Source organism: Ostrea edulis, chromosome 5 (assembly GCF_947568905.1).
Source record: "Ostrea edulis chromosome 5, xbOstEdul1.1, whole genome shotgun sequence".
NCBI lineage: Eukaryota > Metazoa > Mollusca > Bivalvia > Ostreida > Ostreidae > Ostrea > Ostrea edulis.
The window spans coordinates 14,641,943-14,786,121 of NC_079168.1; the positions used below are offsets into that span (position 1 = coordinate 14,641,943).

Here is a 144,179-nt window from a genome sequence, read left to right on the forward strand (position 1 = left end):
AAGAATTACAAGTTTAGAGCTGGTATACATGAAAGATGGAAATACGTAATTCATGTTTCAATAATTAAAAAGGTAGACAGAATAACCTCATTTTCAGAGAAAACATTTCTAAGCAGGAGTGGATACAGCTATATGTAGGAGAGGACCCGGGGAGGAGTGTCTGGAGTCCTCCTCCCCCGGTTTAAAGAGAGGGTCCTTCTCCTGATATTTCTTCCCTATAGTCTGAGACTGCCGCTAGCTTCAATATAGTGTTTTTCCCTATGTAATATTTCATTGTGGTGTTTTGAACAAGAAGTCATGTAACGTTGGATGGGGTTTTTTTCTTGGTCTCTTGACACTCGGGACTACATCAAGATCAAACTCTTTCAAAAATAGCTCTATTTATCAATCATGTAAAACTTCTACGGTACCAATTTTGATGCACCAGATGCGCATTTCGACAAATAATGTCTCTACAGTGATGATCAACCGAAATGTTTGAAATCCGAAATAACAATGAAGTTTTAGAGCTATTATAGGGAAAACAGTGTGCCAAAAAGTGGAGTCAAATTCGTATAAGAGCTATGCGTGAGGAAGATAATCCTTAATTATGAAATGAATTTGTAAATTTTATAACAGCAATTAAATATACAACCGTATTTTCAAGCTAGTAACGAAGTACTTAGCTACTGGGCTGTAGATGGAGGGGGAAAATTCGTGCACCTTTTGTACATACATATAAAAATTGCCGAGCATTGAAGTAACCTTTTAAATAAAGCAGTACAAAATGCTTTGTGATGAAGACATTAAACCTTCTCCTGGAATAATACTGGCTTTTCAGCAGTTCAATGATCCATATAGGCATACATGTATGTATACACAGGTAAAGATAGGTCATCTAAAAATTCTGGCATCTTTTGTACATAATACATTTTGTACAAATTACTGAGCAGTGAAAAAACCTTTTCAATTGAGCAGTACAAAATCTTTTCTGATGAAGACATCAAACTTTCTCCTGAAATAACATTCATTTGCCTTTTCAACACGTTCATGAATCATAAAGGCATACATGTATACAAAAGTAGAAAGCTCGTCTAAAAGATGTAGAGACCGAACTGACATGGGAGAAACTATTAAAAATGTCACTTTCACATAGAAATCTAGACACCCCCCTCCCCCAACCGCTTTTATTATCTATGAATTTTATTGACAGCTAGTCTACAGGAAAATACACATTTTAAAAGAAAAATGAATATTCTCATTCAGCGAGTGGAGAGATATCCTATTTATATATAATTATCCAATAACGTGTGTATGTTCAGCTCAGACGTGAACATTTATTAATGTTAACCAAGAATCAGGGAGTGTTGATATGTACCCTATTAATGGTTGTTCAGTCTTGTATAATACATTTTCACTGAAACGGAAATGTATCGAAGTGTTAGTACATTAGTTCATCTATTTGTTCCAAAGTACATTATGATCCAATTTCTTGGGTTGAGTTATACGTGCCAATATTTCGATGAATGAACGCAATTAGTCAAGTTTAAAGCTGGTACATAAAAGTTGGAAATACGTAACTCATGTTTGACTTGAAATGCTGGACATAACCTCATTTTTAGAGAAATATTTCTAAGCAGGTGCGGATACAGCTTAGAGGGGAACGGGGGGGGGGGGGGGGGAGGGGGGGGGTCTGGAATCCTTCTTGCCCTGATATTTCTTCACTAGAGAAGTTCTGCGACTAGTCTAAGCCTAGTGTTTTACCTCTGTAATCTTTCATTGTGGTTTTTGAACAAGAAGTCATGTAACTGTGAACTTTTTAAATTATTATTTTTATTTGGTTAATTTTTTTTTGGTCTCTTGACACTCAAGACCATGTCAAAGGTCAAGCTCATTCAAAAATAGCTCTATTCAATGAATCATGTGCTTAAATCCATCGTACTGTAGAGGGAAAAACTCCTTGCATGTTTTGTACATAATATAAAAACTGAGCATTGAAAGAACCTTTTCAATAACGGAGTATGAAATGTTTTGTGATGAAGACATTGTCTTAGAGAAACTTAAAATTAGAGTAATTGTTAAAAATGTTATTTATGAATTTTATTGATAGCCTAACAGTCTACAGGAAAATACACATTTTTAAAGGAAAATACACATTTTTAAAGAAAAATAAAATATTCTCATTTGGCGAGTGGAGAGATATTATGTCCTACTTATTTAGACTCATCATGTAATATATTACGTATGTCCAGCACGCAGAACAGAACACGATAAATGAAAATTGATTAACAACTCTAGCCAATAATTAAGGAGTGTTGAATGCAGTTTACAGTAGAAATCGTCCTCGATATTCACAGATGACTAACGTAGTATAATATAGAGGCCGAGGATAGTGTTATGTATAGTATATGTACCCAATGGTTGTTCAGTCTTGTATAATAGTTTTACTGAAACGCGGGAACAGACAAATATAAGTATTAGTACACTAGTTCATCTAGTACATTAAATGGTCTAGGTCGTCAATACAACCTATCATTGGGTCAAATACTGTCTGACGTGTTTCATACCGATTGTTAGGCCGTTCTTGGCACACTGATCATGATTTTTGACTACGGATAACTCTGTTTACCTGATCAGGATATAGGGCTCACGGCGGGTGTGACCGATCGACAGGGGATGCTTTCTCCTCCTAGGCACCTGATCCCACCTCTGGTGTGTCTAGGGGTCCGTGTTATGAGATTGATCACGGTTCGTTATCTTCGCCTTTCATTTGTTCCAAAGTACTATTCACTATTCATGAACAAATTTAATTTTACTCTTGGGTCTCAAGTTACATGTGTCAATTTCAATGATTGATCACAAAAAGAATTACAAGTTTAGAGCTGGTATACATGAAAGATGGAAATATGTAATTCATGTTTCAATAATTAAAAAGGTAGACAGAATAACCTCATTTTCAGAGAAATAATTTCTAAGCAGGAGGGGAACGAGGGGGGGGGGGGGAGGGGGGGTTCTGGAATTCTCCTCCCCCGGTTTAAAGAGAGGGTCCTTCCCCTGATATTTCTTCCTTATGCTGAGACTGACGCTAGCTTCACTATAGTGTTTCCCCCTACATTGTATGTAATATTTTTATTGTGGGTTTCGAACAAGAAGTCATGTAACTTTGGATGGGTTTTTTTTTTTTTTTTTTTTTTTTTTTTTTGCCTCTTGACACGCAAGACGTCACCAAGTTCAAACTCATTCAAAAATAGTTCTTTTTATCAATCATGTGTTTAAATCCATTGTAATATGGAGGGGGAAAATTCGTGCATATTTTGTACATAAATATAAAAGTTACTGAGCGTTGAAATAGCAGTACAAAATGCTTTGTGATGAAGACACCAAACCTTCTCCTGGAATATTAATACTGCCTTTTCAACAGTTCAAAGAACCATATAGGCATACATGTATACAAAAGTAAAGATAAGTCATCTAAAAATTCTGGCATCTTTTGTACATAATAAATTTTGTACAAATTACTCAGCATTGAAAGAAACTTTCCAATAGAGCAGTACAAAATCCTACAAAAAAGTAAAAATAGGTCGTTTCAAAGACACAGAGTCCGAACTGACATGGGAGAAAATATTACGTCACTAACGTAGAAATCTAGATCCTCCCAACCGCTTTTAATTGTTCGAGTCCTCTTTGAATGTCTTAACGGAACTTTTAAAGATATTGTTATAAATGTTATTTATGAATTCTATTGACAGCTAGTCTACAGGAAAATACACTTTAACAAAAAATGCATATTCTCATTCAACGAGTGGAGAGATATCCTAATATATATTTTAAAAAAATAGTCAATAACGTATGTATACATATGCTCAGCTCAGACGTGAACATTAATTAATGTTAACCAAGAATCAGGGAGTGTTGATATGTACCCAATTAATGGTTGTTCAGTCTTGTATAATTTATTTTCACTGAAACGGAAATGCATCGAGGTGTTAGTACATTAGTTCATCTAGTACATTAAGTGATATTTGTTCCAAAGTACATTATGATCCAATTTCTTGGGTTGAGCTATACGTGCCAATATTTCGATGAATGAACGCAATTAGTCAAGTTTAAAGCTGGTACATGAAAGTTGGAAATACGTATTTCATGTTTGACTTGAAATGCTGGACATAATAACCTCATTTTTAGAGAAATAATTTCTAAGCAGGTGCGGATACAGCTAGGAGGGGTGGGGAGGGGGTCTGGAATCCTTCTTGCCCTGATATTTCTTCACTAGGCGAGTTCTGCCACTAGTCTAAGCCTAGTGTTTTAACTCTGTAATCTTTCATTGTGGTTTTTGAACAAGAAGTCGTGTAACGGTGAAGTTTTCAGAGAAATAATTTCTAAACAGGTGCGGATATACAGGAGGGGAACCGGAGAGAGAGACAGGGGGTGGGTGGAATCCTCCTCCCTCCCTCCCCGGGTTTAAATAGAAGGTCCTTCCCTCGATATTTCTTCCCTAGACTGAGACTGCCGCTAGCTTCAATCTAGCGTTTTTCTCTGTGTAATATGTCATTGTGGTGTTTTAACTACGAGTCATATATTTATAATGGTGGATTCTTTTTCTTAGTCTCTTGACATTAAAGACTATGTCAAGGTCAAACTCATTCAAAAATAGCTCTATTTATCAATCATGTGTTTAAACCCATCGTGATATGTAGGGGATTGTTATTTTTATTTTATTTTTTCCTTTGGCTTCTTTTGCACATAATATAAAAATTACTGAGCATTGAAATAACCTTTTCAAAAACGGAGTACAAAATGCTTTGTGATGAAGACATCAAACCTTCTCCTGGAATAATATTGTCTTTTCAGCAGTTACATGAATTATATAGGCATACTTGTACACAAAAGTGAAGTTAGCTCGTCTAAAAGATGCAGAGTTCGAACTGACACTGGGAGAAAATATTATGTCACTAACATAGAAATCTAACACCCCCCCCCACCCACCGCTTTTGATTGTTTTAGTTCATTTTCAATGTCTTAGCTCAACTTTTAGAGAAATTGTTAAAAATGTTATTTATGAATTTTATTGATAGACTAACCGTCTACAGAAAAATACACATCTTTAAAGAAAAATAAATCTTCTCATTCAGCGAGTGGAGAGATAGTATGTCCTATTTCTTCCACCAATTACAGAATTAAGGACTGAGGGGGGGGGGGGGGGGTCATTTACAGTTTAACTAGTAATTAATTGTATGAAAATACCCAATAATGTACGTATGCTCGGCCCAGACGTGAAAATTCATTAACAATTTTAACCAAGAATTAAGAACTGTTAATGACATTTTACAATAAAAATCGCCCTTAATATTCATAGATGACGAACTTACATGTAGTATAATAAAGAGGCCGAGGATTATAGCTATATATAGTATATGTACGCACGGGTTGTTCAGTATTGTATAATATAGTTTCACTGAGACAGGTAACGAAGCATAATTAGTACATCTAACTAGTACATTATCATGACGTAATTTGTTCCAAAGTATATTATGAACAAACAGACCTTTATGTAACAACAGACCCAATTTCTTAGGTTAAGCTACATGTGCCAATTTCAATGAATGATTAAGCTGGTGCATGAAAGTTGGAAATACGTAACCCATGTAGGACTTGAAATACTGGGAAAAAAATCTCATTTTCAGAGAAATAATTTATAAGTTAAATTAATAATAATTTAATAATAATAATAAATTAATAATTTATAATATATAATTTATAATTATAATAATTTATTATAACCCCCCCCCCCGCGGTTACTGGTGAAAAAGCATAGACTTGCCGATTTTTAAGCAGTTTAATTTGCGATATACATAGTGTTAGTAAGAGACCAGATTGCCTTTAACCAAATATAAATAAAATAACTAAAAATAAACCCAACAGATCCCCCCGCCACTTTGGTAAAAATTTCCGCGCAACCTAATTGGAAAATTCGTACATGCAGTGCCAGTGTACATGTACGTATATTGTACATTTGTGTTACTAGCACATATATTTACCACTCGACTATCCACACTTCTGTAAATTATTCACACACTTGTAAACACTAAAACAGTATTGATCCAAGAATTATGCCTTTCGACATGATACCGCCAAAACAGAGGCCCCATGTCAAAGCAGGTGTTGAAGATAAAGATCTCTCCCTGCTCAAAGGCTGTAAGCGCCCAGCATAGACCTAAATTTTGCAGCCCTTCACCAGCAATTGTGTCGTCTCCACATGATTGAAAAATTCTCGAGTGGGACGTAAACGATATAAAATCAATCAATCAATCCGCGCTGTAATGTCATAAAAGGGAATAGCTGCAGAACTGTAGTTCTCTGAAAAAATATTTTGACATAACAGAGTCAAAATATTTTTTCAGAGAGCTACAGTTCTGCAGCTAAAAAGGGAAGTGACTCAATTTGGAGTTATCGTTCGTTATTCTGCACTGGAATACCAAATATTCAGTCTTCGGAGACTTTAGGTTGAGAGCAAATTCACACAGCTTTACTTCGTTTATTTATAGAAATACCAGAATAATGAACTTGTGCAATTGTATATCACATAGATACCGCTTGTTAGAGGTGCAAGTGAAATAAATGAATTCTCTAAATGAATCAATTGAATTAAGAGTACACTTCTATTCAATTACAGATATCTCCATTTGAATATTTTTTTCTTGAGTTGACGATAACTCAGATCTAACTAGAGCTGCTCTAACAGAAAGCAGCGATTGTGCCACTGAAACAGCTACTTCTGCAACAAACTAAATATGAAAGGTGATTATAATGAACAGTGATCAATCTCATAACTCTTATAAGCAACACAAAATAGATAGTTGGGCAAACATGGACCCCTGGACACACCAGAGGTGGGATCACGTGCCTTAGAGGAGTAAGCATCCCTTGTCGACCGGTCACACCCGCCGTGAGCCCTATATCCGATTTGAACTGGAGATATCTCTACTTGAAGATACAAATCTAATTATTGGAATATATCTTCAAATAATTAGAGACCAACAATGATAGGAGTATGTATTCCATAAAAATCAAAGATTGGCAATTAGTTAAATGTACTTTTAAAAAACCTTGGAAGTTGAGAAAATTTGATGAAATAGAAACATTTCTTATACATTCCTGCGTGATCACTTATTTCTATTGACGCATCGTACAGGACAATAATAACTACGACTCTTCAGTTTGAATGACCTTTGGATCCAAATTTTGATGGAGTGGGATCTTCCTCATTATGAAGCATGGCAATTCCAAGTGGGGAAGGGAAATAATTCCTGGCCTGGAAATCATCTGTCTACTATCAGAGTCCAGTTTGTTTGACCTTCAAATCAAAATGGATCATTCTCATCCCACGAGTAGTGTGTGTGTCTTAAGTATCATGACAACTCCAGATGAAAAAGGAAGTCCCTATTAAAGGTCTGGAAACCAATCTGTTTATGGATGGGAAACCTCAATCAAGTGGGTCTCCACAACTTAGTGGGCTGGTACACCAAAAATGTGAAAGTGAAGAATACACTTAAAAAGTTCAAGAACCAAAACTCTGTGTAATGTTGGTAAATTGCTTAGTGCTGCCAGCGCTGTAGCAGTGAGGGTTCTTTAACATGCAAACAACTGCAGTAACAAAGGACCTCCATTTTTAAGGCAATATCCAAGAGACCTGTGATTCCCACCTCTAAATGCTGAGTGTTTGTCAATTGAACAATCACTACCTATGTTTACGTCTTAGGTTTGTGACATGGCACAAGTTAGGCTCAAACTCGCAACCTCCATGTTACAAAGTCAACACTCTACCACTGAGCTACCGCTACTAGTGAAAGAAAGCCAATTATCGCAAAACTTGGATAATTAAACCAATCTGAAACTCATTATACCACTTCACATCAAAATTAAGCTCAAATATAATTATAGGAATAGAAAAAGTAAAAACAAAAAATTGAGAAATTTTTCCAAGTCCAAGGGCAACAACTCTGCTAAAGATTAGTCTGCAACTCATCAATATACAATGACATGCCAAAATTCAGCTCAATATCTGCAACCAGATGGAAACTTTATGGAATAACAAAATAACAGAAAACTATATGCCCTGGTCATTTCATAACTAAGTAATTTCACATTACATTTATTAATACATGTACAATGCTTTGGTCTGGAGAATAGCAAATTACAACAATGTAAAATCGTCTTCATATTAAATGTTCTTGATTGTGGATTTACAAATTCAAGCTGCTGCGACAATAATTAGTATAAATATATATAATAATACTTAAAAAAACATTGATATACAAAACATAAATAAGGTCACACATACTTCAAATTCTACTCATACAAACTTGTCGAAATATGGCTTCCCTCATGCTCTGCACTTGCATTCAAATAAACAATACATTAAGAATATAAAACAAGTTTAGCACTATTCTTGCCATTTTCTAGAATACAATTTCTACAATTTGTCACTGATTGTAGAACACTATGCCATATAGGTGTAGACGTTTGTATGAGATTATCAGTCCTCGTAATATTACTCGCATCCCTCCTATTGCTTTCTCGGACAATTCTGTTCGATCCTTCGCAAACAAGACTGCACGATCTTTCAGATCTTTAACAGGTTACCCTAATGTACTTTGAAGCATGAAATTTATGAGTAAATAACTATGTTCAGAGTTTTATGGTTTTTGTTTTGTTTTTCTGTGTTGATATGCCTGGCAGGAGGAGCAACACTTTTCTTGATAAAACGGATAAGAGCACAGTCTGGCTGGCCCAGCAAGTCTGCAGAACTTGTACAAATCCTTACAACTGGGATCTAAAATTAAGAAAGGATAAACACTATCAGAAATTCAACTTTAGCACAAAGACAATGATACATTGTGTTATAAGATTTTTCTTCCAGATTTCATGCTTTTAAATTCTTTCAGTTGATTTTAAAGCAGTGTTCAACAACTTGCAAAATTCTCTCAATACCTGCAGAACCAGAGCTATATGGACTAACACTTGATAAATTTATACTGCCAGAGCTATATGGACTAACACTGGATAAATTTATACTGCCAGAGCTATATGGACTAACACTGGATAAATTTATACTGCCCCTCTTTCCAGTCTTATCTTTGACAATGGGGAGAGTGTATAACTTATGTTTTAGTTTTAAAACTATGCAAGATGAATACTTTATACTTGGTGAACTGAAAGATCAAGGTCAAAGCTATGTGATTGATAAAGTCAAGGTCATTGATCAAGGTCAGATTTGCCACAATCAAATTTGGGCACATCAGGGACATCAGTGTGTCACAGATACATCTTGTATCTATACACTTTCTAATAACTACATAAGACTGATATAAATGTAATACATTTCTGGATGCTTGATATGATTGTAACATTTGGTTGGATGCTTGATGATTGTAATATCTGGTTGGATGATTGATATGATTGTAATTTTTGGTTGGATGCTTGATATGATTGTAACATCTGGTTAGATGATTGATGATTGTAATATCTGGTTGGATTGATTGATTAAATATTGTTTAACGTCTCTCCCGAGAATATTTCACTCATATGGAGACGTCACCACTGCCGGTGAAGGGCTGCAAAATTTAGGCCTATGCTCGGCGCTTATGGCTATTGAGCAGGGAGGGATCTTTATCGTGCTACACCTGCTGCAACATCGGACCTCAGTTTTTGCAGTCTCATCCGAAGGACCACCCAATTTAGTCGCCTCTTACAACAAGCAAGGGGGTACTGAGGATCTATTCTAACCCAGATCCCCACGGGATTATTTGGTTGGATGCTTGATATTTGGTTGGATGCTTGATATGATTGTAATATTTGGTTGGATGTTTGATATGAATGTAATACTTGGTTGGATGCTTGATGTGATTGTAAAATTTGGTTGGATGCTTGTTATGATTGTAATATTTGGTTGGATGTTTGATATTTGGTTGGATACTTGATATGATTGTAATATTTGGTTGGATGCTTGATGTGATTGTAATATTTGGTTGGATACTTGATATGAATGTAACATCTGGTTGGATGCTTGATATGATATGATTGCAATGCATGTCCCTGGTTGGATGATATTTGATGTGATTGTAATACTATGCTGATGATATTTGATGTTATTGTAATACTATACTGCATGATATTTGATGTGATTGTAATACTATGCTGCATGATATTTGATGTTATTGTAATACTATGCTGGATGATATTTGATGTGATTGTAATACTATGCTGGATATTTGATGTGATTGTAATACCTTGCTGATGATATTTGATGTGATTGTAATACTATACTGATGATATTTGATGTGATTGTAATACTATGCTGATGATATTTGATGTTGTAATACTATGCTGATGATATATTTGATGTGATTGTAATACTATGCTGGATGATATTTGATGTGATTGTAATACCTTGCTGATGATATTTGATGTGATTGTAATTAGGGCTGCAACAGGTATCCGAAATAACCGAAAACCGCGGGTCGTGTTGTTCGGGTGGGGTTTGGCTCCATTTTTCCGTATTTCGGTTTGGGTTTGGTTTTTAAAATAGAATCATGTCGTCAAAATTCTCAAAGGTGTCTGTATTTTGATCAATTGTTAAATGATGGCATTGTGAACAAAACTTTAAATAATGACAGTATATGAAAGATATGTCAGACGCATTGAAAATACGCCACAGGAGCAACATCGTCAATGACAAAACATTGAAAGCATGGATGGAAACGAGTAGAAGTGACAATGCTGTTTCTAGTACCATGGATGTCGAGACTAAATATCAGTCCACGTCCCCGAGTAATTATTGTGACAAAATACAATAAAGGTTTTTGATTTTAACTATAATACTATGCTGGATGATATTTGATGTGATTGTAATACTATGCTGGATGATATTTGATGTGATTGTAATACTATGCTGATGATATTTAATGTGATTGTAATACCTTGCTGATGATATTTGATGTGATTGTAATACCTTGCTGATGATATTTGATGTGATTGTAATACCTTGCTGATGATATTTGATGTGATTGTAATACCTTGCTGATGATATTTGATGTGATTGTAATACTATGCTGATGATATTTGATGTGATTGTAATACTATGCTGATGATATATTTGATGTGATTGTAATACTATGCTGCATGATATTTGATGTGATTGTAATACTATGCTGCATGATATTTGATGTGATTGTAATACTATGCTGATGATATTTGATGTGATTGTAATACTATGCTGAGGATATTTGATGTGATTGTAATACCTTGCTGATGATATTTGATGTGATTGTAATACTATGCTGATGATATTTGATGTGATTGTAATACTATGCTGATGATATTTGATATTATTGTAATACCTTGCTTGATGATATTTGATGTGATTGTAATACTATGCTGATGATATATTTGATGTGATTGTAATACTATACTGATGATATTTGATGTGATTGTAATATTTGGTTGGATACTTGATATGAATGTAACATCTGGTTGGATGCTTGATATGATATGATTGCAATACATGTCCCTGGTTGGATGATATTTGATATTATTGTAATACTATGCTGCATGATATTTGATGTGATTGTAATACTATGCTGATATTTGATGTGATTGTAATACTATGCTGATAATATTTGATATTATTGTAATACCTTGCTTGATGATATTTGATGTGATTGTAATACTATGCTGATGATATATTTGATGTTATTGTAATACTATACTGATGATATTTGATGTGATTGTAATATTTGGTTGGATACTTGATATGAATGTAACATCTGGTTGGATGCTTGATATGATATGATTGCAATACATGTCCCTGGTTGGATGATATTTGATATTATTGTAATACTATGCTGCATGATATTTGATGTGATTGTAATACTATGCTGATATTTGATGTGATTGTAATACTATGCTGATAATATTTGATGTGATTGTAATACTATGCTGATAATATTTGATGTGATTGTAATACTATGCTGATGATATTTGATGTGATTGTAATACTATGCTGATGATATTTGATGTGATTGTAATACTATGCTGATGATATTTGATGTGATTGTAATAATATGCTGCAAGATATTTGATGTTATTGTAATACTATGCTGATGATATATTTGATGTTATTGTAATACTATGCTGATGATATTTGATGTGATTGTAATACTATGCTGCATGATATTTGATGTGATTGTAATACTATGCTGATGATATTTGATGTTATTGTAATACTATGCTTGATGATATTTGATGTGATTGTAATACTATGCTGATGATATTTGATGTGATTGTAATACTATGCTGATGATATTTGATGTGATTGTAATACTATGCTGATGATATATTTGATGTGATTGTAATACTATGCTGATGATATTTGATGTGATTGTAATACTATGCTGATATTTGATGTGATTGTAATACTATGCTGAGGATATTTGATGTGATTGGAATACCTTGCTGGATGCTTTCGTCTGGGCAGGGCTGAGTGTTACAGATGTTTTGTTGACTAGGTTTTTTGTCTACTGAGCAGGTAGAGCTGGGGGCTATATCTGCATCCATACAGCGGATCTCACGTGTCTTGGTACCAGTTCCACAACTTGCAGAACACTGCAATAACAGGGTAAAGTACAGGAAAGGGTCACATTATAATATAAACACACTACAAACCTTTAATACTTTTAATTCTACTATAAACATACACATTTTGCCATCTTATACATACACATCATGAAATAAAACCAAAGTTTTAGTTTCAAGAACTTGAATAAAACACTTTTAAGTATCTTAAAATGTAATTACAAATGTTAGTTCTCAGCTCTTAGTTTCATTTTGTGTACCTTTGACCAAGGTGTCATGAACCATTCTGGCTGACAAGGGGGCAGTTCTCCACAGGCCCTTTTGGTTTCAGGTTTGTCCCTCCCCCGACAGTTCTCCTTGCCAACAATTGTAAACAACTTCTTATCAAGCTTCTTCACACAGATCACATACCTCTCTTGAACCCCAGACCCACAGGTAGATGTGCACTAAAAATAATCACATGCTCTTCACATACACTATAACAGTCATACAATAGTCAATACGTTTGAGTAATAGTCAAGAGTTGTCCTTCTTTGTGCTTACAATAGACCATGGTGCACACCAGTATGTCATACATTGAAATTCCTCAATAGCATTACTTAAAATGAACTACTGATGAGTTATGTCCCTTTTCCACAGCCTATACTGTTCACTATTATTGCTAATGATTTTTCATTGATTGATTAATAAGTCTAATTCTAATACATGTGAGTAATTTATAAGTGAACAAAAAACACCACCCTCCCCTCAAAAATCCTTATATATATTTTATTAAAATTTCTTCAGCACCATACATATCTATCTATCTATAGATACACACACACAATATATATATATATATACACACACACATGTAATCATTTCTGATTGCAGAATGTATTTCGGAAAAATAGGAAAGTTTAATTTCAGCAATTTATTTCCATATTGACTTTCGTAAACACTGTAAACAGTAATGCATGCAGTGACTCACTCAGTAGGTACTTTATTTTTACTTATCAATCATGGTACATATGGTTAAAAAATTCAATTCTGAAATACATGAGGGTTTGAACTGCAACACTTCAAGCTTGCAAGTCTTTCACATAAACACTACATGCCAAGTTTGGCCCCATCCTGGTGTCAGAACCTCTGGCCCAGGAAACATGAAAATTGAAATTTTGGTAGTGGCCTTCTACATGACTACAGTGTATGTATTTAGTTTTTCTTATAGATGTGCAGTTGTAGAGAAGAAGGCTTTTGAAAATTGGTCAATGTTTGACAGTTTTTGCCCCATCTCAAAGGCACCGAGGATGCAAAGAGTCCTCAGTCAAAATATTCAATTCTGAATTTTTAGGTCACCTGAGTCACTATTGGTTTGCAGCCACTGTGTGTTAACAATTGAACACTTTTAACTTTTTCTTGATAACTACTCTTCCAATTCTTTTCAAAGTTGTTATGAAGAATATCCGTAATCATCACACTGAAAATTCTTTTCAATTTTCTAGTACTCATGCAGATTAATTTATCAGAGTCTATCGATGTAATGCAACTTTTGAGCTCCAGTATCATTGAAGTTTTTTCGAAATGGTGATGAGATTCTTAGCTTCAAAGACAATGTTAAAATATTTTTAATCTGATGTTCAAAAATATATTAGAGAACCAGAATATTTTGAAATATACACTTCTGTATGAGTGACTGACTGTACAAATTACATGTACACTTCTGTATGAGTGACTGACTGTACAAATTACATGTACATATACACTTCTGTATGAGTGACTGACTGTACAAATTACATGTAAATATACACTTCTGTATGAGTGACTGACTGTACAAATTACATGTAAATATACACTTCTGTATGAGTGACTAACTCCACAAATTACATGTAAATATACACTTCTGTATGAGTGACTAACTCCACAAATTACATGTACATGTTCAAAGTTTAATAATAAATTGTATATACCCCTCCCCCACCATTATTCTCTTTTTATCTTGTTTAGTTTATTTTGGATGTAATTTACTCAAACTCCTTAAATTATTATCATACCTTTTCCTTTGTACATTGAAAAAATATTATTATTCATGACATATTTTTTCTCTTATATATCATCTGGACATTAACTTGTACCTTAAAGTGTTAGACTTAACCTACTGGCTAATCATTATTGTGTTTAAAGTAATAAAATAGTGTTAAATTTATACAACATTAAAATAGTAATAAAATCAGTATATTCATAAAATAAATGGAAAGGTAATTGCTGTTTTTAAGTTGCAAAATGTTGAACAGAAGTATCTTTATCACGTTTAACCAAGAAAACCAATAAATTGTGAATAGTGTTTAATGTGCAATACTGCACTGTTAGATTTCTGGTTTAGTGTAGTTTTCTTGTCAAAAAACTAACAAAATACAAATAATTTTTCAACATCCTACGTGTAATATAACTGCAATTTTGTTTGCTTATACTAAATTGATCACAATTGTAAGTCATATCCTGCCTAGAGGCATCAAGTATAATGTCTACCAGTCTCAAGGCCTTGAGTTCATATCCTACCTAGAGGCATCAAGTATAATGTCTACCAGTATCAAGGCCTTGAGTTCATATCCTGCCTAGAGGCATCAAGTATAATGTCTACCAGTCTCAAGGCCTTGAGTTTATATCCTGCCTAGAGGCATCAAGTATAATGTCTACCAGTCTCAAGGCCTTGAGTTCATATCCTGCTGTAGGAACTTTTTTCAGCTTTACAGAACTGCATTTTTACCTGTTGTTATTCTTAAAAATCTTATACTATTTGAATGTCAGATCATCATCATACACTATGACTGTTTTAACAGGACAGTATATGTACGGTAAATGTGTTAACTATTAATGCATTATTTAATCTTAACTTGAAATTTTTAAATGCTTTGGACACTTCCATCTTGTGAAACCCATGGGGTTAGACTGTTACTCAGTTTGAAATACAATCCATAAATAGCAAGAGGTGACTTCCACTTAAATGATAATGTAAGGGACATGACTCGTAGAAGTGTGTTACTTCTATTCACTTAAAGAAATTACAAACCTCGGACCATGGGCCAGCAAACCAATATCCTCCACATGGCCGTTTGTTGCGACATGATTTTCTTTTCTTGGGTTTCCTTGCCTGACACTTGGCCTCTGACACCTCAGCTCCATCAGGAGTGGAGCAGTAAACAGTCCTACTGCGATGTCCTTGTCCACAGGACGGGAAGCACTGGAAAGACGCGGTATTCACATCGTCAATCTTATGAAAGAATTACTGATCTAATTTGCTAGTAGAAGAGAGCTTTTTGGTATAAGTTCTGCAGCAAAACAATGAACTTGTGAAGATGTGAATCAATCTAAACATCTTAAAAGTCTTTTTCAATAACACATAATAAATTTCTCCATTTCAACGCTGGACTTGCTTATATCTGAGTTAGCCCCTTCTGTCCTACAGAAGGCTGACCTTTCTGGACCACTGGCTGTGGAACCAGCCCTGAGCACAGGACCCCATATCACAGATCTGGGTGTCCAGTGGCTTGCGTCCCTCACACTGGTTGTCTGTGACATTCTGGCCCTCTATGCTGTGGCACACCACCAGACGTTTTCTTTGTCCCTTACCACACACACTGGAACACTGAAAAGTTTCAATAAAAAAACACTGAAAAGTGAAGGTCACTCAAAGCTAATCATTGTATAGGCCTTGCATCATCAAAACTTAATCATGAAATACATCAAACTGAAGACTTTTCAAAGTTTGCATTTTCTCTAGATTGTGCATGCATATCATTACAAACAATTAAAATTTGACACTTTTATGGACCGAGAGTTCAGTCATCATGTACGAATAAAATGATAATATCAATTTGTAATCAAATGACATCATACAGCATTTAAAAAGAACATGAACTCCAACAATGACCTAAATAATAGTGTTCAACACCTTTTACCCCTAGGAATTACAATATATGTATATTGGGTACTCTCTGTAAAAACAATGTAAGGACAATTAAATATCTGTAACTAATGTTGGGGGGGGGGGGGGGGGGGGGGGGGGGATTCCTTCACCATGCATGACTATGAACAAGTTATGGCTCTGTTTCAACTCAGCCAGTAGTATTGCGATTTCCTCTTTAATCGAGTAGAACTATAGCATGCTGGCTTGGTCTACATATCAGCCCAAGACGTGGCTCACCTTTTCCCACTTTCCGATTTTCCACTCTGCGCACTGTCTGTTCATACAAGTCCTGGAGGACTCGGGCCTGGGGGAGGGGCATCTACTGGGCTGTAAATCGATTCTGGAGGTGGACGAAACCCTCTGGGCACAGACAACAGGGCGTGTGTGCATGCCCCGCCCACAAGAAACACTGCAGTCAGACCAGTTTCCGATGTCCCACCTACACCAAAATACTTCATTAACATATTACGAAAAGAACCATAAAAGTTATATCTATAAAGTAAATAGATACTTTAAATAAAAATTCTATTTGTAATTCAGCTCATGTTATGTAAGATCTTTTGAAGTGGAAATAAACAAATGATATCAATGCTAATCAAGTTGATCTTTGTCTAAAATTTCCATCTCAATAATCTATTAACCTGAAGTATAGAACACGCCTCATAAGATTGTCCTAAAAACATGAAAACACCCAAAAGAGAACAAGTTGTATGATATATTTGCACTTAGACTTTATAAGAATTTGGCCCCAATGCACAGTGAAAGATCATGTTATAGTAATAAATTTTTTCTTTGATGTAGAGAAAAACTACAGGGACAGATAAAAAGTCTCAAATGACAATTACAAATTCAGAGTTTCCACAGTTTTCTGAAATCTGTCAGTGCACATACACATTTCAGTAATCTAGACATAGAAAACAAATATTGATCATTGGATTATACTTCTTTTTTCTGACTCATCTGTCATCTTTATTAATGACAATTTTTACTGAACTAGAATCCCTGTAAGGCTTACTACTGAGATTACAGCATAAACTCCCCCCCTCAGTGTGTGTTCACAGTCAAAGCTTAGAACATTATACTGGTGTGTTCAGTCATAGCTTACAACATTATACTGGTGTGTTCACAGTCATAACTTAGAACATTATACTGGTGTGTTCACAGTCATAGCTTACAACATTATACTGGTGTGTTCACAGTCATAGCTTACAACATTATACTGGTGATTCTAGTTAATACTTTTATTTAATATAACAATAATTCCTATGAATTATGACTTCTTCAGGTTGCAGGTGGTCAGCAATGCATGTAAATGTTAAGGAAATTATGATCATGATAACAAATGTAATTATTTATTTATTTAAATTATTAAAGTAATCAGTCATACTGCTTGTAGTTACCTTTTAATTGTGCTGATCTGATACTTTATATAAATTAGAACTGTCCTAATACTTCCTGCAAGGCATATTCAAAATCAATTTTATAGAAGCATGTGGGCAAATATTCTTCTTCTTTTTTTTTTTTTTTTTTTTTAACCAATGACCTTGACCAAATGACCTTGGATCAGGGTCATGACATTGTCTACCCCTTAGCAATCTTTAGTGACGTGTGGAGCTAAAATTCTAATACCTTTCGATTACAAAGTCTGAACAAATTCATGCTATTCTAACTTGTTTAGTAGTGACCTTGACCTTGGTTGAGGGTCACAAAGATATTGTCCAATCAAAAGCAACCTTTGAGCCTAGTTAGGAGAGTGATTTATCTCCTGATAATAATCAATTCATACTCAGTATTTTGTTTTTTTAAATGTAGTGCTTTGTATTTATCTTTCTTTACCATATGTCAAACACAAGAGTGTGAAAATGTAAATTTTAAGGCTCATTAACTTCAACAAATTTAATGATTTTTTAAACAAATTTCGAAGCCAACTCTGTTCTGTATTAATTTTCAGAAGATTGATGATAGCAGGCAGCTTAGATAACACTTGACAGGGAGCTCGTTATTTCCTCTCACTTTCAATCTAACCCCAGTCAGTCCCACTGTTTATCCTCCTAAAATCACCTCAACAGGACACAAATGAGATCTTCAAAAGCCTACCCTAATGCTTCTGCAACATTTCAACAAAAATTCTCAGCACATACGTCACCCTTGGTTACACAGTAATGCAGTGCAAAATTTCCACTGGCTCCTTAGCGTTAAATGTCATAACAACTCACTTTTACACATTGTCGTTTTTTTTCCTGCATGAATGAACTTGCATTCATTCAGAAATGCTGTAAACTCTAATAAAATTCAAGTCTCATTACCCTGGCGGGCAGATTCTGGTGTTGCATTCAACAGTCTGTGAGGCAGGGCGATCGTTTGGAACGCAGTTGTCATCAGTCACAATCAGATTCTGATCTTTATTTACACACACCACCTTAGTCTGTTGTACTCCTGCAAATTCAATTGAAATCTATAACAAAGCTGCTACTCATCAAAACCCCCAAAACAATTTATCATGACATTTATGTGGCAAACTTCTATCTGCTGATGACACAGAAAATGCCACATAGTTAAGTCCCTTGAATTGAGTACTTGGTCCAGTATTCTTAAAAAAGAAATTGAAAATTATCTACTCTATCTAAATGTCCTCCAATCTATGCTACATGGGTGATACAAAAATGCTTTTTCTCAGAGAATCTACACTCTTTGTCAATCTCTTAAGCATCTGTAAAAATTATCTGATACTTTATCAGATTTACACAATATGCTACACCCAAAAAGTTAATACAGTTACAAAGAGATGTATTTACAGTATCACGGATTAAATTGTCAGAGAGGTCAAAAGAGATGCAAACCAGGTCCTGCAAATTTTGATTGCACAATAAAACCCTCAACACGAAAATCCAGCCACCTGTTTCCTGATGAAGGTATTTCATTCATATTTCAGTTTACTTTTTCAGGCTAACTAATGGGGAACCTAGTACGTTATGTTTTTGTCAATTAATCCTCACTGAAATACCAAGGCTCTATAGGTATTACATGCATTTGATGGAGTCTATGATAACAAATAATGATAAATGGGTCTAGCCACCAAAAGAACAAATACACAGGGGGATTACATAAAATTCTCATTAATGTCGAATCATATTCTAAAAATCCGCTCATTTCAAACAATGTGAATACTGAAAATGGCCCACATCTCCTTTAAATCTGATAACCATGCACTGATGCATTAGATATTACACAATTGATAAATGTTGAATTCAATGCCTTTAACATCACACACTTCATTTGATTTTTTTTTTTTTTATCCCTGATCTTGTCAATCTTATAACTTAATGTCATATCAGAGAAGGAAAATAAAAATATAAAATCTAAAGCAACCCCATGCTGTTCTTAAATATTAGAATGAATAAATCTTATAGACTAAACATTCATATACATATTTTGGACATCAATCCTATGTGAAAATCCTGAAAAAAAATTCCAATTTGTTGTTCATGTTGTTAGTATGTAAATTTCTTTCCATAAAAGTGTCATGATCAGTGTTTGGAATTTTTTGAGGTTATGAATTTTCTTGCTATATTTCATAATAGCATGTTGGTTTTAATGTAGCATGCAAAGTGTTCCAAAGTTAATTGACGAGAGGGCATTTGTTGCAAACTAAAGAAATAAGCCATGAAAGGTTTTTCATTGTGCAGGTGGCTGGGAAATGAATTTTGAGATATATCATATGATAATTCTTAAAACAAATACTCTTTACCATAACAGTTTATGATACTTAAACAAAATACAAAAAGAACTAAAACAAATAGTAACTGTTCATACTGTCCGTCAGTAAAAGAGAATTTTAAATTTCAAATGTTAAAAAAGTCAAGGGGCACTTCATGGAACAAATGGTTGTATATATCACCTATGATTTATATTTGCTAAAAGTATCTTGTTTGAACTTGCATTTTATATTGTCTAAGTTGCTATGAACATCGAGTTGCTACATAAATTTCTGCCAGTACGTACCCTCAATGGCATTAGCTTAAAGAACATTATATTGCCTGTAAGTATACAATTGATATATTGAAAAAGTCTGGATGCAGAAGAACAGACAAACTGACACACAACAAACAAAGTAATTCCTACGTGACCCTGTACGCTGCAGACAACACAAGAAATCCAATAACTGATTAACAAAGACAAAAAGAAACAATGTATGGGTAAATAAAGTAATCCCTCCGTTGTCGAACTCTCCGCCCAAGAGAGTTTTGACTGTCACTAAACTTTAAAGAGGGATTTTCTCCAGGTTAAAATTTAGAACGAACAGGTACACAAGGACGTACTGTTCTTTATATAATAGTTCAGAACTGTGCAGGTACATGTACCTGCCAATGAAAAGTATCCCTCACAGCAATGCCTACCTCTTCCACAGGTCAAAGAACACTCTGTGAATCCAATGATCCTCCACTCATAATTAGAAGCATCTGGAATGTTCTGAGCAGAGAGACGAGGCAGGGTATTATCCACAACACTGTTGTACCGCAATGAATTACCCTGCCTAATGGAGTTTCTCTGTGCCTCACTTCTGGGGTAGGTCGCATACCGCCTGCCATAATCTCCGGACACAGCTTGGTTTGAATTGTGTGGTCCATAGTACGATGAATACAGTCTGTACTGGGATTCAGTGAGATTTCTTGCTTGGCCACGGCCATTTATGGTCAAACTCTGCAGCTCTGGTTTGCCTCCAGTAAATGGAATGTATCGTGGTGGGGACTGTGCTGAAGTCCTTCTGTTTGGAATGATCTTTGGCCTGTAGCCTTTGGGGAGGGGATAGCCCCCACTACCAGTGGGGATATTTTCATATCCAGTCTCGTAAACTGGTTGCCCACTGCTATCTGCCACTGGTTGTTCAACATCTTGGTTAAACTGGTTCTCTATTTTCAGTCTTGGAATGATTGCCTCCATGGCTGCCTTAGTCATGTGTTTTGGAATTGTGAACTGGTACAAGATACCAGGACTCTTTCGATAGTACAGCAACTGAAATCCGGAACATACGTTTATTACTTTGTGAACATTGGAGAAGAAATGTGAAGTGACATACCAGTATAATACAAGATTTACTGAAAGTTCAATTCATAAAAGTTTATATGGGGGTATCATGAGAGAGCAAAACTCTCATTATATCGATGCAACTTTGTATACACTTTGATTCCATTTCTATTTTCAGAATATATACAGCATAATGGTTATGGTACATTTAATTGTTCTCCTAGTTCCCAGGACTTATAGCTTAAAGGTAGATTGACTCAATTGTCTAAACCTTTTGAACACACCTGTATGTCAATGAATCTAACTGACCAAACGTTTTGAACAAACCTGTACATCCTTTTGTCTCATTAGCAGACCTCTTTATAACACAATGGTCTGATTGACCAGACCTTTTGATGACACCTTTACATTGATGGTAAAATTAATCATACCTTTTGAATGAACCTGTACAACGATGGTCTAATTTTAAAAATACACCAGTATATCAATGATTTTATCGACCTAATCTTTGGAACACATATGTACATGCACATCAATGACCTGATTGACCTGAACTTTAGAACATACCTGTACATCAATGGTCTGATTGACCGGACCCTTTGCACTCACACACTCGCCTGGACACCCCGTTCCTTCTCTCTTCCTGTAGGTGAAGGTCGTTCCTGCTGCTGTGTAGTCCCCCACTCTACTCAAGCGGTGGTGGCCATTCGTGATGTAACTACCATTCTGCAGTCTCAATGCTGTAGGAAATCAACACAGGACAATTGGAACATAAAAAATGCCATATGATGTTTCTTGTTTTACCTCTAGGGAAAAGTCAATCAGCAGTACTACAAATGTTTTCTCTTCCACTGTCATATATCCCAGAATAAACATTTGCAAAAAAAAAGACCAAGATAACTATATTATATATAAAGTAGTAGCTTGCTGCATATATGCAAGACTCTAAAGTGCGATGGTCTGCACCAAAATGCGATGGTTTGTTAACGTTACGGACGCCAAAGTGTGATGCTCATGCCAAAGGCCGATGGTGCGGAGTTCAGTAACATTTGTGATGTCAAATCTCGACGTCACATCATTATTACGTCTTTCAAAATAAAACCAAAGAAATACAACATGGACGACAGTAACGGCAAGGTTTACACTGTTGATGATAGTGAGAACGGCAAAGTATACAATTTTGTTGTCGAACTCTCTACTTCGTCCAAACATTCTTTAATTCATAATCATTTATTACTTTGACGTACACGTATTAAATTCCTGGGGGTATGTTAAAATACAAAACATTCTATTACAATTTGTTGTTTGTGTTTAATAACACAACAACTAAATGGTAATGAAATAAGTTCTTATTCTTATATTTGTACATGGATTTTGCACTGATATTTTTGGTGAAACAACACACGGTTGGTTCAGTTTGTACCAAAACATTGGATTTCGGCGCGTCACATCATCGCACTTTGGCATGTCAGACCATCGCACTTTGACGCATGAGTGTGGACCATTGCACTTTAGCATGTCACACCATCGGGGTTTTTCGCAGACCATCGCACTTTGGAGTCCTACATATATTTGAATAATAAAGTGTTTTCTTTGATTTGTTAAACAAGATATGAAGGTCGCAAACATTGCAGAAAAAATGCATAACCCACATTAATATTTTTACTTTTTTCTGCTATGTTTGCGACCTTCATATCTTGTTTAACAAATCAAAGAAAGCACTTTTCCTACAATTTCAACAATGCCGCAAAACAAGTCGTGAAGTTTGTGGAATCGTGCATATTTACACACAGACAGACGGCACTAAAAACCGAATCTTAAACTAGATTGAAACAGACTGTGCCTTTATAGTTGCAAATAACAAGCAATGGAATTCCATAGAAACTAAGCAGAATACACACAGTGAATGTAAATTATAAGATTTGAACTCAGAGTCTATGATCTGGCTGGTTGACTCATGTATCCACTGGGCTATCTTGACTTAGTTTCCTGTGGAGCAGGTAAAAATGTCAAGTATGCCAATTCTTTAAAAGTGTCAATCTCTGTAAAACTGTTGTAACACCTTATTCAATATTGGTGGGAAATAAATCAAGACGTAATTCTCTACAAATAACTGTCAAGAAATAATAAAAAAAAAAACTCCAATCAAATGAGGTGATTGATCAACAAGGGCTTAAAACAGTGTGACAATTGATGCTTTTGATCTTCAAATGCATTCTTGTCAAGATTACCAATTCTAGAAATAAATAAGGATAGGTTACAAAATGGAAATGGGCTACCTCAGTTGTAGATGGGAATGTTCACTAGACAGTAAATGTAAGCTTTATCAGGAATATGATAAACTGGGTAGGAAGAGTGCAATATGCAGTGTTTGTGTGAATTCTAAACAGAAAATCATGGACAAGTACAAATTTATTGATAATCTTTTGATGACCTTTACCATTTAAGGTAACAAGGTTCTTTTCCGTTGTAACAAGACTGTCAAATTTATTTTCATTAACAGGTATTTTACCTGCGTTTTGTTGGCCAGACTAAAGCACTCACCCCAGGGCCCCGCCTAGTTAGATGATCAAACCTTTTCACAGCCAACAGAAAATGCTATCATCAGGAATTTTGACACAATCTTAATGTGATTTCAGGCCGCCAACTGTCGAACTTGTGTAATAAATGTGTTTACAAAAGGCTGTTTTATCATGTGTATAAAGTCAGAATGGACTACTTAATGTATCAAGAGGGAGCAAATATACATGTATGTAGGCACCATCTGACAAACACAAGAGAATTCTGCTAGTCTCACATTAAAGAATTATACACTGTATTATGAACACCAGCCTAATATGTGGGGGTGGACACGGTAAAAGGGAGGCGGCAACGTGGATAGAAGGGGAAGGATAGTATTTAAAGGAAGAGGAGATGTGGGGGAGGGGACAGGAGGGAAGGAAGCGACAGGAGGGAAGGGGGTAGAAGGCAGGAGGAAAGGTAGGAAGAGAATAAAGAAAGTGGAGGAGGTAGTGAGACTGGAGAAGGGAGAATTGGACCCTCCTGTCTACCAGGCTCCATCCTCAAGTCACATTAAAATTCTCCAGTATACTGAGGGATGTCTATTATACTCTCAAAGCAAAATGGAACTCTGTAGGGTTTCAATAGATATATTCAAATTCTATCAATATAACAGTCTATGTACATGTTTAAGGTACAAAGTGAAAACAAGATGTGTTTGTGAAACACAAATGCCCCTGATAATGGTCAATTCCAAAGATGGTCAAGGTCACAAGGACAAATATCTTGGTACTAGTAGAAAGATCTTGTCACAAGAAATGCTCATGTGCAATATGAACGCTCTAATATTTACCGTTTAGAAGTTATGACCGCAATGTCAATTTTTTTTAAAAGTAGGTGAATTTCAAGGTCAAAAGGTTTAGTACCTATGGAAAGGTCTTGTCACAAGGAATACTCATGTGAAATATCAAAGCTTTAGCACTTACTGTTCAAAAGTTATTAGCAAGGTTAAAGTTTTCAAAAAGTAGGTCAAACTTCAAGGTCAAGGGGTCAAAAATGTTGGTACCCGCAGAAAGGTCTTGTAACAAGGAATACTCATGTGAAATATCAAAGCTCTTGCACTTACTGTTCAAAAGTTATTAGCAAGGTTAAAGTTTTCAAAAAGTAGGTCAAACTCCAAGGTCAAGGGGTCAAAAATGTTGGTGCCCGCGGAAAGGTCTTGTCACAAGGACTATACTCATAAGGACTACTCATGTGAAATATCAAACAAAGCTCTAGCACTTACTGTTCAAAAGTAAAGTTATTAGCAAGGTTAAAGTTTCAGACAGGATGACAGAAACAATATGCCCCCCCCCCCTCCCCCATCTTGGGGGCATAAAAATCACTAGGTTATCAAAGTCATGCAGTCATTGTTTTCCTAAAATAAGACTTTCACTTCACAGTCTGCCCCTTACATACTTCCTTATTAACATTTGTTCTACTTAAGTGGCAAAACTCACTACTTCCTAAATTGCTTATTAAGGTGGCTCTTTACACCTAAATTTCATTTGATGCCAGCTCGTTAAAGCATCCCATATAGAGTATGCAATCACCATTGAAAGAGTGATACTGTCCAAATTCAAGTTCATTATTTGCTCAGATTATATGAGGTACAAAACATATTTTACGTTAATTATTGTTTGATTACAACAGAAGTACATATATTAATAAAAGACGATGCATGGGTAAGAAGAAAAAAAGATGTAAGAAAAATGCACAATGTAAGGACAGATCGTTGAGGACAGACCATGACATGCATTTTGTTCTATAAACTTGCATAAATCCTTATAAGTGATTTTTTGCAAGATGTCATTAGTTCACAAGCTCTCAGTTACTTTATATGAATTTTTTTGCTGTTTTTTTCTCTCTGAATAATAAAAAAGAGGCACCACAAAAAAATTCCAGATAAAATAATTTAAAGTTTGTATCACTCGTTCCTTTCAATGGTGAAATTATAGATGCTTTAACGAGCCATTAAATAAAAATTTTGTGTAAAGAGCCACATTAAAGGGTTGATTTGATAAGAAACAAAATCTTTCTTTGTACTCCGACACCTATGAGGTATATAAATTTCATGTTCCTGGATTATACACGAGACTGGAATTCGTAATCTTTCAAACCGAAACAGAATATCACCGCAATAGCTATGTACAACTACATACAGGGTGTTTAAAAAAAATGCAACCATTTCTTCTCCACATGAAAAATATTTCAAAAATTTACAATGGACATATTTCATATCAATTAATAGAATACAACTACAAGTTCTTTCTTATTGATAAGATTTAGAAAAATTTGCTTTCAGTTACTTCATATTGTGACATCATAATTCATGATATACATGTACATAGATGAAAAACTGTCAATTTTCTTTTGTTGAAGTTGTTACATGTATATTAACAAATTAGATATCACTCGCTCTCTCTTCTTTATTTAGACCTTTGTGTACAGAATTTGTAATCAGGACAATGAGAAATACATAACAAATAAGGGCAAATTTACTTGGTTGATGATTAATGAAGACAAACCAGTAATTTTCAAATTGAGTGAATATTTAGTTCAAACTTTCAGAAAAAGAAATGATGCTTTAAAACTGCAAAAATCATTATAGTTTATTATTCATATGTTGGTATAATACTGATATTGTCCATTTACTTGTGTATACACATGATTAGCAATTCATATATGTATGTACTTGTTTCCCCAACATGCTGCATCCATATGCAGTTTGCAGTCTATGTAACCTGTAGTTAATGTTGTAAACTTTCTTTCTTTTTTGAAATTTCCTTCTTTATAAACTGTCTTGCTGTTATGCCCTCTGGGCCCAAAATTGGAATAAAACTTATCTTATCTTATCATAATAAAAAGACAAGGAGTTAAGAGAGTGGATAAAACCCAAATTATTCAAAGGTTGAGACAATCTAGGCTAAAAATGTGTGGCAAAAGACAAGGCACCTGTTATTTTTTCTTTCCAAAGGTTTAATAGATATAGAGACATGTTGAGGGAATATCCAATTAAACAGCTAAAGTTTATAATACTAAGGACAAATGAGTAAATCAGGGCTTTTAAATGTTTTTTCAGATGTCATGATATGACTATAATTAAATTAATATATTACCAGGTTTCCCAAACATCAGCTACCATGTTATTTTTCAACAATATTTTCAAACCTCCTATTTTGGAGAGGGGTTTAAGAACAAAATATTATACACTCATGTAGTAAGCATTATCATTAAATTTTGAGCAAATGCCATCCCTACCCATATACAAGTACCATGCAGTCCTGAAAATTTAACTCTTACATTATGTTTTAAGACACTCGTACGCAAGTAATGGATTTTTACCCTGAATTGAATTGATGATAAGCCAGGACTGTTTTAAGCAAAGCTTATTAAAAATTAAGTTACTTTTTCTGTTTTTCAATGTCGATTTCGCAAAAAGCTATACATAAAAATATATGAATAATTCTTGAAATTCAACCCTTTCAAAGAAAATATAAGTTTTCAAAATCTGTCAATATTTTATGTAAATATAAGCAAAATAGATGAAATGGCTGCATGTTTAGTATAGCTTTTAGCATTTTCATTTCCAATCATCAGATAATCCAGTTTAACTTTAATTATCACATACATTTGTATATATCATGAAATTCTTTTACGCTTTCCCGCATTGTTTTACCACGACATCACTATGAACAGTGCGTTTTAATGTTCAGTATCTTATGATATTGTGATTTGTTTAACGTTGCGCTATTTATGATTTAACGTTGCTATGTTACTAAATTTAAGCTTCTAAAGACTGGAAATGAAAGTGCTATAGAGCTTTACTAAAGATCTTCAAGTTTCTTTTCCATTGTTTAACTATACTTTTACCAATCATTGTGAAAAGTGATTATTATCTCTATCTTTTAATTTATGATAATACTATTCACAAATAGTAAAAGGGATTGGGCAGCAGGCATAGCCTAGTTTAGTCCTCTCCCAACATCAAGGTCATATACAGTATAATCTGTCTAAACCGGCTATGTGTGGTTCCAAAGAAATTGGCCGGTTTGTACAGAGTCCGGAGTGCAGAATGTTGACAATAATGAGTTGCTTCCCTTGCATTCACTATCTATACATACGTGTGTAATGATTGCTAACGTTTTAATATATCACAAAAGAATTCAAAATGTAAAAATATAAATGTCAGTGTTTTATTGTCGTGCTCATTTGAAAAAGTTTCAATTTTTATTAAACAGTTTAAAATCTGGGAATTATTCGCGCAATTTTCTGTTGGTAAATTGTCGATTTCGTCTACATCATCGCCGTTATCAAGTGCTACATTATGTACGTTCGTCAAGTTTGTGTTGTGTTCGTCTAAAATTTGTCTTTCCCAGCTTTCATTGTAATGTAAATGTATCGCTTTCAACTGTCTCAATTTGTGAAACAGAAACTAATGCAATGCCGAGTGATCGACCGGACATGGCGAGTTGTGCTAACTAACTGCATATCATCACTGTCTGACTCGCCGTAGAGCTCCGACAAGTCCACGAGGGGAAACCCTGCTTTTGGAAAACATAACGGGATTGTTGCCGATTTTGTTTCATTCCAAGAATGTATCGAATTCATCGATTAATTGAACTTTGTCTTTTAATGTCAGTTCTCGTCGCTGTCGTTAGGGGGAGCGCCATTACCTCGTGCGTGGTGCTGTCATAATTGAAAAGTGCACCCCCTAAAATCAGGTTTTATTTTAAACTGATCGTGACTCCTAGCCAGTTGCACTCTTTTACTTACCTGTGGCTTCCCTTGAGACACCCGTCGTGTACACCGCGTGTGATCGACCGAATACCGACAGGTTGGTCATTGTGGGGTGGCTGGTGTAAATGCGATAATTAGAGCTAATTACGAGCAGTTGGGACTTTGTGTACACCGACTACAATTAACCGCAACAATTAGGGTGGTGTATCATCGAGGGGCCGGTTTACACAGGATAATTAAAGTTAATTGATAGCAGTTGGGTCTGTGTAAGCCGGCCGATATACAGAATACGCAGTATCCGGAGTACAGGGAATTATTAATAAAGGATTTGTTAAAGAAATGTTAGGGACTATATTTTGTGGCCGGAATTGACAGAGCGCCGGAGTACTCAGAGGCCGGTTTGGACAAATTATACTGTGCATATCTTTTATCTATAATGGAAAACATTTTCAGACATGCACTGTTATTTTTAACCCCAAAAAAATCCTTCATGGTACACAGTGACAACAGGTGGATGTGTGTCACATCTAATCCTCACAATGAGAAATCATGGGTTACAGAGTGTTGACTTTGTACCCAGTTTGTTTTAACAAGAGCTGGAAATACTATAAGACTTTTTAATTTAATTTGATGAACACAGAATTGTGCTTTTATCTTTGATCTAATCTTGACCTGTCACCTTTTCACACCTTGTTGATTTGCTGTCTCAGTGAAAACATCTACAAAGAGATAACTTCTTTTAATGTCTAAAAGCTTTTGGTTTACTAAACATAAATAAAGAGGTTTTTAGCAAGATTACCAAGTTTGCACGACTCTAGAGAGCCTTTTGAGGAAAGTATCCACTTGCATATACAGGACTCACTGTAATGCTTTTAAAGGACCCATCCCTTACTCCTAAATTTGAAATTTCGGCAAACATTGGACAATTAATAAATGAAGAAAAATGAATCAGATTATTTGAAAATGCACTGAAAATCCTCCCGTCCAAACAAATGTAAAGTTCTCAAGTAGATGATAAATGTGAAGCACTTTCACACACAACACACCAATCTGTACAAGCTGAATGAATTAGGAAAAATTTGTATTTTCTCCTTAAATAGGATTGAATTCATGCATTTCCTGAGAAGTCTTTTAATAATTGATAGATTGACATTGGAATATAGGTAAAACAAAACTTACAACACAATTAATCTACAGTATTAGTCCAATCTACAGAGAATCCTTTGTCAGTTGCATTACCACTTTGACAACACTTATTCTATGATGTGAGCTGATTGAGTTTGATATTCATGAAGTACAGGGGACCGATGCTTAATGCTAGGAATCTGTACTACACTACTTATAATAACCTCTGTTCGGCAGTTTCTGCTGTGGCTAGCGCATAGCTCAGATCTATTCCTCAAGTTCTTGGTGCTATCTTCATGTTTTTGCAGTGTCCATTTGATATATCATTTGTAATCAGGACATTCAATTTCTTAGCTTCTGTGGTTGCCTTACATAATAAAGGTGTGTAGCTCATTTCTGTAAACAGTTAAATTTGAAATTATCGCCACTCAGATTCCTCTCCATTGTCACTATACGACCATGTTTGGTTTGTTTTTCCTATTATAAAATCCCACATTAGACATATCAAAACCAAAGTATGTACCATCTATCCTTCTGTGTTTAGTAAACCAGAAGTGATATAAGTATTAGATAGGTTACATGAGGAATATGTTTTGGTTATACAGCTGACAAAGCTTGTAACAACATTGTTTTTGTTTGTAAGGCTCATTATTACAACTGTATTTTAAACGAACTTGGCATTAATTCCACTTTTGGTAATCGTACTTATACTCCAACTGCCTTTTCAAAAGACGAAATTCTTCAAAACCAATGCTTCAGTTTTAGACACATTTAATATCCCAGTCAGTGGGTCGAATGAATATAAGTTACCGTACCTATACTGGATTCCTAAACTTCATAAAAACCCTTACAAAGAAAGATACATTGCTGGATCCAGTAAATGTTCTATCAAGCCCCATCTTTGCTCCTCACGAAAATATTAACAGCTGTGAAGGAGCAACTTCAAACGTACTGTGCGACTACATATGCCAGAAGTGGTGTAAATCAAATGTGGATTCTAAAAAATTTTAAAGAACTTTTAGTAAACTTAAAATCGCAAAACTTTCCTCAAATCAACAACATCAAATGTATGACTTTTCAACACTTTACACAACCATTCCTCACGACAAATTAAAGACTAGACTTTTTGACATCATGGACAGTACGTTTCTTATTCAACAAAAATGGAAAACGCAAATATTCCTATGTAGTGATCAGTCATCCAAAAAATTACTTTGTTAAATGCCACTCTGATTCTACGCACAAGTACTCTGAAGTTGAAATAAAAAATATCCTGGAATTCTTCATTGACAATATCTTCGTGGTCTTTGGTGTGCAGGTCTTCCAACAGTTTGTTGGAATCCCCATGGACACGAATTGTGCTCCTTTCTTAGCTGACCTGTTTCTATATTCCTATGAAGCAGAATTTATTCAAAAACTTCTATGTGAGAAGAAAAAATCTCTCGCTGTGGTCTTCAATTCGACATTTAGATATATCGATGACGTTTTGTCTATTAATAATAATAACTTCATTCATATATATGTCGATTCGATGTATCCCAGTGAACTTGAAATAAAAGACACCACAGAGTCATACACTTCTTTTTCATACTTAGATATTTTATTGAAAGTAGATATTAAGGGCAAACTAACAACTCAACTTTATGACAAATGGAATGATTTCAGCTTCTCCATCGCCAACTTCCCATATTTATCTAGCAATATTCCATTATCACATGCATATGGTGTTTATATCTCTCAACTGATTCGATACGCAAGAGTTTGTTCTGCTTATGGTCAGTTTTTAAATCAAAGCAGGCTACTAACAAACAAGTTGATGGTGAAGGGGTTCCAACAGTCTCGTTTAAAGTCAGCATTTTGCAAATTATATGGTCGTTGTAATGATCTAGTTTGCAAATACAACCTATCAATGGATGAAATGCAGTCTGACTGACATGTTTCATACCGATTGTTGGGCTGTTCTTGGTACATTGATTTTGACTACGGATGACTCCGTTTGCCTGATCAGGACATAGGGCTCACGGCGGGTATTACCGGTTGACAGGGGATGCTTGCTCCTCCTAGACACCTGATCCCACCTCTGGTGTGTCCAGGGGTCCATGTTTGCCCAATATATTAACTCTCTATTTTGCATTGCTTATAGGAGTTACGAGATTGATCACTGTTCATTATCTTCACCTTTCATCTAAATTTTGCATTGTTGCCATTGGTCATCCTGATTCCAGAACAAATGTCAAGTAAGGGTGCCAAATGTCTCAATATACCATCTATGGTATGTAATCATGTGCATACTAGGCATTTAGGAAAAGAAAGCCAAGCGTGTGTATAAACAATGACTCGGCGCAAGTGAAAGATGAGGATTGTTTGTTGATATTTTGTGTGAAACCGGGACAGGAAACATGTATTTCTCCGAATTTTGCTTGGAGTAGGAATGAACTATTCTGATGCTGTTATAATCGATCACAGTTTGCAAAAAAATACTCTACAATATGATAGAAGATCGACACTATTGGTCAAATATCAATGCTAGAAATGTTTAATTTTCCCAAACATTTTCATGTAAATCTAAGCAAGCTTTAACTCTCTAACTACTTTTATTTTAATTCACGAAATCTTCCATTTGCGCTGATCAAAGTGATTTATTGCCAGAACTCTAGAATGTATATACATGTACGTCTGATGATTGTAATATAGGAATCATACAAGTGTTGTGTCCTATTTATGTACATGACCTTTGAGTGCAGAAAGATCAAACTTTCAAAGCATAATCCAAGAATATTATTGATATGGTCAAATCAGGTAAAAACTTCCATATGTCCAAAACATTATGTGCAAGAAGATTGACTAAGAGGAATCACTTGTCACGAATAAATATATACTATACAATGTATAACTTCAAGGAATCAACGCCTACGTCAAAATCAAGGTTAGCTTCATCACTACATATTTCTACAGGAAGTTAAGAATATAAATAGCTTTTAATTGCAGTGTTTGCAAAAAAAGTTATTGACAGGTTTTTGAGCAATGCTTCATTTAGTATCTGGACTATCTGCAAAGTACTCATAAAACATGTTTGCCTATAAAGGTTGCATATTACACTAGAGAAAACTATTATTGAATGGAGAGTGGAGGATATATGTACAATAATGTTTTGATTTAGTGAACAAATGCAGTTTAAGTAGTAAGTAACTGGGGAAAAAAATTAAAACCCTGCAAGATTCAAAATCGCGATCTACAGATCGGTGATTGCATGTTAAACCGCTGAACTGACAGGCTAAACAATAGAGTTTAAAAGGACATGAAATATATACTGTATATATATATCATTAATATCTATTTATCCATTGATGTTTAAGAGGCAGCCAGGGCCATTATGATGTTTAATCATCCTCTACTCATCAAACTTGTGATTTCTTGCAATATTTGTTGACTAAACTTTACGCACATCGTTTCTATGCTAGCTGCAACAATTCCAGCCTGGGACTATACCTAGGTAGTTTCTGCTGGTTCCGAGCTCTGTGATGTTGATGCTGCATGCACCCTCTGGAATGCGAGTGATAAGGGTATACCCAAAAGGTAACGAGGCCCGAGTGTAGATCCCCGAGATTGTCTGACAATCACGGTTCTTGCCAGCACAGACACCGCACCGGTCCACCACTGCACCAGATCCCACAATCCCATCACAACCCACTGTCTGCAAATGCAAGAAAATATTCAATATAGATTTATCATGGATACCATGCAAGGTCACATTACAGTGGTACTTTGGACACATACAATTTAACATGCTTTATGAAGCTTCGCAGTTCATGCATTTTCAAAATTGACATTTTTTCTTGTCTTATATATACACATACTAATTCAGGAGTTGTTTGCTGGATCCGGCAATTACATTTAGCACATACAGATACATCCTTGTTACAAATTTATGAATATCAATTCAATAAATGTCCCAGAACAACTTATGGTATACCGATTTTAGAAAATAAATTACATTGCAGCAGTACTGGTACCATTTTTAAAATGAATTCTATGTACTAAAATTATTGTTTACCGATTTTTGATAAAACTGAAGCTGTTAGGAATCTTTTTCATTGAAATAAGTTTTTTTATGATACTTGCTACAACATATCAAAGCAGAAAAATTTGCATTGTGGGCTGTAAAAACGGTAAAATGGGCCCATGGGCCACATTACCCACCCTGTTGCTTCCGGGTTTCATGGCCTTGGCAAGATTAAAAATTTTCTGACATATTTTTTTCCAAGGAATCATGATGTGAGTAAACTTAACATTAATGAACTGCATGAGGATGCTTGCACATAAGTTTTTCAAATCGTACCTTTCTGAGATGATTTAAATCATTTTTTACTATACACATATATTCCAATATAAAAATTCAAACAAGGCTTATAATTGTGGTCCCACCCTGGTAGCAGGTTGTAGCCTTTAACATGCAAACATTACACTACACATTAATTGACAAATTGTACCTTTGGGGATACTTGAGAAGAGGATTTTAAAAGAATTTTCTAATACAGTCAAAACTGCCTTAGCGACCAACTGTATTAAGCGACTCACTGTCGTATGTGACCATAAAAAGTTCCCCCCAAGACGTTACTCTATATATTGTACCTGTATTAAACGACCACCTGTCTGACGCGACCAACGACCATGATTTTTACAATATGTTCATGTATTTTCACGAAATTTTACCTCTATTTAACGACTGTACATTTTTCGATTACACCGTGATTACTACTTTCGATTTTGGTTGAGCCGACTATTCTGAGAATTATCGCCCCTAACACTTTCGTTTTCAAACGCACGACTATTCTGGGAATTATCGCCCCTAACACTTTCGTGTTATAACGCATAGTTTGGCGGTGATCTTGTTTAGTAGGCCCTCTGAATTGATTATTATACCCAATCTGTTAACATGTAGGGTCGTGTGTGGTAATTAATAAAACCCAAGTTGTTATTTATTTAACAAAATCAAGGATCAGGGAATCGAGGCCGGTGTATTTGAAGGTGTGAATTTCGACAAATTTTAAGAAGTGCCGGATACGCTAGATCGGAAATGAAAATCTACCACTTGTTATACCATTATATGAAAAAATTGCCCGATTGCGATATAGATCAGGTAAATATTGTGCTTAAGACTGAAATTTTAAACGGAGTATTCACAGTTTTCCTGCACGAGATACTCGAGGTTTCCAGAATAATGACCGGAACTAGCGGCTCACTTCTACATGTCCCGAGTATTTGACACATCCGAGTTCAAGAAAGTTGTCTGCGTTAGTTCAAAGCTTAAAAGATTTGCTGTGCATGTACAATGGATATTGTGATTTAGTTAATGTTTCTCATATTGAATAACATATTCCCAGCATGTATTGTACAAAAAGAGACACAACACTTCATCATTTGCTTTCTTACCACAAGCATTGCATTTTTTAGTTACAGTGTACAGGTAGGCTATACATGAATACTCTTTACAACAAAGTGTTTATAAATTTTAGAAAATTTACATGCAGTTCATAAATGAGATTTAAATCTCATTTAAATGTGTAATATGAAATGCATGTTTATCATTCTTAAACAGATTAAATGTAATTTTTTATGAATAATAAATTATTATACAACACATTGCATTCTAGATTTTTAACTACAGTGTATTATTAATTTTATTTTACAACTATTTAAACCATACTTGATATTCTTAATGATAAATTCCAAATACATGTAGTCATTTTCTCCATTGTGCAAATTATTTGCGAAATTGTATCAATTAACTGCGGAAAATAGGCAACCTGTATTAAGAGACCACCTGTCATATGTGACCTTTTTTCCATTCTCCGTTGGACGGTCTCTTAATACAGGTTTGACTGTATTTAAAAAAAAAAAAAAGATTTCAAAGCCAGCACCATCATGGCCTTGCATGAGGTCACAGAAAGAATGCTAGAGTTTACAGATCACAATATGCTTGCATATCTCTTCTCTTTTTTTTGTGTTAGAATATCTTTTAATGCATTTTTCTATACATTTCCAATGTTCAAATTCAATCCCTTTTGTGGCCCTGCCCTTGCTTGCTCTGGGAGTCACAGAGTGAACAAACCCGAGTGTCTAAACTACATATGCTTCCTTGCAATTATCAGACAATCTCATAGAATTTTCTTATCTATATTGTTGTTTTACTATGAACCCTTAATAATTGTATCCACCCTTGCAATGGCCCGGGCCTGACTGGGTTGCACAATCTTTAATTCTTCTTTATATGTATGGATTCAAACTAATTTCTACTAAGTTTTGATTTTTCTGGTCCAGCAGTTTTGACGTTTCTTTAAATATTTCTGCATTGCACTTATCAATTCGAGTCCTCTTCAGCAAGGGATACTATGTGTTGAATTTGGTTTCACCTGAGTCACTTTAACACATGGAAAATGAATTTCCCATTGTAATTCCATTAACTTTTCAGGAGCCATGTCAGATTTTAAGAAACTTGATTCTGCACTATGTTGGGGAGGTTCAGGTACATTGAAATACTTCTGGCTCAGAGGTTCTTAAGAAAAAAGGTTTTCATAATACAGTTAAAACCAATGTAAAAATAGTTTCTTTGATAATGTCTGCATCTGAGCTCCAGGTGTCATGACTGTTACACACGTGATTTTGCATTATGTCAGGTATCTTCTATGCAAGTTCAAACTTTGTGGCCCAGTGGTTCTTGATACAAAAATTAAATTTTAAAGATTATTTTCTATTCAAAGACATGTAAATATGGTTTGCCCTATTGTGACCACACTTTTATGGCCATCATTTTCACAAACTTTATTGTGCTCTACATCAGAAAGCTTCCATGTAAATTAAATGTTTGGGTTTTTTTTCGCTCTGTATCCCCATTTCATGATTTAACTAACTTTATTTTGTATTTTCTCTGATTTGCGTTATCTTCCATTGTATAAGAGCATTTTAACAATTTTTAAATCCCCTTTACCCAAGAATTTTATTCAAGTTTAGTCCAGTGTTTCTGGAATTTAAAAGTGTAACAGACAGAGATGACGACAGGTAATTGGAAGCTTCCATGTAAATTTGAACTCATCTGGCTCAATGGTTCTTGAGAAGAAGATTTTTAAAGATTTTTCCTATATAAACACATATAAAATATGATTTCACCTAGTGTGGCCCCATCCGACCCCTGGGGGCTATTATATGAACAAATCTGAATCTGCACTATGTCATAAAGCTTTCATGTAAATTTGAACTCTTCTGGCTCAATGGTTCTTGAGAAGAAGATTTTTAAAGATTTTTCCTATATACACACATATAAAATATGGTTTCCCCTAGTATGGCCCCACCCGACCCCCGGGGGCCATGATATGAACAAACTTGAATCTGCATTATGTCAGGAAGCTTCCATGTAAATTTGAACTCTTCTGGCTCAATGGTTCTTGAGAAGAAGATTTTAAAAGATTTTTCCTATATAAATACATATAAAATATGGTTTCCCCTATTGTGGCGCCATCCGACCCCTGGGGGCCATGATATGAACAAACTTGAATCTCCATTACGTAAGCAAACTTCCACATAAATGTCAACTATACTGGTACAGTGGTTCATGAGAAGAAGATTTTTTAAATGACCCCACCCTATTTTTACACTTTTGTGATTATCTCCCCTTTGAAGAGAACCTGGCCCTTAATTTGATCAATTTTGAATTCCCTTCAACTAAGGATGATTTGCATTAAGTTTGAATGAAATAGGCTTACTGGTTCTGGAGAAGAAGATTTTAAAAAAAATTTCAGTGTATTTTTACTGATTTGCTATTATCTCCCCTTGGATAAGGGGGATGGCCCTCATTTGAACAATTTTGAATCCCCTTCACCCAAGGATGATTTGTGCCAACATTGGTTAAAATTGGCCCAGTGGTTTTGGAGAAGAAGTTGAAAATGTGAATGTTTAACAGATGGACAGACGACAGACAAAAAGCAATCAGAAAAGCTCACTTGAGCTTTCAGCTCAGGTGAGCTAAAAACCACAGGAGTTTCTACAGGCTTAATCCTCTGAGCCCCTGATACAACAGAGCATTGCTTGATCAGTAGGTCTCACTCCCAGACGCCCTGCATAAGGTGCAATCCTTTTTTGGAAACCTTAAGAGCTTTAATTAACATCGATATTGCAGGCTAGAGTGCATGTAGACACTATTATAGACCTTGTGTACGTATTTATACCAGTCACAGCAGCCTAGCGGTTAGGAAGCTCGCATTCACACGTTGGAGGTCTCTGGTTTGATTCTTGATCCCAGCTGCCACAATAAACTATATAAAGTCACTCTTCTTTCATCAGGAGCAAAAGTTATAGGTTTTTCAAATATTACCTTAAAAACGGAGGTTTGTCAAGTTTGGCTTAATTTGGCAGCTGAATCTTGGTCTTAATAATAATTAAAGGAATAAAATTAATTTTTACTCATTTAATACAGTATAAAGTTGGACAATTTACCCATTATAATCTGCCAAGTGGTTTATAAAAGAGTGTTAGTTGTTTGTTTTACTTTACTTCCTGTCGAGAATCTTTTACTCATATTGTGACATCATCAGTTGTGTGAAGTATCACAAATTTAAACCTTATGCTTAGTGCTTATGGCCGTAACTCAGTGAGGGTTAACGTGTCAATGCCTGCCACGACATGGGACCTCCGTTTTTAAGGTCATATTCAAAAGACCCATGATTCTCACTTCTAAATGCTGAGTGTTTGGTGAAAGAGCCAGCGCTACTTATATTTACAACTTAGGTTTGATGCGGCCATGGTACGACCTCCCGGTTATGAAGCAAATGCTCTATCACTGAGCTATGGCGACCAGTCGTAAACTGCCCCAACTTACTTTATATTGTATAATCATTGTTCGTTATCTTCACCTGCATCATATAAAATGAGGAGGAATTAATTTACATAATTTAATTTAGAAAAACAGATTTAATGTGCTGTGGAATCGTTTTAATTCGTGGGGGCCAATGTTCATGGGTAAGCAAAAGTTTGCTGGTTCGTGGGGACGTAATTTTGTGGGTAAGCGATACAATATCACTAGGAGAGATACATGTTACTCTACTTGGTTTAAAAATATGTTCGAGGACACGTAAATTCGTGGGTATAAGAGTGACCCAAGAAATCCACAAACATCAATCTCCCACGAACAATGATTCCACGTACTTTGATAAGCAATTATAAAGAAATATTAATTGTTTATGACACAGAACAATAGCAACAAAATAGAAATGAAGGAGCCAAATGCATTGTGATGTCGATCCTATATAGTGCTAACATGCTTCCTGAAGTATGCTGGCGTAGTATCGCAGTTAATACCCTGTATTTTCAAAAATAAAACTCATTTCTTAAACCAATCAAACTGCATTTTACAAGCAGAATCAAATTATTTAATTATATTTTTGGGGAAATTCAAATTCAACGTTATTATCAACATTTACTTTTGATAAATTTCTCTATAACTAAAACCAGCAACACGTTGATTATGCCTGCAAAAACATTGAATACCTTACTATTCTTAGATAATCCTTCTGTCATAAAAAATGAACAGATCCATTTTTAAAAACGAAGCCACAATGTTATCAAATTATCATCTTTTGCAAAATTAATAGCTGATTGAAGTGCATATTGCTGAAATGCATTGTAATGTATGCTTTTTCTCTTGTGGTTTTGAATTCCAGGTTTGAAAGCCAGCTTTATACTTGGGTGTTCTACTGTTAGACATGCTTTGTGCACACACATCAATAGAAACATACAACAGGTAATACTAAAAATGAAAAGATAAATTCTAATCACTTAACAGTATCACATGCCTTACTAAACACCAAATCCCTGTTTCACTTTGCTATCTGCAATTCCCATTGTCTGAACTTTCAGAAATATCTTTTTTGTTGAAAAACCTGCTATTCAGCAACAGATCTTAAAATTATCGGTTCTATTCATTTTGTTCTGTGACCTGCTGAAACATATTCACAAACTGATAATTTAAATAATTAAATAACAATGCTGTGGTGCTGGGTACAGTGAAGAGGAAATCCCAGTGCCCCCAACAAATGGTGACCATCACCCCTCATTACCTGCAGAAGCAGACCAACAGGGCCAATTTAACACAGAATACCTGCCCTCTTTATGACAGTAAAACACCTGCAATGGACATTAGTGATCAATTATTTCAAGATCAATGTATTTTTATAGATGTTTAAATACACCCCCTCCACTATTCTTTTTAAAGTTTTTAATGAAAATTACAATATCATTTACTACAATTAAGGAATAAAATTGAAAATCAGTAGTTTGTAGCCTATACCTGATTATTTTAGTGTGTGCAATATGGCCTTATAAGTATCAAGTAATTTTGTTAGAAATATTGCTACAATATCCCAATAATAGAGATTTTTGATGAAGCTACTCGATAGATATTATTGACTGAAAGTGAACAGGACTTAATTCAAGCATATCAACTACTGGAATATCCACAGAGCTACATATATGTACCTAAATTTTGTTATGTTGTTCAAAGGGACCAAAATTTGTGGTATAAAAAAGGTTGCTCGGATACACTGCACCTTTTTTCACTGGCTTTGACATTAACGTTCAAAATATTTTCTATATATTCTATCTAGAAAAAAAGGGTGTGTATTTTCCAAGTACTAGCTGTTTCTGCAGTAATACAACACAAATTGTTACTATATAGCATGAAACAGAATATCAAAATCAAGTGTTGTGCTACAATTCCATGACATCCTTCATTTTTATAAAGACCCAGTCAATCCCCCGTTCTATTTATAAACAGCCTAAAATAGAAACATTCAGACAATCTGGAATTCAACACACGAGTCGATAATGGGAGTTCAATGAAACAGAAAAAATTGTTTGAAAAATATCATGAAAAGTTGAAGATAATGAACAGTGATCAATCTCATAACTCCTATAAGGAATACAAAATTAAGAGTTGGGAAAACACGGATCCCTGCACACACCAGAGGTGCCTGGGATCATTGTTTAGGAGTAAGCATCCCCAGTCAACCGGTCATAGCTGTCGCAAGACGTACGTACGTATATATCATTTTGACATTTTCTTAATTATAAGTCCAAAATTCTCATAAATATAAAAAAGATTCTTTAAGTGTTATATTTTGGCACACTTTTATTCGGCTACCTATCAGAACAAGTCCCTGATAAAAATGCTTTTTTTTTCAAATTGACTTTTGGTACATGCATTCTTTGAAACATGAAAAGTAAACAGCTCATGAAATTACCATGCAGTGATAAAGTGATCTAAGCTTAAGTTTTTTATGAGGAGTAACTTTCACTGTGTAGAAAAAACACCATTTCAGTCGTCAAGAGAAGGTCAAGAAATTTGGCATTGAATTGTTTAATCTGGTATCCATCTACTTTTCTTACATAACTTCCAACATGCATTCCAGATTTTCTTTGTCAGCCGATTCTCCATTCTATTTAGCAAGCGCCTCTTGCGATGATCTAATAAACATTTAATGTGTTTAAGTGAAACTTGCAATAGTCATCTCAACACCAATCTAAAATAAATGCAAGCTTGAATGTGCAAATTTAATTCACTGGGTGCACATTTCTCTGCATATAAACCTGCAATCTAAAGCACCTGTGCAAATAAGATTGAATTGCATAATGGAAAACATTTGAAAGCACTATTCTTGCCTTACCCCTCCCTTAAGAATGATCAACCTGCAATGTTAAGAAGATTGCATGATGATCTATTACATCTTGTGCCACCCAGCTGCCTCAGAGATAGGTGTTAATTTGACTGGAATTTCATCTCCATTGTAAATCAGTCTTAAAACGCTTGAATTACTTACAGAGTTGAGAAAAAGAGCAGTAGGCCCAATTTGGGAGTGCATTCGCATGCATTTACCATTACATCATACAATCTGCATCTAATTAAGTTATAAACACATTCGAAGTTTATTTTGTGTTTTACAGATTTTTTGGTCTTATATAATTGCTTTTTTCCCACTGTTGCAGACCAGACTAATATATAAAATGTTCCACCATTTACCATGGTAATTACAATAAAACTTTACTCCTTCAATTTAATATGTAGCACACATTTCTTGTTGAGTATTTCTCATGTTGCCAGAAACCTGTCATTTGTGTATGCATATGATATAGATGCCTGCAGATACTACTTGATGCAAACGGGTTCCCATCAGCAATTCACGAGTAAAGGTTCTTGCTAGTACAAGTTTTCTTTACTGCACCATAAATCCCCTTATCTTTTTTAATTTCATGATGTACTTCTTCTGTGAATATTGATAGTTTCTTTGAGTTTAACTCTTTGCAGTTATATTACCTGAGGACTGCGTAACAGATAAAGGGAACATTTTCTCTTTGGTGACCTGAAATGACCCTCAAATCTGAGTCTAGATACAGGACTAAATCCGTACTATTTCAAAGCACCTGTTTGACCCAATTATCAAAATCATTCAATATTTCTAAAAACTCAAGAGGTAAGAAATTATAATGCTGTTTCAAAATGGCTCAGTCAAATAAATTTCTCCTTAATTCAATGACACTCCCTCCTTTCAAAAATAACTCTACGTGATATAAGATATTTGTTAGATATAACTTGTGTACACAGCGGCGTTTGGAATGACAGTCGGGAAGAGACAGACTGAAGGGCAATTTCTATCATGTCCATTTCTTCAAATTTCAAATACCATTAGAAAAGGCAACAGCTCACAGTCTCAGAAAAACTGGCAGTATATTAAAAATCCAAAGACATAATAAATCAGATACCTGAAAAAAACGTCTAGAAACACACTCCTGCATGACTTACGTCTTAGTAATCTTTAAGAAAACAGAGGCTTAAAGAAGCAAGTTTTAAAGATCAGAATAAGTAAAGAAGACAATAGAGAGAGAGAGCAGTAGTTTGCATCATACCTAGGTACAATTTATATTAATGAGAAACATTTTCAAGCTAGCTACATGTATGTTTCAATGAGAATTACTACGAGTACAATTTTATAACTATCAGAGACCTGAAGTTGCAAGGGAAAAAATCATGCAAGTTCCAAAAGCAAGCAGGCAACCTTGAATTATTGTGAAAAAGGACCATCTGCATTCCTGATATATTGAACTCTTATTAGGATCAATGGAAGTTCCAATGCTTTTCGCTTTAAAAGGTAATTACATATTACTACAATGTGTCGGATTTACCCAAAACTAGAGGATTAAAAAACTGCCTTTGGTCAAGGTCTTAGGGTGTATGTCACTGATAACAATACCTTCTATAATTATAAGTTTCCCCCTACTTCAACCATCCTGAATTCAATCCATCATGAAATTTCAGAGCATTTGTGGTTAAACAAATTCATATACATATTGTCTATAATTACCTTACATAAATCATAAATCACCTGCACTGGGAGAGACAACAATAAATTTTAAGATCTCTTTGCTAACATAAGTATAACCACTCAGTACCTGCCTGTGTGGGGTCCTTATAAAAACACTGCAGAAACTAATAAAATAGCATAGGACTACAGCAGGATGAAAATTCAAGATAAACTTTATGACACAATGAGAACAAAAGCTGTTAACAAACTGATCCTCTTACCGGATAGAACTGTCTCAAGGAGTAAATGGGTTCTAAATGTAATGCCTGCAGAGGGATGAAATCAAAAGGTCGAGGCTGTCATCGACAGGTTATCATACTGCAGAATCATTAGATTTCGTGGGGCTCAATTTTCGTGTATTTTTGTTGGTTTTCTATTTCTATTTCATCCAACAAATTTCAAACCACAACGGAATACATAATTTATATAACATTTCACTATACAGAAACCATATCTACCAAATTACATCCCAACAAAACTGTAAAATCTCGACATCCGTAAAAACCGACCACCATGAATTTAAATGATTATACAGTATGCAATTATTCACTAGAGGCTCATGGTCCACAATGTCCACATGAGTTACCACACGCTTCAATAGTTTTTTATTTAAATTATGCAATGGGTAATAAGTTTGGATTTATACTGGTAGAAGATGAAGCTGTTCTGGAGAAGACTTAATTTTGCCAATCAGAAACTAATAAATGGCTGAATTCCAGTCTCAACACCAAGGAGTAAATGTGTATCGTGTTTGGCGACTATCATGATGGAAAAATGGGCCAGCCTTTGTCTTCAGCAATCAGACACCTGATGGCCAGAATACACATCAAAATAAACAGTAACAGCATTTCTTCAAAAGCAACCGGAGGTCATATGATGATCTAGGTTGCATTCATACTATTTTGGAGGAATATGATGATCTAGGTTGCTTTCATAAATTTATTTACCATTTTGGAGGAAAAGTCAACTTTATTTCAGGCAACTTGAAGCCATGAAAGCCATTTTGGAATTGAATTCATGGTTACCCCTAATATAGTAACAGCACTATCTGAATTAAATCTGCAGCTGAAGACAAAGATGTAAAACATTTATGTCTGACACACCTAAGACGGACTTGTATCTCCTAAGTCGTAGTAATTGGGACAGCGGACCAGCTATTAGAAGAGACACAAATTTCAATCAGCTGTAGATATTAAAGATGACATTACGACTAGAAAACTGACTCAGTCAGAATGGGCCCCACAGGGAACTTAATTCATGTATGACATGTTCTATTACTATAATGGTAAAATGACACAAAATTCAGTGTTTGTAATGAAAGAGAGGAGTGATATGTTCTTTTCTCAGATCTGCATTTCTATGTTCAACCGCTAGATCAATATTTTCGTATAACATAATATGAAAGTTCTAAGTGTAGTATACATGCACTAAAGTAATATTAGGAAGGCCGGATGTAACTTTGTCCTTTAACCTCATGAACAAACAAATCTGTCTTCATTAATGATAATACCATTGAACAAAATATGAAAGCTTTTTGTTGAAAACTATTCCAGATATTGAGTCACAAAAGCAGTAATAATGGACAAACAGAAACTTTCTGTAGAATAGAAAAGCTATATTTGAAAGCTTTCCAAGATATTGTGTCACAATGAAAGTGTATAATTTGGGATTGAAGGTCTGTTATGACTTTGACCTTTGACTTCATGACCACAAAATCTCAAAATGTCTTCCTTCAATCATCACACAACTATACCTTTCTATAAAATATGAAATGTCTATGTTGAAAATTTTTCAACTTATCATGCCACAATGATAAAAATAATAAAGTTGGAGATTAAGGTCTGTAACCTTGACCTTTATCCTCATGACTCCAAAATCTTAAGAGATGTCTTCCTTTAAGGCTGGTAAATCCTTTCATGCATCCAGTTTCAATTTTACATTTTGGCCGCAAACTTCTGGTTATCATTTTAAGTATTTTCAAATTCAACATGTCAATATTCAGATCGATTTAAATAAAAAATGCATTTACAAATATGCCCTGAGAAAAAAAAGGGGAAAGTTTAGGAAAGCATCGATCCTCGATCCATCCACTTGAAGGATTTGAAAAGAGGAGGCGAAACTGTGTATTGAAATATAAGTTCTCTAATGTCATGTGTTGTTGCGTGTATCTTAAGATCCATCATTTTGTCGAGACCGAATGATATAGGAAATGTGGACTCACTTAATGATTCGCCCCTGTCAAATGTGAAAATAGTTCATCCATCTCATAATCTGCAGTAGTAGCAGTGCGGAAAGTTCATGACGTGATGCCAGGCATGTGATTGAACTGGCTATATGCACTTGTGGACAATTTAGAAATCATAGACTGCATCATGTGTCAGTGGTGGATCTAGACCTTACCGGGGGGGGGGGGGGGGGGGGGGGGGGGGGGGGGGGGGGGTTGTTCAGGCCTGAAGGGGGAGGGTATGGGAGGGGGTGAACTCCCTCCTATGGGGGTCTCCCCCAGGAAAATTTTGAAAGGATTGAAATTCTTGTTCCTCCTTCCTTTCATTTAGTCACCACATCCTTTATAGAATTTAAACAAAAAGAATAAACTTAATTGACTTATTGATTCAAAATAATTCATTTTAATGCATGTCAGACTGAAATTCTGGTTCCTTCTTGCTTTGTTGCATATAGTTATCACTATAAAAAAAAAAAAAGAAGAGCAAGGTTTCCCCCCCCCCCCCCCCCCCCCCACCTGGGGTCCCCTCCCCTAAATCCGCCACTGTGTGTGGCAATGTACTTGTTGTCTTAATTTATAAGTAGTCTAGTAAAAGATGGCAAGCCACAAAAATCTAAATATATACTGTAATAGGCGTCTCAGGGGTTTAATCTGGCACCCCCTTCCTCTGTTTGGACCAATATTGCAATCTGTGTCACACATTTCATTTTGTATTTAATTATTCTTCATTGTGACATATATCTGCTCTGTATATGATATGATTTGACTGTTTTCAAGGTTTACAAGGAATAACTTAGAAGACCAGATCTCACATGGGGGTATACATGTTCAAAAGATTATTATGTAAAATATCTGTGGACAATTATGATAAACCTTGGTTGTTGGTTTTTGGTTGTATTTTTTTTTATTATAACTTAGGTATTATTCTAAATCTTCAAAAGAAGAAGGTATAAATAATTCAGACTTTGAAAAATTTCCAAAAACTGAGACAGTTTGTGATTTCTTCTGAACGAGCAGCTAAAACATCAGATTACTCAAGTTTTCCTTTGTAAATTCTTAAAAATGTTCATTAAACAAGTGAATATACATCAGTTAACTTTTACATTAATAGACCTAGCTAATATGGTGTGTTTTAGCAAATAACTTAAATTATGAAATCATTTTTGTGTGAAATATTTGGATGTTTGATTTTTGGGTGCATGTGCTCTAAGACACATTATAGGCGTAAGAAGATGTGTCAAAATATGAGTTGTTTGGTTAACTTAAGAGCTGCTTAAACTATTTAACTGAAAAACATATTTGATTGACACAGATTTTCAAAAACATGAACCTACCTTAATGGTCAATCACCTTTGCATAAAATATGAAAGTTTTAATCAGGTATGTTCAAAATTTTAATTACTAGTATTCAAATATTATGTGTCACAGTGAAAGTGATGATGGACAGATGGACAGACAGATGAAACAAGACCTATAGTTCTGAAGTGATTTTCTTTAATCATCATGTACAATTGTATTTTTTTTTTTTACTTAATTATTATCTCACAATGAAAGCATAGTAAAGGTCCGGTGTACCTTTCCCCTTCAACCTCATGACCCAAAACTCTTCAGCTCAGGGTCTTCCTTTAATGGTCGACTACCTTAATGCATAAAATATATATTCTTTATGTTGAAATCTGTTCAAGATATTGTCACAACGAACGCGATGACAATTAGATGGACAGACAATTTGATTTTTCTAGGGCTTTCACAGCAAGGCCCTAATAAAATTGCTTAACTTCTGACATAAATATACATGTATTGTATTGCTAAAATAAATGACTTGCTCAAATTTTTAATCTGTTTCCTTTTTCAAGTTATATATAAATAGTATGTATTCAATGTAAACTAAGCCATTTATATTTGCAGTTTTTAAATTTTTTATGTTTTTTGTTGTTCACAGTATCAACAAATCTTATTAAACAAAATGGCACAAACTGATACTTCACTTCATACATGTCTTAAAAATTTTCATTATGAGAGCTGAGTAAATTTCTTCAACAGACTTGATGAAAAATGACCTAATCTAATTTCTTGAGAAAAAAGAACAAATTTTATGTGTTTGGAGTCAAAAGACACCATAAATAATATGAATCCTTTGTAAATTTTCTTAACACAAATGAAACATGACACATATATTTGTCTTCAGACCTAGCTGCTTTATATGTTAACCATTTGTTACCTATAGTTCTTAAAGCTTAGAGGCTGATAATTTATCACACTGGAATGAATTCAGAAATTACTTACTAAAGCTCAGAAATATCTCATTTTCATACTCACCATCAAACCTATAAGAATTGTTAGATAACAAGTAAATTCCATTTTGTACAGTTGTGAATTCTGCAGAGCTCTAAAAGACTTCCATCTCCTCCAAAAGCATGACTTCTTCTAGTCAGGTGACATTACTCCATGACAATATCAATTTTGTTGATAGAAACTGGGGAGAAAATATGTCAAGAAAACAGCCCTAACTTTCACAATGTACAAAACATCTGAAAGGTAGAAATAAGAAGAAAAAAATTTCCAACACACCAACACAGCTGCCAAAATACCACTGTCGGTTTAACAAGTATTGACAGACCCTTATATGTGAGGGGGGTTGGCCAATGTTGATAACAATTTCTTAAAGAGCTAGCCCACTACTTTTTAACACAGGTAGAGCATTGATTAAAAAAAAAGAAAATGCATTGTGATTGTGCACATTATTCTTTTCTCTTTTTTAATTTTCATCCCCCTCCAGTTGAGGTGAAGAAATTTAATGGGAAGTATCGGTGCCATGCTGGTCTAATTGAGGAGGGTTCAAGGAACACATTTAAATTCTAACATTACATGTTGCAAGTAGTCCAAGATGAGTATCTCTTTTTCTTTACTGTCAAAGATGTCAGGTCACTTCACTCAGAAGCCATTTATCTTGTTTAAACCTTACTCGGTACAGAGAGACAAGAAAGGAAACGCACAATAAAGAGAAAACAGACCTGTAGACCACAAAGTTTGGAATAATTAACTTGTAAAAAGACACCAATTTTCATGTATTTGTCGGATCCAATGCTTTTAAATATGATAAATCATTGAATATCAAATAACTGCATGTTTTAATATACATTTTTATTGATGTCACATAATCCAAGGATTCAAAAATTAAAAAGACAAACAAGATCAGGCTCATGGGTCACAATGCTCACCTGAATCTTATTGCTCAAACAGGGATTTATATCTGAGACTCGATCATAATTAAGTTTGTGGAACTAAGAGAATAAATACATTTATTATATGTATATAATATGATTCCATGCTTTCAAACAGCCTAAGGAAAATAGAACATGTTCACCTGCACATGTTTTGTGGTTTGACTTCTCCAACATTGAGCCAAAAAATAAATAGGGAATTTCAAAATTGATTTTATTAATCATTATTTTCTTTAAAAAATTAAGCCTCACATGCCTACTCACTTTCCACTGACACTATAATTATAAAGAAAGCGTTACTTCTATCAGGCACTGGAGTACTCAACAATTCACGAATTACAGTAACAATTCGAAACTGATCTAGAGATTGAATGACCATGGTATCGTTTGGTAAGTTCTACAGTTTCTAGGTCAATACGATGCTTTAGCTAACCTCTAAGTGCAATATTCACTTTCACCTCCAGGCTCGGTGAATATTGTATAGTTCTCAGGTGGCTAAAGTATGGTATTGACCTCAAAAATTTCAATAACTGCAAAGTATCCTGGCTAGCTTGCAAAAATACACACGGATTTCCCTGATTGCGCACTTAAATTGCTATGACGAGATATTATTTCTGACCAAAAATTCACCAATATCTTCTTTTTCTTCTTCTATAGAATCACTTATTTCATGGGATAAAATATTCAGTGTATGAGAAAACATTAGCATTATAAGCTCTGATGTTCATTTCATTATTTTCTTTTGTAGTTGACAGCTAGTTTCTCTTGTTCATGAAGGTCTTCAATTCATGGAAATGGTTTTCTGAATTATAGTGCTCACGCATCGGGGAAGGAATATCTGGATGCCAAGACAGAGAGCATATGTTGTTAGCTAGTGCATATTTCATATTACACATTTCATGTCATATGTTGTTTGGGCAGACGTTTTCATTTTTTTTCATAACAAGATTATAATTAAATATTGCCATTGTCTGAATAATCTAGATTTTGTACCAGCAGAAGTCAAATGATTCAGAAATGTGTCAGAGGCAGAAGGATGTCACCGACCAGTCATTAACGTAAACATGTGTTCTACATAAATCTGGCTGTTTATTGAATAAACTGGTTCTACAGACACATACTGCTAGATCCCAGGTAACAGGTACATAACTTTATTTGGCTAATGTTGTGTTTCAGATAACTTATGGTTTTGTCTTACCTATATACCTGTGATTTTTTAAATCATTAAACTACCTCTGCAAAACTAAATGTATCTATATGCTATAAATTTTCAAAAATCGTTATCATTCAAAACTATAAAGTTATAATGTTACATATTCTTCATGGTTGCTTTGAAGAGAAAATGAACACCATGCACGTACATAAATTTTTGTAAAATCTAAATTCAAGGAATTTCTTACCCCGTGTGATTCAAAAATAAAAATGGGCTTGAACTGCCTAACACACTTTCTCTTTCCCTTGGACCAGTGAACCTCTACTTTGATTTCTTGGGACAATCCTAACTATATTAAATGATTGACTCCTAACTCAAAATGATACTGAGTATTCTTCTGCATTGTCTAAGAAATGTTAGTTCAAAACTTTGTTCTGACGTTTTTTAAGTGCTTAACTGTATTATTCCACATTTTTATATATACCATCTGAGAATTTTTCCATCATCTAGAAATGTCACCTGATGTAGGTGACAAATTTTGACATATGCAATATGACACACTATGCTGCAATCTGATTAAAATCAGATCCTCGATCCGCTCCTCTTTTTTTTTTCTTGTCGCTACAAAGAGGAGCGGATCGAGGATCCGATTTTAATCAGATTGCACTATGCTGTAGAAGTGAGGATTCTTCATCGTGCCAATGCCTACCATGGCACAGCTAGGTCCTCTGTTTATAAGCTAGGTCATATCCAAAAGACCTGACTTTCCTTCTAATGCCATCCTGACCTTTATCCTGTAAGTGTGACCTTCAACAGCCATGTACCAAGTATAGAGTGAAGCCAATCAAGCAAGGATAAAAACCAGAGAATCTTTCTAACTGACTGAATCTAATATATTTGGTATACAGCTCAACCCTGACCTTTATCCTAGCTGTGAGCTATCCTCACATCTATCCTTTAATAGTGAGCTTGACCCTGACCTTTATCCTATATATGGAATCTTCGAATTCACTCTAATATTTATCCTTTAAAATGTGACCTTCCTGTGGGTACAGATCGAGTCCTGAAATTTACAATTTATGTCCACTTTGTCCCAAAGATTCTTCATACCAAATTTGAAAAGAATTATAATGATACATGTAGGTACAAAGAAGTTAAAAATATTCAATTGTTAACATATTTAACCAAATGACCAATTTTGGCCCCATCCTGATACCAAAACCCCTACCCCTTGGATCATGAAATTTACAATTTTCGTAAAGGTCGGGCTACCTGCTCATTCCAAATATTTTTTTTAAGTTTCAATTTAGTACCAAGAAAATTAAAGAAGATTTGTTTGGAAATGTTTTATACATAAATTGTATTATATCAAGGTTTGGCCCCAACCTGAAGTCAGAACCTACATGTATCCCAGGAATCATGAAGTTTACAATTTTGGTAGATGCCTTCCTGCTCTACATCAATATGCATTTAGTTTTTCTTAAAGATGTGTGGCTGTAGAGAAGATGATTTGTGAAAATTGGTCAATTTGTGGCCGTTTTTTGCCCAATTAACCCCTAAGGCCAAAGGGGTGCAGGAGTCCTAAAATTTACAATTTATGTGACCCTTGTCCCAAAGATGCTTCATAACAAATTTGAAAAGAATTAGAGAATTAGGATGATAGGTATCAAGAACAAGTTAAAAATATTCTATTGTTAACACGTTTAATCCCTGATACCAAAACCTTGACCCAGTGGGATCATGAAATTTACAATTTTGGACAAAGAACTACCTGCTCAGTTTCTAAATATCCATTTTGCTTCAATTTAGTATCAATAGTATCAAAGAAGATTTTTAAAATATATGTTTTACACATGAACACTGATACCAAGTTTGGCCCCACCCTGGAGTCTGCTGCTAGCTTGAAAACCCCTATCCTGCAGATCATGAAATTTAGAGGAAATAAATATGGCAAGTAAAAATTTATGTTTACAATATTTTAGAGTAACTTGTTTGACCTATACTTTATCTGTAAGTCAACCCCTGACCCAGTAGCCAGTTTAAAGAATTAATTTCAAAATATACTACCCATAACAATCAAACTCAGATTTTTTATCTCCACTCCCCATCCCCTCCAATTATACATGTATTTATTTGATTTGTGCTACTTAAAAATGAAAAACTCTTTATCAAGACTCTTCTTGTAAAGTTCATTGCTAAATATGTAATCCATCTGTGACAGAAACCCTTCATATGAAATTTCATTGCCTTACCTTTTAATATAGTATTTGAAATATTATCTGAATCAATGACCTTAAACTTTTGACCTTAAAATTCATCCTTTAATTATAGGAAGTCTTTAGGTGAAATTTTATTGTTAAGGCTCAAATAGGATGTTACCAATAGGTGACCCTAAGTGACCCTAAACTACGCGATCAGTTTTTAAGTAATGGAGACTCTTTATGTGAACGGAAGTTTCATTGCTAATTAAGCTTAGTACAAGAATATTATATTATTATCTGAAAACCATTTCAAATAGTATTTGAGATACCTTCTGAAATTCATCTATATCAGCTGACCTCAAATACCGTATAGCTGGTTTCCCTTCTTTTTTTTTGGCAGATATATAATTTTGGCATATCCTGGTGATTTTCAAAGATTTACCAAAATAAAAATCATTAAATTTAATGTACATATATAAAAATGAAATCAACAAAATTTCATCCACCAAAATTTATAGTATATACCCATATCTGGCATTAAATTTGCGTCCCGCCAAATATACCGCCTATAGTACAATAGGCACCACCCTTTAGTCAAAAAGACTCTTCAGTTTTAAGTTTTATTACTAAAGGTCAAACACTATTTGAGATACCACCCACAAGTGTTATAGACAGAGAGATGGACAGATATACCCAAATTAGCATCCTCCCACTTTTGCTGAAGCAGTTTGGGAATAATAAAGACAATATCATACATATGACAAAACACTTTTCCTTGCGTTATTTATGTGGAGTGAATTTCAATTTGTTTATTGCAACACCAGATTTGTCTGTGGGTGTATTAATTGCCAATGGGCTATGTGAGCATTTGTCTGTGGGTGTATTAACTGCCAATGGGCTATCTGAGCATCTTTTACATGAAAATAAATTTAGGGTAACAAAATTACATCACAAACCAACAAGAGAAATCTCTTTAAAATCTTGTAAAATAAAATATCTAAGGAAGACTTTCAAATGCCAAACAAATTCACAAATATTTTCATTGCATAGCTCTGCATCAAATGAAAATTGTTCTTCAAGATTAATTGCATTTCCTTTCTTAATATGCTAAAATCTTGTAGAATAAACTTGGTGTATATATAGTAGACTAGTATATCACTAGAGAAAGTATCTGGATGTCATCATATGCTGAAGGGAGTGAAATGTAGAGAATTGCAAAAATCTGCAACATGCTCGTATTGTTGCACAGCAAGACAAAATCCAGAGACTCAGGGTTACGGAAAGGTTTGATCAAAAACAACAAAAAAGCTCTTTGGTAATACTGACAATCCATCTTAAAACTTGATAACTATCGTGTCTTCAGAATCTGTATGCAAACATACATCCACAGTGCCAGTTGATTTACAAAGGGGAATTTGTAAGAGGGTGAATTAAATGTGTATCATTTTAATAATGTACAGAGTGCTTCAAACAAATAGATCTATAATTCTACTAGAATATCAAGGGTGCGTGGACAAGCCTCTCCTGGATTCTTTCCCTCTTTTTTCTCTCCTCCCTCCCATTTTCTCCCCACCACCTCTCAGACCTACCCTTCTTTCTCCCCACTGCAATGTCCTCAAAAATAAAACTTGATCCTGCTACGGATACTGTTTGAGAGCTTCAAATTCTCCAAAACTGGGGGGATATTTAAATTTAATGAGGCTCATCCAAATGGGGGGGGGGGGATATTTAAAATCACAAACTTCTATAATCTCTACATATAGTTACAGAGACAATACAAGAAAACTTATGGACAAAAGTGACAAATTCAGCTGGAACTTCTTGGTAACTTTTACAACTATTAAGTACAAAGTTGAAGATAATTACATAGTGAATACAAAATTTAGAGTAGGGTAAATACAGATCCTTGGAAATACCAGAGGTGTGGTCAGGTGCCTAGTAGGAGTAAGTATTCCTATAGTAGTAGGAGTAAGTATTCCAAAACTAAGTAAAGCAAACCATTTAGAAACCTTCATGTTTTTATATTGAAGCTTATTTTTTCCTGCATTCAGTTCTTCACTAAGTTCATTCTGTCAGGCCAAATTTATTGTTCACAATTTACATAACATTCCATTGCATTGGATAATATCCCATGGTATTAAGAATCTATCATCTCTAAGAAATAAAAATACTATAATGTATAAATCTATAAAGATAGCTATTTTAATTTTTAATGACTATTGTTTAAAAAATATTAACACGAATATTGAAACAAGATGTATTTCTGAAACACAAATGCCCCCGATAATGGCCAATTCCAAAGATGGCCAATGTCACAAGGACAAATATCTTGGTACCAGTAGAAAGATCTTGTCACAAGAAATGCTCATCTGCAATATGAAAGCTCTAATATAAATTTACCATTTAGAAGTTATGACCAAGGTCAAGGTCACAGGGTCTAACATTTTAGTACCCACGGAAGTGTCTTGTCTCAAGAAAATCTCATGTGAAATATCAAAGCTCTAGCACTTGCTGTTCAAAAGTTATTAGCAAGATTAAAGTTTTCAAAAAGTAGGTCAAACTCCAAGGTCAAGGGGTCAAAAATGAAAATGTTGGTACCCACGAAAAGATCTGTCACAAGGAATACTCATGTGAAATATCAAAGCTCTAGCACTTACTGTTCAAAAGTTATTAGCAAGGTTAAATTTCAGACAGAATGACAGACAGGACAAAAACAATATGCCCCCCCCCCCCTTCTCAATCTCGGGGGCATGAAAAAATAATAATAAAATAAAGCATGCACATAACAAAGAGAAAATAAAGACTATAAACCATGATTACTTGAAGGAAAACCATCAAGTTAAATTGTCTCTTTCAAAGTGAAAATAAGCTGTATTAATTAGTTAACAGATTAGGTACATGTATACAGAAAATTAGATTTCCACAAAAAATATGTTATTTATCAAAATCATGATCAGATATATGTAACTACCAAAATTGGAAGGTTGTGGCCTGAATAAAAATTTAAATTGTTTTTATCAGTGACATTGTCCTATACTACATGACCCCAAGTTATCAACAATCTGCAGAACTCAGACTCTCTAGAAAAAACTGGAGATCATAAAACCAGACAGCTACAAATAAGCTTGTTATGAAAACCCTCAATCTACAATGCATCTTTTACTATGTACAATTCATGTTATATATCACTGAACTTATCATCGCTTCAAAATTTTAATATCATAAAATTCCCAACATATTTTCCCATTATATACATTTGTGTCAAGAGATGCCTTCAAACATTTATCAAAGCCCCATGCAAACTGAAAACTCACAGCTTTGATAAATTTCATCTGTTTACACAACCATGATAGGATATTCCAGTCCACATTAATGAATTAATTAATACAGCAAATAGTTTATTAAAAAAAATCCTATCTTACATGTCTACCTGATTTCATCACAGACTTTTAAAATGCTTGAAACCTCCAACTTTGAAATTGTTTAAGTCTAGAGCAATTGAAGTGAAATTAGCCTCTTCCAATCGTCTCCAATAATTCATACTCTGTAAACTATAGAATTATCTGCAATGTAAATTCACATGAACTCAGGTGTGGTCTGAAGATTACATAACGCCTAAGGTAATCTCATTCATTTCAAGACAAAAGTGACAAAGCCCAGTGTAGCTTTCTGATTCATCGATCTCTTTTCTCTCTCTGGTCTGAATGGGTTTAAGGAAGTCTGGAGTACTTGGTTTGTCTCTAAAACTAAGCAGTAACAAACCATTGTGTTACTGCAATTAAAATGCCAACATATGGCGATAGCATGGTATTTGATTATTTACTAGTCAATAACAGTGTTTTATATCTTTCTTACAGATCAACAACAAAATATAAAGACCTGCGATCGCGACCTTCACTTCTAAACGTTGAATATTTGGTGAAGGAGCAGTTACTACTGTTTTGATGTCTTAGGTTTGACTTGGTCAAGGAACAAATCGGACTCGAACCCATAACCTCCGAGTCACAAATCGAATGCTCTAACCACTAAGCCTCACAGTGACTGGTCACTGTTCAAAAGTCTGGCAAAGGTTAGAACTATAGGTAAAAAACCGAGCCAGACAGATTAAAATCAACCCCCCTCTCCACTCCTCATGTCTTTGATCTTGTGGCTAAAACACATACATAATCTCATCATAAATGTACAGTTTGTTTTTCTTCCAACCTTTTGACAAATATTTGTACAGAGCTTTTTTTGTAACTCAGTAATTATGAAATAAAATCAAACATTTTAAATAATAAGTCACTTTCTCAGTTCTCCTAAATGTCTCTTAAATTCGTAACTCTAGTGTAAAGATGATTGTCTTATCTGGATGCTTAGGGATCACTTCAAAGGAAGAGTTCCTGTGACATCCCAACAACATCTGGGACGTGGTTAAGAAGATACGGCACAAACAATGATAGGGCACAAACTAACAGTGTTCCTACCAGTCAGGTAAAGCATGCAAGGTACTGCAACACATATTTCTCACATCAACCATTGTCAGATATGATAATTAAATGCATCATTTATTGGAAAACGTTTAGGAGAAAAATGCTTTAAAAAAGGAATTTATGGGACTTCTGGTTTTAAGTTGTGATTTTATGATGCAGCATCAATAAATATTGAGAAGCTAAGATTACGCAATGATCAAAGGATCATGGGTATTTTGTGGCAGTTTGGCAAAAAGGATTGGGTTTTTAATCTCTGGCATCAACAAATGGGACCAAATTCTGCCTCTTGACACAGGTTCTTACTTTGTATTTACCTTAAAAATTTTTTACCTCCTTTCTGAAAATCTTTTATCAATTTTCTCAACATCAACACGTTTCCTCTCCAATCCAGAGAATCATACAAATATTTACTGATCAAAATTTGTGAAAAGCCAAATTTGCAATAAATCTATCAGACTTTGGCCAGGCAAATAAGATGAAATATATATTGGTAAATAAATTTCCTCTCAAATTCATCAGTTTGTTACACCTCATAGGTAATTGGTATTTAATATTTTACCCTGTCTAAACAATATATACAGGGGCAATAAATCAGTCTAATACACTCTGCAATGTGTATCAATGCTAACAACTTCACATATAACAACCACACAATAGAGATTTATATCAGACACAGGTATATTTAGTGTCTGTCTGATTCAAATTAAGATCAATTACATTCAAGTATGTACATAAATAAAGTGAAGATAACGAAAAGTGATCAATCTCATAAATTCTATAAAGAATACAAAATTGAGAGTTGGCCAAACACAGACCCCCAGGAAACATCAGAGGTGGGATCAGGTGCCTAGGAGGAGTAAGCAGTCCCCTGTTGACTGATCACACCTGCCGTAAGACTGATCAGGTAAACGGAGTAATCTTTAATCAAAATCAGTATGAACGTGTAAAGAATGGCATAAAAAGTGGTATGAAGCACGTCAGACAGCATTCAACCCAGTAACAGGTTTTATCATTATAACTACCATAGTATTTGTGAAAGTTGCTGAATTTACACAGGACTTAAAACCCCTGTAACATCAACTTATTTGTCAGTAGCCTGCCTAAAGTCCCATAAATACCTCTTTACCAGCATTATCTAAAAAGTGCAACAAGGACTTGCAGTAAAACATGTATAATCCCACCTGCTTTGGGAGACAAATTTTGGGTTGGAAAAGGTAATTGGGAATAACATCAAGTTTGGTGTTCCCAGCGAAACAGATTATATGAGTGTCAGTTTAGACAGGTTTAACTGTATTTGAAATAATAGGACAGAGAAGAAGCGGTAAAGATAGGACAGAGAGGAAGGGGTAATGATAGGACAAAGAGGAAGCGGTAATGATAGGACAGAGAGGAAGGGGTAATGATAGGACAGAGAGGAAGCGGTAATGATAGGACAAAGAGGAAGCGGTAATGATAGGACAGAGAGGAAGGGGTAATGATAGGACAGAGAGGAAGTGGTAATGATAGGACAGAGAGGAAGGGGTAATGATAGGACAGAGAGGAAGCGGTAATGATAGGACAAAGAGGAAGCGGTAATGATAGGACAGAGAGGAAGTGGTAATGATAGGACAAAGAGGAAGCGGTAATGATAGGACAGAGAGGAAGGGGTAATGATAGGACAGATAGGAAGGGGTAATGATAGGACAAAGAGGAAGCGGTAATGATAGGACAAAGAGGAAGGGCTAATGATAGGACAAAGAGAAAGGGGTAATGATAGGACAGAGAGAAAGCCGTAATGATAGGACAGAGAGGAAGCGATAATGATAGGACAAAGAGGAAGCGGTAATGATAGGACAAAGAGGAAGGGCTAATGATAGGACAAAGAGAAAAGGGTAATGATAGGACAGAGAGGAAGCGGTAATGATAGGACAGAGAGGAAGCGGTAATGATAGGACAAGAGGAAGCGGTAATGATAGGACAAAGAGAAAGCGGTAATGATAGGACAGAGAGGAAGCGGTAATGATAGGACAGATAGGAAGGGGTGATGATAGGACAAAGAGAAAGCGGTAATGATAGGACAAAGAGGAAACTGTAATGATAGGACAGAGAGGAAGCGGTAATGATAGGACAGAGAGGAAGCGGTAATGATAGGACAGAGAGGAAGCGGTAATGATAGGACAGCCAGGAAGTGGTAATACATAATCTCTGCAATACCGGTTCATCTATGATGGGGCAATGTTTGAAGTCTTCCTCTGAATGCTAGACTAAGTGTAGATAGAAAGTATACACACTGATAAAATTAGTTTTAACAAGAAGATCTAAACAAGACTATTCAATTCAATTAAAAATTTATGTTTAACTAACAAAGCAAGAGAGTGAAGCTACACAGGGTTTTGAGATATCTAAATATACTAAAAAACTGATATATCTAACAAGAGATGTTTGTAAAACACATATGCCCCCCATGGTGCAAAATTGAAAAGGGTTATACACACACACACATCATTTAATTGAGAGTAGTATCATCAATTCAAAATATTGAGCAGACAATATCTTCCTATGTCAAGAGTGGATTGACCATGTGACCTAAAAATCAATAGGGGTCATCAACTCCTGAAGATGTACCAGTGTACCAAGTTTGATGTCTGTCAAGCAAAGGGTTCTCAAGATATTAAACGGACAGTATATTCCTATGTCCAATTTGGCCCCTGACATTTGACCATGTGACCTTAAAATAATTAGTAGTCATCTTCTCCTGAAGATGTACCAGTGTACCAAGTTTGATGTCTGTCAAGCAAAGGGTTCTCAAGATATTGAGCGGACAGTATATTCCTATGTACAGTTTAACCCTTGACCTTTGACCATGCGACCTCAAAATCAATAGGTGTCATCTTCTCCTGAAGATGTACCAGTGTACCAAGTTAAATGTCTGTCAAGCAAAGGGTTCTCAAGATATGGAGCAGACAGTATATTCCTATGTCCAGTTTGACCCTTGACCTTTGACCATGTGATCTGAAAATCAATAGGGGTCGTCTTTTCCTGAAGACGTACCAGTATACCAAGTTTGATGTCTGTTAAGCAAAGGGTTCTCAAGATATTGAATGGACAGTATATTCCTATGTCCAGTTTGACCCTTGACCTTTAAACATGTGACCTCAAAATAAATAAGGGTAATTTTCTCCTGAAGATGTACCAGTGTACCAAGTTTGATGTCTGTCAAGAAAAGGGTTCTCAAGATATTGAGCAGACAGTATATTCCCATGTCAAGTTTGACCCTTGACCTTTGACCATGTGACCTCAAAATCATTAGGGGTCATCTTCTCTTGAAGATGAACCAGTGTATCAAGTTTGATGTCTGTCAAGCAAAGGGTTCTCGAGATATTTAACAGACAGTATATTCCTATGTCCAGCTTGACCCTTGACCTTTGACCATGTGACCTCAAAATCAATGGGGGTCATCTTCTTCTGAAGATGTACTGGCGTACCAAGTTTGATGTCTGTCAAGCAAAGGGTTCTCTAGACATTGAATGGTCAGTATATTCCTATGCCCAGTTTGACCCTTGACCTTTGACCATATGACCTCAAAATCAATAGGGGTCATCTACTCCTTAGGATGTACCAGTGTGCCAAGTTTGATGTCTTTCAAGCAAAGGGTTCTCAAGATATTGAGCGGACATTATATTCCTATGTCCAGAGTAGATTGACCCTTGACCTTTGACCTTTTGACCCGAAAAACAATAAGGATCCTTTTCTACTCATAACTAACCCACATATGAAATATCATTATCATCAAGTGAATGGTTCTCAAGATATTGAGCGGACAACACATGGTCTACAGACCGACCGACAGGTGCAAAACAATATGCCCCCTCTTTTTCAAAGAGGGGCATAAATATACTAAAACAACTGAGATATCTAAATATACTGAAAAACTGAGATACCTAAATATACTAAAAACCTGAGATATCTGAATATACTAATGAATTAAGATATATCTTAAAATACACATCAACTGATTGCAATATACTCATGGGATGAGATATCTGAATATACTCATGAACTGAGATATCTAAATATACTCATGAGATGAGATATCTGAATATACTGATGAACTTATTTATTGATATTCTTTTTTTTCTTCATACTGTTCAGTTGGTTACATAGCTACTAGCAGCTGATGTTCTTCCTTTAGGTGCTATATGAACATTACACATTGTGATAAACATTTGTACCCAACAAATCTCTACGACATCTTTTGCCTCCAATTGTATAGAAAGGTTCAGCAGAGGGAAAAAGCTTTTGGGCTACTGGGTGTTATATCAAGCTTTTCTTGGTAACAATGAATTGCAGAAAGCTAATCATTTGACAGGGTGAATGACTGAGTAATTTTTCCTATTTGACTGGCTGTCACATGTACTTTACAATTTCAACATCTCAAAGGGATGGTAATAAGACCACTTCTTTAATAAGGCAAAACTGAACCAATCCTACAGAAACATTATAGTACTAAGTGAAGTGTATAGCATATTTATAATGAATTTCTTTACCTAAACATCTCTTTCTCTCTTCTCTGTCTCTCTCTCTCATAAGCAACATAAAAACTCAAAGAAATTGTTGCCTAACAGCTCTCTCTAATACTTTTATGTTAAAGTTATTTCAGAGAGCAAACAAGAAAATTGTTTTGTAAAAAGATTACACACATTTTCTCCCTCACTTGCTATCAAAGCCATCTGGATGTGATTTCATCTCCTTTTAAATGATATTGAATGTATTTAAAGTATAAAAGGATTTGTCCAATCTTGCATAAAAGAAAGTACTTTAATTTATTTGAATTTGACATATAAATAACAAATTCATGTGATTTACAGATAATTTTCTATAATGAACCATAAACATGGTTTTTTTGCTCTATATCGCTCATTCAAATTATGCCATTTTCTTGATAACAGAATAGTGATAAAATTAAACTTTCACATGATCTATAATATGTTGAATAAGCTTATTTCAAAAACACTGACAACATCATTGCATATTTTACATAGTATTTGAAACAGCAGCTAAATTGCAATAAAAAAAAATTTATGTGCCATTACTTTCTACACGAATTCTAAATGCTATTAAGACTGTATTCCACTTGTTTGAGTAAATTGAATATTGGTAAGCCTATTTGACATCACAAGTAATGGCCCCTCTTTGATATCTCCGCCCTCAGCTTGGCTGGAGAAGGGGTAATTTGGTTCTCAAAGTAGAAACAAATCTTTTGTGCATTTACTGTCATATCAGACTTATCAGACTGACCAGTACATGGACAGCATGGACAAGCAGACATCCAGACACCATTATTGACAGGTGTGCTGCCATTTATAAATTGTTTGTAAACATTCAGGTAATACACTTCTTACCTACTGTGTCAAATCGGACTTCTATATAGCCCGCTTTATGAAGGAAGAGAAGCATATCAACCTTCAATGGTGGCTGAATTCAAAGACTTTATGCTTATCTAGTAGTGGTTTTATTAATCAGTGTATATATACTTTCCCATTGTATGTGTCATAGGAAAACTGCAAATTTTCATGACCTTCTTTCCCTTATCCATTTTAAATCAGATGCCCTTCGCATAGATACAGTGTTTAATGATCTGTATTTGTTTATTGTGTGCTTGCAGAAAACTTTGTACTGAATTCCTATGATTGCCATGCAATTATCCCATTGCAAAAATTAAATTGTACCAATATACTAACTCAACAGTCCATTCGGCATTAGGAGAAAATACTTTTCATTAAAAACTCTTTAAAGATGTTTTATAACAGGATAAAACTATGGTAATCTAATACCACCAAAGGTACCAACTATTGCATTAAAGTCTAAAACCATGCACTTTGTTCTTAGAATGCCATAATTTAAAAGTTTATATGTCTACATTGTTTTTTTAATAGATGTCTTCCAACATCCCTATGAGCAAGTGCACCCAAGTTCTGACTTGCCAAAATTAAAATATTGGTTGCCCGAAAAAACTTTACTCAAAATTTATAATCATAATTTGATTCAATATAAATAACTCAAGAACACTAAAATGAAACGACCAGAGACAAATAACTCCAAAAGTGTAGGATACAAAGTGAATGTCAATCCAGCTTGTATAGTACGTACAGTATGTAGGGGGGCCTATCGGAAATAGAACACAAAAGTGATTTATTTTCTCCCCTAGTTTTTGTAGAGTACACTTTCCATGGGATATGTACTTCTCCTTGTTCTGCTTGAAAAGCTACCTCGTATTCTAAGTGTTTAGGAGTCAGAGAGGGAAAAAATGTGACCAAATGCTATCTATTCTGTATAAAGTTGAATTACCAGTCACAAATGACGATGCACCAGCAATTGTTTTAGATTTTTGACAGATGGTACAGTGTACACCACACTGGTGTCCTTGTCAATCAGCCACGAAGACTCTGATTGCTATACAGCCTGTTTCGTTTTCAATTAATTCTTTTGTTTATTTTTCAGTCTAACTTTTGTTTTTATCCCAAGAAAATTACAAAACAAGATGAAGAAGCCAGACCTCCTTAACGTAGAGCTTCAGTTCAGTTTACAGTGAAAGCACGATCAGGATAAGTCATATATGTCAGGGGTCAATTATATCATAAATTAAAATAATTTACTGATGTCTACTTAATTCAACTTAGTTAGGTATAAAAATGCTACCAAGCAATTTACAAAACACGAACTTGTCACAAAGTCATGGAATAAAGTTTAATCTTTTCTTTTCAGATATGACATTTCTAACTGAAATACCATATATACTTGCCTACAAGTCGGTTCACCTATAAGTCGGTTATATAGTTTTTAGGTTATTTTGGAGGAATTGCCATTGACCCATTTATAAATCGGTTTTACTTTTTTCAAGAAACGGTTGACAATTTCAAATCAATGCTCTAATGTTTTTACCAGTGTCTCAAATGATATTTTGAGAAATGTGCCGATATTTGATATTTTTTCCAACAAATCAATTTCATATCAATACTTTTATGTATGTATCTGTGTTCCAATAATGTTTTGGGATATGACATCGATATTTTACTTTTTATCCTCAACAAATTAAACGGTTACTATTTTGATTATTTCGTCCATGTTTTTGTTGTTTAAAAAATACTAGACTATACATTACGCCATCTAAAAAAATACTCTTCTTAGGACACACCTATAAGTCGGACATAGAGTTTAATCCGACTTACAGGCGAGTATATACGGTATTTACTTGCCTGATCAGGCAAGTATGTCTAGAGTTTCGCTTCCCCGAGATATCATTTGCACTGTTCAATTTGACAACCATTACTGTCGATCCCCGACTTCATAAAAGTTGATTCAAGAATTTCTGCAGGTTTTTTTTTTTTTTTTTTCATGCAAAATGAGATATAGAATTTCTGTAAAAATTAGTTCTGAACAGGTTTGTTTTAATTCATGGTGTATAAATTCTTTTTCTGTAATGCAATTACATACTCACAACACATTTCCCCAGTATGCAGACTCGGTCTGTTGACTTGTCATCACACAGTGTGCCATCTCTAACTTGTCCACTAAATGTAGCATAAAATCCATAGTACGCAGCTCTGCACACCAACGAACACCGGCGAGAGGCTGTAAAATTAAAATCATAATTCTGAAATTTTCGGTGGGGTGAGAACAGCCTCATTCTTTCTGCAGTAACAATATCAAATTGATGAGTACCTGTGATTTGATGTAAATTATCACATAAAACTTGAGGCATACTGGTCTACTGTATCAGCACAAACGTGCTATACAAGAAATTTATGCATTTAGGTTTTCATAGCAGTTATCCTTCCTAGTGCACATTAAGTCTCCATTACATGAATTTTTGAGCATCTTCAATTTTTTGAAAAAGATAATCAATTTAATATGAGTATAGTGGAATTCGTGGACAAAGAATATTGGCCTGGATTAGCTCAATGATTAGAGCACCAGGTACACCGGTTCAAGTTCCCTGTCCATCCTGAATTCTTTCCTACTGAGCTTAAAATACATGTAAATATTGCTATGTTTCTGCTAACCCAATTGACCCTAAATTATACCCTCTACCCTAAAATATCTTTTAAAATAATTAAAGATTGAACTTTTTTGGGAACTGACTCTTGTTATTATACTATAGCAATTTTATCAAAGCAAAAGTGGCATTGATATTAAAAAATGAAGCCCTCCTGTCCAATATGTTAATATAATATCTACAACTTAAATGGAAATTGGACCAGAATGTTTCTAAAATGCATACTCTTAAAACAATGTACAGTTGAGAAAAACATTATTTATTTCCCATCTATTTACCCTAATATTGACTTGAATGTTAACGGAAACACAATAATCTTTATTTTTGGCCTTACATACATATTATATAGAGCAATATGTCATACAGTGTTCTAGTGATAGTGGATGATGTGACGTCATCAGATATGTTACATGCTGTTGCCTCTTGCTGATTGGAGCACATGATTTAAAGAGGATTGACACATCGATAATGGTCGACTTCATTTTAAAACACAAATAAAACCAGACCTCCTTCACCTACGATGAAATGACAGAGCCATGGTCAGACAGATTTGCAGGGTAAAGCCAGAAGACATAGCTTAAGTGTCAGATCAAGCGAGCTACTGGTACAACTTGGGATCGATGACCTTGATGCTATCTTGTGGGAGAAGAGGCTACGCTGGTTTGGGTACGTTGCTAGATCCAGTGGGGCAATCAATAATGTCTTCAATATGAAAAAAGAGGGAGGACGACAACCAGGGAGACCAAAGATGACCTGGAAAGCAGTTAGAAAAAGACCAGCACGAGTGGGGACTTCGTGATGTTAACCCATTGGACAGAGATGCCTGGAAGTCAAATGTTAGGTCTGCCATGCATGCAGCAAGCCAGTTACCTGGAAGGGAGCCCACTGCTGTGAAAGATGCACCAAATCCTGCACGTTAATCAAAATGCCGATGATGGTGAAATAAACATCAGCATTCCTTGACCAGTTAAATCTACCTATAAACCAGATAACGCAGTGGGTTTTACATGTTCAACTGCCAATCTATATAGATTGTGGGTTCGAGTCCAACAAGGCCGGGTTTTAAATTTTTCTGATAAATACTTTCTCCTAAAACTGCCTTTTCTTAATTAATCAACAAAGTAAATATGAAAGTTTTCAATTATAAAACAGTATTGTGCATCGATTGTCTCTACTTTCAAACCAGTATCTCAGTTTTCTCTGCATCACTGATGACATTGATCAGCTCATATGCATGACCACAACTGTCCTGGCTGGTCATGTGGTTTCTTGCTATGCACTTTTTACTCAAACTGAGTGTAAACATCCGACAGTAGATAAACCTTTGAAGCAAACCCCATTGCACAGTTATACGCGTGTCATATGTATTATGAAATTATCATTTCAAAATGCCAGTTTTATTTTTTTCCCGGTGAAACGATTTGAGTTTTTTAGTACTCTAAACCCGATGGAGTATCTTACGGGGCAAGACTAAAGGCCGGAATGGGGCCGGAATGGAGGTAGTGATACTCAAAAAAGTATCAAGAGATCGCAAATTTCGGCACTAAGGAGAATATCGTGGTCAATCACCGTATTCCACCAAGCATCTCAGATAACGACTGTTCCTACACCAGTGGTTGAGATGTGCTCAAAAATGATTGTGAAAATTTTTTATCTCCCTGTGTGTCAGAAACCTAAACTGAATTTGAATCTACAATGTCTACATGACATTTTCTACTGATAATATACGACTCTAAACCAAAGGCATGATAAAAAAAAAAAGTCACGACACTGGAAAAATATATCATATTTACTCAACCTCTAATGCTGTTACAGATGGACCCCGAAAACAAAAAGATGTCCTCTAGATATGATAGATTTACGAACACCTCGAAATAACTGAAATCGTTCTTCACTAAAATGTAATTCATAATAGAAGTATGAAGGCAACATTGTGCATATTATTTCCCTATGTGTTCTTAAGGCACTGACCGTGGGAATCAAACCTCGAACAAAACTTGAATGTACACTACATGAGGATCCTGCATATAAATTTATAATCTTGGATTTCCTGAGAAGAAGTCAGTGAAAAGAATTTTTCACTATATATCAATCATCTGTGTAAAACTTTTTAAAACCCCTATTGTGATCCAGTTCTGGCCTAAGGGTCATTGTTTGAAAAGAAAAACATTTTGAATCTTCATTATGAAAGGTGAAGATAACGAACAGTGATCAATCTCATAACTCCTATAAGCAATACAAAATAGATATAGACGGAAATTTTCATGGATGTTTTGATTTTTATGGTATTGTCGTTCTTGACAAGATTTTAATCTCAGCGAGATTCGTCGAGGCTGGATATTTGGATTGACGCAGAAGAGATGTTAGTCCAAATATCCAGTCTCGACGAATCTCGATGAGATTACCTCGCAGTAAAAACTTCTTGCAAAAACTGATCCAATGTACATCCTTTTCAAATCCAACCAATCGATCATCCGGACACTTGGGTAAATCTTAACGTACACTGTAAATAGTTTGATGAAAGGTGACGATGATGAACAGTGATCAATCCCATAACTCCTATGAGCAATACAAAACAGAGAGTTAGACAAACACGGACCCCTGGATATACCAGAGGTGGGATCAGGTGCCTAGGAGGAGTAAGCATCCCCTGTAGATCGATCACATCCGCCGTGAGCCCTATACATGTATATCGGTCAGGTAAACAGAGTTATCCTAGTCAAAATTGGTGTGACAAGAACGGCTTAACAATCGTTATGAAACACATCAGACAGCATTTGACCCAATGATAGGTTGTATTGGCATACTGATCATACGCAGAACAAGCTCTTGCGTATCGAATCTGTTGAGATATATACACACCATATGCAGGTGGTAATGGAATATTGCTACATAAATAAAATTGATGTTTTTACTAGAGTTTGCAAAGAATATAGAAACATAAAGAAAATATTAAAGCATCATTGTTAAAACAAGTGACCAATATTTCCTATCTAGGTCTACAGTGCAGCATGATCCAGTGAATTAGATGACCAAAAATTCCCTAAGCGACGTCTGTTAAAATGTTCGTTGTATACATTGGCAGTTTAGAAATTTTGAAAAGTTTTGATCAATTGATCAAGAAAGGCCTCTACCGAAATTGTAAATTTCATGATCCCCGGAGTAGATGTTCTGATTTCAAGGCGGGGCCAAACTTGGCATATTGTGGTTATATGTAAAACATCCAAATAAAATCTTTTTAATGCTGTTGATACTAAATCAAAAATGAATGGATTCTAGTATTTAGAAGGAGCAGGTAGTCCTTTACCAATTGTAAATTTCATGATCCTAGGGGTAGGGGTTTTTGTGACATCATAATCAATAGGGATGATCTATTCCTTAAGATGTACCAGGAGGCTTTAATCCCATGTGTGAAGCAGATAATGATTGTATATACATGTATGTTGAATCTCTGTGATCCTCTTGAAAAACAATACACTTTTCATCCAAATTTTCCAGATTTCATGAGAATCTTGCACTTTGTACACACTCACGAGGTACTATATATACATGGTCTATATTCTAAATTTAAACACTGTGTATGTACACTCACGTGGTGCTATATAATGGTTTATATCCTAGAATTTTACACTTTGTATACACTCACGTGGTACTATATAATGGTTTATATTCTAGAATTTTACACTTTGTATACACTCACGTGGTACTATATAATGGTTTATATCCTAGATTTTTACACTTTGTATACACTCACGTGGTACTATATATACATGGTTTATATTCTAGAATTTTACACTTTGTATACACTCACTTGGTACTATATAATGGTCTATATTCTAGAATTTTACACTTTGTATACACTCACGTGGTACTATATAATGGTTTATATCCTAGATTTTTACACTTTGTATACACTCACGTGGTACTATATATACATGGTTTATATTCTAGAATTTTACACTTTGTATACACTCACGTGGTACTATATAATGGTTTATATTCTAGAATTTTACACTTTGTATACACTCACGAGGAACTATATCAGGGCTTATTTTCTAGATTTTTACACTTTGTATACACTTACGAAGAATGAACTTTTCCCATTGAAAGAGTCTTCCTCTGTATTTTTTGGAGTTGTGCTTCCGGCATTCTGTTGATCGGTAATCGTGATTTTTACCCTGGCACGCCTACAATAGCAATTCCAAACAGAATATCATTTTCATCAAGTATGAGCTTATTACACACACTTCAATATATTTAATAGATACTTTCAATTTAGTGTCCCGATAGTTCTAGTTTAAACAATATTTATTCGTAAATAATTCGATAATGTTTACAAACAATGTAGATTGAGAAACAAGCCAAAAGGCTTATATTAATCTCGCTTTAAATATCTTACAAGTAAGAGGTGAATGAAAATTCTAAGTAAAATAAGTCGTATACTAATTATTACAATACATGCAAAAAGAAATAGGAATAAGAGAGAAAAGCTGGAAATGAGTATTGGGAGAAAAAATAACACACGTTTATATATATGTATGATAAGTGTCGATACAGATCAAATGCATATAAACTATAGACAAAGTTGAAATAATAAATTGTAGAGTTGTGTCATATAAACAATAAGTAATAAACACAGGTTTTTCACTTATTACAACCTTGGTGCACATAAGTATATTTTATATACAATATGACAGTATTACATGTAGATGTAGTAGAACAGCTTTCAGAGGTATAGGCTCAGAACCTTTTACTTTCAACAAGAAATTTCTGGACTAAATAAAAAATGATAGTTCTGTTTGAACATACCTTTATATTGCACACTTTATACTGTTTTTGATTTCCATAACAATGATTGGTACTGAAATAATAAATATGTACATGTCTATAAACGTTGCATTTAAGTTTTAGAATACAAGGAATTCAAAACCGACTACACTTAACAAGTAACACCTCTCTCTCTCTCTCTTTCTCTCTCTTTCTCTCTCTCTCTCTCATGGGGAGGAAAATTTTCGGTGTTATCTAAAAATTGCTACAACAATGCAATCAACACCAATCTAATTAAAATTAGATCTTCCATCCGCTCCCCAGTTTTCGATACGTCGCGTTCGACGTATCGAAAAATGGGGAGCGGATGGAAAATCTAATTTTAATTAGATTGCAATCAACACACAGGTGAAGGCATTGTGTTGCCCTTTGTAGGGACTGCATTAATTGTCCGGAATCGGGACATAAATGCTCATTACACGTACTTATCCGTTTCACCCCACTCCAGTCCGGGGAATCTGTCCGACAAGCCGGAGAATCTGTCCAACAAGGTGATATTGAAAAGTTAAATCAATATCTTTTTGTTTCTCGTCCTTAATTTAATTTTGCCGAGGTCCTGAACTTTGTAGAGAGATTGGGAGACTTAACAAATAGGAACAGAATTCATTCATCCTATCAAGATCGATAAATAGTTTTCTGATAGAATGATGGTCAAAGTTACCACACAATGAGCCTTTTCCATGGGATTTTTATTAATCATGTTTTATCAAATTATATATTGATAAAAATCCAATTTGCATTTGATTAGTCTTGGCTGGTGTGTAACGAGAATTTATTCAAGACTCGACATTTACACATATATGGAATGTAAGATCAATTTTGAATAGGTATATCTTGGTTATACATACACGTAAAATTTGGTCAGTGAAAACAAGACCTTGATAATAAGCTCCCTCTACCGAACTGAACGATTAAAAACTTCATTACAGGTTTTGATTAGGTATAATAGTGAGGGTTAGGCTGAACGTGCATGCATATTTTCATGTATATATAGGACCGTCTAGCTGCAATAATGTAATCCTCTCCTTTTTTTTTTTATTCTTACGTTTCAAAATAAAAAAAAGTTGGAGAGGGCTACATTCTTGCAGCTAAGGTCCGTCATACATTTGTACTATAAAAGAAAATATAGTACTTCATGCACCACTAGTAACTTGCTTTCTTAGGGAATTGACCTTGGTGAGCATCTCTAGATCTTCTCGTTGGATCCCACTTCCGTGAGTCATTAAGGGATACAGAGATTTCCATACAAGTAATACCGATGTTAGTGAGGCGGTTGAAGTATTGAAGGTAGATCTAATCACATCGTCGCAAACCATAGGTTATTGTTTCATTCTATTTCACATTTGTAAAACGAAACAGTAAATTGTGGTTTGCGACGATGATCTAATCATTGCATGCTATTTTGTAAGCAATATTCTGGTGAACGACTGGGCGTGGTCTAAATGTCAGTAACTATTTTAAACGGTTTATCGTGGTATTAATATCGTCATCGTGGTACTAGTATTGTCATCGTTGTACTAGTATCGTCATCATGGTACTAGTATCGTCATCATGGTACTAGTATCGTCATCATGGTACTAGTATCGTCATCGTCGTACTAGTATCGTCATCGTGGTACTAGTATCGTCATCGTCGTACTAGTATCGTCATCGTCATCGTGTCACGGTGAAACGCATGGCAACAACAGGAATCCGAAATCAATGGTAGATCTGGTCATTCAATACATATCTATAAGCTCCTTTGGATTTATATTGACGAGCGTATTGTAAAGTTTGATGTTCGATCTCTGTACACATTTTGGTGAGCGTATTGTAGGGATACATGTTGGTTTATTGTGCATATTTTGGGTGTTTTCTTGTCGTTTGAAGAATTTGCATGAAATTTACGATCATCAGAATCCCCTGTCCTTGTATGTTGCATGTTGTTGGACGCATATATTTATTTTTATGATACTGTGAATGTGTACACACTGTAAGACTTGCACACCTTGTAATCGATATTTAACCTTCAATTGTACTGACTTTGGTAAGCAGTGCAGGTATCGGTGTTGAACCCCTGGGCCACAAGTCGCAGTACAGGATGACCATTCCGTCCAAGATCGCTGAAAAATTAGTAACTGTAAGTACTAATGTGGAGCGCCAAATCAACATAAACTCAAATAATTGAAGATAAATTTAATTATTTGAATGAATCATCAATTCATCTGAATTGTTGATACACTGTAACATTAATTATTCTGTTCAATTGATGTGCTCAATAGTTGAATTGTTGCTCTCTTGAAATAAATCAATGATATCAAGAATTGAATTAATGCACGCTACAATTCAATTGAAGAGAGCAATAGTTCAATTAATGCGCGCAACAATTCAATTACTGCGCGCAATAATTGAATTCTCGTTCTCTTCAATTGAATCAATGATATCGTTAATTAGAATTGATGCGCACAATAACTCTTTTAGAGAGAGGATCTATCTGATTAGAGATATCCTTAATTAAAAATATCCACAATGAATTGATGATCTCTTCAACTGACGTACTGTTGCCTTTAAAAAAATTGATACGTGTATTATATCCTTATACAAATATACGTTGTAAATATTTAAAGATATCTTTAGTTGAATTAAAGAAATATCGTCAATTCATCTACACCAAACTCTAAATTCATTTTCGCGAGCAATATTTCCACCACATTGATGCGCGCATCGGTTGAATTGATGAGAGCAATAATTGATTTGATACATGCATATAATGTGTGCATCATATCAATTATTACGCACAATAATTGAAATGATTCGCAGATCCAATCAATAATTACTCTCATCAATTCAACTAATGCGCACATTAATTCAATTATTGCGTGCAATAATTTAATTGATAAGCGCATCATTTGAATTAATGAGAGCAATAATTGATTCGATGCGCGCATTAATTCAGTTATTGCAATAACTGATTTGATATCTTCAAATAATCAAAGATGTCTTCAATTGTTTAAGATTTTTTTTTAAATTTTGACGCTCGATATTTTAAACTACAAGTATATTTATGACGACAATGTATTTCGACAGAACAACTCTAACTTGAAATACATGATTTAAACACTATTTGGTGAAATAAAATAAATATCTTGATAAAAGTGTAAGTAAAATTCAAAAGTCTTCATAGATATATGGAGAGCATGGAATTCGGACTTCACAGCTGCGAAGCGAAATGGAAGGTTGGAAATTTCGAAAGATGAATGGATATTTTTGCATAGAAGACATTGTTGCGGACCATTTGAAATTTTAATAAGCTCATGTCATTAATAAATACAGTTTAAGAAAATTCCTATAGATGTCTGTTCTTTTTATCTACAAGTATTATGCAGGTGCGCGGTGTGTACACAGCTTATATACCTCGTGTACCAATGTTTTGGTTTATGTGAATGCCGTTACAAGCATTGCATTTACCTGTGCAAACGAAAACTTTAATAGGATTGTAAACAGGGCCAACAGTTTCCAAACGGACCTGTAAAATAATTAATCACATATCATAAAATATACAAAACAAATCGTATTAATTTTAATGATTTTATAATTGAATACTGATATACAATTCACTACCAGCTGTTTAAATTCTATTTTCTAAATAGAGATATCCGCTATTTCAAAAATAGATCTTTTTGTTGGAGAAATATCTCTCTTTGTAGAAATCTCCTACGCAATTTAAGACATATCTCAAACATCTACTCTCGTCTGAGATACATCTTTTTAGAGAGAAATACATACATCTCAATTTTCCCCCATGGAAATCCATGGTATATTGATAGCTGACACATCTATTTTGGTAGGAGATATTCATTATCATAGGACTTAGAGGGAGATATCTATCTATTTTGATAGAAATTACATTATCTATATTGAAAAGAAATATATATATATGCATGTTTATACGAGGTACGCGTGTACTCGTGTTTATCAATGAACAACTTTCATTTTCCTAAAGACCTAACCCAGTAAAGAAGAAATCGTCAAATTTTAGAATTTCAACACATGGAATGAGTTGAATCTGCATTCTAATGCACAAATAATATTTTTTAAAAAGTCACGATAGACTATTTACACTGATAACAACAATGTGGTAGACAATATACAATGAACAAAAGGTCACGTGATAGACGATACATACAGGCAGTCGCCTTCGGACATCTTTCCGTCTTGATAAGAGGAATATATCCGGTGAAAGAGATCATTATCATCTATCCAAGAGAAACTTATTTCAGTAAAGAGTAGAATATCTCGATATCTACATGTATCTAAAAGTAGATTGTTTGAGAGAGAGATTAAGTCTCAAACTTACGAGATATCTCACACTCTTTAAAGAAGAATCTATGACAAACCATTTCAATAACAGAAAATTATTCAGTCGTGTAATCTTAACTAAAATGGATAGGTGGTATAGTACTTGGTGGGTTTTTTTTTTTTTTTTCGAAAAGGGACATCTTGTTAACTTCCAGAGCTATTTCCTTTGTGTTTTTTTTTTAATGAAAGATACACCCTTTTGAACAATAAATATATATTTTGTACGAATAATGGTAACCTTTGTACGAAATGAGATAGGTTCTATATATAGAAATATATCGCTTAACATACAAAAGTAGACGATAAAAGTTTGTTTAAAAGGAAGAGATATCTCCTATACAATTTAAAAAGGATAGATCTCTTACGCACACAAATATATCTTATAAATGAAATGAATCCGAAATATACAGAATATCTCTTTCAAGGTCAATCTTATTTCTTAGAAAAACAGGGCCATTCCAGCAATTTCACTGATGAAACGGTAATGCAGAAAAGGAATTGAAAATATTAGATTGAAAGAGAATAAAATAAACTTATATGCATACTTATTATATACTTTCAATTTCATCTCTTCTTTTTTCTTTAAAAGTTTGCGGGCATATATCACACGATATATGCCCGCAAACATTCCGGCCCGCAAACATTACGTCACAATCAAATTTGTACGCCGTTAATTTTCAAATTTTTCGTGTTTTTCATCTTTTACTCAGTTAAACCGATAAAGTTATTGTTAAAAATAAAATTATTGTTAGTTTCTAAATGAAATTGAAAGTATATAATAAAAAGGTTATAGACTTTGTATGGGAAATATGACGACCTCGTTTTTTGTCGCAAGCTCGGTCTGTCTACACGCCAAAAAACTCGGTCGTCATATTTCCCCATACAAAGTATATAACCTATAAATATTGTGTACGAAAAATCTTTGTATTGTATGCATGGTTGACCCTTAACGTGTTTAGATTTGTCTCCTATACGCCATACCGACGGTCTGATACAGTTTGCCACTCTCAGTTACTATTTTACAATCATACTAGGATCACTGGTCACTGGTCTCTTAACCCTATAGGCTTGTAGGGACACTGTATCAATGAATGCTGCACCAACCGTTTCCACCTGTGACGGTCATGGGCAAGGGACTGGGTTGTGGCGAAATTTCCTCCTGTCCACTCCACAATGTTGTCTGTCCATCTCTTTCTGTCTTCATCGAGTGGAACGTTCAACAGTATACAACCAACTAACCCTCGTTGTCTTTCCCCCTGCACAGAGTGTCCTGGAGGATGGTCTTTGACAATCCACTACCTCTGGTGACATAGTCGTACCAGTTGTCCAGTTCAGCTTTTTTTCCCTTTACAGTGACCAGTAGCTCTTCATAGTGGCTCACGTGCTGGTTGATAGTCTGGCGGACTTCCTCCTTTGTGACATGTTCTGTGTACGAGATGCCCAGTAGTCTTCTGCAACATCTAATTTCCACTGTTTGTATCTTCCTCTGCAGTTCTTCTGTCAGCGTCCATGTTTCACATGCGTACAGAAAGACTGAAATGACCAGTGCATGTAGTAATTTCAGTTTGGATGTGAGACTGATGTTTTTGTCTCTCCGTATAGATTTCAGTCTTGCCACCGCTGCTGCTGTTTGAGCTGTTCTAGCACCGATTGTCAAGGACAACTCCTAGGTATATAAACTGCTTTACAGTCTCTAACTCAATTGGCTCTGTGCTGTTTGTCATTATTTTTGTCTTCTCGGCACTGATCTCTGTGTCAGATGTTTTGTTCAGGTGGTTCACTGGACTGGCCAGCTCTTCTTCATCTTCAGCCAACCCATCAATATCATCAGCAAATCGTAGGTTTGTGATAGCCTTTCGTCCTATGCTGATTGTGCAGTGGTAATTTTCGAGGGCCTCTGTCATTATACGCCCCAGGAAGATATTGAACAGGGTTGGTGAGAGGATACAGTCCTGACGGACCCCAACAGATGTGTGGAACCAGTCTCCAAATGTGCCTTGAATAAGTACTACACTGCTGGTTTTTACATACAGCTGCTTGATGGTATTTGTCACCTTTTGACCCATGTTGTATTGAATCATAGTGACCAACAACGCTTCATGTCACACCCTATCAACGGCCTTCTTCAAATGAACAAAGATGTGGTAGATATCCTGTTGGTGTTGGTTGTATTTCTCGCACAGAACTTTTAAGTTGAAGATCTCTTCTGTGGTACTTCTTCCACTGCGAAAGCCCACTGGTTCAGATGTAGGGCGTGATCATGACCTGGTGATACTAAACTTCAGAGTCCGGCTTAAGAACATAAAGAATCTCAAGAACACCAGACTGAAGTTTGATCTGGACAGACTGAAAGACCCTTCCATTGCAGAAATCATCCAAGTAAACGTTGGTGGAAAATATGTAGCACTGCTCACACTTGAAGAGGACCCAGAAACCATGACCAACAAATCCAATGAAACCATGATAGAAGCAGCCTACGATGTTCTTGGAAAACACCGTCAGAAAACTCAGGCCCGGGTCACAGACGAAATCCTTGAAATGTGTGATGTCATACGAGATCTCAAGAAAGTGAAGAACACAACGACTGGGGTAACGGCTTACAAAGAAGTTAGTAAGAAGATAAGAAGGAGAGGCATGAAAAAGGACAAGGAAAAATGGATAGCGAAACAGTGTACAGAAATAGAAGAAAACCTCAACAGGAACAACAGCAAGAAGGCATTCCAGGTTGTAAAAGATCTTACAGAGCAGAAACAGTCGCGAGTCAGTACCGTACAAGACAAAGTGGGTATACGTATTGCCTTACAGAAGAAAACGAGATCGTTGACAGGTGGACAGCACTGCTCAGAACTCTACAATCCCCAACCCCACGGAGACCCGGATGTCCTAACATGCCAGGAATCATCGAACGACAATGAGTCACCAATCCTGCGGAATGAAGTAGAGGCAGCAGTGAAATCACTGAAGAACGGGAAAGCAGCAGAGATGGACAACATACCAGCTGTGCTGATTAAACATGAAGGAGAAGCAGTGATTGAAGTCCTCATAAAAATCTGCAGTAGGATCTGATATACTGGCCGGAGAGTGACCAACACCATGAACCTGGTCACTCATCGTCACTCTATCCAAAACAGGCAACCTACAACAGTGCCAAGACTACAGAACCATCAGCCCTATCAATCATGCGAGTAAAGTGATGCTGAAGATAGTTTTACCATCAGCCCTATCAGTCATGCGAGTAAAGTGATGCTGACTACAGAACCATCAGCCCTATCAGTCATGCGAGTAAAGTGATGCTGAAGATAGTTTTACCATCAGCCCTATCAGTCATGCGAGTAAAGTGATGCTGACTACAGAACCATTAGCCCTATCAGTCATGCGAGTAAAGTGGTGCTGAAGATAGTTTTGAACAGACTACAACAGCAGGTAGAAGAAATCATGCTAGGATACTAACTGTAAACTGTGTAAGCGGTTGAAGGTCTCTCCTCTATATTTGAATCACCATGACACATGACCTCTGACCTCTATATTTGAATCACCATGACACATGACCTCGTCACCTTTTACCGACCTTCTTTTAACCAAAGGACATTTAACCATTGAGAGTCGTTTACATTATATAGGATGCTGATATGATTAGTATTTAATACACATTCGATCGTTATACCTAGGTTAACTTAATGATTCTGTGAAGGAGATTGCCAACAAATTCAAAGTGTTTAAGTGCTCTGTAGATATCACTTCACGCGTAGGGCACGTAACAGTCAGGACACAAGAGAACGTGCCCAATACAATGTAGATATCACTTCATGCGTAGGGCATGTAACAGTCAGGACACAAGAGAACGTGCCCAATACAATGTAGATATCACTTCACGCGTAGGGCACGTAACAGTCAGACTACAAGAGAACGTGCCGAATACAATGTAGATATCACTTCACGCGTAGGGCACGTAACAGTCAGGACACAAGAGAACGTGCCCAATACAATGTAGATATCACTTCACGCGTAGGGCACGTAACAGCCAGGACACAAGAGAACGTGCCGAATACAATGTAGATATCACTTCACGCGTAGGGCACGTAACAGTCAGACTACAAGAGAACGTGCCGAATACAATGTAGATATCACTTCACGCGTAGGGCACGTAACAGTCGGGACACAAGAGAATGTGCCGAATACAATGTAGATATCACTTCACGCGTAGGGCACGTAACAGTCGGGACACAAGAGAATGTGCCGAACACAAACCCTCAAGTTAAACTATTTGCAATAAAACCTTTATTGATGCTCATTTAAAAAAAAGTATATGATAATACTACTCCCTTACTTGGTAAACACAAATTATATCCCCTCATTGTATTTTTTTGTATTTATGTAGTATGACAGTCTTATTAATTATCATATTGGGAGAGGGCTACCTCAGTTGTTTTTATTTTTGCCCAATCTTCTTCATGTTTTTTTAAAATAATTATTTCAACTATTTGCAAATTTACGGGTCAGGACTGCATGCCCGGCTAAAGTATTAATGACAGACGGAGGGAGGAAATTTAATGTCCCCTCGGCGGTGGACAACAAATGACCTAGGGGAATTAAATGTTCTGAAAGAGATGAAATCCGATTTCTTACCAAAAGTTCTAGTGCCACGCAATGTTAACTTAGAACAATTCATTTAAACTTTTCTGAAGCGCCGCGTGATAGCACTTAAAATTTCTGAAATTTGACTGAGGAATATTTTCCGGTAGATTTGTAATCTGGGTTTTGTTTACTTTATTCAGACAAAGACCCAGAAGTCTGAATTCCCATATGTATTCTATATACAGTACATTGTTATTTTTCATTTTGAAATAAGCGAAACAGCGGGCTTCGCCGTGTTTAACAAACAGACAGATAATAGAAATGATGGGTTTATAAATAACAAAGTGTCTTCTTTTTAGAGTGCTTGTAATTATCTTCCCGTCGTTTGACCAATTACAACCTGCCATATCATAGATAACGTTGGGGGTTGGAGGCTAGTGCTTCCATCATTGAACTGTTGGTTGTTTTTTCACTTGGTCTTTTAAATTTGTGCTTTCTTGCAAATGACATTGCACACCGGCACGACATCTTGTTATGATCTCTTCATGACACTTGAGAGAGTGACTGGTCATTTCATCTATCTATCTATCTATCTATCAGAATATATCTATCTATCTATCTATCTATCTATCTATCTATCTATCTATCTATTTATATGTCTGTCTGGCTGTCCGTCTGTCTGTCTGTGTTTGTCTGCAGATTTCGCAATTATCGTGACTATTTTGCAATGGTTATGAAATAATTCTCAGGACTTCTATCAAAATGTGTAACTGCCCCTGCGCTTGACTTAAACTTTTCGGAGAGTCATGAAAGTTATGTATATGTTACTTCGTTTTCCTACTTCAAGTTCACGTGTACCGCTGAGCCCCCGGTGTGCATGTACCACAGACTCAGAGTATGATATTAATCCGACTCAATACAAAGATTAAATGGGGATTTCTTTCATATTCTCTTTTAATTAACATTTTCAGTGATATTCCGCGAGCTTGTGGAAGTTCAGTTCGTAAAAACTTTGATATACTCTATGAAGATTTTAAAATACAATTACTCTTGGAAAAACGATTTATGTTTCGTGACCAATTTCACAAAACGGTATTTTCACTGTTCACAAAGGAATTGACCATTGACCAGGCATTCAAAATCTCAAAAAAAACCAAAAACCAACCTCTGAATCTGGAGGTCAGCATGACCGATGCTGTGTCATAGCTTCGTACTCAGATCTGAAAGTGATAATAGATTTTATTCTGTCCTGACCCCCAAGGGACGGTCATTCAATCTACACCATAGGTCGACACTTATTGATTAATGCCTGTCGTGAGTTCACAATTAAAACTGAATTGAAACTTACAGATCAGCAATATGTGATATGCAAATCATTCAATACGATGCACGATGTACTGATAACAGGGTGAGTCTTGGTAATCTGACCGAGAACAATTCTATAGTTTGAGAGAGAGTAGAACAGATATATCTTTTTAATCCATAACACCACAAGCGCGCGCGTACGTGTGTGTATGGAGAGAGAGAGAGAGAGAGAGAGAGAGAGAGAGAGAGAACGTGTACATGTCGGTCTCTGACTAATCTTGATAAAACTTCTGTGCTAGTAAAGAAACGAAGTGAAAATCATTACCTCCATTACTAATTTGGAGCTACCGGTAGATGGAATTCTGAGCCCACCCAAATACAACTTAACACAAAACCGTGGACAACTCCGACCATCTCCAGTAATGTACAACTAATTATGCTTAATTAAGTAGAAAGAACAGGGCTATGTGACATGACATTTTCATTTAGGTAGCAAGAAAAGTGATACATCATTATAATACATTTCACACTTTTGACACAACTATGTGAAGTCATCGTCTGTCCCAGCAGAAAACCGATAGAAGACGCGAATCTCGTCCCTGCGAGTTCATTAAATTGAAATGCACTGGTCTACATATATAGGAAAATCCTACAGTATCTTTATATATATATATATATATATATATATATATATATATATATATATATATAAAGTATAAGGTACTGCATCTTGAATTGTGCCAACCTTTTTAAAATCAACTTCAGTCTATCAAAGTACAAATAATTTTCGATTTCTAAGTTTTAAAAAATCATGTTCTTTTTCACCAAAGGTTTTCCGACTTAGATTAAAATACCCCCCCCCCCCTTCTTTATTTTGCAACTGACTAAGCGCTACTTGATTAAATATGCATTTTACTTCACTTTTGGATTTCTTCTCTTCTCCGTCAGGTGAGGTCTACATTTTAATGAATGATGTTTTTTCTTCTTTAACATTTTTGAAATGTTGATCAAAGTAAACACGGCCGTGGAGCATATCAAATATAATACGTATGCACAGTACAAATTTATTTTTGCTAGTATCATTAAAACATTTCCATGCATTTAACTGTCAGCAGCTGCTTAAAACCCTTTTGCACTGTAATATAGCATTGGTATATCCCTGGCCACTTTAAGTAGATTATCATGTAAATCCATAAGCCATAAAATTTAAAATCCTACCTGGGAATACGAGTTGACTTAGACATAATGTAAATCCGTGCATATCTCGACATGGCCCTACATCGCAATACACATCACCAGATCGAGTAACTCTCTTTAACCTGACCGTGGGTGACTATTAAAAGTCGCCGTGTCGCTCTGACCAAGGTTAAATACTACAATTACTATTTTGACGGCTTTTAAACATCTGGTGGACCAGAGTCCATCATTTCGTAATGAGCAGTAGACTCTCAGTATTAGAGGGTTTTCTCGTAAAGCTCTGAGATAGAAAGTCTATGACGGACAAATATTTAAGGAATGGAATGTCCCTTAGTCACTGTATGTGTAGTTATTTGCTTATTTTGGGGTCCGTTCGGGAATGAATTACTTATTAAATTGGTCAAGGAAATCGCTGTACTTTAAGAGACATGAATTAGATATGCTAATGAACTTATTATACAAATAAATGGTACATATGCTATGATATATTAACGTAGGCCATGGCATTGGATTGTAGTCACTATACATTTCAATGCTTAATTTTCTGAATTAATGTTCGTTAAAATATAAAAAAAAATATTTTGAAACTAACGTATCAGAAACTGCTTATATAAGTTTGTGTTAACTTTCTCATTGAATTGTCAATATATTACCTCCAGGACACCGTTTCTGTAAACATTTAAAACAATGTTAAGGTTCATAAAGAAACCTAAATTAGAAATTACAAAACGTTTGACGGCTAAGATAAAATTTCCTTTCCGTTTCTCAATCAAATCACAGGGTTTTAAGTGAGCCTGCAAGTTTGACATCAATCATGGAAATACTTTATGTACTAATTCCGCAAAACCCGGCAAGATATGATGATATATAGAGAAGTTACAGTATTTCTGTGATCTTAGTCAGATGATAATTCGTACAATGTTTGAGAATATGAAGCGCCAAATTAGCTCTAATAATTGAGATATTTTCAATCATTTGAAGACATCTTAAATTCAATTGATGCGCGCAACAGTTGAAATAAAGATCTCTTTAAATATTGATATCTTCATTTATGATTGATTGATTAAGTTGGTGATAGCATTAATGATTCTGCAGAATTGATGCGAACTAAAATGAATTGTTGGTCTCTTCAAATGAATTGATGATATCAACAATTGAATTCAGTGCGCTACAATTCAACCAAGAGAGCATATATTTCATTAATGCGCGTATCAATAATAGAATTATTGCTCTCTTCAATTGAATTGTCGCGCACATCAATTCAATTTATGCGCTTGATAATTGAATTATTGCTCTCTTCAATTGAATTAAATAAATGATATCATTAATGATTTCTTTAAAAAAAAAAAAACTACTTTTTTTTTTATTGAAAGTCATTTCATGCTACTAAAAAATATATTTCATGTTTGAAAATACTTGAGGACATAGATACTGCGGCACTTTACGCCAGCATATTTCATGAAGCGCGTTAGCGCTCCATGAAAAGTATGCTGTCGAGAAACGTTGCTGTTCATATCCTCATGTATATTCAAAATTGAAATATATTTTTTATATTTACATTTTACTTTTAATTCTGTCAGAACTCCCATCCGCTATGATAGTCGTACTATATTTATCAAGATTCGTGCGCACATTGTTCACATTAATGAAGAATAAGGTTATCATTTCAATTGAAAAAGATATCGAAGGCAAAAACATTGGAATGTAAATATATACACGTACATATCTGTCTGTAAAATTTGCTTCAAAGTAGTCAAAATGAAAATAAACATGTGTCTATGATGGCCTGAAATAAAAGGGTTCCGATTTGAGAAATTTTATTTCAAAAATTGACCTGCTGGATAGAACATATATTGGGTAAGTCCAGGTGTTAAATGAGCGTCAGATAGCCACCGTCAATATATGGACAGTGTAAACAACCCCTACCAAAATACATACTGTTCTCCATTAGTTTGGTACTGGCTTATTAAAATACCCATTCAAATTATAACTAGTGTCACAAATCAACAGCAGATCAGATTCCACACAGGATCAACGGGGAGAAAAAGCAGATTTGTCGATGATAGCAACTGAATGATGTAGAAATAAAAAAAGAAGCATGTGGTCCTTTTTACCGCCATAAGAAAAGTGTCGTCTGCCAGATAAACAACGGCTTTGTGTATTCTGTCTATGCCTTGTTTATAGAGACGAATTGTGTTATTAGAGTAAACAGTCTAGGTGGATACAGATTTGACTACATTTGTACTAGTATTAAAGAATTACCCGACATTCGGGTAACACGCCCATACCCCCAATCTCTACCACCCTTATCACGGTATTGGCAGTCAATGGAAACTCGGACAACATTTACAGAGTTGTAAAAACGTACGAATGAAAGTCCTGTTCATGGTGGCCTCTGATTTTTTTTAAAGCAAAGTTAAGTGTACACTACCTACACTGCACAAATTATTTCACAATTAAATTCTCAAAGAAAAAAAAATTATGGGCTTTGGTGTGACAAAGGTCATTTTCTGAACTAAGCGGTAGTCGACCTGTAATTGTACAAACTGTAAAATTTCCTTAATGTTTAGCGGCATTAAATAGACTCTACGATCTGATAAATCACATTGCCGACGCATTACCACTTTCCTGATGATTCCGATAACTAACTTAATTCTGTTCCGTACATTTTGTACAAAGACTTCAGAGTGAGTAATTTTATGCTTAAAGATTGATAATATCAGAAAAACAAATGTGTAAAAAGTGTATTTACTTATATACATACACAGGCAATAACAGGACCTGATTTTTAAATATCTTTTATCTTATTTTAAGGATGTTCGATACACTAACCGAAATGTTTTTGTTTGTTTTTCCTTTTTCTCAAATAAATGCTATCTATGGTAAATAAATTAGGTCCCTAAAACCCGAGTTTTTAAAAATATCTAACACTACTTTTACAATAAGTTGATCGACGAAGGTCGCATATGACGTCACTGTACCACGTGACTACCTAACTAATTAATTATGCTTTTTGAAATCAGGGCTTGGATTTAAGTCCGTATTGTGGCTAATTATCGCAATATTTCGGCGAACGAACTATTACAATTAATCTCTATAAGCATATGAAAGACAAAATGCATATAATTTTGTATACTTTGAAAACACGAGATGTGTCCTTTTAAAACAATGAACTCATTCCTGAAATGAGAGTCAATCGATAATGAAGCAATAAACCAAACTAAAAATAGGGTATCCATGATGTGTTTGTTATTATTCTTTTTTGTTTTTGTTTTTTAGATTTAATTCAATTTGGGTGTGTGTGTGTGAGAAAAATATCTTTAAAAATTAAGGTTTTACGAAGTGGAAACTTTAGAAAAGAGTAAAAGTTCCCCAATAGAGTTCGCTTAGCAATACCTCTTGATTACTAAAGCGATATATATAGTTATACCCACTCGGTAACTCAACACTGTAAAACGTAAATCAGGGGCAGATCACTCATACTACATAAAAAAAAAACCTCCTCTGTATTTCCGGTGTGCAGTGTGTCGGGGTTCCTGGCAGTTTTTTGTTTTGTTTGTGTATATGTTTTCTATATATGGATTTTTAAATGGAGCATACCACAATTTTTCAGCTGTAGCAAACAAAATAAAAAATAAATAAAATTTGACGCACGCATGGTGCTTGCGACCGTAGCAGTGTGGGTTCTTTATTGTGCTAAATGCTTCTGCTTTTGAAGTCATATCCTAAAAACACGTGACTTTCACCTCTAATGCCGGATGCTTAGCGAAGGAACAGTTAAGTACTACCCGCCTCCTCTGGTCGATAGTTAATACATTTTATTGTGCGAATAGCTTAAGTACTCCTTCACAATTGAATGGAATTTTAATTATGAGTGAAAAAAATGTTAGTCTTTTATAATTTGTTTCTTTGTTTTATTTTGATAAAAAAGAAATAAGACCTGGAATTATTTTTACGAAGAAGGAAGCAGATGTTGAAAAAAAAAATACATGGTAAAAGAAACACATTAACAGATCGTACTAGAAATGATGAATTGATATCCTGACATGTTGTTAAGGAAGACCATCAGACCACATTAAGAAAATCTTTCAATTGTGGGAAAAGTAAATATTTCCGAAACGAAAATCAATTGCTGGTCTTTATATTGATGATCGAATTAATCTCAGAACGACTTGCTTTGACACTACCTGTCCATGCTGCTGCAGCGGGTGTTGATTTACGCCCCTAGATCAAGTGTCGCCTTTTGGCTGTCGCAGTCATTTAGTCTCGTGTCTGAAAGAGGAAATGAATTAAAATTCTGAGCATTCAGTTTGACACTACGAGTACTGCGCATGAAGGCCAAAGTGTCATTGAAATCAAACACTGTAGAGTAACCTGTAGCATCTAGTGACATCTAACGACCAACTGAAAGATTAAAGAGAATCAATAGTTTTTTCATTTATAAATATATCCTTGAAAACTAAATATGGTCAGCTATGCTAAATTCTATAAATTGTCGCCGCCATTTCCGTATACTATTTACTGCCTCTAAAAGAAATGCGACAGGAAGTCAGGAGAGAAATATCAAAGTTTATGAAGAATAAACTCTTGCCGCTTCTTTTAGTCAAGAATCAATGTATCCTGGCCGTAAAATCTAGGTTTAGCTCAATAGCTTTAAGCGTATTACCGCGCGGAGGTATCCCTAACAGGAGTTACGAAACCGTTCAAACCCTTACGACGAAGTCGGAGATTAGTTGGTCAAAAAACATCAGAAATAGCCCTAGTGTTGGTATTAAATATGTTTCCTTTGCAAGTCTGTTCAAAGATGTACTAGTAATGCAAAATCAGCACAAAGACATTGAACTGGACACTCTCCATGTAATCTAAAACCTTTTAATGTTTGTCATTCACATGTTTTTGTGTTTAAATATAGAGAGAAAAATGTATGCCGACATGATAATGAACATATATTTTGATTTCATTTTAAAAAGTTAGCTAGTGTTTGAAAAAAAAAAATACATAATAGGATTGAAGACAAACGACTGTAATGGAGGACTTAAAATATTTTCTTACAAATTTAGCACCTGGAAAATGCTGTGGGATGTATGCGAACATGATTCTAGGAAAATATTATTCTAGAAAATAGCCATCTGTCCATGTGCTTTTTACTGTCATTATGGGCTGAATTAAATTCCACGCATATTTTGATATTGATTTAAAACACTTGTAGATACAGGCCAATGAAATAAATAGATCCTTTAAAATAGTATTTGAATCGTAATTTATCTACTGGTATACGAAATAATTTCTGATTTTTTTTTTTTTTAGCTCTTTAACGTTCATTGAGAGGTACCGCGAAGGTATATAAAAAAAAGCAACTATACTCATTAAACAGTATGTGTTTACAAAGTGAAAAGATCATTTAAATTAATGGAATACTTGATTTCATATATACGTGAAGATAAATAATCTCATTACATAGCTGTTTTATGAGATCATAATATGGAATCAATAACTCGTAAAAGCACAGATATTCACAAGGTTCTTGCAAATACAGGAAACGCCATTACGTGACAATCGTATGTGTATAACCGAGCCCAAACTCCCCGTCGAAGCCTCATTACGTCACCTACGTATAGACCTCTCCTATGTAACGCAGTACAATATACAGATTTGTATATTGTGAGTCCGCGATTATCACGCAGGCAAATAAAACTAAAGTAGTTCGTAGTTAAAAGTTTGAAGGCATTGACATTTTAAGAGCATCAATATAAAAGCATGGATTTTATTTTAAACATAAAATGATCCAAAGATCATTAAAAAGTAGGGAGACTCTGTTCAAATTATTGTGTAAAGTAATGAACTTGATGTTTACGTTCTTGTTTTGAAAGTTGTTTACGTTTGACGTTATGTTTTTCGTCATTCTACAGTGACGTCACACAGTATACGCGGCCTAAGACATCGCTATCCCATAATGCCTAACTGGAAGAGTTTGGTTTGTGAGCAAACGAACTCTGGCGGAAGTTTGTAACCGAGTCATTCACTTCATTACGTGACAATCGTATGTATATAATCGAGGCAGTCATTCCATTACGTAACAATCGTATGTGTATAGGCAGTCGCTTCATTACGTAACAATCGTATGTGTATAACCGAGGCAGTCACTTCATTACGTAACAATCGTATGTGTATAACCGAGACAGTCACTTCATTACGTAACAATCGTATGCGTATAACCGCAAACTTCCCGTCGAGGCCTCATCACGTCACCTACGAATAGACCTCTCCTATGTGACGCAGTACAATATACAGATTTGTATATTGTGAGTCCGCGATTATCACGCAGGCAAATAACACTAAAGAAGTAGTTCGTAGTTAAAAGTTTGAAGATATTGACATTTTAAGAGCATTAATATAAAAGTATGGATTTTATTTTAAACATAAAATGATCCAAATATCATTAAAAAGTAGGGAGACTCTGTTCAAAATATTGTGTAAAGTAATGAACTTGATGTTTACGTTCTTGTTTTGAAAGTTGTTTACGTTTGACGTTATGTTTTTCGTCATTCTACAGTGAGGTCACACAGTATACGCGGCCTAAGACATCACTATCCCATAATGCCTAACTGGAAGAGTTTGGTTTGGTTTGTAAGCAAACAAACTCTGGCGGAAGTTTGCGTATAACCGAGACAGTCACTTCATTACGTAACAATCGTATGTGCATAACCGAGGTAGTCAATTCATTACGTAACAATCGTATGTGTATAGGCAGTCGCTTCATTACGTAACAATCGTATGAGTATAACCGAGACAGTCACTTCATTACGTAACAATGGTATGTGTATAATCGAGACAGTCACTTCATTACGTAACAATCGTATGTGTATAGGCAGTCACTTCATTACGTAACAATCGTATGTGTATAACCGAGACAGTCACTTCATTACGTAACAATCGTATGTGTATAACCGAGACAGTCACTTCATTACGTAACAATCGTATGTGTATAACCGAGACAGTCACTTCATTACGTAACAATCGTATGTGTATAACCGAGGCAGTCACTTCATTACGTAACAATCGTATGTGTATAACCGAGACAGTCACTTCATTACGTAACAATCGTATGTGTATAACCAAGGCTGTCACTTCATTACGTAACAATCGTATGTGTATAACCGATACAGTTACTTCATTACGTAACAATCGTATGTGTATAACCGAGGCAGTCACTTCATTACGTAACAATCGTATGTGGACATTACGTACAATCATGTTGAATCATACATTTTTATTTTGTGTATAGTTTGTAGTCGCAATTTGAAAGATACAAAAAGAAAACGTTCGATTTAACTGATATGTTTTTGATTTTAAAGTATTACAGATATTTCATAGTTTATGATATTTTGTAGTTAAGAGAGTCAGTGGCTAGAGGACTTTTACGCGTATTACATTGTGTTACAATTAAAAGATGCAAGGATTTGTAAAGCTTACTTCAAAAGATAAATTTACGTTGGATAATTCTGTAATCATGATAGATTTACAAGATGTGTATTGTGGCAAAGGTTTCAAGTCAATACATATTGTTATTTCTGTTGAAGGGGACGAGATTCTCCATCGAGAGAGAAAAAACCTCTTGTAACTTTTTATTTGGGGGAGGGAGGGCACATATGTAATGATGCACACTGCGCCGCGGAAAACTGATGCCAGATATTGATATCAATTCAATTTAATCATGTATAATATGTTTTAAAAGTAGTTTCTTGCATACAACAAACGGCTAGGAAATAAACAGGAGAAATCTTGATTTCATGTTTACAAAATAAATATCAGACGTACTTGCAACATCGTAATAACCATCTCGTATTACGAAGAAGTGAATAATTGTTGATGGAAATATTATGTTGCTGCATAATGTATGATTTAGAACAGCATCGTTAAACTGCAATGAATGGCATCGTGAATTTCATTGACATACTTTACGTAGAACCGGGAATCAGTAATCGCCCACGAGTTACACCTTAGGTAGGTCTTATAGGTAAAGTGACATGGCTTTAATACGGCTTAATTTATGGCACTGCAAATACCCTTCATTCGCAATCTTCCGATATGACACGCAACGAATTTCCTCAAAAAAAAAACAAAAAAAAAAAAAAAAAAACATCTAAACTACTGTGCACTGATTAGAATGCGCTCTGACAAATGGACCGATTAATAAGATGATATAAAGAAAGTTATACCAAACATTCCTCTAAAAAAGAACTGCATCTTTTACCTTATTCATTTACTTGAATAAAAGGCGAGGCTCCATTTTTTGATGAGAATATTCACTCTTTTGATATAAACCTTGAATTTAAGGAGCGATCAATGTTGACATATTTCAAGTGTAATATTTGTTTAAACCAAAGTGTCGAGCTTGACAAGGAACCCCAAAAAGCATTTAGCACAACTTCACAGACAGCTAATTTGAAAGGTGCATTTTTGTTTGACTTTAATTTGGTTTCATATTTCTCATTTTATCATTCCTAGACATTTCAGTTCTTCTTAACAAACACCACTAATACGATTTATGAAAATCAAAAACCATATGAAGACAAATGCTTAAACAATCTGTGAAAATAGATCCTTTTTTATGTTTGGAGAAAATATTACGGAATATTTCAGATTTCAATCGCATATTTACATAACATTATATACTTACCCCGTGTTATCAGTGACTCCAAGGAATGCGTAAAATCCAGTATCAATATTTTCTTATTTTAAAATATCACACGTAAAGATAAAGTATTTCTTTCCTATTTCTATGTGCAGTAGTGGTCCCACGAGGCGTTCAATCCTCTGACGATATTATAAATCAGTTTTCTATATAAAGTCACGCATGTGACATGAGCATAATTCTTAAACCTGCACCCCGTTACGACAAAAACATCGAAGTCAGCATGTCAAATCTCACCGAGAATAAAAGGGTCAAAACTTCAAAAAGTTTAAAAAGACATGTCTAGCGAAGGCATCGTTTTATCTCGGGCATGCGTGATTAAATTTTGTTTCATATCGTCCAAATGTGTGTTTGAATTATATTTACTTATGAAGGAGTCTTGGGGTTTAAGATTGTGATTAAACCTTCTGATAGGCTATGGGATCACGTATTATAGTATTAATAAGTTAAAATGTTAATACTATTACACAGAAATCACAAGCCCTGATATGTACAAACTGTGTAAAATCCCTCGTTATCCGTTTGTGACGAAATGATACATGTATGCTCTTTGACTACTCTGCCATCAATCGATCAAATGCGGAGTACATTGAGTACGTGAAGAAATGCTGTCCTTGTATTTTAATGAACCTCATACTAATAATTGGGAGATAACTCGTGCTTTCTTTTAATTTTCCCGGATTCTTGAAAGTTTTTCTTAATGCCAAGAACACGTGATTTCAGTTAGGGTCAGTTATAGTGGCTGCATGCCTTTAGTACAAACATCTGATTTTATACTTGTACTCTGATAACTGTAGCACATTTGAAGATACAGTATATCTAATGCTCAATTGTAAATATCTGTAACGAATTCAAAGTTAGACCTAATTATTTGTAAAGGCACGGTATACAATTTATAGACAGTACTAAATATGGCTTACTTGAATATAAATCAAAATATGAACTGTAGTTATCTTCAATTATTTTAGACATCTTTAATTCATTGGAGATACCTTCAACAGAATTAATGAAAACACAAATTCAGATATCTTTAAAATCAATCTCTGAGTTGATTCAATAATCTCTCTCTCTCTCTCTCTCTCTCTCTCTCTCTCTCTCTCTCTCTCTCTCTCTCTGACAAAGTGTGTTTTATTTTATTTGAATTAGTGATACAGCACTTACTCTTCTACAAAGACGCATCTACGATTGGTCTGAAGAGACCGCTTAGTCATAAGATACAGAGTTTCTTCCCTTTCGGGAGGCTACCGACTAGGGCTTTCCATCTTTTGATTTACCTTGAGATATACATGATTTTACTTCGAACATTGTCTTGTCACTAATTTGGAAAAACAATCTTTAATCCCCAACCGCCAAATTTACAATAATGCGCCCGGATACTGGATACATACAGGAGAAAACCTTAAAGAAGTTGGAAATACGACCACACGAAGAATACGGCAGAAATGTTTATTGAAAGCTCAGTCAACATTCGTCCTTGTGAAGTCATTGAGCATGTTCAAACCATCAGAGCGAAATGCCTTCAGCATATACATCCATAACTTCTTCTTGTCTTTCCTCACTGCATCAGATCACCTAGAATCGGGATCAATCCATCTATGGTCATCAAGGTGATCCACAACTGTTCCCTAATTTTCTTTGCTTGATGGTGGGTCAGTAGTTATTGATACGTCTGCAGAACATACAGCATTTAGCAAAACTTGCAACTGGAGAGATGTACGCAGTTAATGGTTTTTTTCTGGATAATTTTAAAAGTTACACGATGCCTGTGACAGGACTGATGAAAGTCGCAGTGCTAGTGCAATGTTTGTATAAAAGATAATTCAGATCATTACAGATTTTAAATCCTCTATTAGTTTATGGATTGCCATGTTTAGTCCTCACACCAAGTTCTTTAAGTTCCTGGGACGCCTAAAAGCAGCCATGGGTAGTCTTTGTAGACTTCTGCCACTCATTGGTCGATGTGTAGAATGATCAAATGCTCGTTTAGAATACCTTTTACGGCGTTTAGGTTTTTATGGACAGGATGGCAAGTAGTGATAAATGAAGTGGATCAACAGTCAAGACAGTCTCAATTATTCCGTTGCCAACTCATACCACCACTCCATCAGATTCACCACTCCATCAGATTCACGGTGGAAATATCTTATTCCAAGAACTTGTTCTAAGAAAACGTTCTTGGATACTGCAGCCCCGCTGACTGGTGACCAAACAGATTTCAGTCCCCTCACCAAGCTCACTGTTTCTCTTTTATATCTGATACCTGATAAGTTCTCACCCACCCCATACATCCATGAGTGTTCAAAAAGATTTATCCACAAGAATCCGCCGCATCTGTTTTACGCCCGCACTTCACCAAGAGCAAAGCTAATTCTTGAAGACCCATCTAAAAAGCAGAGGCTATAAAGCGTTAATTGTCCAATCAGCAATTGATGATATGACAGAAGAAGACAGACAACCCCTCTCACAATATAAAGAGAAGCAGTCCTTCAGGGTTCCAATTGCCACCACTTACCAACCATTTTGACCATAAAAACTAAACGGTATTCTAAAAAAGCATTTGCCCATACTACGAAAGAACCATCGAATGGCAGACATCTTTATAGACTCACCCATGGTTTCTGTTAGGTGCCCCTGGGAACTTAACGGACATGATGGTAAAGACTAGACTGGACAATCCATTACTTAATGGAGGATTTAAAATCTGTAAGGACCTCATGTGTCTTCTAGGCAAATAGAACACAATCACTGAGACCTCAGACCTCAGACTGTCACAGGCCGTAGTTACAAAATATTAGGTAACTTATCCATAAAAAATTTAGGAACTGCTTATATCTCATCAGTTATTGATCACTTCAACCTTTATGGTCATGTGGTTTGTCAGAGTTGGGGAACACTTCAACCTTGATTGTCATAGATGGGTGGATGTGGCAATTTGGGTTATTGATCACGGTTCTAGGTGATCTGATGCAGAGAGGAAAGACGAGAAGCTCTGGATGCATAGGTTGAAGTCAATTCGATCTGATGGTTTGAATAAGCTCAGGATGAATGTTGCCTAACCTTGAAGCGTGATATTTCAGCCGCATTATTCGTGTTATCGTACTGTATTTTCAAGTTCTTTAGGTTTTCTCTTTTTCTGTTTGTGCCTAGTATCCGGGTGCATTATTGTATAGTCCGGAGCTTGGGGACTGACAGAAAAAGATGACAGAGCCAACGACACTGTTCCGTCAGATGGTCCACTTATGTCTAGGACAGATTTATTGGGCACATTTCATGGATGCTTCATTGGCCTCGCTTTAAATACTGTTTGCAAGTTCTACTTCTGTCAGATGTGAGTTTCAATCATACTATTTATCAATTATATCATTTTGATATCATTACATTTATCAGGGGCGGATCCAGGAATTGTGTTTATGGGGCGCAACCGTATGAGACAGGGGTCTGGGGTCGCCTTGAGGCTCCCAGTGGGTCCAGGGCGAAAGCTCCTGGATTTTACAGATTTTATAGGGCTTGAAATATGTCTTCTATGTAGTCGTTTTTTACTATTTTGTGTCATTTCTGACGAGGTGAAATTAATAAGATGGCGCAAAGTTTAAGGGTTTTTGGAAAAAATGTAAGTTCTCCCAATAAAAGTAATTCAATCAATCAAAAGATTTTGTCATTTACTTCATAGCGTGGAAGAAATTCTTGCTTCTTTTATGGTTTACATTTTTTTTAAACAAGAGACCACGATTTACCTTAAAGGGACTGGTTCACGATTTTAGAAGAAAATATTTTTTTATTTTTTGTGCTAGATATTAAAAGTATAACTCATTTAATGTTGACAACCAACATTTTGACCTTCTGAATGCAAGGATAAAAGCTATATTTTAGCCTTAAATATGTGTTATATGTAAACAAAGACTCTCGTCTTTTTATGTAAACAAACAAACAAGTAAAATATAAAGCATCATAATTTTGCATAGTTGCACATTTTAACTTTTGTATAACACATATTACCCGAAGAATGCTTGAAATGCGAAAGTTATAATAAATTAATTAAGATCGATATCCATTTTTTGTTGTTGAAAATTTCATAAACAATAACATACCGCAATCTTTGTTTACAAAACAAATAATGAACTCTCTAAAATGGGCTTCTGTGATGATGTATAACCTTAATTTTTATGTGAAATTTTTTAAACATATTAGACAGTAAATTTTGATCATTAAAAGTGAAAAATAAAATTTTGGGGAAAATCGTGAATCAGTCCCTTTAAATTTAAAAATTTTAGGGGGGGGGGGGCTGCACCCCCTTAAATCCGCCACTGTTTATACAGAAAAATTATATACGTCTTGTACTGACTTTCACGGGCCTTTGACCTTCGTTGATTAATTTGATCGGAGTAATCGGCGATCACATTGAAAGTAGAATGTCCGACATATCTGGCGTCCTTTTTGAAGTTCGACTTTTAAAAATCCAAACAACAATCAAGCAGTTTATTGTAGATGCTAACTGTAGTTAGTTTAGCTGAGAACGTGTGCTATTTAGTTCATTTATAAATTTTCCACATGTAATTAGCTTCTTTATCTTGAAGAAGGGACGAGTTGTCCCGAATCTTTTATTTTAATGATTTCTCTTATGACCTTATATTTGATTAAAATTGTTTGTGTGTGTGTGTGTGTGTGTGTGTGTGTGTGTGGTGTAAAATATGCTAAACATGAAAAGTAGCAATTTTTGATTAATAAGTAAATTGATAAATAATTATGATAAAATTAAAAAAAAAACCAACAACAAAAATTACCAATCGTTTTGAGAAAATGTTTTATATCCATGGGTGTAACAACTGGCACAGGTAAAGGGTTGGGAGTGTTCAATTCCGGTATGCCTTCTTGACATAAATGAAGTTAGATGCTGAGCTATGCATGTATGTTTAAAAATACTGCATTCTTAAAAATGAAAAAGTCCATTGAACATGAGAACATTCATTAGGCCCACAGAGTTCAGGCCCAAAACGAGCTTAGCCCCTGTGATTAGATTCTAGGCTCACATTCATTTTGAATATTGTAAGTAAGACCCTGATCAAAGATGCACGTGCAATCAATTCATAGAACAGTCGCTAATATACAAGCATTCCTGGGAATCTTCTACAGCTGACAAGGCGTGTTTCCCGAACGACGACAGGTACATGTACTTGTCTAAAACAACATCTAATTAAGCGGGGCGGTTAAGGGGCCTTCCAAGGGGGAAACACGTAGAGTTGACCTGCATTTACCATGATTACGCAAGGTGTAATAAAACAGGTAAATACATTCACTTTCATAAAATTTCTTGCGACGTAAATTGTAGTGTTCAATCACCAAGCATAATTGGATGTTGATTTAGGCAGGTAGTCGTTCGGGATTAAGCCCTGGAAAAATTACGTGAAGTGGAATAATATATCTATACATCTGATAGTGCTGTGTAAGAGTGTAGTCGTGTGTACGACTCTCCCCCATACGTGTATGTGAATCAACGTGTTTACCCATGTCCAGAATGTTGGAGGAAAGATAAACTGCATTGGGAACGGACATTAGGACGTGTTTCGTGAAGGACTTGCTGTTAATTGAGAGTGTTGACCTTGCTAAAGGTGAAAGATGAAAAGGCCATTTTTTGTTTGTTTGTGGTATTAACACACAGCTTTAAGTAGATTTTCGCCCAGAGGTTTTGCAGGTGTAGCGCCCGATCGTCAATAGCGATCTCTAGTATTATAGTTGTGTTTTTGATTATTTGACAATGAACAAGGCCCCACTGCATACTAAATGCAAATTTCTTTTAATCAACCATGATAAATAATAATATTAGTAAAACACCTCCACATTATCGTTCTATCTACTCCAAGAACGACTTTAATCTTAGAGTTATCTTTCTTACACTTACAGTACTTCAACACACTACGTGTATCTAGGGGTGCCGGATATTGGATACATGCGTCTGTCTTGAATTACAGAAGGGCGCAGAGTTACCTGTATTTATGCAGTATGGATAGATGTGAACAGGTGTTGTGACTTACAGATCCCACGATGGAAGTATGTGGTTTCTATATTTAAATGTCCAATGCCTTCAGTAATCCTAATCATGAATGTGATGCAGTTGTAAACATTGTGCGTCTGGCGAACAAACTGGAATAATATCTTATAACCCCTGCTGCTATAACTATGTTTCGATCATAAGCCTACTTGTGTATTTAAGAATGCCAACGCGTCTTCATTGCAGTACAAATTTAGGAGGGAATGCAATCCGATACTAAATGACGAAGAAGCCAGTGTTTTAATTAAATACCATTAATTTTCTCAAAAATACTCAGCCATTTTGGATGCCAACATCTGGAGTTGTCATCAATATGTGGCACTGTCAGTGTAATGCCTTGTAAATTTGTGATGAAAGGAAAGGGGGGGGGGTCTAAATCCGCCACTGCATGTCACTGATATGATTTCTATTCTTCATGTTTATAGACATTGAACCAAATCAACAAAGAATACATTTAAATTACCAAGGCTTTATAGTTACTGTTCAACAATATATCACTCTTTGTAACTAATATATTTACCATTACATAAGCAGGATATGTTTTTTCGTTCATTCGACTACCATATTAGAGTAGGGTAGAAAATGGTAACCTATCAGAAAGTGTCCAGAGACTGTGTTTCATAATCATTACCAGTCTTAGACGCAACTCTTCAAAACAAAGCTTGTATAAAGAATTAGAATGAGACGTCGTAAACACCATAAACTTGCCATTATAGTGCATAGAATATCTAGTGATGATGTAGCTGATAATGTCTGCACGCCAAGTTTCATGTAAATCAACTTGGGTATGTGATAATGAAATTTCAATAATGTTAGCGGTTGTTGGCGATATGTAAAACAAAAATATGTAAATGATAAAGACACCAGATTATCGTGATAGATAAGACACTGGAGTGCAGCGCTGAACTTTATCACAAACGATTAGGGTGTTCCTTTGAGGGTTTTTTTTTTTAAAAAGAAGTTTCTCTTCATAGATGGTCAAGCTCGTGTATGTGAAGATCGAAGTTCAATGAGAGAGAGAGAGTGATTGGATCCGATGCATAGTACTTTCCGAATCCCAGGAGCTGCACTAAGGCCAGTCTGCTGGACTCCCAACTGCTTCTGAGGAACGCCGTGATCATTCGACCATATACCAAATTAACTGGTAAGCAGAGTGGGCAGATAAGCGACTGGTTAAACTCCCTATCTATCGCGAAAGCGGAGGCATTTGTTCCATTTGAACTTAAGGATAGCTCTAAGATTTACACCATATATGTAAATCAATCCAAGTTGCTGCTTGCAAAATTGTTAATTCTTGCAGATTATTCATTAAAGTAAATTTCCAAAATATGATTATCAATGCCATTAATGATTGCTGTTATAGATTAATATTCTGGGTCGACTTTGTTAAGGCACTAGTAAATCAGTTCTTAGTTCCAGACAATGATTACAATTTGTTTGTATCTATTTTGTAGGGTGTTGAGATTTATACGTCTTATAACATTATTGGTGATAAACAGAAGTATGAAGATCTATGGTGAAGACCGGGAGTTTGGGGCCACTTTCTTTCACTGTACTATATAGGTATCTAAGTTATTATTCAACAATACCTTGGAATGCCATTATATAGAAGTGGGACAGGAAAGAAGGCAAACTCCATCCATCCTTAAGAAAGCAAACGCCATCCTGACTTTCCTCGGCAGGAACATTAACCGATGTCCAACGGATATCAAGGCCCAATGTTACTCCACCCTAGTACAACCAGTACACCTTTAATTAGCGGAGCCCAGCAACTAATCAGAGCAATAAAAAATTTCAACCGGAGACTTCCAGCGCACAACACGCAACAGCAACTCCAGTGACAAACATTACGGTACCGACGAGAGACAATAATATAATGCTAAATACCTAGGATCGTATACAATCCTGTGAACTACCCTCTACAGCGCACTTCACTGCGGACCATAGGTGACATCACACGTTTCCTATAGTGCCCCATGGCAAGAACCAGGATTCGTTCTTCCCTCAATCCATCAGTTATGGAACCCGTTATCAGGTATAATGAGGTCAAGTCACTGGACAGCTTTAAGACCCAGCTGTCCCGCACCTCAGTGTAGTAGCAGCCTATACACGTGTATGCGTTTTTATCTCGCTTCTAACGTTGTATGAGCACTGTATATTGAGCGCCTAACACATTTTACAATACTGAGATGGTGCAAGTACGTTACTGGAAGAAGAATTATAATGTAAGACAGCACTTAGGTTTATGATATTAAGATATATTTAAGAAATAAATTTCGTTTTTGAAAATACATGAGGGTATGAACCCTCAGGTATTTTTTTTAAAATGAAGTTTATTTCTTACCTCGGCATTGTACTTGACTTCTGTCGGAATCCCAGTCGTTACAATAGACGTACTATTCAACCGCATTGTTTACTACTGCAACGCGTTCACGAGGAAATGGCTAATATTGCGTTTTAGAGATATCAAAGGCAAAAGCATTTGAAATGTAAATATTGAAAGATATGATTTAAACAAACTGAATAGTGTTCAATGCCATACCAAACAAACATTTACCCAGTCAATACACGATAGCCACAAAGTAGTGACGCATCACCAGTACTTCTGTAATTAACATAGAGCTGTAATTAACACGGCGCTTTCATTAACAGTGTTTAGAGTTGTAATTAACACAGTGTTAAGAGTTGAACATTGCTATAATTGTAATTAACAGGTAGTGTTTAAAGCAATAATTAACACCATGTTTAGGGGTGTAATTGAAATTGTTTATAAGTATTGGAATTTTTTCACTTCATTATCATCATCAGTCACAAAGAGGTTGTCTCTGGTGTCCACACATAAACCCCATGGCCCATATAGACCACATTTATCAATGTAACGAAGGAAGTGTCCGTCTTTATCGAGAATGTGGATACGGTCGTTGTCATAGTCTGCTGTTAGGATCTGACTCTGACTGTCAGTAGTGATGCCGGCCGGTTTAAATGGTTCCTTGGTAGAGGGATGACCAGTGTATCTAAATCGGAGTTTTCCCGACTGATTGACCACCACCACTGCTTTAGCTTTATAGTCAGCAACACAGATATCCAGGTTCCTGTTCTCACTGAGGTATTTAGTGTAACGATTGGATGAATAGAGAGGTTGACCCTGGTCATCAAACTGAATGCTTTGTGTTTCTGTGGAGCCTGAGTAACGGGCAACTTTGGATTGTTTGTAATCATCACTGACCATGGTAACTAGGAGGTCACCGAATGAAGTATTGCAAACTTGACGGGGTTCCCAGGCCTCTAGTCTGATCACGGTCTGTATCTTTTTATTCTTCACTATGTTGACAGTTCTTGTTTCAGGGTCAGTATAAACTAGATCCCCGCTCAGTGTTACTGCTATGTCCCCTGGCATGTTCCCGGACTTGGCTTGGATTGGCTTCACTAGTTTGCCCTGGAGATTGTGGAGCTTCATGAATTTGTTAGCCCCACATGTCCAGATTTCTTCATCATTGAGACAGGTAACACTACATAGTGGGGTATACCCGGTGTCTATAATCGCGGTGAGCCGTGGTTCATCAAGCAGGGGCTTGACTGGAAAAGTGGAACCAGCTTCTAGTGTCTCCGTTGTGTAGACCTGTTCTTCAGTGGTAATGGATAATGATGACAGCGACCCAAATGATTGATGGAGTAGGTCTGTTTTCATCTTTTGAGGAGAAAAACTTGGTAATGTAACGAGGACTTTAGGAGGCAATCTTTGGAACTCGGCCGTATTCCTAGATTTGTAGGTAGAGACTTGGGAAACATCATTGTTGCTCAATATTGTCTTCAGGTCCAAAATGATCTGTTTGATTTCCGTAATACTCTGTGTGATTTCATCTATGTTTTTATTTAGAATGGCCATGTGTTTATTCTTCATTTCCTCGATGTCAGATTTTCGTTGGCTGACTATGGTGTCGATTTCTCGGTGCCAGACTTCTCCGTGTTGGTCGGCAGTTATTGCCAGTTTCTTGTAATCTGTATCTAACCGGGCTTTCTCAGTTTGGATATCGGACACAATTTCTTCATATTTGGGATAAACTCTGATCTCTAGTTCTTCCAAATCTTTTTGTAAACCTTGTGTTTTAGAGCTGATGTTTTTCAGAATATCTGAAAGATCGTGACCTTTGTGTTTACCAGAGGAAACGCAGGTAGAACAGACAGGAATGTCACATTTCTCACAGTAAAGTTCACAGTGCTTTTTGGCGTGGTCTGGACATTCTGGGTAGTTAGGAGTAGACTTTTTGTGTTTATATGATACGACATTGTGTTTTTTAGATGAATCTGAAAGGTGTTTACCGACACAGCTGATACAGAAATTTTTATGACAAAGTTCACAGTGGCTCTGTAGCGGGTCAGTTTTACAGAGGTCACACAGTAGGACATCTTGGGCACTGCATTGTGGGTCCATTTCTTATGGCTGGGTCACATGAGCAGTTCACTCTCTATAAAAGATTTGAGCATTAATTAAAAAAAAACCTAAATATTAGCAGTTTTAAAAAACGTCAGAAATGCATGTAAAATAAACTTTGTATATAAATCGCATGATAAACATGTTGCAATTAACAGGGTAAAACAAGTTATAACTAAACGGTGGCATAGAGCCAGTATATTTTATTTTAAATTTAGAGATAGTCATATAATTTATTGTATATATATACTATAATGATAACCCCCGTTCGAAATTTTTACGGGGTATGAAATAAATTCCCGCATATTCAACTGCGGCGGATCTATAGGAAGAGTTACGGGACTTCCACCTCCTCTCCTTTGGTTGAACATAATTTAAACCCCAAAAAAGTCATATTTTGTCATTTTGGGTCATCAACCTTCCCTTTTGGGGGAACAGAAAAGGTACAACCTTGGATCGCATCCCCCCCCCCCCCTGTTGAAATCTTATTGGGTCCACTACTGTATAAATTAATATAGATTATGGTGATCAGTGTAATACTATCCATCTCATTAATATTTTTAATCATCCAACAAAGATCCTACACATCTATAATAAGCTGATGGTACTACATTGTGTAATATATATTATTTTTTCTTACCTGTAATCCACCATAACCCCCTTGATATTGCGAGCTCCAGTCCGGTACTGTGATATAAGTCAGGTGAGATCAAATTAATAAACACTATCTACTTGTTATCTCTTGTTTGAATAGTTTTAAAGTTCATATTACATGTGCTCTATTCGTGATATACTGTACATGTAATCGCAGTTTATAAGGATACTACTGCGTCATCATGACAGAGTGCCAAATCGGCAAAAGCACGTCACACAAGTATACAATGTAGTTCAGACGGATCCGCAGGGTCCGCCCCCCTCCTCTTCTGTAGAAAATTATACATATAATACTGAAAGAGCAAATGATGCTAAACAGCTACATCAAATCTCGATCTAATAGATGCTGCATTTCATTATTGTTTTTAAATGTTGAAATTCAAGAAGCTTCGCTTCCTGGACCCCCACTATGCGATCTTCAAGTGTGCTTGAATGGAACTTGTCACTTTTTCTCTGAATCCTTCTTAGTGATTAATCTGAGGTGTCTTCTAGGACCCCATACCTTTTTAGTGGCGTATAAGCTTCATTCATTATGTACATTGTGTGGCTGGTGGTAGGTGCTGAAACCCCACCCCCTTTCCCCCTGCCGCGGGGGATGCTTAAATTGCTTTACATGTTTTGAACATTATCTCTCTTAAGTTCTGTTCTGTTATTTTCTCATTTTACGTCTCTTTTTTTCACTTCGTTTGCGTTTGGTCCTCTATGCGTTGCAGAAAATATTAGATTTTGAATTCGAAGAGGAAATGACTTTACTAGCATAAATATTGCAAAAATGCGTGTTGTATATGAGTCATTTTTAACGACTTTAAGCTGTATCTTTTGTATAAGGGAATATTGTTTCTTGTATATGTTTTCCTAGAGTTTGCTGCACTATTTGATTATTATGTTCTCCAACAAAGGAATGACGTCATTTTCAGTCTTGATTATGTCATCTGTGTATCTTTGTAGAAGAGATTACATAAACATGTTACAAAGGACTGGCAAGCGCTGATTGACATGTAGGAGGATGTCTAGAACAATCGCAGACAAAAAGGAATGTAATGTCCTGTGACTCCAACAGGGTCGACATATCTGTGTTCTAACTTGTCATATTTAGATAGGGAGGGGCCCCTGCCTATGATCACCCTCTTGACGCAGTCTATGCACATGTGTTATAGTCAAATATTAAAATGTTTTACGTACATTATATGCAAAACAAAATGCATTGATGATTGTTTTGTATAAACGAGATCGAAAATGTTGGCAATATAAATTTATCATATCACAAAAGAAAATTTAATATTACAAATACACGTGCGTTGTATCAAACACATCACTATTCAGAGGGAAATACACCTTGTTTTAAAAATGTTTTTTCATGAAATTCAATATGTTTTTTTCCCGCTCATTAAAAATATTAAATCATTTTTTTGATTTTATTGTATTATCTAAAAAAAAATCATACGTAGTTCGCTTTTTGTGAAATTGTGACTTTTTGAAAATTTGTTATTGTACAATGTCTTTAGAATTAGCAAGTTTTGACATATTTACTTGATATTTGTTGTCATACACTTTTTTCAAATGCATATTTCACCTGTTATTCAGTCTTGCTGCTGTTCGATTTGAAACATGTAGCTAAATAAAATAAAATCATGTACATCTTTTTGCATTACGTTGTGTTATCCGGCGTTTTGATATTATTACGTGTACTATTTGTCAGATGGTTCGGCTTCGCCTCGTCATCTACGGTCTTTAACAACTCGACATCTTCCTGTAAAGTAGAAAGTCAATAACAAACCTAATAGGTGTTCTCTTTTATCAAGGATCAAAACTTTTAGAGTAGTATGTAAACATGAAACATAAGAAATACAATCCATTCAACGCTTAAAAGACGTTCCGGACGCCATGTTGCCGCACGTGACGCATTTTATCCAATGACAGAGCGTTATTGTATTCTGAGGCAAACCAAATGAAAGATTTGTTAAAATCTTTGTAAATATAGTTTGTCGCGTTAGTTACTGAAAACAATTAATCTTGAAAGTGTATGAGGTCCCGATCAAAACAGATAAAGTCGATATTACCAATGTTTGTTCATTTTCTCTCCGTGTATCTTTGCCCTATTAGTATTTCCGTCTGAAGTAGTCTACAAAGATAGAACATTTTTTAAAGTGTGACATTTAACTTTAAATACGTTTCCAGAGTTAAACCTTGCACTAATAACTAAGTCACTTGAAACCTTTTTGAAAATTTAGCAGTGATGCGATCGTAACAATTTTGTTTCTTTGGGAGTGGATTATCTTCGCCAAGAAGAGACAAGGCTTTTCGGTCCGATCCGCTCCCCACAAACATCCTTTTAAACTAGAAAAGATGGTGGTGAATCTGCATACCAGTCTTTAATACTAGTATTCAACGAGCCAGTCCTGCTCTCTAGTGAGAATGATGTCACAGACGTTGTTACGCACATATTTTGCACCATCTCCCTCCTTATTTTGCCACACATGTTTCAAAAGAGTTACCATAATTTTTTTATGTGCACATAAAAACAACGTATATTCTTTATCATGATACCCAGAGCATGTACAGCAAGTTTGATGAGCCATCCTTTTCTTATAAATAAAGTAACGTTTTTCCATGAAAGTATGACTTTTGACCTTGAGAAATTACAGGCAGCTTCCTTTCATCATAGGGAATATGTCCTGATGGATAAACAGATAGACAAGAGAGAGAGAGAGAGAGAGAGAGAGAGAGAGAGAGAGCGAGCGAGAGAGGTGCCTATGGTGGTTGAATATATGTTTTAGTACTGTATGAAGTTTGATTATCCTAGCCTCTTTAATTCTGTTTCTGTTTTGATTTTCCCCATGTAAGTTTCATATTGACCTTGGAAAAACATTGAATTGTATGTACTTACATGGAAATTTGATTTCGACTGTACACTAATCTATATTACATTGCTCCTGATTAACTTGTGCTTTCAGTTCGATTACTTATCGCACTATCTCACATGATTTGTTCACCTGATACAGATTAAATGTAGATAATAGTACGTTACTGCTTGTCAAACGATGTGTAGGTCACAGTATATTTACCTAATATATCAATGTATGATGACATGTTTTTGTGTTGTTTTACTTCCTCTTCGAAAAATTTCCACTCCCGTAGAGATTATCAGCGTTAAGTGAATGGCCACGAATTTTGACCTATTCATGACACCTACGGTTGTAGCCGTGGGGGTTTTATATACCGACGCCTACCGTGACGAGGTACCCTCGGTTGTAAGACTTGTAGTACCAGGCGCCCGGAGAATTTCTACCTTTTGATTTCTCGCGGCGTCGGGATCGAGAATTGAACCTGGGCCTCCCAGTTGCAAACTGAGCCCCTAACCACCCATTCTCTACCCAGAGTTCCGTGCGCTACTGACCCTCTGGAGAGACTGAGCCCCTAACCACCCATTCTCTACCCAGAGTTCCGTGCGCTACTGACCCTCTGGAGAGACTGAGCCCCTAACCACCCATTCTCTACCCAGAGTTCCATGCGCTACTGGCCCTCTGGTGAGAGAATGCTAACCATTAAGTCACCACGACCGGCCTGATTAGTGTCATATATTAGGATATAGGGCTCACGGCGGGTGTGACCGGACGACGGGGGATGCTTACTCCTCCTAGGCACCTGATCCCACCTCTGGTGTGTCCAGGGGTCCGTGTTTGCCCAACTATCTATTTTGTATTGCTTGTAGGAGTTATGAGATTGATCACTGTTCGTTATCTTCACCTTTCATAGAAAGTAAGGAAACTGAAACTACAAAAGCTTATAACAAACAAAACGTCTACATATTAAAATTATCAAGTGTAATATGTGGCAATAGAAAAGTATGTTGAAGGCCAGACAAGACAACCCGCGTCTTTATCAGGAGATTGATTGATTGTATATTGTTTAACGTCCCTCTCGAGAATATTTCACTCATATGGAGACGTCACCACTGCCCGTGAAGGGCTGCAAAATTTAGGCCTATGCTCGGCGTTTATGGCCTTTGAGCAGGGAGGGATCTTTATCGTGCCACACCTGCTGTGACATTGGGCTTCGGTTTTAGCGGTCTCATCCGAAGGACATATTACATGTATTACATAAACAAATATCACACAACACGACAAATATCAATAATCTACATTGTTATCAAGAACGATACACTGTTCTACTGAATTGAGAAAAAAAAGTTTCATTGGAAGCGTGTTTACAGACGATGGTGTAGAGAGTTTATACCATGGTCGGGATGAAAAGAGAATTATTTTTCAAAATTATAGAAATCAGACAAATTTAGAGAGAAAACTTCCAAAACAATGTGATTGTGAAATAAAATGGTGGGAAGATGAAGAAGTCACAACTAGTCTATACTTGGGTTTTTCAACAACTGAATTTTGACTGAACTCTGTGATTATGGATGTTGCCAATCACAGGCTCTTTAAACCAGTACGGGTCGTGGATCACCACCAGTAATGACATGTCCATGTTGAAAGAAGATGAAGAAGAACACGTATAGTGGGTAGACTAAGTATAAGATGGTTTATACCTAGGCACGGCAAAGTTGGTTTATAATTGAAAAGTTTGGATGCAATAGTAGAAGTATATTTGTAAGAAATACTGGGTGTAGACTTCAACTTGAAATAAGTTGGAATACACGACTCAACTCTTTTATGAATGTTGCTTATGTTGACGACATCTAATGATTTGTTTGTAAATTGGAGCTTAAGGAACTGGCGGCATGATTTGGAGGGAATACCATCCATGACCCTTGATCATGTCCTCTCAGATTCATATCTATATGTAACAAACAATTTTTCACTACACATATCATTTAAGTATACATCTATTGACAACTGATATACCTCTATTTAACATTGAACACAACAATGTCAAGTTAAAATAGATACTAATTTTGTTAAATGTACATAATATCATCATGGAAAACACACCAATTTAAACATTTTAGTAAAGTGATTTTAAACTAGATGCTGTTAAAAGACAGCACTACTCGCACACAAATGTTTATCTTTAGACATAGTCCCCGTCGTACCTGTGTAACATGGGAACCACAATGTTTACTCAATAATCTCTAGCTATAGCCTTCAATTCGACATTTGATATATCGACGACGGTTTATCTATGAACAATAATCATTTTCATTCATATGTGGATTCACTATCCTGGGCAACTCAAAATAAAAGACACCACTGACTCTTCTTCTGCTTCGTACTTAGATAGTTTGCCGTATTTCATAAAGATTGTTGGGCCGTTCTCTGCGCGCTGATTTTGGCTGTGGATTTCTCCGTTTACCTGATCAAGATACAGGACCTACAGCCTGTGTGACCGGTCACCAGGAGATTAGTCCTCCTAGGCACCTGATCCCACCTCTAGTATATCCAGAGGTCCGTGTTTGTCCAACTCTTAATTTTGTACTCCTTATCAGAGTTATTAGATTGATTACTGTTCGTCATCTTCACATTTTCATATCCTATACTGTTGAAATATTTTTTAAAACAACGGAGGTCTTGACTCCTTAACCATACATATTCCCGCTGCACATATCAAGATGCATGAATTTTTCTGATGGACAGGTGCCCTGGGGTAATCCCAACCCCCACCATTTTTTATTGTTAAAATATCTTTGAAATGGTTAAGATTCCAACCCTAAAATCGAATATACTCTTGGTGCAGATCACACATTGCACTGAGTACCAGGTTTTTATTCGACGTTTTCCATGCCAATTGCCCCTCTATAGAAAAACGTTTTTCAACCTCTAATTGGCCCCAAGGGTAAAAATAAAAATTCCGAAATCTCATTGCATATTTATAGTGCACAACCAAGTACCTTCCAAATTATGATTTGGTAACTGCGTAGAATGTAAGAGAAGTTCTGGGAATTAGGGTTTTTGTCGAAATAACGCCGATTCTTAATCCCGATGATCAGAATGAAGATTCCGAAAACTGATTGCACACCCAAAGTAAACCACCAATAATTTTCCCAAAGATTATTTCGCAACTGCACAGATTATAGGAGTAGTTCTGGGAACCAGGTTTTTTTCCCGAGTATATCCCCAATCATCTTCCAAACGATGATTTGACTATTGCGTAAACTGTACGAAAAGTTCTAGGAACCAGATTTTTGCCCCAGGGTAAAATTAAATATTACAAAACCCTCTTACAAACCTTCAGGACACCACCTATCATAATCGAAAAAATGAATTGGTTACTGCTTAAGATAAAGGAGGAAATTAAGGAAGAAGATCAGTTGATCGTATGTTGTTTAACCTCCTACATGAGAAATGTTCACTCATATGTAGACGTCACCATTGCCGGTGAAGGGCTGCAAAATTTAGTCCTGTGCTCGGCGCTTATGGCCATTGAGTAAGGAGGGACCTTTATCGTGCCACACCTGCTGTGACACGGGACCTCGGTTTTTGTGGTCTCATATGAAGGACTGTCCCATTTAGTCGTCTCTTACGACAAGCAAGGGTTACTCAAGACCTATTCTAACCCGGATCCCCACGGGACTTGAGGAAGAAGAAAGTGACAGATGGAGAGAGGGTCCAGGGTAAGAACAATATGCAATGTATCCGAACTTTCTTCAGAAAATGCGGGTGTAAACATGCGATCCTTCTCTTAGCAATTAATGGCGAGAGATGTACACTATGCATTTTTGAATTCTGTTGTACTGTATTCACTTCCGGAAACAGCTACAATAACCAAATACCTGTAGCCTCTTTCTAACCGTCTCCGAAAATAAAAAATAAACAAAAGGGTTTGCGCTGTTGTTTAGCATCAAAGGAATATATACTATCGGTCTAATCTCAACACTTAAATGTATATTTCTGAAATACAGTGCATTCACAACAATAGCTGGAATGTTGGCCAATACAAAAATAACGACAACGGTAGTCAGCATTGTAGACATTGATTTTGAGAAAGAAACTGTAAATTTTGATAAACCCTTACGTAATTGTACAATATTTAGGATATGGAATATAATAACTGGAATTATAGACCCGAGGAATAGCAAACATTGCAAAATCACTTCAACAATATAACTTTGAGACAATGACATGTGTTTTTCTTCTACTAAATATAGATGAACAGTGTACAAAATCGACAGAACAAGGGAAGTCATCCAGACTCCAGCTGACAGATACAGGACTCTACGACAAGTCAACGTACGGCTGTAAAACGGCTTACTAACGTAAATATAGCGTAAAAACGCAATTATGACGACATGGAAATTTGATGAGAAGCACGTAAAAAAACTAATAGCAAAAATGTATTCAGATGACACTATCTTAGCAAAAATCATACGAAAGTTTAAGAAATACCGAAGGACCAAGCTTGGAGTGTCGGCCAGAGATAAACAAAATATCCCCGTGTATGTAGGTACTTTATGTTTTTTCTTCAGAATGATGATCACCAAGGTAGCAATGTTTCCCAAAACTCCAGCAATGCAAAGAATAGTGGCAATGATGAAACTGGCGTCATGCAGGAGTGATTCTTCGGAGATATCTACAGGAAATTGGATTGGTGTGTGTTCGGAGCTGTTTTGTTTAGAATCACCTTCCATTAACGTACTGTTCACGTAATTGTTTTCAGAAGGGTAGTTCTCCGAAGGTTGGTTTTCGGTCAATGTTGGAGGAGTTGTTGTTGACAGTGAATACATATCCAACCTATAATAAAAAGAGGAATTTCCCTAAAGGCATGATTCCTTTTCATTTATTCTATTCAGATAACAAATATTATTACTGAAAAATAGCATAATATAGACAACCATAAATATTACAGAAATTAAATGAGTGTTGATTTATCATATGCATTGATGTAATAACAAAACTGACCCAAGGAAACTTTAAAATAGTACAGAATATCCAATGAGGCCCTGAAAGTGACAATATGTACATTTACATTATATGGATTGATTGGGCTGGGTTTTCACTTTTCACTCTGATTCTACGCAGAAGTACTCCTAAATTCATATTAAAAATACTGGTGTTCCAGATTGACAATATCTTCGTAGTCTTTGATGATCATGTCTTCTAACGGTTTGTTGGAATTCTCATGTACACGAATTATGCTTTCTCAAATTCTATAGTCGTTATAACGATCTAGTTTGCCAATACAGCCTATCATTGTGTCAAATGCTGTCTGACGTTTTTCATGCCGATTGTTAAGCCGTTCTTGGCACATTGATTTTGACTGCGGATAACTCCGTTTACCTGATCAGGATATAGGACTCACGGCGGGTGTGACCGGTCGACAGGGGATGCTTACTCCTCCTAGGAACCTGATCCCACATTTGGTGTGTCCAGATGTCCGTGTTTGCCCAGCTATCTATTTTGTATTGCTTATAGGAGTTATGAGATTGATCACTGTTCGTTATCTTCACCTTTCATTTCGCGTCTGGGGCGTGTCATACCAATTGTTGGGGCGTTCCTTACACACGGATTTTAGTTACGGATTATTCCGTCTACCTGATCAAGATACAGGCTTCACGGCGGTTGTCACCGGTCGACAGGGGGGATGCTTTCTCCCGCTAAGTACAAGATCCTACCTCAGGGGTCCTTGTTTCCCAACGCTTAATTTTGTATTCCTTGTACGAGTTATGAGATTAGTCACTGTTCGTTATTTTTACCTTTTCAAAAAATATTCCCAAAATTATATACATACATACGTGTGTACATGGGGAGATGGAAACGAATTCTTTTTGAAAAATCAGAAAAATTACCATTATTTTATGTACGATATATTGATGTTATTTTTGGCATCTGGACGGGTACAGGAGAACTAAAACAATTCCATAAAACCCCGTACGTCTATCAAACACCAAAATCGATTTCCTTGATGTAACAATGTCAATAACAGACGGGATCCTTTCTACTGACCGATAAACATATATACCTTAATAAAATCTCTAACCACCACGAATCTACAAAAACATCTTTTCCCTTTTAACTGGGCTCCGTGCGCGTAGAATTTGTTTCACAGAAGAAAAATAAAATATTCATCGAAAGGAAAGGAAATAAAGTTTGGTTTAAGAAAACGCGGTTATTTAGATAATAATGTAGAAAAAGAACTTGGGAAGTAAATAAACTCGACCGATTAAATCTCCTAAACTACCGAAAGAAGGCGAAGCAGGATACCGTGTTCCTTTCGTGGTAAACTATTATAAAGGACTTCCCAATATTCATAAGATTAAAACGAAACTTTCAAAAAGTTCTTGAAAATTCTGATGGCCTCAAAAATATTTTAGGAATTTGCCAATAGTGGCTTTTAAAAGAGACAAAATTTTAGACGACATTCTGGTACATAAGAAATACAATAATCCTTTCTTCAGAAAAGAAAATTTATGCTAAAATAGTATTTTATGTCAACATGTCATCAACACTAATCAAACAGAATACTGTAACAGTAACAAATATCAATTGTAAATCCAGCAATATAGTTTATGGAGTGTATTGCAAAAAAAATCAACAAAAGTGGAAAAAACTGGAGTAACTTTATACCAAAGGCATGTTTTGAATTTGTCATTTATTAGACGAGAAACTGATGACCCTGTTGCTATTCATTTCTATACAGATTCTCTTAGTAGAAACGAGTATTCTATAATAGGAATGAAAAAACTTTACAAAGATTACATTTATCGTCGCTTTAGAGAAAAGTTATGGAAGATAATATTGGAATACTTATATATCATTCGGAATAAACAAAAGGGACCAATTTTGTCTTCATAATAATTAATGCCTTGTATGCAAAGAACACGTAATGATAATTGATTTTAATATATAACAGTTTGATTTACAATATGACAAATAGTTTTGTTTGTTTGAAGTTTATGAAATTTATTCAATACTGCATAATAAATACATGTATATTTACGGGTGAAAATCCTTTGTAGTTCTTTTTATTATAAACTCTTCATTGTCATTGGGATTTAGAAATTTATCAATGAGGTATTAAATTTCAATGAAAGGTGAAGATAACGACCAGTGATCAAACTCCTATAAGCAATACAAAATAGAGAGTTCGGTAAACACAGACTCCTGGATATACCATAGGTGAGATCAGGTGTGTAGGAGGAGTAAGCATCCATTGTCGACCGGTCACATCCACCATACGTCAGACACTCGGTCACATGATATCCGATTACATTTAGATTTAGTGATGTAATTAAATGTTAATGACAAAACAGCAAAGATAATCAGTAAATTAACAGAATACACTTTTGACTTTTTCTGAAAAGCAAAATACTCTGATTTGAAAATCACGAGTTAAAAACTCTTTGTGGTAAAAAAATTTTTTCCAGGAGATCTGATTAAAGATTAGTAAACAACGTAACGTATATATTGATGTATTTACGATTAGCTACCTACTGTAAAATTTCATGTTTGTATTCACTTAGGCCAGACGTTGACTGCTTTGTGAGCAAATATTTAAAAAATTTGCAACATTGCTTAACAAATATTTAATTGCATATTCATATTTGAGGAAGTGTCCACGGGGTCGAGTGAGTATTGTTTATCTTATTATTAGACTCTTACCTTTTTCAAATGTTTTTTTTTTTCGCGCAATATCAACTTTGACGTTACTTTTCAATTATAATACTCACTGAAACGTCATAGTACTTTTGTTTATAGTCTTGCGTTACGATGCTATGACAGATAAATATTACTGAAGAAGACCAGTAAACCGGTCGAAATAATTCAAAAAAGAATTTTTTTAGTACACAGATTCATTTAAGTTTTGAAGACTTGATTTTCCCTGAAAGCAATGATGCAGAAGTATTTTTGAAATATGAGATCAAGAATAATGACACGATGCAATTGTAATGCCGGAGTCAGTTGATATTTCTTGGTATATAATATAGTTTCAATAGATATAACTAGTATGTTTAAAACATCGGTAACGTTAGATACTCGTAGCCTGATCTACACTAGCAACAGCTGCTTAACAGAAGAAATATTAGCCACTAGAAGACATCTACTGGAGAAAGGAAAAGTGTACAATTAGTAGCAGCTGGCTACTTCAGGTAAGAAAAGCAAGTTATTAGTAACCAGCTATAAGTAACAAGTCATGGGGTGTGAAATCATTTTCAATAAATGTCAAGAGCAAACCTGTCCAACTTGATGCTATCTGGCTAAAAATAAGAACACAGGGCCCCACTTTTCTATCTGCTTTTGTAATTTGTCAAATACATGCCTATAGAAAATTTAAATATACTTTACATGTATTTATTTACTTTCATATCTAGGATCATCCTTAAGCATTCAAGAAATAAGACCGTTTAATCAGATTTAGACATTTTACCACGCTGATGCATATTACCCGCAATAATTATTAGAGTATGTTATATCTTACCTATAACCACTAATACCTCAACGTCCAAATTTCAGATTACCGACTGTCAGGAGTGTCAACACTGTTTAAGCTGTGAATGATGCTCTTTCACTTCAAGAATTTCCTAAAACAGATAGAACTTTGCCTTCAATTATGAATGCCATGTATTGATTGCTGTGTTTCATCATTTCATTGGTAAACAATGTACTCATTTTATGACTAAAGCTGATATAAATATTTGATTCATATAATCGGTTGTTCTCATGAGGCACATACCGTCCACAAGAATTGACAAGCCATCCTTGTCCGAAATATTGGTTTCTAGTGGGATTCATTTGAGATGAATGTCTCGGTGTCAGATGTTCCCCTGTTCATATTCCCCTCTGGGTTCCAGGTCAAGATCTGTTTCCTGCAGCTACTGTGATTGTTAGAGCTTTGCAGAGAGCATGTCCGATATATTTAATCATCAGAAATCCAATTTCTTATTCTTTCGGGATATAATTTAGTTCTATATGTTTTTATTGGTGATGGCCATCGTATCTGGGGGGTTTTCTATGACCAAGTTGTTCTCCTTCTCAGTGCTGGAGACAGCTGTCGTTCATTTTATGTCTGTGATTTGTAAACTTTCGTTTTCAGTGTCAGGTCTTAGAACACCAAATATTTTCCAGCTGCAGAACATACTCTTTAGTATATCTGACCTCCGTTGAACCTTTATATGCATATTGGAAGCTTCTGTTAGTTGTCATATAAGAATGACCCTACATATTGACCTCCTCATATGAATTACGTATGCTGTCTTAAATATTTGGTAGTACTTCATGGTGTCAGATAAACATTCCGATGTGATCGCTGTCTATCATGTCAGAGAAGCTTCAAGAGTGTATCATTATCTTTAGCGTCAGAGAAGCTTTAAGTTGCTTTAAATAAGGGGCAACCCCTTTTCAAAGGGGAAAATAACCGCAGTTATGAACAAACATGTTACATGACATCTAAAGCATTACCTTGCTAAACACCAGTCTGTACTTATGCACAAGTACTAGTACTCTGAAGTTGATATGAAGAAGATGCTGGGGTTCTTCATTGACAATTTATACGCAACATCGCTGGAGATAAGTTCCTCACAGCAGACAATGGTGATGATTCGAGGATCCTCACCTTCAAAACAGACAGGAAGTCAGCCACTTTTGTTAAATCGCAGTCAACACTTAATCATTTACTTTTCCTGTTTCAAGTAGATGTCTTCGAGTAGCTAACCATTCTTTGGTTAAGCAGCTGTTGCTAGTGTAGAACAGACTACTTCATGAAGACACCAGACTGATTGCCAGCTATATTACATCACTGGTATGACCTATCCAATTCGTCGTTGAGTTGCAAGAATAGACCGGAAGTTCTGGAACCACTAAGACAACGATGGACAAATTACTAAGGGCATCTTTGAGAGATATCACTCCAGAATCAATGGACAGCACTAAGCAGCCAAAATGAACATTTACAAACCCATTTCCATGTTACATAGTATACAGGCCAACAACGAAGTCGGTTTATTACAGACAGCAACAGAAGCTAAACAACATAAAAATTACTTCCTAACACAAGTATGGTCACCGTCTAAATGTATTGAATTCCCACAAATAATGAATTTAATTTGCTTATATATACGTAGATGTGACAAGAATTAAGTAACCATTCCAACCCGAGACTTTAAAACCCCATGCAGATCTGAAAATAATGCTTACAAATGTTGTTGAATACAGTACACTCTCCGTTTATATGTTACATTTGTAACCGGAAATATTAAATCATTACACACACACACACACACACACACACACACACACACACACACACACTCTCTCTCTCTCTCTCTCTCTCTCTCTCTCTCTCTCTCTCTCTCTCTCTCTCTCTCTTGTTTGATTTCAGCATGTCTTTTAGACTCCAAATCTGAAGTGACAATAAGAAATAAATACAATATTTGTTTGTGCAAACTAGAATCATCTACCTCTTGGCCAGCTCCAATTTTCATTACACGTATACATAAATCAATCAGTCTAATTGAAATAATCACCTTTCACGCGCCAACTTTGCTATCAATAGTAACATAACGATTAACGTGAGTAGATGAGAGGCTCTGGTAGACACTGATAGACACACACAATAAAGAAATTTTATATGTAATCCTTCCTAACGAACAATAATCGATCTCATAACTCCTATAACCTATACATAATAGAGAGTTGGACAAACACAGACCCCTCGATATACCAGAGGTGGCTCAGGTAACAAATTGAAACACTACATTACTGTGTTTTAAGTAAACATTGGTAACAAATTTTAATCCGCATTTGTCATGAAAGCTGAAGATAACGAACAGTGATCAATATCAACCAATAAAAAATAACGAGTTGGACAAACACAGACCCCTGGATATACCAGAGGTGGCTCAGGTAACAAATGGAAACACTACAATTGATGGAGTCTGAGCAAATGTAACCCGTGTTACTTTGTTTTAAGTAAACATTGGTAAAAAATATTTAACACTGCAATTAATGGAGTCTAAGGAAGTGTACCCATGTTTCAAATTAAGTAAATACATGTATGAGCAAAATTAGGATTAATTTCTTGCTATATATGATTATGCTGGTTTGTACTGTTTCAGTCCGTCTGATAGACTCCACATCATTTCATCTTTACTTCTACTTATATGCGGTTGCAATGGGAGAACTTGCATAAATCAAATAGATCGAGTGCAACTTCATACAATGGATTTAGATGATTTCAGTGTAATGTGATTTTCATCTAGATGTATATCATATTCTCCCTAGATACAGGCTCGTGTTTATATCTATAAATAACAAATAGTGTCCTGAGGTAATCTCAAATCCTAATTCTATGATTGTTGAAATATTTTTAAAACAATTGTGGGTGATCTCTTAACCCTTAAAGCATGTTTTCTTGCTGCACATACAAGATGCATTGATTATTCTGATGGGTAAGTGTTCTGGGGTCACCCCAACCTCTATCATATTTTAATGTTAAATTATTGTTAACCTGGTTGGATCCCAATCCTTAAACCAAATATATTGTTGCACATGACACAATGCACTGAGCACCAGGTTTTTATTCGTGATTTTCCCATCCAATTTTCCCCTTAGGTGAAAACCTTATTCCATATCTAAAGGACACCACCAATCATCTCCCAAAAGATGAATTGGCTACTGCATGATACGTAAGATGTGTAACGGATGACGGTGTGGGTATAGAGTATATGTCGTTGAGACAGGTATATTCAGGTAAAGCACATGTTTTCGTTTGCAACGTTTATTCCAACTAAATAAAGAACCCAAAATGCTCCAGATTGTACAATCCGGATTATACAAAACAGTATTACAAATCCGGAATAATTACAATAAAAACACCACAAAGAGGAATTCTGGGAACCCAAGGTTTTCTATAGAAAAACGTCGTATTTCAACCCCCAATTGGCCCCCAGGATGAAAAAAATTCTGAAATGTTATTGCACATAGGACACTACTAATTGCCTTCCTAAAGATGATTTGGGTACTGCGTAAAATATATGAGGAATTCTGGGAACTAGGTTTTTTGTCGAAAAAATGTCAATTATTGACCCATGGGATCAAACAGCATACCACCAATCATCTTCCAAAGGACGATTTGACTACTGCACGAATTGTAAGAGGAATTCTGGAAACCAGTTTTATTTTTCAAGCGTCGTTTTTTACCCAAAACTAATGATTTGGCTACTACGTAAAATGTAAGAGTTCTGGGAACCATGTTTTTGTAGAAAACGTCGTTTTTGACCCCCAATTGGCAAGCACAATGAAAATGAAAATTCCGAAACCTTAATGCGCATCTACAAGACACAACCAATCATTTTCAAAAAGATGAATTTGCTATTGTGTAAAATGTATAACAAGTTCTAGGAACCAGATTTTGTCTAGAAATACATCGTTTTCTGACCCCCATTTTTGCCCCAAGGGTAACATTTTAAAAAAAAATCTAAAATCTCTATATCTACAGGACACCACATATCATATATTAAAAGACTAATTGGCTACTGCTATAAATAAAAACTCCAGGTGTAAACATGAAATGCCTCTCTCAAGCAATAGCCACGAAAGAATGTACACTATAAATTTCCGAATTCTGTTGTCCTGTATTCAATTCCGGAAACAGTAACACGAACCAAATACACGTAGCCTCTTTCTTGTCGTGTCCGAGAGTAGAAAACACAAAAGTGTTTGCACTATGGTTTAGCATTAGAAAAATAGTAAATATCGGTATAATCTCAACACATGCATGTATATTACTGAAATACATTGTATTCACAACGATAGCTGGAATGTTGGCCAATACAAAAATAACGACAACGGTAGTCAATATAGCAGACATTGATTTTGAGGGAAAAAAACTAGATTTTGATAAACCCTTACGTAATTGTACAATATTTAGGACATGGAATACAATAACTGGAATCACAGACCCGAGGAATAGCAAACATCGCAAAATCAATTCAACAATATAACTTTGAGACAATGACATGTGTTTTTCTTCTACTAAATATAGATGGACAGTGTACAGAATCGACACGACAAGAGAAGTCATCCAGACTCCAGCTAACGTAAAAATGCAATTATGACCACATGAAAATATGATGAAAAGTACGTGAAAAAGGAAACTGCAAAGATGTATTCGGATAACACTATCTTAGATCTTAGAAAATATCAAAGGAAAGACGACAAAGTACCGAAGGACCAAGCTTGGAGTGTCGGCCAGAGATAAACAAAATATTCCTGTGTATGTAGGTATTTTATGTTTTTTTCTTCAGAAGGATGATCACCAATGTAGCAATGTTTCCCAAAACTCCAGCAATGCAAAGAATAGTGGCAATGATGAAACTGGCGTCATGCAGGAATGGTTCTTCGGAATTCTCTTCAGGAGGTAAGATTGATGTGTGTTCCAGACTATTTTGTTTAGAATCACCTTCCATTAAGGAACTGTTCACGTAATTGTTTTCAGAAGGGTAGTTCTCTGAAGTCTGGTTTTCGGGAAATGTTGTATGAGTTGTTGTTGACAGTGAATACATATCCGACCTAAAATAAAAAGGGCTAAGTTCCTTACCAAGGCATATTATAACAAATGAAGATATCGAACAGTGATGAATCTCATAACTCCTATAAACAATACACAATACAAAGGTGGATAAACACAGACCCATGGGTATACCAAAGATGGGATCAGGTGCCTAGAAGGAGTAAGCATCACCTGTCGACCTGTCACACCCGCCGTGAGCCCTATAGCTTGATCAGGTAAACAGGGTTATCCGTAATCAAAGTCAGTGTACCAAGAACGGCGTAACAATCGGTATGAAAAACGTTAGATAGCATTTGAACCAGTGACAGGTTGTATAGGCAAACTAGATCCTTATAACGACAATAGAATTTGCGAAATACTGACTTTAAATGGGACTGTTGAAACCCCTGTACCATCAACTTGTTTATCAGTAGCCTTCCTCGATTTAAAAACGGATCATACGCAGAACAAACCCTTAAGTATCGAATCGGTTGAAATATTTACACACAATATGCAGGTGATAATGGAAGATTGCTACATAAATATTAGAAGTTGATGATAGAGAAACTGAAATCATGACGTTTATCATAAAGTTGAGTTGTTAGTTTGCCGTTAATATCTATTTTCAATAAAATATCTAAGTATGAAGGAGAAAAGGGCGAAAAAATATCATAATTTATACAACCATAAAGTTAATGACTAGAATATTGAGATTTGTCATGAAAAGGTTTAATGTGATTTAACCACTCAGGGTTAAATCCATTTATCAAAGTGACATTGAGTCTGTTATTTTATTACTGTATTATTTCCGTCATCCTAAGGGCACTACCAGGTTTTTAGAGTCATCCACGTCATGATTGTCGGGATATTAGCCAAAAACAGTAAAAACTGTGACGTCACACGCAAAGTATTCAGTCGTCTGCAAGAAAAATTCATGGTAAGACGTGTTTTATTTTTATCCACTGGAAACTCATCATATTGTATTATTTGTCAGAATAATTCCTTACGATTATGTGATGCTATGTAGTAGAATGTTTTGAAAGGTAATACAGTGAGATATCCTACTGTATTCTTTAATTGAATTCATTTTGTTTTCTATTTGCACTACTTAACGGGCAATATCAACCATGCCAAAGAGGAAGCGCCAACAACCTACGCTTGAGGTTAGGTCTAGGAGGCGACCTAAGGATACTAACAAGTCGGACGATGCCTCCATAGTTCCCGCCCAAAGTCAACCAGCAAAACAACCAACAGACACGGTGCCCCAGACCCCAACAAAGCTGCTTTCCAGCGAGCAATTGCTACAGGTCTCCCAAGCTGTCGCAGATATAATTTCCAGGCAGACTCGCGCACGCACCCATAGAGCCCCTCCAAACAAGCATGTCGGTGAACAAACCTAGTACAGGTACTGAACCTGATATTATCTTTGATATGGAAATGAATTGGGGCATAGGGTGCCAAATAGACTGAAACTATAAATCATAAATAGGAAATATATCAATTTGGGGCTGTTGGTTGAAAATTTGTATGGGGTTGACCCCAATGATGACACCAAATATTTTTCCTTGAAAGAGGGTAGCCTTATCTTGGCCCATGGCATAAGTCCAAAACTAAGATCATTACCGATATACAGATTTGGAACGATGCATCTATATATGCTTCGGCACATCCTGAGAGCAGGGGTCAATTATTTAAATATATTCATCCCATTAGGACTGGGGCAAGTAGAATTAAGACCTTAGGATGGCGTGATTATGATGTACAAGTTAGGTTGAAGAAGGAGGCCAACCCTTCCTTTTCATTTGCCGTTGTTGACCAAGAGCTATGGCTCATGTACATGTACGGATCGTCCACCGGCCACCCAGTCTTCCAACCCTCAGGTTTACGATTTTAATTACAAGGGGCAATGTAGCAGACCGCAGTGCCAATATATATATGACTGCATATCATGTTCACAAAATCACCCCTACATCAGACACGAGACATCCTAGGGATCTTTGCTTGTTTAAGTACATTAAGAAATACCATTCAATACTTTATTGTGTCTCGAGCTCGGGAGTTTTTTTTTTTAAATCCACACATTGTAGGTGCAAGAAGAATATGGATCATTGGATCGTCCATAATGAAGCATGCCTTTTGCTATGCAAGAAAATCCTCATTCGGTTCCAACCTACAGCTAGATCGCCATAATGCTAGCATATCTTGACAAGTAAGGCAAATGGGGGTGTTGCTAAAATGAACAGCATTTTGTACCATCGACAATATCATATGGTCGCAGATACTTCAACGTCTTTACTGGAAGGGAATACATCAAGCTGCTGGGGGGATTCGAGTAAACAGCCATGTGACTACTTTTCTTGCCTAGGTTTGGGAGGGGGGGGGTTACATCAGGTATTCAGATTTACATCGGGTTAACATGGGCATGAAATTCAGGGACAAGGTATACTTTTCTGACAGGGGAAATAACTTGTTTTGCACGTAGATTGCAAGCATTTTTAGGGGGGGGGGTATATTGTTGTCCTGTCTGAAACTTTAACCTTGCTAATAACTTTTGAAAAGTAAGATTGATTGAATATTGTTTAACGTCCCTCTCGAGAATATTTCACTCATATGGAGACGTCACCTCTGCCGGTGAAAGGCTGCAAAATTTTGGCCTATGTTCGGCGCTTGGGGCCATTGAGCAGCGAGGAATCTTTATCATGCCACACCTGCTGTGACACGGGGCCTCGGTTTTTGCGGTCTCATCCGAAGGACCGCCCATTTAGTCGCCTCTTACGACAAGCAAGGGGGTACTAAGAAGCTATTCTAACCCGGATCCCCACGGGATTTGAACAGTAAGAGATAAAGCGTTGATATTTCAGATGAGTATTTCTCGTGACAAGACATTTCCGTGGGTACCAAAATTGTGTAACCTGTGACCTTGACCTTGGAGTTTTTAACCTACTTTTTGAAAACTTTAGCCTTGAACAGTAAGAGCTAGAGCTCTGATATTTCATGAATTTTCCTTGTGACAAGGCCTTTCTATGGGAACCAACATTTTTGACCCTGTAACCTTGACCTTGGAGGTTGACCTACATTTTGAAAACTCTAACTTCGCTAATAATTTTTTCAAAAGTAAGTGCTAGAACTTTGATATTTCACAAGAGTATTCCTCGTGTCATGACCTTCCCGTGGGTACCAATACTTTTGACCCTGTGACCTTGGAGTTTGACCCCTTTTCGAAAACTTTAAGCTTGAGCTTTTATAATTATTTCATATGAGTATTCCTTGTGACAAGACCTTTCTGTGAGTACCAACATTGTTTACCCTGTACCTTGCCCTTGGAGTCTGGCCTACCTTTTAAAAAATTGACATTGGTCATAACTTCTAAATGGTAAATAATAGAGCTTTGATATTTCACATGAGTATTTCTTGTGACAAGAGCTTTATACTGGTACCAAGATATTTGTCCTCGTGACATTGGCCATTTTTGGGATCGACCATTATTGGGGGCATTTGTGTTTCACAAACACATCTTGGTGAAGCATAATTCTATTCAGGTGTACCTTAGACTTGGCGAAAATGGGCCATGGCTGCGCTATGACTGATTGATTGTTCACTTAGTTATAGTCTTATTTTCTTCATTTATATTGACCAATCATAGACTATTTAAGGTCTATCATTTTGTATTAACTATTTGCCTCACCTAGTCTAGTATTTTAGTGTTATTGTCTAGGTCGACTTCGACCAAGTACTTGATTGAAATGGATCAATTTGTGTCTTGAGGCTGGCAGGGAACTTATAATTTAAAGCCACATATTGGCCAGTGGAATTTTCCTCGCGTTATTAATGTGAAGCTACTATGATAGTTTTTCATGACGTGTGGTATCGTACTGGTTGCCCTACTGGTGGCGCAGTCTATGCTTAGGCATACATGTAGCCTCGTGGCGACTATTTTGGCTCACCAGTAGTGCTCAACAGTTTGCTTCTTATTTGACTTTGTGTATAAATTAATGAATTTTTCTGAAATAGGTGAGCAGGTGAGCATTTGTGCCCAGAGCCCACTTGTTCATATTTGTATTGTTTAAGGAAGCCAGATAGGCAATCATGCTTGTTTGTGCCTTTTTTCTGCATAAGGATGCAAGTCTGGGATGAAGGCATCTTTTTATAATGAACAGTGACCAATTTCAAAACTGCTATAAAGAATACAAAAAGGGAAGAGTTGGGCAGACACGTACCCCTGGACACTCTAGAGGTAGGATCACGTGCCTAGGGAAAACTAAGCATTCCCGGTCTATTGAATACGACTATGCAGATGGTATGTAAGAAAATAAATATTACAGAAATAAACCAACTGTTGATTCAAGATGATTATGCATTGATACAATACTAAATCATGATCCATGGAAACTTATGATAGTACAGTATTTCCATTGAAGGGCATAAAGTGATAGTATGTACATTTGAAATACTCGATTATATGGAATTAAAGGGTCATTGAATTTTCACTTGTAACAAGCAATTCGATTGGCTGAAGACACTGAACAGTTTCAGCGTATATTGTACCCTAGTAATATAACTTGATATAGGGAAACAACTTCTAGACGCCACTACTTTTTAGCTCACCTGAGCTGAAAGCTCAAGTGAACTTTTCTGATCGCTTTTTGTCCATCGTCTGTCTGTCTGTCTGTCCGTCTGTCTGTTAAACTTTTCACATTTTCGACTTCTTCTCCAGAACCACTGGGCCAATTTCAACCAAACATGGCCAAAAGCATTCTTGGGGGAAGAGCTTTCAAGTTTGTTCAAATGACGGGCCATGTCCCTTTCAAAGGGGAGATAATCACAAAAATGCAAAAATAGGATGGGGTCATTTTAAAATCTTCTTCTCAAGAACCACTGCGCCAAAAGTGCTGAAATTTACCTGAAAGCTTCCTGACATATTGCAAATTCAAGTTTGTTCAAATCATGGCCCCTGGTGGTAGGATGGGGCCACAAGGGGGGATCAAAATTTTACATACAAATATATAGGAAAAACTTCAAATCATGGCCCCCGGGGGGTAGGATGGGGCCACAAATGGGGGGGGGTCAAAGTTTTACATACAAATATAGGAAAAATCTTTAAAAAAACTTCTTCTCAAGAACCACTAAGCCAGAAAAGCTGAGATTTACATGAAAGCTTCCTGACATAATGCAGATTCAAGTTTGTTCAAATCATGGGCCCCTGAGGTCGGATGGGGCCACAATAGGGGATCAAATTTTACATACAAATATATAGGAAAAATCTTTAAAAATCTTCTTCTCAAGAACCACTGAGCCAGAAAAGCTGATTTTTACATGAAAACTTTCTGATATAGTGCAGATTCAAGATTGTTCAAATCATGGCCTCGGGGATAAGATGGGGCCCCAAGGGGGGATCAAAGTTTTGTGCACACAAATATATAGGGAAAAACTTTAAAAATCTTCTTCTCAAGAACCGCTAAGCCAGAAAAGCTGAGATTTAAATGAAAGCTTCCTAACATAATGCAGATTCAAGTTTGTTCAAATCATGGGCCCCGGGGGTTGGATGGGGCCACAATAGGGGATCAAAGTTTTACATACAAATATATAGGAAAAACCTTTTAAAATCTTCTTCTCAAGAACCACTGAGCCAGAAAAGCTGAATTTTACATGAAATCTTTCTGACATAGTGCAGATTCAAGTTTGTTCAAATCATGGCCCCCGGGGGTAGGATGGGGCCATAAGGGGGAATCAAAGTTTTACATACAAATATACAGGGAAAAACTTTAAAAATCTTCTTCTCAAGAACCACTAAGCCAGAAAAGCTGAGATTTACATGAAAGCTTCCTGACATAATGCAGATTCAAGTTTGTTCAAATCATGGGCTCCAGGGGTTGCATGGGGCCACAATAGGGGATCAAAGTGTTACATACAAATATATAGGAAAAATCTTTAAAAATCTTCTCAAGAACCACTGAGCCAGAAAAGCTGATTTTTACATGAAATCTTTCTGACATAGTGCAGATTCAAGTTTGTTCAAATCATGGCCCCCGGGGACAGGATGGGGCCATAAGGGGGGATCAAAGTTTTACATACAAATATACAGGGAAAAACTTCTTCTCAAGAACCACTAAGCCAGAAAAGCTGAGATTTACATGAAAGCTTTCTGACATAATGCAGATTCAAGTCTGTTCAAATCATGGGCTCCAGGGGTTGCATGGGGCCACAATAGGGGATCAAAGTTTTACATACAAATATATAGGAAAAATCTTCTCAAGAACCACTGAGCCAGAAAAGCTGATTTTTACATGAAAGCGTTCTGACATAGCGCAGATTCAGGTTTGTTCAAATCATGCCCCCGGGGGTAAGATGGTTCCACAAGGGGGATCAAAGTTTTACATACAAATATATAGTTAAAATCTTTTTCTCAATAACCACTGAATCCGAAAAGCTGATATTTACAAGAAAACTTTCTGACATAGTGCAGATTCAAGTTTGTTCAAATCATGGCCCCCGGGGGTAGGATGGGGCCACAAGTGGGGGGGGGGGGGTCAAAGTTTTACATACAAATATAGGAAAAATCTTTTAAAATCTTCTTCTCAAGAACCATTGGGCCAAAGAAGTTGACATTTACATGAAAGCTTTCTGACATAGTGTACATTCAAGTTTGCAAAGGGTAGTTTGGGCCATAATCGGGACTAAGGTTTTACCTGCAAATATATATGGAAAAACTTCAGATATGGGCCAAGGTGAATCAGGTGAGCGATGTGGCCCATGGGCCTCTTGTTCTTTTTACATTTCAGCACTGTAAAGTTGTTTGGTTTTCTGTGAAATCTAAAATCAACGGAATCAAGCGTGTACAATGAAATAACTTTCATACAATAGTTTTTCATGATATAAAAAAAAGACATATTCTTACAAGTAATATTGCACAAAACACTCACGATAAAAATTCAAAACAAACTCTGATCCAAAGATATCACATGCGCAATACTGGTATATCATTTGAATATTTGTTATTTCATAATATATTTTCACTTGTAGATTGAGTGATCCGCTTACGAAAGCATAGAATGCGTCATGTCTTGCAAAATCTACAAAATGATGTCATATCAATTAACATGTGGATTGCTATCAGTGAAGTGCTTACATGTTTTACCGTGTCGTATTTAATTGGCGATAATGCTGCATGGTCTAATGGTGAATTATAATGTAGTTGAAAATCTTTTATAAAATAAAAAAATTGCAAATTACATTACAATTTCTGGTACTTTTTGTTGGAGCGACTTCAAAGTCGCTTGAGCTGCAAAGTAAACATATTATTTACATATGTACATGTAGTTTATATATATCTTCTGTTTTCAAGATTCTTTGCAATTTCCAACTTATGTTTTCAAATTTGATAGATGAAGTGTATGCTCCGGTTATGCGAAGAACCAAGATGGCTTCCTTCATTGTCGGTACTAAGTCGGTATGTTGTTAAGCAAATCTTTGCACTGTGTAAGTAAATTTGTTCCCATTTCTATAAAGTAAGACTTATACAGTGTAGCTTTGTCGTTTTGCATTAAAACATGACGAATGGAGCTAATTTTGACCTATGCTATATGATATCATCTAACTTGGTGCAATTCATGCTCTATAACCCGACGTTAAACAGATGTAGTCGTTTTAACATGCTGGTGATAATAATTAGTAGAGTATGTTATATCTTACCAATAACGTGTAAAACAATGTCCAAATTTCAGATTATCGACTGTCAGGAGTGTCAACACCGTTTAAGCTGTGAATGATGCTCTTTCACTTCAAGACTTTCCTCAATAGGATACAACTTTGCCTTAGATTATGAATGCCGTGTATCGATGACTGTGTGTCATCATTTCATTAGTAGATAATCTTCTCATAGTGTGACTCTATAGTTGATATAATTTTTCATTGTTTTGTGATTTAATTTATTACCATATATTTTGATTAGTGATAGTGATGACCATAGTACATATTTTTTCTATGACAAAAGTGTTCACCTTCCTTTTACTGGAGACAGCTGTCCGTCATGTCTGTAATTTGCGGTATACTTTCGTTTTTCAGTGCCAGTTCTTCGAAACCCAAACAAGTTCCAACTGCTAGAAATATTCTTTAGTTTATCTGATCTTAGTAGAACATTTATATGCACATTGAAAGTTTATGTTAGTTGTTGCATAAAGATGACCCTACGTATTAACCTGTTATGAATTACATATGCTGTCTAAAACATTTGGTGGTACTTCATGGTGTCTGAGGAACATTCCAATGTAATCGCTGTCAGAAGCTTGCAGATGGTATCGCTGTCTATACTGATAGAGAAGCTTAAAGTTGGTTTAAATAAAGGACTACACCCTCTTCACAGGGAAAATATTCGCAATTATCAAAAAAGATGTTACATGACATCCATTAAATTACTTTGCTAAACACCACTAGTACTCTGAAGTTGACTTGAAAAAGATGATGGGGTTCCTTATTGACCTTATTTATGCAACATTGCAGGATATAAGTTCCTCACGGCAGACGATGGTTGATGGTGACGACTTGAAGATCTCACCTTCACAACAGACAGGAAGTCAGACATCTTCGTTAACCTACAATCTAGACTGATTGCCAGCTATGTTACATCATTAAAATGGCCTATCAAAGTCTTCTTTTGCGTTGCAAAAATCGACAAGGAGTTCTGGAACCATGATGGACCAATTTCGATGGTCATCTTTGAAGGATAGCACTCAAGAAAAAATGGACACCACAACCTGGCTAATATGAACATTTACAGAGCCATCACCATGTTATAAACAGGCCAACAACGAAGTCGGTTACTTACATTACATACAGCAGCAGAAGCTAAACAACATGAAAATTACTTCCTAACACAAGTATGGTCACCGTCTAAATGTATTGAATCTGAACCCCACAAAGAAATGAAATTAATTTGGTTTTAGATACGAAAATGTTGCAAGGCATTTGTAACCATGGCAACCTGAGAATTTAATATCCCGTGCAGACCTGGATATGGTATCTACAACTAGTGTTGAATACAGTACATCGCCCGCTTATATGTTACATTTTTAAGTGGAAATATTGAATCATTTACGCACGCACGCACGCACGCACACACACACACACACACACACACTCTCTCTCTCTCTCTCTCTCTCTCTCTCTCTCTCTCTCTCTCTCTCTCTCTCTCTCTCTCTCTCTCGTTTTTTTCCTCTAAACACGTTTTTCAGACTAAGAACGAGAAATGACAATAAGAGAGATACATTATATATTTGTACAAACTACAATCATTAGTTATATTGGTCTGTTCCACTTTTATTAAAGTCACATGTATACATAAATCAAACAGTCTAATTGAAATAATCACCTTTCTCATGCTCACTTTGCTATCAATAGTGACATAGTAATCCAAGTAAGTGGATGAAAGGATTTTGATATCTAGTGAATATTAATGGGCACAAACAACAAAGAAATGTGATTTAATATTTTATATGTAAACCTTCCTTTCCTTTTTATTGAATGTTATATGATGATGGAAATCCACAACATGAAGATAAACTGAAAACGTAACCATTCCAAACAAATACTAATGAATATTTAACAAGAAACAAATTGAAACACTGCAATTGATGGAGTCTGATGAAGCGTATCCCGTGACTGGTTACAAGTAAACATTGGTAACAAATCGAAACACTGCAATTGGTAGAGTCTGATGAAGCGTACCCCGTGACTGGTTACAAGTAAACATTGGTAACAAATCGAAACACTGCAATTGGTAGAGTCTGATGAAGCGTATCCCGTGACTGGTTACAAGTAAACATTGGTAACAAATCGAAACACTGCAATTGGTAGAGTCTGATGAAGCGTATCCCGTGACTGGTTACAAGTAAACATTGGTAACAAATCGAAACACTGCAATTGGTGGAGTCTGATGAAGCGTACCCCGTGACTGGTTACAAGTAAACATTAGTAACAAATCGAAATACTGCAATTGGTGGAGTCTGAGGACGGATTGCACATCTAGTGTTAACCACCAATCATCTTTCAAACGAAGATTTGGCTTTTGTGTAAAATGTATGTGAAGTTTTAGGAACCGATTTTTTTTTGCCCCAGGGTGGAATTAAACATTCCAAAAACCTCTTACACATCAACAGGGCACCACCTATCATAATCCAAAACATTAATTGGTTACCGCTTCAAAGGAAAGAGAAGTTTGAAGAAGAGTGACAGACGGACGGATGGTCTTTGGTATCAAGAGTATACAATGTACCCGAACTTTCTTTTTAAACATGCAGAAAAATTTGACAGTTCATTGCCTGAAATTGAACAATTAATGCCTAGGGGGTCCTTTAGCATTCCAAATATTTCTATTAATTTTGTCAGAAATGAAATAAACGCTATGTCAAATTCGAAGGTTACGGGGTTAGATGCTATTTCTGTAAAGCTGTTGAAAATTAGCTCAGGTGTGATTGGTGAAATGTTAACATATCTGTTAAACATGTCTATAAAAAGTGGTGTGGTTGCATCCGAATGGAAAAAAAACTAGAGTTACCCCTCTTTTTAAATCTGGTGACATTTTATGGTGAATAATTATCGACCCGTGTCAGTTTTAGCAATCGTGAGCAAAATTATAGAAAGACATGTTTTTAACTCATTTTACGAGTATTTGGATAAAAACAATCTTTTAACGGAACATTAATCCGGTTTTAGACCAAGGCATTCTTGCGAAACAGCACTTCATAACAATATTGATAAATGGTTAAGTAATATAGATAGTGGCAAATTAACAGGTGTTCTTTTTATTGATCTTAGTAAAGCCTTTGACACTGTAAACCACCAGGTATTGTTACACAAGTTTTCATCATTTGGTATTTGTCAAAATTCTTTTAAATGGTTTCAGTCTTATCTTAGCGGAAGATCACAATGTGTTAGATGGAAAGGTGTTTTGTCAGATGAAAAAGATGTTACAATAGGAGTACCTCAGGAGTCCATTGTTCTTCATTTTATTTGTTAACGATTATCCTAAATACCCAAACACTCAAATGTCTCTATATATGCAGATGATACATCTAAGGATGTTTCACATCAATCTATTGATGTTATTGAGCAAAGGTTACATGATGATCTTTTAAACTCTATGAAATGGATGGAAAGTAATAAACTTACGATGAATTTAGAGAAAACACAATGTATGTTGATTGGTACTGCACAAAAACTCTCAAAGTGTAGAAAAATGTGTATCAAAGTAGGAGGTATTGTTTTAGATACTGTTAAAATGGCCAAATTTCTTGGTGTACAAATAGATGAATGTCTAACCTGGTCTGTACACATTGATTCTTTATGCAAGAAACTTTAACAGAAAATAGGCATTTTACGTCGTCTGCAAATTTTTATGTCAAATGAAGCATTATTGAAAATTTTTAACACTGTTATATTTCCTCATTCTAATTATTGTTGCACAGTTTGGTGCTCAGCCAAAAACAGGGGTTTTATTGACAGACTTTTTGAATTAAGAGAATAGGGCAGCCAGAATTATATTGAAGGTGAAAGTAACTCAGACTTCTGCAGCTGATATTTTTAGTGTTCTTATATGGATACCTGTTCATGATTATTTTGTATATAGAAAACTAGTGCTTGCTTTTAAGGTTGTTAATAACATGACACCAGAATATATGAACGTTTTTAGTTTTGTCAGCCAAATTAGTTCCAGAACAACAAGAAGTAGCGATATTGGCATTTTATATTTACCAAAAGTTCGAACTGAATATTATAAACAGTCTTTTAAGGTATCCTCCACAATTTTACGGAATCAGTTGCCCGAGTGTGTCAGAAGCTGTGGTTCTACTACATCTTTTAAATCAGCATATTTGCAGCATTATTACTCAAATAAGTGATATATAGATATGATGTATATGTTTATTTTTTCCCCCAGTGATATCGTGTGTATATTAAATGTATATATTTTATATTACGTTATCTATTTTTCTATTCTCTCATTTATCTGTCTGTGAATATGTTTTATACAGGACCACAATGTAAACTAGTCATTTGTACTAATTGTGCTATCCTGTCTAAATAAAAGAATTTATTAAATAAAAAAGAATAAATAAAAGAATTCATTATTATTATTATTAAAATGCGGGTGTAAACATGGAATGCTTCTCTTAAGAATTAAATGGCGAAAGAATGTACACTATAAATTTTTGAATTATGTTGTACTCTATTTAATTCCGGAAACAGCTACAAGAACCAAATACATGTAGCCTCTTTCTAACAGTCTCTGAGAGTAGAAAATAAACAAAAGGGTTTGCACTGTGGTTTAGCATTAGAAGAATAGCCACAATCGTTATGATGTCATCACTTACATGTATATTACTGAAATACAATGTATACACAACAATAGCTGGAATGTTGGCCAATACAAAAATAACGATAACGATAGTCAACATACCAGACATTGATTTTGAGAAAGAAACTGTAGATTTTGATAAACCCTTACGTAGTTGTACAATATTTAGGACATGGAATATAATAACTGGAATCACAGACCCGAGGAATAGCAAACATTGCAAAATCACTTCAACAATATAACTTTGAGACAATGACATGTGTTTTTCTTCTAATAAATATAGATGGACAGTGTACAAAATCGACAGGACAAGAGAAGTCATCCATACTACAGCTGACAGAAACAGGACTCTACGACAAGTAAACGTTCGGCTGTAAAACGGCTTACTAACGTAAATATAACGTAAAAATGCAATTATGACCACATGAAAATATGATGAAAAGTACGTGAAAAAGCAAACTGCAAAGATGTATTCCGATGCCACTATCTTAGAAAATATCAAAGGAAAGACGACGAAATACCGAAGGACCAAGCTTGGAGTGTCGGCCAGAGATAAACAAAATATCCCCGTGTATGTAGGTACTTTATGTTTTTTCTTCAGAAGGATGATCACCAAGGTAGCAATGTTTCCCAAAACTCCAGCAATGCAAAGAATAGTGGCAATGATGAAACTGGCGTCATGCAGGAGTGATTCTTCGGAATTCTCTTCAGGAAGTAAGATTGATGTGTGTTCTGAACTGTTTTGTTTTGAATCATCTCGCATTAACGAACTGTTCACGTAATTGTTTCCAGAAGAGTAGTTCTCTGAAGTCTGGTTTTCGGAAAATGTTGAATGAGTTGTTGTTGACAGTGAATACATATCCAACCTATAATAAAAAGGGCTAAGTTCCTTACCAAGGCATATTATAACAAATGAAGATAACGAACAGTGATGAATGCAAGGTGAAGATAACGAACAGTGATCAATCTCATAACTCCTACAAGCAATACAAAATAGATAGTTGGGCAAACACGGACCCCTGGACACACCAGAGGTGGGATCAGGTGCCTAGGAGGAGGAAGCATCCCCTGTTGACCGGTCACACCCGCCGTGAGCCCCATATCCTGATCAGGTAAACGGAGTTATCCGCAGTCAAAATCAGTGTGCCAAGAATGGCTTAACAATCGGTATGAAACACGTCAGACAGCATTTGACCCAATGCGAGGTTGTATTGACGAACTAGATCGTTATAACGACCATAGAATTTGCGAAATGCTGACTTCAATCGAGACTGTTGAAACCCCTGTACCATCAACTTGTTTGTCAGTAGCTTACCTCGATTTAAAAACTGACTATACCCAGAACAAGCTCTTGCATATCGAATCAGTTGAGATATATAAACACCATATGCAGGTGATAATGGAATATTGCTACATAAATGTGGGAAGTTGACGATGGAGAAGCTGAAATCATCCCGTTTGTCATACAGTTGAGTTGTTAGTTTGCCGTTAATGTCTACTTTCAATAAAATATCTAAGTATGAAGCCGAAGTGGACGACTCTGTGGTGTCCTTTATTTCGAGCTCACAGGGATATATCAAATCGACATATGAATGAAAGCTATCATTGTTAATAGACAAAACGTTATCGATATATCTAAAAGTCGAATTGAAGGTCACAGCGAGAGATTTTTTCTTCTCACGTAGAAGTTTTTGAATAAATTCTGCTTCATATGAATATAAAAACAGGGCAGCTAACAAAGGAGCACAATTCGTGCCCATGGGAATTCCAACAAACTGTTGGAAGACCTGATCACCAAAGACCACGAACATATTGTCAATGAGGAACTCTAGCATATTTTTTATTTCAACTTCAGAGTACTTGTGCGTGGAATCAGAGTGGTGTTTAACAAAGTAAGTTTTTGAATGACTGATCACTAGATATGAATATTTCCGTTTTCCGATTTTGTTGAAGAAGCAACTGTCTATGATGTCAAAAAGTCTAGTCTTTAATTTATCGTGATCTCATAACTCCTATAAACAATACAAAATACAGAGGTGGGCAAACACGGACCCATGGATATACCAAAGGTGGGATCAGGTGCCTAGAAGGAGTAAGCATCACCTGTCGACCTGTCACACCCGCTGTGAGTCCTATTTATTCATCAGATAAACAGAGTTATCCGTGGTCAAAATCAGTGTGCCAAGAAAGACGTAACAATCAGTATGAAACACGTTAGACAGTATTTGAACCAGTGATAGGTTGTGTAGGCAAACTAGATCGTTATAGCGACTTTATAATTTGCGAAATTCTTACTTTTAATGAGACTGTTGAAAGCCCTGTACCATCAACTTGTTTATCAGTAGTCTGCCTCGATATAAAAACGGATCATATGCAGAACAAGCTCTTGGGTATCGAATCAGTTGAGAGATATACACACAATATGCAGGTGATAATGGAAATTGCTGCATAAATATTGGAAGTTGACGATGGAGCAGCTAAAATCATCCCATTTATCATAAAGTTGAGTTGTTAGTTTGCCGTTATTATCTATTTTCAATAAAATATCTAAGAAGGAGGAAAGGGCGACAAAATATCATGATATAGAGAACCATAAAGTTAATGACTAGAATATTGAGATTTGACATGAAAAGGTTAATATAATAAACAGTGATCAATTTCAGGACTCCTATAAAGAATAGAAAAGTTAAGAGTTGGGCAGACACGGACCTCTAGACACTCTAGAAGTAGGATCACGTGCCTAGGGAGAATTAAGCAGTCCCTGTCTATTGAATACGACTATGCATATGCTATTGATGAAAATAATATGGAAACAAACTGTTGATTCAATATGATTATGCATTGATACAATACTAAAGGATGATCCATGGAAACTTAAGATAGTGCAGTGTTTCCATTGAAGGGTATAAAGCACAGGGAATTGCAACGCTTGGAGTCGAATTTACTATATAAAGAGTAAAGGTATAGAACTCAATATATAGGGTACCCAAGTTAGCCGATGTAAAAACAATAAACCAATTGATATAAAATTCTACTTTGTATTCTAATATATTCATACATAATAAATCTACATTACTACCAAAGTTTATCTCGAAATTCCGTATATTTCCCAAGATATGCAAAAATGAATTCGGAATATTGTAATAGCTTGCTGAAATGCTCAAACATTCTGTTTAGTCGTATAGTGCCAGGGCCCAGCTAAAAGGCGACCAAAATATAATAGACATTTTGCCGAATTTATTTTTGCATACTAGTATCTTGGGAAGTATACGGAATTTCGGGATGAACTTTGGTAGTAATGTAGATTGATTATGTATGAATATATTAGAATACATGTACAAAGTAGAATTTTATATCAATTGGTTTATTGTTTTTAAATCGGCTAATTTGGGTATCCTATATATCGAGTTCTATACCTTTACTCTTTAATAGTAAATTCGACCCCAAGCGATGCAATTGCCTGTGGTATAAAGTGACAGTATGTACATTTACAATACTCGATTATATGGAATTAAAGGGTCATTGAATTCACTTTTCAAAAAAAACAATCCTTAAATATAATTTGATTTCACTATTAAAAAGCAATTTGATTGGCTGAGGAGACTAAAAAGATTCAGGGTATTATGCACACTAGTAATATATCTTGATATGGGGACACAATTTTTAGACGCCATTATATTTTCATTTTACATTGCAGTACTGTAAAGTTGTTTGGGTTTCTGTGAAATTGAAAATCAACGGAATCAAGCGTGTACTTAAGAAATAAGGTATCATTTAAAAATATTTATCGGGATATAAATACGGGTTGGTCACGTGATCAAATTCCATAAAGCCCGAAGGGCTTTATGGAAAATTTGATCATGTACCAACCCGTATTTATATCCCGATAAATATTTTTAAATGATACCTTATTACTTATATTTACATTTTTGGTCGGTAACATTGCTGAATTGTGTTAACAACACGTTTCCATACATTTCAAATTGTTGACGTCCACAACGAAGCGTCATAGATGTTCAAAATGACGACAACACAAAACAAAGTTCTATAAAATGAAGAACTGTTTTAGTTATTAAGACGCTAGAAAGCAAGTATATCAACATATACTTATACATTAACTCGGGAGTATATAATGGAAAACTCTTCCATATGTCTAATTTTAGAGGGTGGGGGAATTATGATTTAAACGGGGATGCGCAGTGTTACACATAGAGTTGTGATGCACTTTGACTTTTGAAAAGTGAAGACGTTGAAGACCGACTTTGAAAGATATTCTGTGGATATTGCAGAGTTAACAGAAAACTGAGATGGAGGAACATGAAGAACAGGGCGGCAGTCGTCAGGTGTAGGCAAATTATTTATAGACAGGACAGAGGACGCAGCTCAGATGAATCTCCGGAAAGAACTGAACATCGCAGAGAATGTGGAACTGCACGAAGGTAAGGGACGGTTTGGATTTGGATATGTAATTGTTGATAAACATGAGCTCACTGAACGCTTCTTTTGACTCGATAATTTTTTGTAATAGGTTTTTAACGACGCCTCGCTTCGATGTCCCGACATAAACTTGGAAACCGACATCAAACACTATGGCTGCTGTTGCACGGAAGCAGTGTGGTGTGTAGGTCTTAATGCACTTTGACGACTTATCGGCCATACATCCTGTGAACGACCTTTTTGCTAAAGCCTAATGTAATCGTCTAGCAGTAGGTACAATTCCGCATCACCGATGACCAGGGTGAAGTTGTAGCAGACGAAATTTTAGACATACATTAGGCCTAGTAGGCTAGTAACTAAAGACATTGTTTACAGTTATGCTTTTATCAATTATTAATGAAAGTCCACTGCTTGGAATACAAATAAAACCGTAAATACATTTTGTGGTGTTGATTTCATCTATTGAAAGATTTCTGTAGTAAGTGAGAGCGATTGCTAGATGTGTATTGCCTTAGTAAAAGTAGTACCTGTTACCTACTTTTAACAAATGTTCATACACACAGCCGTGACCTCTGTTGACCCCGTAGTAGATTTATCCAGAAATAAATACGTATTGCTCGTAATAGTGTTATGTAGGAGAAAACAGTTGCAAATGTAAATATAATGAAATAACTTTCATACAATAGTTTTTCATGATATCAAACAAGACGTATTCTTACAAGTAATATTACACAAAACACTCACGATAAAAATTCAAAACAAACTCTGATCCAAAGATATCACATGCGCAATAATGGTATATCATTTGAATATTTGTTATTTCATAATATATTTTCACTTGTAGATTGAGTGATCCGCTTATGAAAGCATAAAATGCGTCATTGTCTTTCAAAATCTACAAGATTATGTCATATCAATTAACATGTGGATCGCTATCAGCGAAGTGCTTACATGTTTTACCGTGTCGTATTTAATTGGCGATAACGCTGCATGCTCTAATGGTGAAATATAATGTAGTTAAAAACTTTTATAAAATAAAAAAATCGAAAATTACATTACACGTTCTGGTACATCACTACATGACGTATTTTGTGTGATACGAGGTCTAAACTTTGTGTCGGAGCGACTTCAAAGTCGCTTGACCTGCAAAGTAAACATATTAGTAACATATGTACATGTAACCTATACATATCTTCTGTTTTCAAGATTCTTAGAAATCTGCAACTTATGCTTTTAAATTTGATAAAGTACATCCTCCGGTTATGCGAAGAACGAAGATGGCTTCCTTCGTTGTTGGCACTAATTCGGTATGTTGCTAAGCAAATCTTTGCGCGTTGGAAGCAAATGTGTTCACCTTTCTATAAAGGAAGACTTATACGGCGTAGTTTTGTCTTTTTGCATTAAAATATGAAGAATGAATGTAATTTTGACCTATGCTATACGATATTATCTAACTTGGTGCAGTTTACTCTTCATAAATGACGTTTCATCTGATTTAGTCGTTTTACCATGCAGATGTTTATTACCCGCAATAATTATCAGAGTATGTTATATCTTACCTGTAACCACTAATACCTCAACGTCCAAATTTCAGATTAGCGACTGTCAGGAGTGTCAACACCGTTTAAGCTGTGAATGATGCTATTTCACTTCAAGACTTTCCTCAAAAGAATACAACTTTGCCTTCAATAATGAATCTCATGTATCGATTGCTGTATGCCATCATTTCATAAGTAGATAATCTGCTCATATTGTGACTCTATAGCTGATATAAATATTTAATTCATATAATCGGGTGTTCTCATGAGACACATATCGTCCACAAGAATTGTCTAGCCATCCTTGTCCGGAACTTTCCTTTCCAATGGGATCCATGTCAGATCGAGGTCTGGGTGTCGGGAGTTCCTCTATTCATATTCCTATCCTGTATCCAGGTCAAGGTCTGTTTCCTGTAGCTACTATATTTTTAGAAAAATACATTTCATCCTTAGAAATATAATTTTTTATTCTTTTGTGATCTAATTTATTGCCACATATATTTTTCTATTAATGATGGGGATGACCATCGTACATATTTTTTCTATGACAAAAGTGTTCATCTTCCTTTTACTGGAGACAACTGTCCGTCATGTCTGTAATTTGTGGTATACTTTCGTTTTTCAGTGCCTGTTCTTAGAAACCCAAACAATTTCCAACTGCTAGAAATATTCTTTGGTTTATCTGATCTTATTCGAACATTTATATGCACATTAAAAGTTTATGTTAGTTGTTGCATACAGATGACCCTACGTATTAACCTCTTATAAATTACATATGCTGTCTAAAATATTTGGTGGTATTTCATGGTGTCTGAGAAACATTCCAATGTAATCGTTGTTTATAGTATCAGAGAAGCTTGCAGTGGGTATCTCTGCCTATATTCTTTTTTAATATTTCTTTTATTGACCTTCATATTCACAATATTTTTACAAAAGCAAACAATAACGTACACATACATATATACACATACATATACACACATATATGTAGATACAGACATAAATACATAAACATGTACACATATACATGTCTATATTGTCAGAGAAGTTTAAAGTTGGTTTAAGTAAAAGACTACACCCTCTTCACAGGGGAAATAATCGCAATTATGAAAAAAGATGTTCCATTAAATGACTTTGCTAAATACCACTCTGTATTTATGCTCAATTATTAGTACTCTGAAGTTGATATGAGAAAGATGCTAGGGTTCTTTATTGACATTATTTACACAAAATCGCAGGAGATAGGTTCCTCACGGCAGACGATGGTTGATGGTGAGGACTCAAGGATCCCTACCTTCACAACAGACAGGAAGTCAGCCACCTTCGTTAACTTGTAGTCAACACTAAAATCTTCATGAAGACATCAGACTGATTGCCAGTTATATTACATCATTGAAATGACCTATACAATTCTTTGAGTTGCAAAAATAGACAAGAAGTTCTGGAACCTTTTGGACAACGAAGGACATCTTTGAGGGGTAGTACTCAAGAATCAATGGACAGCACTACATGTTGTACGGAGCCAATATGAACATTTACAGACCCATTTCCATGTTACATAGTATACAGGCCAACAACGAAGTCGGTTTATTAGATAGTAGCATAAGGCTTATAGGAGTTATGAGATTGATCACTGTTCGTTATCTTCACCTTGCATAAGCTAAATAACATGAAAATTACTTCCTAACACAAGTATTGTCACCGTGTAAATGTATTGAATTTAGTAGTTCCTCTCTCTCTCTCTCACTCTCTCTCTCTCTCTCTCTCTCTCTCTCTCTCTCCTGATGGGCACAAACAACAAAAACAATGTGATTTTAATATTTTAGATGTAAACCTTCCTTTCCTGTTCATTTGATGTTATATCATCATGGAACACCACAACCATGAACATAGACTTAAAACATTAAATATAAATGAATTTGTAACCAGTAACAAATCGGAACACTGCAGCTGGTGGAGTTTAAGGACGTCTAATCCGTGTTATTGGTTACAAGTAAACATAAGTAAAATTCAGGATTAATTTCTTGCTACATATGAGCAAAAAGGGTCCTTAAGTATATAAGTGCAAAAGTGTGAACTATAGAGAGCATCCCTCAAAATATTAGAGCAATATTGATTGTCGTGAAAATATTACAGTCAATCAAAGTTGACAACCAGCTCGTGATTGGTAATCATGACTTTTTTCTTTACAAGTATCCAAAAATGACGTTACGTTTTTTCATTATGACGTTTTTTGTAAAACATTGTTGGATAAGATAAGGACCTTTTTTGCTAGGAACGGCTCATATAATTATACAGGTTTGTACTATTTCAGTCAGTCCGTCTTATGGACTCCACATCATTTCATCTTTACGTCTTTTCGGGATTCTATGTTTAAATTTTTCTGATACCATTTTCTGAATGACACTGGCTTTGAAGATCTCGTCCACAAAATAATGTCTCCATGCTCTGGTGTAAAAGTTATACGCAGTTACAATGTGAGAAATTAAAAATGCATAAATTAGATTCATTGCTCTTAAGTCAATAAGTTTACATTACAAATCAATGAACTGGGATTGACCATCTCAGTGTTATCTAATTTCCTTCTGGATGCATGAAAGGAGAAGATAACGAACAGTGATCAATCTCATAACTCCTATAAGCAATCCAAAACAGATAGTTGGGCAAACACGGACTCCTGGATATACCAGAGGTGGGATCAGGTGCCTCGGAGGAGTAAGCATCCCCTGCCAACTGGTCCCACCCACCGTGAGCTCTATATTTTGATCAGGTAAACGGAGTTATCCGTAGTCAAAATCAATATGCAAAGAACGGCCTATCAATCGGCATGAAACACGTCACACGGCATTTGACCCTATGATAGTTTGTATTGGCGAACTAGATCGTTATAACGACAATATAATTTGCGAAATGCTGACTTTAAACGAGGCATTAACGGCAAACTGACAACTCAACTGTATGACAAACGGGATGATTTCAGCTTCTCCATCGTCAACTTCCCACATTTATGTAGCAATATTCCATTATCACCAGCATATGGTGTTTATATATCTCAACTAATTCGATATGCAAGAGCTTGTTCTGGGTATAGTCAGTTTTTAAATCGAGGTAAGCTACTGACAAACAAGTTGATGGTACAGGGGTTTCAACAGTCTCGATTGAAGTCAGCATTTCGCAAATTCTATGGTCGTTATAACGATCTAGTTCGTCAATACGACCTCGCATTGGGTCAAATGCTGTCTGACGTGTTTCATACCGATTGTTAAGCCGCTATTGGCACACTGATTTTGACTGCGGATAACTCCGTTTACCTGATCAGGATATGGGGCTCACGGCGGGTGTGACCGGTCAACAGGGGATGCTTACTCCTCCTAGGCACCTGATCCCACCTCTGGTGTGTCCAGGGGTCCGTGTTTGCCCAACTATCTATTTTGTATTGCTTGTAGGAGTTATGAGATTGATCACTGTTCGTTATCTTCACCTTGCACTTTTGGAACCCCTGCACCATCAACTTGTTTGTCAGTAGCCTGCTTCGATTTAGAAACTGACCATACGCAGAACAAGCTCTTGCGTATCGAATCAGTTGAGAGATGTGAACACCATAAGCAGGTGATAATGGAATATTGCTACATCAATATGGGAAGTTGACGATGGAAAAGTTGAAATCATCCCGTTTGTCATACAGTTGAGTTGTCAGTCTGCCTATAATATCTACTTCCAATAAAATACATGTATCTACGTATGAAGCAGAAGTGGACGCCTCTATAGTGTCTATTTCGTGTTCGTGGGGATATATCGAATTGGCATATGAATGAAAAACGTCGTCGATATAACTAAATGTCGAATTGAAGGCCACAGCAAAAGATTTTTTCTTCTCACGTAGAAGTTTTTGAATAAATTCTGCTTCACAGGAATATAAAAACAGGTCAGCTAACACAAGAGCACAATTCATGACCATGTGGATTCCAACAGACTGTTGGAAGACCTGATCGCCAAAGACCCTGAAGATATTGTTAATGAGGAACTCCAGCATATTTTTTTCATTTCAACTTCAGAGTACTTGTGCGTGAAATAAACGTTTAACAAAGTAATTTTTGGATGCCTGATCACTAGATAAGAATATTTGCGTTTTCATTTTTTGTTGAAGAAGCAACTGTCTATGATGTCAAAAAGTCTAGGTTGTAATTCATCGTGAGGAATGGGCGTGTAAACTATTGAAAAGTCATACATTTTGATGTTGTTGATTTGAGAAAAGTTTTGTGATTTAAAGTTTACTAAAAGTTCTTTTTTTAAGAATCCACATTTGATTTATATATATATATTACGATATAGGGCTCACGGCGGGTGTGACCGGTCAACAGGGGATGCTTACTCCTCCTAGGCACCTGATCCCACCTCTGGTGTGTCCAGGGGTCCGTGTTTGCCCAACTATTTATTTTGTATTGCTTATGGGGGTTATGAGATTGATCACTGTTCGTTATCTTCACTTTGCATACCACTTCTGGCATATGTAGTTGCACAGTATGTTTGAATTTTCTCCTTCCCAGCGAATAACATTTTCGTGAGGAGCGAAAATAGGGGCTTGGTAGAACATTTACTGGATCTAGCAATGTATCTTTGTTTGTAAGGGTTTTTATGAAGTTTAGGATTCCAGTATAGGTACGGTAACTCATATTCATCCGACCCATTGACTGGGATATTAAATGCGTCTAAAACTGAAGTATGGGTTTGAAGAATTTCATATTTTGAAAAGGCAGTTGGAGTATAAGTACACTTACCAAAAGTGGAATTAATGCCAAATTCGTTTATAATACAGTTATAACAATGAGCCTTGCAAACAAAGATAATGTTGTAACAAGCTTTGTCAGCTGTAATCAAAACATATTCCTCATGCAATCTATCTAATTCTTTTATCACTTCTGGTTTACTAAACACAGAAGGATATATGGTACTTACTTTTGTTTTTGTCTAATGCGGTATTTTAATATCTCTTTATTCTGACAATGTATCAAGTTCTTCTTTTTCATATTTAGCCCATTGTCAGGCATAATCCTCGACAGAATTCATAATACAAATGAAGTTCTGTCGCCAATTGAAAGACCGATGTTCTCTGTATTTAGGATAAATGATTTGAATTCCTCATTTTCAACTATATTAACAGCATCAGTAATGACATATCCAGGTGGGCCCGGTTTATCGAAAGCTGGTTAACTTTAATACAGTGGTTAAGCTTAACGCAGTGTTCACTCTTAACCAAGTGATTAGCTAACATAATGGTTAAATTCGGTTTTTCGAAAGCAATTTAACACATTGGTTAGTTAATACTGTGTTAATCGAGTTAACCATTTGTTAATCATTTCATTACCCATAATGCACATGTACTTCCAATGTAAACAATAAGAATGCAGGGGTAAATAAAAGTCTTGTTTGTGGGAGATAGCTGATGAAATGTTCATGTATTGGTTAGTTTCGAAATACATGACAGTGACTGTGAGCCATGCACTTATACTTGTATAAATGCATTCATTAGTCTATTCAATTTGAGTAATCATAATGGTATTAGAGCATTATATAATGATATATACTAGGGCCCGGTTGTTAGAAAGGTGCTTAACTTTAACACAGTGTTAACTCGGTGCTAACTTCTGTGTTAAAGTTAACCATGTGATTAACTGTTTTTTCAAAATACTAGTTTGCGTTAACACTGTGTTAACGTTGTGTTAACTTTAATCAACCTTCAGTACCTGTTTTAAGTCTTAACACAGTGGTTAAAAATGGCCACCGATTTCATTTCTGTCCGCCTCAGACCAAAAATCAAGAAAATTTCAAAGGTTCAGACATTCTTAAGTGTGTACTGATGCTGAACTATGACGATGTGTTGTTTATGTTGTCATGAATTGATATATTCGTCAAATCTCATGAAATTTACCTAAGGGGAACAGCTAATGGAAAAACTAGTACAGTTGGATGATGGTGTTACACTTTTCTGTCAGTGGCAATATTTTGCACGTATCATATGATGAAAAATGCAGTTTCCGCAAGGCTGAAACACTGCGGAAACACTGCGGAAACTTAGGTATACATAAGGTTTCTGCCAAGTTTCCGCTTGGAAACTTCAAGTTTCAGCAAGATTCCGCACTCCGGAAACTTAGGGTGTCCACGAATCCATATGGTTTCCGCAACGGAAACTTGCTGAAACCTCAAGTTTCCGCGAGTTTACGCAGCCATAAACCATTGACATACATATGGTTTATCATCAGTTTCCGCAGGCGTAAACCATCAACATGCATATATGGTTTATCATACGTTTACGCATACATAAACTATATTGGTTTATATATGGTTTACGTCAAGTTTCCACAAAGTTTATATCAAGTTTCCGCATACATAAGCTACTGATATGCAAATGGTTTCTGCATACATGCATTTGATATCAAGTTTCCAACTTGATGCTCAAAGTCCTTCTACTGTACAGAGAATACAAGCCACAATTTGACAGTTTTATTCATTCTTAAATATTATAATATTCACACAAATGAACTTGATGTAATAATACTGATACACTAGTACTAAAGCAGAACAAATCTGTATAAATATATCAAGGTAACTCCATACTTGCAATATTCTCTGATAAAAGTATCAAAAATGCATTTATTTCAATTTATTAAAGTTAAAATTAATAAATTATCAAATTAAATATATAGGTCATCACACTTTTTAAGATGCTAGACATACTTAAACAGTGTCAATTATAAACATCCGAAAAATTGCAATTCTCCTTCAACAGCATTATTAAAATTTCATAAAAACTAGTTATAATGGTATAAAAGTATTAATTGTGACCTTGAGATATATCTATAGATACTTTCGGCATAAACTTTTAATAAGGGGGTGGGGGATGGGTCGGGGGGTTGTTGTTGTTGTCAATAAAACTCGTATTATATTCACTTATATGAAATCCTGCAACAGGACCCATGCTTAAGATGTAATTTTACCTATTTTTTGGCTTCCAAATGTCAAAGTGCATGCAGGCCCTTGGGTCATGATGATAATCTCCATTGAACACCAACTTTAAAGACACTATCGTCTGCACTGGCCTTGACCTTTTGAAAATCCCTTGTATCATTTAAAATTGATTCATATGAAGATTTACATGTATGAAACGTACATACAGTGATCCCCCGTTATAACGCCAACATTTGTACCTCGGTAATTTTGGCGTTATAACAGGGGTGGCATTATATCGGGGTAGGGGGTATGTGTACAGCTGTCATAAGAAATCAAACAAATTGTATCTATTACATCATGCTTTGAATGCCAGGATAATCCCGGCGTCCAGTGGTCGTAAATGACTTGTAATGGTAGGGGTATTCGATGATTTCCAGTGTTTGTTTTATGTCAAACACGCTTAGACTTCGGTGTGTCCGACATACTCAGATTTAAAAAAAACAACAATACTGCATATTTGAACTCAGTTGATTATAATTTACGTAACTTATTATCTGCTCCAAACTTTGATACATTGAGAACTAATGGCGGATAATTGCTTAAGCCTGCTCACTGAAATTTTCCTGTCGTTGATAATTAGTGGAGGTGATTATAACGGAAATTGACCAAATCGTACCTGTAAATAGGATGGCGGATGGTGGTATGCGGGGGATGGCGTTATAACGGGGTTTTAATATAGCGAGGAAAACGGGACTTTGAACTTTTTTGGCAATCTGTGGGGGTGGCATTATAACAGGGGGCAATATAGCGGGGGATCACTGTACATGTATTTCCTTTGTTGAAGGTTATCTAATATGAACAGTATTCAATTCAGGCTAATACAGAATAGTTGTTAACACAAACGTAGGAAGAAGAGTTCTTCATTGTTGATATTCCAGACTAATCTTCCTTAGTAGAAATGGAGTGGTGGATCAAGTGTTGAATAATTTAAAACAAAACGAATATTAAAATAAATAGATGCATAAAAGAACAAAGATATAAAATACTGTAGATACATGTATGTATTATGTGAACAAACTATCATAAGGTAAATTAATTTATCATTTTTTTCATGAATATTTTCAACTGTTTTGGGGAAAATAAGATTAAGAGTATATATATAGAAAGTTAGATATTCTTAGATAATTTAGAAATCTTTATAGGCTAGCATCGTCGTTAAACCCCTTCCATAAATTTTGTCCAATTATGAATCAAACAATATAGAAAACCATGTTTTATTTCCTATATTAATTTTCAAGACATGTAGCACCCCACCCCTTTATTTCTGACAACATACGTTTACTGTTATTTTTACATGCAAAGTCTGACTCCCTCCCCCCTTTTCCCGCTTTTTTACATCATACCACCCCCCCCCTTTTTTTTCCCCATTTTGAGTTAACAGCCTCGGTTGACTTCAGAATATAACTGGTGCTGTAAGAATAGTGTCTCATTAGCATGTGCAGCAGCCATTATTGTTTACATGTCCAGACGACCATTGTTGAATTATGGGATACTAACCACTGGTTAAATGTACTTAATCGTTGGTTAGTATGCACTAGGGCTAAACTCACTTTGAGCAACAGAATTTTGACCAGTGGTTAGTTACTCAGTGGATAGTAAATTTAACCAGCGTTTAGCTTAACGTACATATCATTTAAGTATACA

The 144,179-nt window shown here is 35.6% G+C and overlaps 3 protein-coding genes and 1 long non-coding RNA gene across 8 annotated transcripts; 1 reads left to right on the plus strand and 3 right to left on the minus strand.

The window, feature by feature from the left end:
- Positions 1–8,118: 8,118 nt before the first annotated feature.
- LOC125651314 (thrombospondin type-1 domain-containing protein 4-like) lies at positions 8,119–90,189 on the minus strand. Of its 4 annotated transcripts, XM_056166769.1 has the most exons (17): positions 89,623–90,189; positions 85,130–85,214; positions 72,975–73,032; positions 71,550–71,629; positions 69,511–69,562; positions 68,786–68,888; positions 64,144–64,277; positions 33,476–33,680; positions 22,151–22,323; positions 20,956–21,571; positions 18,865–18,994; positions 16,796–16,997; positions 16,067–16,237; positions 15,662–15,832; positions 12,873–13,058; positions 12,489–12,642; positions 8,119–8,812 (listed from the first exon to the last, which is right to left on the minus strand). In XM_056166769.1, exons 2-17 carry the CDS (start codon positions 85,135–85,137, stop codon positions 8,676–8,678), a joined length of 2,580 nt encoding a protein of 859 aa, XP_056022744.1. In that variant the 5' UTR covers positions 85,138–85,214; positions 89,623–90,189; the 3' UTR covers positions 8,119–8,675. The 4 variants fall into 4 exon arrangements, with proteins under 4 accessions (XP_056022744.1, XP_056022742.1, XP_056022743.1 ...); XM_056166767.1 differs by lacking the exons at positions 85,130–85,214; positions 89,623–90,189 and adding an exon at positions 80,964–81,201; XM_056166768.1 differs by lacking the exons at positions 85,130–85,214; positions 89,623–90,189 and adding an exon at positions 73,693–74,330.
- A 4,585-nt stretch (positions 90,190–94,774) lies between these two features.
- Positions 94,775–102,420, plus strand: LOC125651595 (uncharacterized). Of its 2 annotated transcripts, none has more exons than XR_007361285.2 (5): positions 94,775–95,243; positions 95,536–95,682; positions 96,658–96,827; positions 97,138–97,718; positions 101,718–102,420. It is a non-coding gene; the product is annotated as an uncharacterized LOC125651595 (long non-coding RNA). The 2 variants fall into 2 exon arrangements; XR_008803428.1 differs by having other exon boundaries at positions 94,789–94,917.
- Positions 98,362–101,796, minus strand: LOC125651542 (tripartite motif-containing protein 2-like). Its single transcript, XM_056166771.1, has 2 exons — positions 100,756–101,796; positions 98,362–100,149 (listed from the first exon to the last, which is right to left on the minus strand). Exon 2 carries the CDS (start codon positions 100,113–100,115, stop codon positions 98,451–98,453), a length of 1,665 nt encoding a protein of 554 aa, XP_056022746.1. The 5' UTR covers positions 100,116–100,149; positions 100,756–101,796; the 3' UTR covers positions 98,362–98,450.
- Positions 102,421–105,112: 2,692 nt separating the features above from the next.
- Positions 105,113–112,339, minus strand: LOC130055155 (somatostatin receptor type 4-like). The gene is made up of 2 exons (XM_056166772.1): positions 112,137–112,339; positions 105,113–108,451 (listed from the first exon to the last, which is right to left on the minus strand). Exon 2 carries the CDS (start codon positions 108,442–108,444, stop codon positions 107,461–107,463), a length of 984 nt encoding a protein of 327 aa, XP_056022747.1. The 5' UTR covers positions 108,445–108,451; positions 112,137–112,339; the 3' UTR covers positions 105,113–107,460.
- Between the last annotated feature and the right edge of the window lie 31,840 nt (positions 112,340–144,179).

Coding starts and splice junctions, on each gene's coding strand:
- LOC125651314 (XM_056166767.1), bottom strand. CDS start 81,016: ATGTCGAGATATGCACGGATTTACATTATGTCTAAGTCAACTCGTATT. Junction 16,998..18,864: donor ACCAGAATCTGCCCGCCAGG/GTAATGAGACTT, acceptor ATTTTGGTGTAG/GTGGGACATCGGAAACTGGT. Junction 15,833..16,066: donor ACAGCCAGTGGTCCAGAAAG/GTCAGCCTTCTG, acceptor GCGTCTTTCCAG/TGCTTCCCGTCCTGTGGACA.
- LOC130055155 (XM_056166772.1), bottom strand. CDS start 108,444: ATGTATTCACTGTCAACAACAACTCCTCCAACATTGACCGAAAACCAA.
- LOC125651542 (XM_056166771.1), bottom strand. CDS start 100,115: ATGGACCCACAATGCAGTGCCCAAGATGTCCTACTGTGTGACCTCTGT.